General features: G+C 34.4%; 12 protein-coding genes and 2 long non-coding RNA genes across 21 annotated transcripts; 8 read left to right on the forward strand and 6 right to left on the reverse strand.

Moving 5' to 3' along the window:
- Positions 1–2,424: 2,424 nt before the first annotated feature.
- LOC124630840 lies at positions 2,425–3,572 on the forward strand. Its single transcript, XR_006984450.1, has 3 exons — positions 2,425–2,974; positions 3,066–3,195; positions 3,323–3,572. It is a non-coding gene; the product is annotated as an uncharacterized LOC124630840 (long non-coding RNA).
- On the reverse strand, positions 3,562–5,109 carry LOC124630841. Of its 3 annotated transcripts, none has more exons than XR_006984453.1 (3): positions 4,478–5,109; positions 4,135–4,334; positions 3,562–3,872 (listed from the first exon to the last, which is right to left on the reverse strand). It is a non-coding gene; the product is annotated as an uncharacterized LOC124630841 (long non-coding RNA). The 3 variants fall into 3 exon arrangements; XR_006984452.1 differs by having other exon boundaries at positions 4,423–5,109; XR_006984451.1 differs by having other exon boundaries at positions 4,135–5,109.
- An 8,711-nt stretch (positions 5,110–13,820) lies between these two features.
- LOC124630807 (signaling mucin HKR1-like) lies at positions 13,821–19,303 on the forward strand. Its single transcript, XM_047164819.1, has 5 exons — positions 13,821–13,948; positions 14,046–15,302; positions 17,809–17,908; positions 18,215–18,656; positions 19,087–19,303. Exons 1-4 carry the CDS (start codon positions 13,940–13,942, stop codon positions 18,325–18,327), a joined length of 1,479 nt encoding a protein of 492 aa, XP_047020775.1. The 5' UTR covers positions 13,821–13,939; the 3' UTR covers positions 18,328–18,656; positions 19,087–19,303.
- Positions 19,304–20,458: 1,155 nt separating this feature from the next.
- LOC124630264 (peroxisome biogenesis factor 2) lies at positions 20,459–23,674 on the reverse strand. Of its 2 annotated transcripts, none has more exons than XR_006984408.1 (5): positions 23,282–23,674; positions 23,079–23,207; positions 22,571–22,996; positions 22,211–22,432; positions 20,459–21,702 (listed from the first exon to the last, which is right to left on the reverse strand). XR_006984408.1 is itself a non-coding variant. In XM_047164059.1 (5 exons), exons 1-5 carry the CDS (start codon positions 23,312–23,314, stop codon positions 21,610–21,612), a joined length of 852 nt encoding a protein of 283 aa, XP_047020015.1. In that variant the 5' UTR covers positions 23,315–23,671; the 3' UTR covers positions 20,459–21,609. The 2 variants fall into 2 exon arrangements, 1 of the variants encoding a protein (XP_047020015.1); XM_047164059.1 differs by having other exon boundaries at positions 23,079–23,156; positions 23,282–23,671.
- A 208-nt stretch (positions 23,675–23,882) lies between these two features.
- Positions 23,883–25,270, forward strand: LOC124630265 (chromatin modification-related protein MEAF6). The gene is made up of 4 exons (XM_047164060.1): positions 23,883–24,199; positions 24,275–24,478; positions 24,567–24,603; positions 24,689–25,270. The coding sequence occupies exons 1-4, from the start codon at positions 24,059–24,061 to the stop codon at positions 25,132–25,134; spliced, it is 828 nt and encodes a 275-aa protein (XP_047020016.1). The 5' UTR covers positions 23,883–24,058; the 3' UTR covers positions 25,135–25,270.
- On the reverse strand, positions 25,205–27,027 carry LOC124630262 (osteopetrosis-associated transmembrane protein 1). 2 transcript variants are annotated; one of them, XM_047164058.1, is made up of 5 exons: positions 26,806–27,025; positions 26,302–26,603; positions 25,735–25,970; positions 25,437–25,608; positions 25,205–25,347 (listed from the first exon to the last, which is right to left on the reverse strand). In XM_047164058.1, exons 1-5 carry the CDS (start codon positions 26,916–26,918, stop codon positions 25,298–25,300), a joined length of 873 nt encoding a protein of 290 aa, XP_047020014.1. In that variant the 5' UTR covers positions 26,919–27,025; the 3' UTR covers positions 25,205–25,297. The 2 variants fall into 2 exon arrangements, with proteins under 2 accessions (XP_047020014.1, XP_047020013.1); XM_047164057.1 differs by having other exon boundaries at positions 25,205–25,608; positions 26,806–27,027.
- Positions 27,028–27,324: 297 nt separating this feature from the next.
- On the forward strand, positions 27,325–28,865 carry LOC124630266 (gonadal protein gdl). The gene is made up of 4 exons (XM_047164062.1): positions 27,325–27,614; positions 27,777–27,937; positions 28,203–28,336; positions 28,712–28,865. Exons 1-4 carry the CDS (start codon positions 27,532–27,534, stop codon positions 28,841–28,843), a joined length of 510 nt encoding a protein of 169 aa, XP_047020018.1. The 5' UTR covers positions 27,325–27,531; the 3' UTR covers positions 28,844–28,865.
- A 312-nt stretch (positions 28,866–29,177) lies between these two features.
- Positions 29,178–43,036, reverse strand: LOC124630261 (1-acyl-sn-glycerol-3-phosphate acyltransferase gamma-like). The gene is made up of 8 exons (XM_047164056.1): positions 42,875–43,036; positions 41,969–42,185; positions 41,554–41,726; positions 38,966–39,127; positions 36,820–37,020; positions 35,484–35,621; positions 33,631–33,850; positions 29,178–32,050 (listed from the first exon to the last, which is right to left on the reverse strand). Exons 2-8 carry the CDS (start codon positions 42,147–42,149, stop codon positions 31,974–31,976), a joined length of 1,152 nt encoding a protein of 383 aa, XP_047020012.1. The 5' UTR covers positions 42,150–42,185; positions 42,875–43,036; the 3' UTR covers positions 29,178–31,973.
- A 328-nt stretch (positions 43,037–43,364) lies between these two features.
- LOC124630259 (probable tRNA N6-adenosine threonylcarbamoyltransferase, mitochondrial) lies at positions 43,365–44,907 on the forward strand. The gene has a single exon (XM_047164054.1). The coding sequence runs from the start codon at positions 43,667–43,669 to the stop codon at positions 44,903–44,905; it is 1,239 nt and encodes a 412-aa protein (XP_047020010.1). The 5' UTR covers positions 43,365–43,666; the 3' UTR covers positions 44,906–44,907.
- Positions 44,908–45,209: 302 nt separating this feature from the next.
- On the reverse strand, positions 45,210–46,324 carry LOC124630267 (protein stunted). Of its 2 annotated transcripts, XM_047164064.1 has the most exons (4): positions 46,161–46,324; positions 45,948–46,078; positions 45,621–45,651; positions 45,210–45,311 (listed from the first exon to the last, which is right to left on the reverse strand). In XM_047164064.1, exons 1-3 carry the CDS (start codon positions 46,187–46,189, stop codon positions 45,638–45,640), a joined length of 174 nt encoding a protein of 57 aa, XP_047020020.1. In that variant the 5' UTR covers positions 46,190–46,324; the 3' UTR covers positions 45,210–45,311; positions 45,621–45,637. The 2 variants fall into 2 exon arrangements, with proteins under 2 accessions (XP_047020020.1, XP_047020019.1); XM_047164063.1 differs by lacking the exon at positions 45,621–45,651.
- A 224-nt stretch (positions 46,325–46,548) lies between these two features.
- Positions 46,549–52,453, forward strand: LOC124630260 (traB domain-containing protein-like). The gene is made up of 11 exons (XM_047164055.1): positions 46,549–46,713; positions 46,955–47,183; positions 47,358–47,456; positions 47,701–47,831; positions 48,141–48,265; positions 48,512–48,638; positions 48,866–49,005; positions 49,276–49,427; positions 49,765–49,870; positions 50,183–50,326; positions 50,646–52,453. The coding sequence occupies exons 2-10, from the start codon at positions 46,970–46,972 to the stop codon at positions 50,295–50,297; spliced, it is 1,209 nt and encodes a 402-aa protein (XP_047020011.1). The 5' UTR covers positions 46,549–46,713; positions 46,955–46,969; the 3' UTR covers positions 50,298–50,326; positions 50,646–52,453.
- Positions 52,454–53,802: 1,349 nt separating this feature from the next.
- On the forward strand, positions 53,803–58,110 carry LOC124630177 (traB domain-containing protein-like). The gene is made up of 8 exons (XM_047163907.1): positions 53,803–54,048; positions 54,180–54,328; positions 55,922–56,046; positions 56,191–56,317; positions 56,460–56,602; positions 56,688–56,845; positions 56,969–57,071; positions 57,939–58,110. The coding sequence occupies exons 1-8, from the start codon at positions 53,961–53,963 to the stop codon at positions 58,039–58,041; spliced, it is 996 nt and encodes a 331-aa protein (XP_047019863.1). The 5' UTR covers positions 53,803–53,960; the 3' UTR covers positions 58,042–58,110.
- Positions 58,111–58,746: 636 nt separating this feature from the next.
- LOC124630174 (formylglycine-generating enzyme) lies at positions 58,747–61,151 on the forward strand. Its single transcript, XM_047163902.1, has 4 exons — positions 58,747–59,583; positions 59,682–59,853; positions 59,942–60,101; positions 60,418–61,151. The coding sequence occupies exons 1-4, from the start codon at positions 59,043–59,045 to the stop codon at positions 60,559–60,561; spliced, it is 1,017 nt and encodes a 338-aa protein (XP_047019858.1). The 5' UTR covers positions 58,747–59,042; the 3' UTR covers positions 60,562–61,151.
- Positions 61,152–61,359: 208 nt separating this feature from the next.
- LOC124630176 (elongation of very long chain fatty acids protein AAEL008004) lies at positions 61,360–87,220 on the reverse strand. 3 transcript variants are annotated; one of them, XM_047163903.1, is made up of 10 exons: positions 86,919–87,220; positions 69,517–69,566; positions 67,463–67,531; positions 66,811–66,893; positions 66,621–66,728; positions 65,271–65,354; positions 64,231–64,287; positions 63,686–63,928; positions 63,201–63,353; positions 61,360–62,799 (listed from the first exon to the last, which is right to left on the reverse strand). In XM_047163903.1, exons 3-10 carry the CDS (start codon positions 67,518–67,520, stop codon positions 62,656–62,658), a joined length of 930 nt encoding a protein of 309 aa, XP_047019859.1. In that variant the 5' UTR covers positions 67,521–67,531; positions 69,517–69,566; positions 86,919–87,220; the 3' UTR covers positions 61,360–62,655. The 3 variants fall into 3 exon arrangements, with proteins under 3 accessions (XP_047019859.1, XP_047019861.1, XP_047019860.1); XM_047163905.1 differs by lacking the exon at positions 65,271–65,354 and adding an exon at positions 65,751–65,831; XM_047163904.1 differs by lacking the exons at positions 69,517–69,566; positions 86,919–87,220 and adding an exon at positions 67,645–67,807.
- Between the last annotated feature and the right edge of the window lie 28,865 nt (positions 87,221–116,085).

Here is a 116,085-nt window from a genome sequence, read left to right on the forward strand (position 1 = left end):
CAAATAAAATGAGTTAATTATCTCAAGTTAATGTGCTCCGAAACGTAAATAAAAAGAAACATTGACATCAATTAAAATAGTGATAAGGTGAAGCAACTTAATACCTCGCAAACCTGTTTTACTATCCTTAGGAGTAATATGTTAAAATTGATTATTGTCCAATAATTGCATACATAGTAATACTTTGTCGGCGTGACGCAACCATTAGACTCGGTCAATTAAATCTAGATCAGGCAATCTACGGAGCTCATAAACGTTGGTCCTTTCCGTCAGGTCATTAATTTCTTTGACACTGATATTATGTAAAGGCCTTTTTACGCTACCTTTAAATACCTGGCTTACGTTATAAGCTATAAAAAACCATTTCAATTAGAGAGGGTACTATTAGGTGAAGAACATTGATAGAGACTATGAGAAAGAGTATCTTACCGGAGCTTTATTTTTAAATACTTAAATCATAAATATAATATAATCTTTGTTTAAGAAAAGAAGGATATTTTAAGATCACGCATAATGTGCCCATGCGCAATATAGAACCTAAATACTGACCTGCGGTTAATATCTTGTAAACTATCGAGGAAAATGGACACCAATTTGAATATTCCATTAGAGCACGGACCCTATATTTCTAGTCGTATGTAGAAATGTCCTACATGTTTCATATGAGACAAGCCACCTGTAACGTAGGACCAGTACGCAATGCATCGATTGCAAAACTTTCACCACTGTTACTTACCAAACTGAATATCTAAACCACCCCATATATATTCAACGTCACAATAAATCCATGTGGTCATGTAACAAAGACAAACTAACGTACCACAGGTATAGAAAATGAAATGCAACAGATATGGCAGACCTTGTCTCCTCTAACCGGATAAACCATTACACAATGGTAATGATTTCTTTAATCCTGTATCTCATTGTCGCGCCAACCCATAGCTTCGTGCACAATGGATAATGTTTATTATCAGCTGTATTAATCTAAAGGCAAAACGAGTATAGATATTCCATCTATTGACGGGGTTAAGCGTAACGTAACCTTAATCTATCATAGAACATTCTTTGCAGGTTAGTAAATTAAGTAATAAACTTGCGCGGGGTCTTTGATTGGCTTAAATCACCTTCACCTATGCATTGTGCTCTGAGTATTTTATTGCTTAGTGTCCGATCGCCGTCTAACATAATACTGTCTTAACTTAATACGATGGCGTAACATGTGACTATAACATTAGGATTATGTCAACTGTACAGAAGCTAGAGGTGCTGTATTACAGATATTTCATAATGTGTAAATTACCATTATGAGAGAATACATTAAATAAAAGTATACAAACTCTAAAGACTTGCAGCAAATTGCTAGTCTAATATTCTACGATAAATGCAGACTTACATAAATAATACAGGTGTTAATTTTGTTTTTTGTTTATTCGTCAAAAAGCTTACATATTCAATAGAAATTACATCTCCCTGCGATATAAGAAGTGATAACTAAATTGATATAGAAAAAATATATTAAAATTAATCTACTTTAACATTAACATACCTAGATCCTGTTTAAGTGGATTATGTAAATGAATATTTTAGTATACGCCTGCATAAACTTAGTCATAGATGTAAGTGGTTTAGCTTTTTTGTCAACAGCGACACACATGCAAAACTATGCATATATTGCCAAAAAAAAGTTTGTGAAAATAAACAGGCCTAATTGACAGCCTTCATTCATGACCATACGAGTACAATAGGATAAATAAATATAAAGAAATTCGTCACGCTACATTAACGTCATACTACTATTGCAACGTTAGGCCTTACTGCCTTACTCATTGGCCATGATTACCTACCGTTGTGAGTCATCATAATATTTGCCATTCGGTCACTATTCAGAAGACTGACAGCTAATTAACTATCTTTGTACACCCACGTGAAATATAAGCTTACAATGATACTTCAGAAATGGATTAATGGGTTTGATCTAAATTCTATATCATTTTCAACATCCCGTATAAAACTAGTCTACTGAACACACGTCTTTCCTAAGGTTCAACATATCTAGGCAATAAGCTCAGCTCTTTACAGTTCGTTCCTTCTCTGTTTAGTTCTTTTCAGCTTTCATATTTTCCTTAACCTAACAAGAATTGCTTAAAAATTGATTAAAAAAAAAAATACGTTTTTTACAACCTAATTACAAAAATAATCATCCAGAGCAAAACGTATGGCCAATATCACCTTTCGTTTTTGTTAGTATGGACCCTAGCCAATGAGATAGCAGTGGAACAAAATGTTACTGAATATCAGGACTAAACAAATGACAATCGCAGGTTATCGGAGCGACTGTAATTTAACCCGTGCAACGCAACAAAACGGAGATAACAATAGGTTTAGATTTAATCGATATTCAGGTAACTCGGGTCAGGGGGTCTACTCTAATTCACCGAAAAACGAACTTTCGTACGAAATTTCGCGAACTTCTTACCACGGTTCCATTTCGTTCCGAAATTTCGTACGAACGAAGATTGTTTGACGTTTATTGTCTATAAACCTACTCTAATTCGAAATGATACGAACGAATATTTGAGTTTGACAGACGAAACTTCGGAATTTTAACCTCAAATTCAACGAAACCAAAAGAGTTATCGTTTGATTTTCGTGTTACTTTTCATTTTGTGAATTTTGTGTGAAAATTATTGGCAAAGGCTATAAAAATGCTTTTAATTAAAGCAGCTTTACGTGAAGATCGTGTAGAGCGAAGAAGGAACCGGCAGTGCTTGCGCAATCAATTAAATATTAGCGAAATTCCCAACGTAGAGTTTGTAGGAAATCACAGACTCAGTCGGCAATTTTTCGAAGAGTTGTGCCAGGAATTCATGCCTTTATTACCTCCAAACAATGCATATTTCAATTGCTATACCTTCTGGAGCATGAGGAACAATATTTTAATCGAAAATATTTTCATTCTCTTAACACCCAAGTTGTAAGTATAAGAACTAAACATCAATTATTTAATTGAGGCATTGACTGTTGTTTATTATGATGCTGATCATCTATCCTTTATTATTTTTCAGATATGTGACAGTGATTACTATATAACAAATGTGGATGTGTCATTTGGTGGAGCAACACACATGATGCTTATATTTGGAGAGATTAGAAGCCACTTGGAAGGTCTCCAGAATGAAACAGTTTATCTGTTAGGTATGTTTGACTTTATTGCATTTTGAATATATTTGTACAAGTTGGGACAAAAACGGTACCCCAAACTTACAAGTTTATATTGTGTAGTAGTGTTATTCACATATTTTCATATACATGTATATTTTAGGTGACTCTGGGTATGCTCTAAGGGGCATATGATGATACCTATACATAAAGCTGTTGAAGATTCTCTTGAAGGCAGATACAACTTTGCAGAGCTTTGTTAGTGCAAATTTTAGAAAGGAATAGGTAGAACAAAGTTCTACTCAAGCACATCATAACATGCTCCAGAAGAACTATGTTTATTGATTTTAAGAATTTGACATGATGTTATTTCTTTCCTTTAGAGTTAAATAAAAGAATAAATTATATACCTACTTAAAGTTTTATTTACTATTACCCTGTTTAAACATAACAAATTAATAACAAAGAAATACTAAACACAATTAATGACTAACAATACATTAACAGAATCTTAATTCCTATCCACATATTCCTTTATTGTGTTATGCAGCTGCAACAGGGTAGCACTGATGCCTGCCAATTCGCCCCTGATGCCTGCAAGCTCTGCGTTTTTCACCGTCTCTCTCTGTGCACCCTCCTCTTCATATTGATACAATCTGCTTCTTACACTGTGCTGGCAGATCGTCTCCTTGTTGAGTGTGTATGTCGAGAGGCTGCAAAACAACATTCCAATTTCAGTCAACAGCTCAGAACAACAGCGTAAACAAAATATGGCTAAGACACTTGAATGGGTTAAGTAACAACAAAAAGTTCTCAACTCAACACTTGACCCATTTAATACCATATGCAAACATAATAAAAAAGATGCAATCATTGTTCAATAGTAAAGTTAATCTGTATTCGCTCGCTTGTAAATATATTGTGTACAATTTATTTACAATAGCATTACTCAATATACCACAGTAAAATACTTACAAGGTGTGAAAGTCAGACATTCTTGCGTCAATGGTGGTGGTACATAGGCAGCTATTACAGTTGGACTCTCAGGTTATCTTCCTGGCTGGATTCAACTATTCAATCTACCACTAGCTTAATCTCTATGTTCGTCCAGGAAATTGAGAACGGTTTCGATTTGTTGAGGAGTTGCCGAACCCCTTATGTGGAGCCATTTTAAACTGAAAATATAAATGATTAGTATTAGAAAAGGCAATGGCGTTAGAGCGAAACCAAATATTGCATTTGTATAATATGATATCTACTCACGAAGTTTTTAAATCCAAAACAAAACTTGTTGCGAACCAAAATACAGCAGACGTACCTACGTAGAAGTCGGACTGTAGTAAAGTACGACATAATACTTCCTTAGGGAACGCGTACCTTGGTATAAAAGCACTTGGAAACATGATTTATTTAATACGACACTTGAGAAACACACTTCAGAAAACTTATCAAAGTATTCAAACAAAGAATTGTAAGTTGACATGTTTTGATAAGATTGTAATAAGCAGCTATTTTTGGTTGTCATACGTGATTACCCATTTTTGGCATGAAATAGTACTCTTCAAATTAGTTGGTTAGCAATGACTGTCAAAGGGTTTTTTATAGTGTCGAGTCGAATGTAGTTGAAAAAATATTTTTTGCCGGAAAGTTAAGATTGTTTGCATGAATATTACAAGAAATATGTAATGAATCACATTTATAATGTTACATGAATAAGTAAAGCTGAAAAGTTTAATAATTTCAAGTTAAAGTAAAAACCGTAACTTAGTTTAGTCGACATCATAAAAGCCCCACACAATATTATAGATTCCATTCGTTCACGAAAATTGTCTATGGTTCCGAACTTCGTATGCGCATCCGAAAATGAAATAGAGTAGGGTCACTAACGAAACTTCGTTTGAATTTCGTTCGATATCGAAGTTTCGTTTCGTTGAATTAGAGTAGACCCCCTGTTGTCAGCTGTCTTTTCTTCAAGACCTGTAAACTATACTTACCTCCCAAATATAGTAACTTTTCAAATCTAGACAATAGAAAATAGGTCCACCGTAGTAAGCCCTATTTGTTCATCATCATCGTCATGCTCCGATTCTCCTATTTTTACTTAAGCGACATACGATTGACGTTCGACTCGATTCGACTGAGATCCGATCCCGACTCGATTACGATTGAAGCGTATGTAGCATTCCGCTATTTTTTCTATTAAATAAACGTTTTTATCCTTTTCTGTCATTCAATAATGAATAATTTTGTCTGCAAATGATTTACGATTGCAAAATGATTGTACAGCAAACTACCGTATAGACCAAAATTACCAAAATAGCAGACCAATCGCACACCAATCAAATGTCAATCGAATACGATTGGTCTTTTATTAGTAGCAGAATGCCCGATATGGTTAAAACTGCTATTGCGATCATATTGCGATTCGATTTCTATTCGATTTTGACATTATTAACTTAGGAGAATCGGGCCCCAGGCCTGCTGTCACACAGAGAAGGGTTGAGCTTTAATCACAACCCTTGCTCAATGCGGTTGGGTGATTTTCCCGATTTTCTTAATGATACTTAAAGGTTGACATTTTAGTGTATTTAATTAAGGCACAAATTGAATTTATCGTTCCGACACAAGATATACAAAGATAGGTGCAGTACTATACACCTATTCCCACGATAAGTATTTTACCTAGCAGCTACATTATTTTCTAAGGCTTGACTTATATATTCATACCTATTGTACATTGTGCAAGTGTCCACACAACACGTGTTTAACTTGCACGGTATCTCAATAACCTATTGTCGACACATGCACATTAACTACTGTTTTAAAGTAGTTCGTGTCGTGAACGAGATATAATCGATCATAATCCGATGCTTTGTAACGTTCACATGTCATTTACTCAACATTTTGTTTTCAATGTTTTAGCCGACTACCGAACGAGAGTAATATTTTTTTTTATTATTTTGTGCAGAAAATTTGCATTTAAAAAAGTTGGTTACATTAATATTTCGAATAATTCTATTTTGTATGTCATTGCATGTTCAATTTTGTTCGCTGCATTTTATAATTAGGTAATTAATGAATAATGTATTATTTACCTCATGAATTATTTAAACAGGCTTTCGGATCTGTATCGGATTTTTTTGAATACGAAAATAGCGATGCTTCGCGGTAAAATTTATGAACGCACCTTTCATACCGACCTAACATACTATTATTTTATGAAGGTCAATAATAATTCCTACAATGAAATGATCGACTAGTGTGCGTAAACTTGGTTTTCAAATTAAATGTTTTCCAGTGTACCCAATGTATTTTTCCTCCAATCCAATGTGTTGGACAGCGTGTCTTGACACTATTAAACGAAACTTTTTCACGGCGCAGCTGCATTGGTCGCGTGCTTACTTTGCATTGTAAAAGAGCAAAACCTAGTGTTGTCCATTGAATTGAAGGCGCGATTAACTACATACGTTACGTTTATTATCTCACATACCTTCATAGTTATAATTCTAGCTTTTTACTTCTATTACTAAGGCATGAAGTAGGTTGCAAATGCAAGTTTCATTGAATCACGGTGACAACTAAGTGAACGGAACTGCCGACTGAGATAAAGATCGCGGCTACAGATTGAGCTTACAAATAACTACATATTCTATATTATATTTTACGATCACAATATTCAATATAGTGAATTCTAAACATCTATTTGTTCAGCTCAGTATCAGGTACAAAGTAACACCTAGACCCCGAATACGAAATCTAACTAGACAGGTATTTTTATCTAGACGTCTATATAATACTGTACATAGGTACATGCTAGTTTTTAGGTATTTATCTATGGGCCTTTGATGCCTGACAATAAAGATGATTTGATTTTGATTTTTGATAACATATTAAAGAGGTTGGTGTTTATTTTATAGGCTCAAAACATAATCTCTTAATTTCACCAAGTTCAAACACAGGTGAATGGTTTACCCACATTCGTCATGTCACACAATATCTCCTGATGTAGATCAAACAGTCATATAGGTCATGATCAGATCTTATAGATACAGTTACTCAACCGTAAAATTGAAGCACGAGCGATCCGGCACCAGATTACAAAGATCCTTGTGTTATCAGCGATCAGCTCTCCTTACATAATACCTTATACGATTTATTTCCAAACGAATTAAACACATCAACAAGCAACGGTAATCGATATAATTGATCATCGATTAACAATCGGTCGACAGTTGGCACGACACTGGCAGGATATGAAAAGCAAAAGTTAATAAGTAGGCGCTTAAATGTATGTGCAGTTTTATTGCGGAACAATAAATTAAAATGCCTTATGCTTAAATATTTATTAAAATGTAGGTATTTTTATTAAAACAGGATGTAAATAGTGCTCTTTAATTGGTTTGAGCTTATCGATTATAGCTTTTTAATGTACCTACTGTTTTAAGTTCACGATAAAATTGTAATCAGGTCTGGGTCAAATAAAATGAAAAGTAAATTCAGGTCAAGAAAAAAGTGTGGGCAGATTAGTAGTGAATAATTAAATTACTCAGAAAGCTTTAGTTTGACTTTATTAGTAAACTATTGTTACCAGTCGTTTCATAAAGCTACTCGATATCTAACATGCGTGTGGGCAAAATATGGATTAGATACGTAATAATTTGACAATAACAAACAAGTTCAGATACCAATACCATAACGATAACATTACCGAATGGTTAGCGAAACTTGCGCAAGCTTTCTTCATGCGTGCACGCACTCGATCATTTTACTAAAATTAGATCATAGTTAACGGTTGGCAAATAGCATAACCATACTAACAAATACGTAGAAATCTATGTATTTATAGGTAAATGAAGATAAAGATACTATCGGTAGAAGGGTTAAAAGGTTTTGTAACCCAATTCCACAATGTTTCAGACAGGACCTTAGTGAACCAGGGACCACAAACTAAAAGCTTATCTACATTATCTTAAAATCAGATCTAGTCATCAATATCCACTAATAAATTACTGACTAAGCTAAAACCAAAGCATAACGTACGTAGAAACGTCGGTACCAGCCCATTATAACGTCTGGTAGTCTGACATTTGAATAAAGTCGTACAAATTACGGTATTACAAAAGCCAAGTAACATGTAATGAACTTAAAGATTAGGCTCATAATATGAGGAATAATGAGTACACGGCTACATGGAGACTTAATCTCTGCCCAGTAATTGTAATTGATTCTCACTCGATAGGATATTGGAATTCGACCTAAATGGGCTGATTCATTTAATTAAATAATTCAACACGGCATAACAATAATAGCGTAATTTATGTTCTCGGTTATGAATACATCCAAGCAGATTTATTGGTATTTAATCTGTATCGGGATATTACAACGGGTTAACTCTTAAGCAATTTAGTGAAGTGTATTATAATAGAGGTACACAAAACACCTACGTGTTCAGCTTGTGATGTAATTAAAGAATCATATCAACATAAAGTAGTTTATAATAAGCCCGACGCATACATTAAAGCATATTTTATCCTGCAGAAAAATCTCTTTATTCACACCATCACTTTCATCAAGATAATTTTACTTTGATACAGTTACAAACCGCTCCTTAACATACGTAAATAAAATCTTACAAAATGGCTCTAAATATACGCCCAAGGCGTATGTAATCTCATAAATACAACGTAACAACTGTTTATTTTGCAAAACTATTGCTGATTACGATATGTTTAAAAGGGCATTTCATACAAGCAAAGGCTGGGCCGCTTTATAATAAAAGCATGAGTCATATTTCGATCACAATTCCTTAGCATCGTTATGATAAATGTCAGTTATGTTTAATTAATAGTCTGAAATCACGACATGTCTCTCCCTGTCCACTGGTCGTTCGGGAACTAGGACACATTAGCATGCCAATAGAATTACTTAGATTGTGAACAAAGGGCTTAATAACCCACGACTCTAGCTGAAATCTAGCTGGTCTTTTGTACATAAATAGCATTAGATTACCTTTTCAGGGAGTCTAGGATACTTGTAAATCACTTCTTTATTTGACAATAATATAACACTCATCATGCCTAAAGGTCTAAAATAGCGTTTAGTCTATGACCCATATTTTATGAAACAAACATTCTAAGATTGACGTCATCAGCATTTACTCCGACTAGAAATACAAATCTGAGACCTCATCCCCATCAGTAACGCAAATAACTACTACTTATCCAACAAGGCAATGTATCAATCAATCAATCTGTAATCATTTTAAATAGTAATGACAAATTAAGCTAATACACCAGATATTTCTTCCGATAATTGTAATTAACATAAATAAAGATTAAGTAAGATACTGACATTGCTCGAATAACATCGCTTCGTTCATTCCGCAACCGCTTCCGCTCGTGCGGCAATCGTAAGAGGCAATTCATTAATACAATTAGTATTCGCTAAAGTAGTGACCACCTGGTGATGATATGCTTCCATTAAACTAAGTAAGTATAACGATTGACACATTAAAAAAAATACGGACAAGGATTACAAAGAAAAGTCATATTAAATCATGTTAGTGGCATCACTTCCTGAAAAAGTCGAATAAAAAATCAAAATCGTAAATCATCCAAAAATATTAAGTACAAAAAGTTTCAGAACTGGCGACAAAAGAGGACTGCCATATCGGTCACCAAATAATCATTTAGGTATCTATTTATCTCATTGTCATAAAAGAGAATCATAAAGTATCATAAAAGTGTAAAAGCTTTATTCCTACAAGCACAAAAGACCTTTACTAATAGGCTGCTAACATAACATTTACAACGATTAAGACATTAAAGTTATAATTAAACACAAACAACTACGCCTTAGCCATTAACGTAAGTAAAATAGGTACTTAGACCGAAACATTAAACTAAAAAGTAAACCCAAGTCAATGCCAAACGATCACTAAGAATCTCATTAAATAAAGAGCATTTTTCGATGTTTTATTTATTTTTATAATAACTAAATCGACCTTGCACAGATAATAAAGGCGACCATTACTTTGGGAACCTCGCGCCAGTTGTTAGACAGTTACGTAAAAATGTATTACATTTTGTACCATGTGTGTAGGTACCTACTTTATAAAAACTAGTCAATAAAACAAATACTGGCCGAGCACTTGTTGATTAACAATCAGGTTTGGGAGCGCTACTGGGCATGGGTCTGCGCACGAGTTTGTCGCGGAGTAGTTAGCAGATGGAGTGCTCATAATGTAATATTAATGCATCGTACACCGGTTTTGACTTGTAACTTATGTAATGTATAAAGATCAACAGTTATAATTTTGATTCATAATTTGGTTTCTAAATAATTAAGTATGTATTGCTATAAAAAAGGTTAGGTTGTAAAATATTTTGAGCTTTAATGTCTCAGCTGTCAAATACTAATAGTACGCTAAAATTGAAATCAAAAGTTTGACTGTCATGAAACACCATAGGCATGCATGAAACAAGAAAGGAAATATACCTATATAACATTAATTACCAAAAGCTTTTTATCTCTCCATTTACTACATACTCCGTGTAACCGAAGCTCATAGTTATTTGGTGACAAGATATAAATCGGTGCTGGCTACGCCTGGACATTATCGAGGTCCACATCGGTTGCTGAGTTTACTGCGATTTGTAGCACATTTGCATTACTGCCGCTACCACAGTTCCATGAGGACTGCCTTACATAATACGGTGATAATCTGGATAATCGCGCTTACTCCAGTTTCTGCATAAGGTTTCCAAGCTGTAGCGAAACTATGTATATTTTATATCAATAGCTTCTAGTCCATTTCCCGCGGTTTCACCCGCGTCCCGTGGGAATGCCGGGAAGAGTGTAGCTTTCTAACAGTGAAAGAATTTTTCAAATCCGTTTAGTAGTTTCGGAGCCTTTACAAACAAAAAAAAATCCTCTCTATTATATTAGTTCAGAAGTATAGATTATCTGAAGCAGTTTTTTAGAATAAAATCATTATCTATCAAAATTGTAAAGCAGCTGTCGCTGCTGTCTTTTCTATGAAACTATTGACACTATCGAAATCGAAAATGTTTATTTATATTTGTCAATATCAACAATTATGCAAGTACCTAATAATTTATACTTGGCCTAGTTATGATTGCGTCCAAACTTAGACAGATTAATTTGTTAATTCGTCTTTACTCATTTTCAAAACAATGGCACTTGTGTAATTAGCAAAGGGCGCACCCACAATAGGTATTACGAACTTTTCAACAAAATGATAATACCTCAAAGGTTTTGTTACTAAGCGTGAATTTCCCATGTACTACACAGTCGTAATTATTTTTAATAGACATGTTTACAACCTTAATTTGAATAATTCACCTATTAATCACATTTTACGAATGCTTGCCCTAAGTCCGCCCTATTACCAAATTCTCGGTCTATCGGTTTCATTTGGCAATATCCGTTTTACCTGTTTTCAATAACAAACCTTACACTACTTCCATAATGGGCATTTATACAAATGTACTTATTTAAGAACTATTTATCGGTAGTAAACCTTAGTTGCATAACCAATAAAAAAAAATAACACCTCTTTCTGTGCGGGAGAGACCATCTGAATTTACTACCTCAGAAAAAAAGTACGTCCAATGCTGACCATAGGCCGCCTCCGTTAATATCCAAAACCACTATGATACCATACTGTCCTATCATACTATCTAGCTAGAGTAAGTGCAACAGCACATATTTGTTAACCTCACTGGACAGTGCAGATACACAGCCCATTTATTACGGTTTTATTTCAAATCCTACCACTAGGCATGTGAGTTTCGTCATTTGCATGTAAGCTAAAGTTAAGAGCTTAGGGGCTAGTTTGCTTATGCAAGCCACAACCCGTATCAACGTTTTAAATGACGTAAATTACTAACCTGTACATGTGTGAAGAAATGTTGAAGTCAGACACGCAATTAGTTCAAATGCAAAATCGAGTGCCTACAATCTATCTAACAAATACACAGATAGGCGCTAAAAACATCGATCACTGATTGCACCGACTGAGAAAAAGTTGTCGCACCGTATTTGTATAGCTGGGTTCCTTAGCTTATTCTGAATTACAGTATCAAATCTGTAGGTAAATTACGGTAAATTCAATATTATAACTGCGAAAAAAGGTAATCAGTACATAGGCATATAAAGAGCATGAGAAAGGACATAGATCTACTTTTTACAAGGGGGCAGAATGCTAGACTATTTATTTATTTATTTTTATAAAAGTTCAAAGAATCATGAATAACTATAAGTAATATATGTTCACTTAATATTTAGCGAAATACCTAATTAGTTATGTCACCGACCCGGCTACATCTACAAATGATGCGTTATCTATCTATGCCTCTTCTAATATCCGTTACAATAAATACAGCTGCTTTTAGCAATCTGAATCATAGAGTATTAACATAATATTAGATAATAATTAATATTATCTCTTCAATCTGCTGTCTAGACCCCGGACCCATTTAATAAATATCATAGTAAAATATCGGGTGAACTCAATCCCCATACTACTAGTTGCTTAATTGGGGATTAGTATCAAATCTAAACTACAAATTTATTCATTATCATATCGTACCAATAACTAGGCAACTACTTAGTACTTACTAGTCAACCATTCAAATACCTAACTTGAAATAACTCACACTTCTAAATATGTTGTTGCCTCACAAACAAATAGAAAATAGCTTTAAATTGCGAAATATTTAAAGCTATTATTTTTAATAACAATATCGAATTATTGAAAAAAGCGTCGAATCGAAACGATTATCTACAATTTACGGATCCTTATAGCATACTTCTAATTCGCTCAAAAGATATCAATGACTCGAATAAACAAATCCGTCGTATTAGAGTCTAATAGCGGGATTAATTTCGCAAGTGACGTATGAATTATGTGCTTAAGTATCATGTGGTACTTATATACTTTGAATGTCAAGTCATGAAGCAACTCATTATTCAGCTTAGGATTAATGCCGAAGGCAACCATGACCGACGTTAATAATTGAATCGTAAGTTTGTGTAGACTTTTTTAATTGCAAATGTAGCAGGTGCGCTAATGATTTCAAATGTAAATAGTTTTCATATTAATGTAAAATGAAATACTTAAGGATTTAAATATTAACTCTTTGATCTACTTAATTTTGTCTGCAGACTGAATGCAAACGAGTTGTTGCTAAGGATAGATAATTTTCACTTTATATTCCTAGAAGAGATTTTTCTCCTACTTTAGAGTTAATGTTAAATTAAAAGCCTTGATAACAGCTACGAAATAGGTTTATTTTGCTATTGAACAAATAATAATAACCTATTTCCAACTTAACATTTTGTCATAAAAACCAGCCTGCTGAAATGTTAGCAAAAGAGACAATCAATCAATTCAATCTGAATGTATCTCACGTATTCCTGGACCTAATTAAGTGATATTTATAGAGGTAGCTACACACTAAGTTAACATAATGGTGTTTCTAACGTGTGGCAGTCGTACATTAGTATATGGCCGTAGATTATCCAGCAGCGCCCGCGCCGCGCCCACCGACGTACTCTGACGGCGAACGTGAAAAAGTGTGACCCGCTCTTACACATATGAGATCGCTATATAAGACTTTGCGGACCAACTTTGCTCTCATTTCGATTTACGCTTAAGTTTGGCAAATACACTTTGAGCTTTCGACTTTAATGCGAATATTACGAAAATAATAATTTATGCGATATTGTTTATAGAGTGCAAAAAAATTAAATAAGAATGAAGACGGTAAGTAAATTAAATTAAATTTCTTATATTTTTTTTAATTCTTACGAAATCCTTATGTAAACAAACTTAACATACGGTGCTCCGTTCTTTGTTTCAGGTAATCTTCATTGTGTTGGCACTTCAACATGTGCTTGCGTATCACGACCCTGATCTGAACTATCACCTGAGTCAGGTACAGAAAGTATCTAATTGCGATAATGGTTACTCATACGCTGCGCCGTCGGTGCAGCTCACCACAACCGGCATCAAAACGATCTCAGCACCTGCTGCCAACTTAATTTCACAACCGATCGTCGCCGCACCCGCGTACCAGTACTCTGGCGCCTCAGGCTACTCGTCAAGTGGAAGCTCAGGCTACTCGGCTGGAGGCAGTGCAGCATATTCTACTGGCATAACATACCAGTCTGCAGCTCCTCAAATTACATACGCAGCACAACCATCTGCCTCGTATCAATCTTCATCATCCAACTACAACAACTACGCTTCACAAGGATACACCACTAAAGAATTTCACGGTTACACGACGTCTGCTGGTCTGTCATCAGCTGCTTCAAGTGGCAAAAGTGTACGACCACTCGCCACATACGCCCAAGCACCGATACTCGCCAAAGTGACCGCGGCTCCACTTATCGCCAAGTTCTCGATAGCTCCTGCTAAGACTTCTTATGTGACACAAAACTTGATAGCTCAACAAGCTTATTCCACTGGATCAGCAGCAAAGGCATCCCTCAACTCCTACAGCAGCATCCAAACAGGAGGACCGGTCGTCTCACAAGTGTATGCCGCTCCATCTGCAGGATACGCAACATCGCCCGCTTTGAGAGTGCAGCAACCACAAACCTTTGGACAGACACAGTACTCGGCCGTCTCAGCACCGTCTGTCGCTCAGTATGCTCAATACAGTCAAGTTCCGGTGGCGGCACCGGGTGCTCACTTCGTTCCAGCAGTGTCACAGTACTCCACATCTTCTGTGTCCCACGCGTCTGCGCCATCTTCGAACTACTTCACACCAGCCGTATCCCAACATTCTGGTGCATCAATCAGTCAGCAGTACTCTGCACCGGTAGTGACGCAACATTCTGCGCAGTACGCGACTCCGGTAGTGGCTCAGTATTCAGCTCCTGCGCAATATTCAGTTCAACAGTCTGCTCCTGCTGTGGTGCAGCATTCGGCGCCTGTGGTTGCTCAGTACTCCGCGCCGGCCGTGGCGTCAGTGAGTCAGTACGCGAGTGCTCCCGTGGGTGTGGCGCATGTGTCCTCGCCGGCCTACGCCGCGGTGGCCGCGCCCGCTGTTGCGAAGGTCGCGGCAGCACCCCTCGTCAAGAATGTTCACACAGAATTCTTGGAAAATTATGTAAGTACTAACGCACTATAACTGACGATTAAATAATCGTCAATCATTTCATTTGTTGACATGCGCTTTGAGAACGTAATCACAATTTTGTTGTTGATTTAAAATTAATATTTCTCATTTTGTAACACTTCCTAATCTTTCTATCGACCAAATTAGTTTTGATTAGGAAATCATATTTTACACTTTTGTAAATATGCGGCTTATTTTCATCTCTGTGAATCCAATGAATTGAGAATTGCCTCAAACTCATGTGTAACGTATGTGCCTCAGGACATTGCGGCATACCATAGAATAGTTACTTCATATCCCTACAACTAATACAGTGACGTAATCAATTTGATTGGCTGTCGAGTTAGATCCAGGACTGGTTCCACCACGTCGAAATCTTGACCGATTACCGTCTCACTGTGCTCAAATGTAAGAAATTGTCAAGCGTGAAGTGGTTCATGTTTACCTACATGTTGTGCAATGGTCTACAAACCCCATTGCACTGTCATTTGATTGATTAGGTGTGGGTTTACATCTAAACGTTTAAATTTAATTAGCAGAACCGCATTAATAGATTGTAGACATGTTATTAATTTGTAGAATGGAATTCATACGATCATTATACCTCTTATATCATTAAATTGTCCATTTATGTTGTAAATATTTTTCTTATAACAAATATAATAGGTCTTCTAATGAACTTAATAATTCAGTGAGTAGTGGTCAAGGTTAGCTACGATTATTCAACTTAATTGTGAATACCCTAGTTTAGATCCCCTAGTTTAGATATCTGACAATAATAACAACAAATTGAACCAACTGTTGAGAATTTACCAACAAGTTAGAACACTGAATTCATTATAATATCGGTCTTAAGCTCAGCTGACTTGAAATAGGTGAAGGTAGCATAATTTATAGAGTCCGCATTGTGCCTATGTACCTCAGTTACTTAGTAAATATTTGTCTCCACGAAGACTAGAGCTGAACAAGACACGAACTGATTTAAGATACTAACAATTACGTAAACTGACTGACCATTCTAAATTGCAAACAATCCTTTAGGCACTAGTGCTACTGCAACAATCTAGATTATAAACAAAAGCAGGTAGTGATACTTAAAAGCTTTCTATTTGTGGTATTGGTAAAAACTACAGGAATAACAACACCTTATATTATCGCTCAACTATCTGCGTAGAATCCACAACACAACCTTTTTAAACCTCACATTTACGTGGAGGTTTCGACGACTTCAAGTCACAAAAAACTGAAGTAATGTATCTCACCTCCATATTTTTATGCAATTCTAATGAATTAGTAAACCACAACGCACATTTATGGTTTGGCTTAATAACCCTATTAATTCTATAAAAAAGTTATATGAAAAAGCTGTCATGATGCGCTAAATCTCGGGTATTAGATACATTTGGAAAAGCCACAAAAGTAGAGGCTATAGGTACTTTTGTTCAGCTTAAAAAGCTTGCCTGTATTTTTAACACGCTTATATTAGCTTCACTTGTAGGTAGCTATGTATGTAAGAAAATCTTAGAATCTTTATTTGACCCACTTCCCGGTCTTCGATTAGGATGAAATTTTGCACACGCTCTGAGTTCTGATGACAATACATGACTAGAGTGTTTTTTTTTTGTTTTTTACACTACATACTATATTTTTTGTATTTCTTCTATGATTTTATACTTTAGATACTTAGTTTAGTTACAGAAGCTGCAGTTTATAATTATATATTATTAAACAAGACACGCATTTATTTTATGAAAATCCTTTCAATAGTTTTCACGCGAAAGCGCGAAAGACAGGCAGAAATACTTTCGCATTTGTATTATAAGTAAGGATATCGTTTTCTTTATTTTGTAAACATGGCTATCATGTGTGTATTAAGCACGTGCGTGTGAACTGCATTTTTTCGAAATTTGTATCTCTTCACTGAAATTTTGGGCAGTTAACTCGGATTACCAAACTTTTTATTGTCAAACCGAAGGTGTGTGGTGCGTCAGACGAGTTAAATCAGCAACATTCACTTACGTAACAATTAGTGCGAACTTGTCCGATTCAATCTAGACTACTTTCACCGTTTTGTCGTCTTACTACCCTCGGATTATCGAGGAGATAAGGAGTCCTGCTGTGTGACTGCTTGTTAAAGCTATTCACTGTGCCGCAGCTTGAACGCAGCACGTGTTCATTTAAATGTCAGTCAATATATTTTAAATGATCCTTCTTGTAATATTTTAATACAGTACCTAGATCTCACTAGGGGATTCCAAAAATCACTAGAATCGAACTACCAATAAAATACTAACTAATTGACGCGTAACGAACTTATAAGGTCTCGCAAACCTTTTACAGCACCAATAAAGGCAATTTCGTTGCACTCGTAGGTGTGCTTTAGGTACCTAACTAACCCAGTAAATGGGCACTAAAGTTCATTCAATACTTGTTTGCAACCTTTGTTGCGTCTGACATTTCTCACGGCACCATCTAAATTGTGATAACCCTTTTGCAGGACGCCCACCCGCGGTATGCTTTCGAATACAGTGTCAATGACCCTCACACCGGTGACATAAAGCAACAGAAAGAAGAAAGAGACGGCGAAGTCGTTAAAGGTATGCACTGTTTTTAAAAAGTAAAGGTAACCATCTTCTTATGACACCTGGGTGGTTAACTGCACTCTAGAGTGTGGGTTGTATTTTATCACACAATAATCCGCCTTTTGTTATGATTGTTATTCGCAGCAGAATATTAATGACAACTGCAATCACGTTTATTTCAAGGCGAAAATGAACGCTCACCATAGATAGAGAGACCTAAATACATGGCACAGCACTTATTCATAAATTCTCATTTATGTTCGGTGAAGGACGACGGAAACTCGTAGCCGTGTTACCTATAAATATTTTTTATTTATGCAGGTCAGTATTCTCTGGTTGAGCCGGACGGGTCCGTGCGGACGGTGAACTACGTCGCCGACTGGGAGACTGGCTTCCATGCCGACGTACGCAACAGCAAAGACAATCAACATTAGAAGTATCTACGAACAAAATTCGGAAAGGCACCACGGCTGGTTCGAATGCTTGCCTTATTTGGTCTGACCACCTGTTAAAGCCTAAATTAGGTCCTGATCTAAACGGTCTTAGCTTATGATTGTAAATAAATTAGTGAAACGAATCGAATTGGATAAGGACGGAAGTCGATAGCCTTGTTAGGTCAGGCATGTGTGCAAAAAATGTGATTTATGTCAGTCGAAGGATATTCAGCTGATATTTGCTAGATTTTTACATTTGTAAGTAAAATATTATCATAAATGTTTAATTATTAGGTATCACGCATACTCGTTTAATTATGTATCCAAATATACGTTAAGGCGGCCAACCGTCCCGCATTCTGCGGGACCGTCCCGCAATGCTTGACGAAATCCCGTTTTGAAATTATTAGTAAAATAGTCCCGCATAACGTTATATGCGTCCCGCATGTCCCGCATCCCTATTTTTCTACCACACTTCTACACAACACCCACCTGCGCGCACGCTCAACAGTGCAAGAACCCAGATTACCTATATAATCTCGTTCTCTTTATTTCTACTGAACTCGTGAGGCCTAATGATTTTGAAAATAAGGCATTAGTGCACGCTGTGACACGATATTGATAGGTTAAATTATAGCTTTTTGCTTACGGTTTTTATTTTATCAGTTCCGTCCGATCATTTTTCATGCCCCCCCCCCCCCCTTTTTTCACGAAAGGTTAAGTCCCGCATTCAGTTTTCGGAAAGTTGGCCGCCTTAATATACGTAAGATATACACAAATGTGAAATCATGTTATGGGCTTTTAGTAGGTAGGCCCACCTTCGTCTACCACTTTCGACATGAGCTATTTACTTAAATTTGATCCGAAGGTTGAAGACATTAACTAATAGTGCCATCAAAATCCATTCAGTAGTTTTAAGATATACATATCGCACTTTTCTTTAAACTGGTGCTACCTTGAATGTAAACCTTTTACTTAGGTACTATCCCTGTTCATCATTTTATTTATTTGCGGTCCTAATTCATAGTCTTAATTGTATAATTATATTCCTAAAGATGTATAAAGCACTGTTTTTTTTTACACACAGCATTATTTAAATCCTCTCACCTTTTCCTCCTTATTTCCACATCACTGGACCGTGTTACCCAGCGAAGCCATAAACTAAATTCGCCAGGACAACTTAGCTTGTAACACGGGCAGTTGACCAAAACTGGATATAACCGCCACGCTACGCAAACCACCATTCACTTTGTTTCCGCATTCGATCCTTTCCAAAAGCAATGCAACCATCTCTAAATACCGGTAGAGAATAAATTCATAAATTATGCTATTATTGACTTTATGATTTCCGATATTCCGGTAATGTAATTTTTTTTTATTTTTACGCAAAAGAGATTCGAAAAACGACTGATAGGTATTCCTATTTTCAACAACAAACGAACTTCGCGTTACCCTAACATAACTAGACTAGACGATGAATTGATTCATCATACGGTCCATTGAACGCATTTCATTACAGCAATGTTATAGGTTCGTATCCAGCGAATGTCAGTTGTTTTAAAATTATGCTACAAAACATATTGTGACCACTTTTGTTTGGGTTATTCCCGCTCGGTAACACCCTTTCATCAACACTGTTGACGATCGGGAAAAAAAAGTTTCGTTCGTTCACAGTGTTGACGAACGCTACTTATTATTTTAGTGTAAAATGGTTATTATGCACATGATAAGGCCACTTTTATTTTCTAGTTAATTGTGTTTTAAAAGATTTAACATAATCCATTAAAACATTTAAAAAATCCATGACATTTTATTTCCATATTTTAAAAATAAAAACCGGCATTCATGGACACTGTGAACGAACGAAACTTTTTTTCCCGATCGTCAACAGTGTTGACGAAAGGGTGTTACCGAGCGGGAATAACCTTTTGTTTTTCCCACGATTATTGAACTACCTATGTATAAAATTAGTCTATAAACTACCTAGGTATGTTTCCTTATAATTTTTTAAATTGGGATTTGTTACCACAAAAGGCTTTGTATAATATACATATTGTGAAAAAAATGTCTTTTACCTACATTATTTTGGTCCAATTAAACAATTTATTAAACATGGAATAAAAAATATTTATTCAATCAATCAATCCACCGTTTATTTCTTTGTACATAATTTTACAATATTTTGCTTAATTCTAAAAAGTACCATTACACCTAAAAAATTAACAACACCCCTTAACTTTAATTTTTATTTAATTGTTCCGCCATATTCCACAGACTCATCTGCACTGCTATTCGTGTCTATGAGGCCAATCGGGTCTCTGTCAATATGGTATGGGGTTCGTTCAATGAATAGGCTAGACTGATCCTCTGTTTCTCTTCGTCTTAGCTCAACTATTCTTTCTCTTTCAGATGCTAGATAACTTTCATAGCTTAATCGGGCCTCCACACAGTTATTTCTAGCTATTGATAATCGTTGTCCTCTTTGTGAAAGAGATTCGGATTGGCGCGAGAGGGCACGACGCTGTCGGTCGGAGGCTAAACGTGCTTCACGTTCTTCGATACTCTCTTGCGAGCGCCGAGCCGCGGCTCGAGTTCTTTGCGAACTTAAACGTAACTCCCTTTCGATAAAAGTCTCTGAATAGCGCGAGAGGGTGTGCCTATCTCGATCAGCTGCAAGCCGTCGCTCGCGTTGCTTAGTGCTCTCCCGAGAGCGCAAAGTCGCGGCTCGAATTCTTAGCAAACTTAAGCGTTTGCACCTCTCAGTAAAAGTTTCAGATGCACGTGACAGAGCAATGTTCTCTCGGTTGATAGATAACCGCACTTCACGATCTTCTTCTGATTCCTGAGACCTATTAAGTCTCATCCTTTTCGCATCTCGGCTAACTCGCGAAAGGTTGGATTTTTTTTTGGTTGGCATAGTAAGGGACAAAATGTTATGTTCTATACAAAAGAATTAAGAACTACGTAAGATATTAGGAAAGTCTCGAATAAATTCGAAGCGTGTGCCAAGTCTTGTTTCAGACAAATTCACTACGAACTTTAACACTTTTGAAAAAAAAATGATTCGAACTACGAACCAATCAAATATATCCTGATCGATTAGATTTTATTAAATAGAATTTTGGATTCGTAATTCAAATCAATATACAAAACAAATACTCAATGACAAAGGCAACCTTTTTTAAACCATAGACGCTTTTACGACACTCAATGAAACTTTTAAAAGTACACAGCCACAGTTCACAGTACCACGTTTCCCATTAATATTTACTTAGTACGCATTTATTGATGGCCAGGCATTATAAGTTTGTTGATTTCTCTTCCATTAAAATAGCATTTTGGGCAAGAATAGTCTTGATCTGCAGTTTTGTTCGCCTGAAAAATAAACAATATAATTATCCATAAAACATCCAATATCCAAACAGGTGATAAAAAGTATGTATTTTGATAATATTGATCTGATATCTGTTATAATAAATTTATTATCCTAGTATTATACCTAATCCAATCAGATATTTCAGAGGGAAGCTTTATAATTATTACTCTTTGACACAAAGGAAATACATAGGGCAGTACTTATGGGAAGTATATAACAATGTACATAAGGAAGTACATAGTAGTTAGTAGAATTGAGGAATACAAGGGAGTATACATAAGGGAGTAGAATACATAACAAAGTACATAGGAGTATGAAAATTTCACATAAACATTGTCTTTCATTTTTAAATACATATCAAATCAGAAAAAATCTCAAAACAAAACCAAATTGCTTATCTGAACCAAAAAGCTTAACCAACAAAGAATAGGTTACCCCCTAGCTTTAGCTGGTTAAGCCTACATATAGCCGCACTTCGAACTTTAGGTGTACCAGTAATAAACTTACCATTATACAATAGTAACAAAATATGTGGCTGCAGCCCAAAGTGTGAGGTAGCACTGGCTTATTGTTACAGCAAGCACAGACTGTCTGTAATGTCATCACAGCCTCCATAGTACTGGCTGTTGATCGGACATGTTGTCGCCACCACACATACTTCAGTAAGTTTGATAGTTTACTTCTTACTCCAAAGATGTTGATCAATGCTATTGATGTGCCTATTAATTCCTGCAAACAGAATATTAATAATTTTACTTTTGGTGCATTAACCCAATACTAAGTAAATATTCTTATGTGAAGATATAGCATAAATTACCTATATATAAAGAAATAATTATTTATTGTGTACTGATACACAATACTTACAATAAAATTATGCCACAAAAGTTCTCTAGTCCAAGAGAAATCAGTTAGGTCTTCTCTAGTCAACTTCTCAGCAGACAACTCAATGCCCAATATAAAATCTATGAGCAGTGGATATTTGCCAGTCTGTATGAATCTACAGAAGTTCAGTATTTCACCAATCAATTGAAAAGTTTCTAATTTATTAATAAAATTCTGAACTTTTGTGTTGGAAGTAAAACTGTAGATTGCTCTTTCTCTAAGATACTTCAGCCCAACATTGTAACCATAATACCAGAATAGTTTACTTCTAGCAAAATTATCTGATTTATAATTCAATGAGAGCATCTGTTGCCCAAAGGTACTCTTTTGGTCATACACAGAATATTTAAAAATCCATGTTCTTATCAAAAGTTCCAACTCGGGCAGAATAGGTTGAACATACTGGGGCTGAAAAGAAAAGTATAAGTAGTCTGAAAAAGCATATCATTAATTTTAAAGGAATAGAAACTAATAAATTACATTTACCAACCTCTATGAATTTTGTTGCTTGAAAAACCAACTGCTTGAAAAGTTCTTCAAGTTGATTGTCCAACTGCACAGCATCTAACTGGCAAATAAAGCAAGTCGCTGATGAAATTCTCCTCTAACCAGCCCCTAACTGAGCAAAGGTGTTAATTTATATCCAGTATTAGTTCATTTACACATAAATAAAGTTTATATTTATGGGCTCACCTGTGTTACTCTAGGAATATAATTCACAGACATTATTCAGTTATGATAGAAAATAACAGTTGTTAAATAACTTCCAGCTTTTGATTCATACAGTCCAACCATTAGGACGAGTTATCGAACTATGAGATAGTTACCAGCAGTGAGATAGTTAGTAACTTATCAGCTGAAATTGGCGGAATTAAAGTATTCTTAACAAGATATGAGTTTATTTTATAAACAACTTCGCTTCGTCAACATCTGAAATTCTGATTTTGACACTTTTGTCTTTTACTGAAGTCAGTCAATCCATCGAGTCAATCAGACAGAATGTCTGGCTTTTTTTTGTAAATTCTTAGGCGCTTACTAGACGATCCATTAACATTATCAGCCGCAGCCTATCTTAAGTAGCTGTTATACCCGCGTCCTGGAGAACTTCTTCCCGTATCGGAATAAAATAACAGCCTAAAGATTATTTTAAATCAGTATGGTACTTTTTTGAGTTAATTCATTAAAAGCATACACACGCACTTGCATACGCGCAAAATTATAAATTGGTGGGATAGTGAAGAGGAACAACTCTGATGTCATAGACAAAACTTCATAATGTGACAAACATCAAACAAAACAAGCTGTCAGTGTCATTCCTTGAAACAAAGCGAGCGCGTCATTGTGCGTATTGATTGAAACATTTTCAGCATTTATCTTTCGATTAGTGTTATTTTTATATTACAAACGTACTACCTCGTATATAGTTGTTAAATAATGGATATTTAAAGTAAGACAAATTCAACTAACGACATGGTTGTTTCACCACAAACCCCCGACAACGAAACCCAAACCGTACAAGCAAAAAGAAACAACATGGCGTCTAAACAGTCGTCAGTGGCTGACACAAGAGCGGAATTGGCGGAATTAGTCAAAAGAAAGGCCGAAGTGGCTGTAAGTAAATAAAACGAACAAACTGTGTAATTTATGTCAGTCAACATGGCTAAACTAATTATTTATATGTTCCAGGAGACTCTGGCTAACTTGGAACGCCAAATATATGCCTTTGAAGGCTCATATTTAGAAGATACTCAGCTTTATGGAAATATTATAAGAGGGTGGGACAGATACCTGACCACTAACAAAAGCACAAATTCCAAGGCAGATAAACGTAACAGAAAGTTCAAAGAGGCTGAACGTTTATTTTCCAAATCCAGTATTACGTCAATGGCTGTAAGTTGTAAACAAAAACTGAGTACAACTATAACTTATATAATATTGCAATTTAAACCCTTTTTTACAATATCTTTTTATATTTTAGGCTGTTAGTGGTCTTGTGGATCCTGCTGAAGCTAAAAGTAAGTGTTGGATACACAGTGTTTATATTAGTTTGTGTAAGGATGCAAATTATAATACTGACTTAAAATTGTGTTTACTTTCTAGATGAAAGAAACAGTGAGACTGAATCTCAAACAAATGAAGACTCATCAGATACACAAATCAGCTCTGGACTCAATGTTAGCAGTCTGAACCATACCACCATACATGGTTCTACTGAGAGTATAGCGTCCAAGCCTTCTGGAAAACAGCATACAAATGGTGGTATTGAAAAAGTTATAAACCATTCCCAAACAAAACAAAGTTTGACTCAAAAGATAGCTACCTCTTCAGGTATGCTACAAAAAGCTTTTGGCAGTGACAGCAAAATGTTGTCAGCTGTAGGCCTAGACAGCAGACCTAGCACTCCCAAGGACAAGGACTCAAGTATGAGTTTGATGAACAAAGGAGATATGATACCAAACTCTCTAAAACACAAAATGTCTACCAGTAGTACAAGTAATAGTAATAGTATGAAGAAAAATAACAATAAGAAAGCAAGACATCGGTAATAAATACACATTAGCGACTTAAGCCTGTTTTTATGTGCCTACAATGCCCGTACTTATCAGTTAGACCCAATTTTATCAAAAATAGTTTTTATTTCTTTGGTCAATTTGTAAATACATAATGTGTTACTTGTTACAATAAGACTTTTATTTTATTTAACAGCCTTCAATTTGTTCGTCCTAATGATCGTAGTATGGTCTGCTTGAATCTTGATTCTGAAATGATGGAATAAATATTACTACACGTGACTTTTTAACATCAATAAATAGGTAGTAGGTAGAATAGGATCTGCTTAAATACTTACGCTTCAACACATTTGGCAAGTCTCTCATTGGACTGCAGAATCTTAGAACTAAATAATAAAATATTGGTAACACTGATATAATGCCAGTGCAAACCAAAAATATGACTTCAGGAGTTCTTCTTATTTTACAACAGTTCAAACTTTTACTCCACACAGACCGCGTAGCATTCATCTGAAAATATTTCATTTTAGTAGAACTTCAACAAACTTGTTATGATTGTTGATACCTGAAATTCTTTTGCTTCACTATGTTCTTTTAAGTAAAAATATGAATAGAGTTATTAATGTAATAACTTACCGAGTCAACTATATCCATACAAATGCTGTCTGTTCCAATTGAATCTGCACTGAGTGTTTTATAAAAACTATCCAACTTAAGGTAGGACTGCATGCAATTATCACAGACAATCTGAGTGTCATTTGAAGAAGGATTTATGTACTTTACTATACAGTTTATGGTTTCATTAAACAACTGATTGAAGTGTATTGTTTCATTTGATAAAACTGGCACTGGAGTGGTCCAATTGTAACAATCTGCAAAAAATATATGGTTAGTGGGTCATCTTACGTGCAGATTTTATATTAAAAATAATTGTAATAGGTACTCAAAAGGGTTCAAATATATAATGTATGTAATATAAAAGGGTCTTGAATACATAAGTATACCTATTTCAAAACTTCTGGATAATTTATTTTTTTCTTTTTCAACAAAATTCTCCATAATTAATTCACTTTAAAGCAAAATGTGTCACTATTTCAATAACATTGTTAATTTTAATTTCATGTTTACCTTCTCATTTGCCATTGCATTAATTAATTAGTTAGTAAATAAATATTTATGACGCATCTGAAGCATAATACATACCAGAGCAATGAGCTTTGTTCCAAATACTTAGAATATTATCATGATACTCTAATATTGCATCCAGTCTATCATGGGATATGAAAATGGACTTGCAAGAGGTTCCATTCACAACTATGGTCATTAACTCTTGATACTTGTTGTGGAAGTTCATATACGGCTCTATACACTTTTCACATATCCTTATAGGTCTAGCATTTAGTATGGAACACTTTGTTAAGTTTGCAGCATAATCAGCAAAATCATTCAATATTAAAGAGCAATTATCAGGGAATGGTGACAAATAGCCAGCTCCAGTTCTAGTTCTGTAAATATCAAGATATTTGTCATTAAATTAAAATTACACACTCAAATAGAGTCATCATCCTCCGAGCCTTTTCCCAATCATGTTGGGGTCGGCTTCCAGTTTAACCGGATTCAGCTGAGTACCAGTGCTTTACAAGAAGCGACTGCCTATCTGACCTCCTCAACACACTCAAATAGAGTATAAGATATAAAATAACTTACAGCAATAGGTCAATATGTTCTGATTCTTTGTTCGACACATCTGCTTTTAAAACGTTTAAGTTTAAGAACAGCAATAAGAATGCACAATAATAATTACTCATTTTGGCTAACATGTCTACAAAACACTTAAGCTTTAAAAAATCACAGTTTTTATTTTTATTTTCTTCGATACAATTGCTCAATTTTTACATTACGTTCCAAAATGTCAAGCACAAAATCAACAATGAATGCGTCAGTCACTTGTCATTGTCAAATAGAAAATTGTATTTTCATAATTTTCACTAGTAGCAGCACAGATTAACCAATTTTTACACGATTTTCTTTATTATTATCATGTGATACACATCATTTATCACATTAAAATCATATATATTTACAATCATAAGTTTTAACGACAATACATAGTCTAACTGCCTGGTTATTAAATTCCTTAGTTTTTACGGTTGGATTGCAATTTTTACGGTTTTTTAATGCACTATTACGTCTCTCATTGATTGTCAATGTCAATGCCACTGTCAGCAGTGTTTTGACAATAGGTCAAGGTCATAATATTTTATTTTGTTTTCAATAATAAGCAGTAATTCACCAATTCTTGCTTAGCTATTGTATTGAGTAAATATTTGTAAGCGTACAGTAATCTCTATCATTTTGCAGTTCTCAGATAACATCTTAGTATTATGTAAATAAACATTAATTTGGAAAGTATCAAACAGAGGTTCCTCAATCATGGATCCCACTCCTGAAGCTTTACAAAGAAAGCTGTATTTTTTACTGGAACAGCTGCAAGATATGGCACGTGAATTACCTCCGTAAGTAGATCCGATAAGTAGCATATGATTTGACCACCTTCGTCTCTAGACTGTGTACCAAAATCCTTATAAATCGCTGTGCTAGTTTTGGCGTAAACGCTTGAAAGGTAGGCAGAACTACTTTCGTAATCGTATAATAAGGATAATACATTTTCATTCCAGCAAATACCAAATGAGAGTACCAATTGAGTTACTTTCTGGCTTAGCAAACTGCCTCCTTAATGAAACAGTTTTTGAAATAGTGAAAGGTCTTATGGAAATCCAGCATGTAACAGAGAAACATTTATTCCAACAACGGCAACAAATTATCAACAAACACAATAGTAAGAAATATTTTGTTAAATACTGTTCATTATTTAGTACTAACCTCCCCACTCAGAGACATTTAATGATTACTTAAGTCACTCCTTAGTGACAGAATATCATACAAAACCTTCACTAAGGAATGGCTTAAGTAACTATTAAATGTCTCTGAGTGGAGAAGTTAGTAATATAAGAGGACATAAAACACATTGTGACAAATTAAAAAAGTAAATCAACATTCTTGCAAGCTACAATGTTAACTGACTGCCCATTATAATATTCCAGTGGAAATTCAAACTATGATGAATAATACTCCAGCAGCAGATCAACAAAGTCTTCAGAAAGCAATATTATTATCAAGACACAGGGAAGAGCTGAGGCAAACTGATATGAAATTAGTTCTCCAATTAGACCAAAAAGTAAGTTAGAATCTTTCTATATTAATATCACTACATAGTATAAAACAAAGTCGCTTTTTCTGTCCCTATGTTCCTTTGTATGCTTAAATCTTCAAAACTACACAACCGATTTTCATACAGTTTATTTTAATAGATAGTGATTAAAGAGGAAGGTTTATATGTATAATAACACATTAAATAGTGGGGAAATACTGTTATCCTGTACTGTTTCGTCTGGAAACTTAAGAAGTTCCTGTACTGAACCCCCCAGAAAGCAACTAGTCAATAATAAACTCATTTTTCTGTCAAAAGTTGGTAACAGATAACTTGATCATTATAACTATCCACTCCACACAAATAAATAACAAAGAGGAAAACATAACTGTTTTGTTACAGGTCAGTGACCAGCAAGTAACTTTAGAAAAGGCTGGTGTCCCAGGCTTTTTTGTAACCAATAAGCCCATAGAAGTTAAGGTACAAATGTATCTCCTTGATTTTATACTCAGACTAAGTAATATGGAAATATAGGAAATAAAGAAAATGTTATTTATGTAAATCTTTTATTTCAAAATCACTTATCATTGTGTGATCTGATCAATCTCCTTTAGAAAATTTCTCATGTATATAGTCAAACAGTTTTAAACAGTTTCTAATATCTACGACTAGCCGTTTTCCCGCGGTTTCACCCGCGTCCCATGGGAGCTACTGCCCGCACCGGGATAAAATATAGCCTATGTTACTCGCAGATTCTAATGGTGAAAGAATATTTAAAATCGGTCCCGTAGATTTTGAGTTTATCCATTACAAACAAACAGTTTTCCTCTTTATAATATTAAGTACGGATAAAAATAAAACAGTGAGATAAGTAGTACAAGTTTAATAATAATAAACATACGTACAAAGTTACAACATCTATGTTATCTATTGAAATGAAATTAATCAACCGTAGATACTCAATCGATCAACCGTACAAGTCTATAATAATTAACACAGTATTGTGCTATGTTCGTAGAACTATGAATCGTGTCAATTTGGCATATCACAAGTATGTAAAGTCGCATGTGTGTAGATCAGTATATTTCTGACCAACCACTTTTTGTTGTAACATTGCCCATTCATCATAAACGCTAGCGACAGCAGTATTTTTAATCACATACGACTTTAAATCGATTTCTAATCCAAACTATAAGATACCTATGTTAAACTATAGAAGCAAAGCAGCCTCTTCGTCTAGTATGTACCTCATCAATAGGCCTGTTAACAAAGACGTATTTACTCATCATTTTACGACCAAAAAATATTGGACACAGAGCCGTGACGTCACAAACCCCCACGCTCTATCTTTTTATATATTTTTTGCAAACATGGCGTCCAATATTTATTGCTAATCGAATAGACTGAAATAATCAGAATCACTAATTTTAATACGCCTATTGAGTAGGATTTTTGACAACATAAGCATCTTGTAAATGTAACAATAACTGTCTCTATCACATCATTGTCAACTTAAGCGCATTCCTGGGAGCCACCTACATCTACTTCTACTATATATTTGTAACAATGCAATATTTTAATATCTTTGTGCATTATATCCTCTGAAAAATAGCAATATCGAGACCATAATACTTACACTATATCTAATAAATGCAATTATACTGAAAAAACGTTAGTATATAAAAGTAGAGTAGGCTTGCTTATCTTGTTCTGGTTATTACTAGAAAATAATACCTGATTTTCATCTCAGATAACACTCATGATAACGACAGTTTTTTACAAGGTGCCAATGTAGGTCAAGGTATCTTGTAATAAGTTTACAAATCAAAAGTACATCAGACATATCAAAAATATCAGTATTACCTGTAGGATTTAGAGTTAAATTATAAATACTTCTAAAAGACATTAGGGTTCGTTTTAACCTTCGTAGTTCGATTCCCTAATGAGAAACTATGAAACAAATATTCCATAGTTTATTTTCAATGTTACAAGCCAAATCAAAATATTTTGAATTGTTAGAAAATTCGTTGAATACAAACTAGTGGAGCTAGTTAACGAGAATGTGGCTTCATAAGTATTTTGGGGGAATCGAATTCTATCGCGACATTAAGTTATGAGTCATTACTTTTAATCACGCATTACATATTCAATTAAAAAGAAATAAGAAGGTAATATTTCATCACGGAGCAATTTCGAGATTATAATTATTATTTTTAGTTTCAATACAATATTTGTTTATGTACTCATAAAAAGTTATAATTTGCTGTTATTGAAAACAAGTTTTGCATTATATCTGTTACCCCCACTCTCGTTCTATTTATAATTACATTTCAAAAATTTCAAGGCATTACACAATATCGTAGTAAAAAAACATAAATCTTAAAACACTTTCACACTTAAAGAAAAAAAAAAACAAAATAGCACGTACAATCTAAAGTTTACAACATTTTGTGCTTTGTTGAATGTATATTTTGTGCATAAATATTTAATTATCCTTGACTATCTACTGAAGAATATTTAATTTAGGATTTCTGTTGAAAGTTACAAACAAAATTAGTTAAAAAGTCTTTGCAAAATTTTGTTAGTCCTTTTAGAACCACAAAATTGAGTTCATTTGTGGCGTACATTTCATGCTGTCAAAACTATAATTTTGTAGTTTTTAACAGTTTATCTTGTATCTTGTATACCTACACGACAGTTCCTACAAAATAATGTAATTTTAACATTTTCAATTCAATAGTTAGGTACATAATTTTACTCAAACTATATCTAATAAGACCAATGCACCTCTTAGATGTTCACTACTCTAGAAATCAAATCGGTACCTTCACCACGGATTTTAAGGATAATATATAATATACTTACATGATTTTATCAAAGAGAAATAGAAATTTAACGATATCCAAATGATTTTTTTTTATAAAAATAGAAAATACGGAACGCATTTTAGTTTGTAATAATTTCATCTTGGTCTATTTTTAAATCACTACTATAATTTTCGCTTAGTTCAGTCCTAAATTTATCCATAGTAATAATTTAATCGGTTCAATTCCGATAGTAACACGGTAGAAATAAGATAATCATGTAATGAGTAATCTAAGACTTTACATTTATCGATTATTTAACTTCTTCAGATTAGCGGTATCGTTGTTATAAATTAATATATTATTAGGTATATAATTTAAACTTTACATAATAACAGATAAAAGAGCATTGCGCAGAAAATACAACATATCGAGACATACGCTTATCGTATCTACACATGTCAAAAGAATATTCATGTAACAAAATAACAATAAATAAACTGAACAGTCACAGTAATACTTCGTAACAAATTAAACAATGCAGTAGTCTTCAATATTTTCGTATCAAAAATTAGCAGCTTCTTTTATGATGATTTTTACATATTAAACAATAAATCATACACTAAAGTACAACTTCAACATTTCAATACACACAATACACCTTTTGCTCATTCCATCATTTATTTATAGTATTTTCAGCCAAGTATTTGCTATGTTTATTTATAAACAGAACAGGATGGTACATACAATGTATGTAACTACATGATCTAGTTTGTATTCTTTTAATATAAAATATAGTATACAGTACAGGTTTTAGGTGTAGAATACAATGTAAAAGAATGAATACTGCAACAGGTAAGTTACTTCTTTTCTGTTCCGTAGGAAGATCCTTGACTGATTTTAGACATTCCGATAGATTTTTGAAGGAGGATGAAGACTGAAACAAACATTAATTTTTTAAATTTCATGCACAGTGCACAGACACGTTATTTATCGACTTTAACGCTGAGTAAATAAGTCAAATCAGGGCCGTCAAGGCATAATAATAAAATGTTCAAGGAACAAGCCACTAAGCCATACTTGTAAACGGCTGCTATTTGTAAAGTTGAGTAAACAACGTCATTGCTTGTTTAATTTATTACACTAGTTTACAAAATCAAACTTTTTGCCTGTTGCCGTGGATTTAATGGCTGGTAACATTCACTTATGTTTAGTTTTTATTAATTACACCCGCAAAAATTTTTTTGTAGCTCGACTTTACTTGTTATTGACTTTCTCTTTTCTGAACCTTTTTCAGTCGCTGAAGTACGTATTTTATTGTAATTATACAAATATGTGAAGTTTTTACAACACGAGTAGTTCAAGGAGGCGTTGTTTGAACAATCCAAACCATGTTTGTTACTTATGTGGAGAATATGTGTTTGAGAAGAGTAGAAATGTCATCAGAGACGCTTAAAAATACTTATTTTTTATATTTTGGAATGTTGTTAGATAAAAATGACAAATCTTGGGCTCCTGATTGTGTTTGTAAATCGTGCGTTGAATATTTAAGATTATGGAAAAGTGGTAAAAGAAGTACTTTTCAACTTAAAACACCAACTATTTGGAAAGAATCGAAAAATCATCTCGACGGCTCTTACTTTTGCAGCGTGAACATAAACAGCTTAAACACCAAAAATCGAGCTAAATGGCAAAACCGAAGTAGAACATGTGTTTAGCGAAGAGTGTAGCATTCACCTGAACTTTCAGAGAATAAAAATTATATTGAATTTTGAAAAATTATAATGAAAATTATGTTGAACTTGTCGAAGACCTGCTTTTACAAATAAGAGGTATGGGATGCAATTTGAGCATAAAGTCACTTCCTCTTCAGTCATCTGGACAGATTTCCAGAAAATTTAGGAGATATGAGCGAAGAGCAGGGGAGAACGTATGCATCAAGATTAACGTGTCATGGAAGAACGTTATCAGGGTTTCTGGGATGTAAATATGATGTCTGACTATTGCTGGTCTCTGATACGCCATTTCCCAAAGTCTACACATAAGAGAAGAGCTTTAAAGCCAAGTTTTTTGGAACTTAACAATTAATATAATTTTTAAACAAATATTCTTTAAGGTAAATCCACGTTTTTTCTCTTTAAACCGCACTTAGCTGAATCTCAAAAACTAGAGCTGATAAAAAAAAACTACTAATAGTTTTAAATATGGTTAAATATGAGTAGTCAACAACAGCTTAAAAAATCCCGGCAACAAATGTACTGTAAACTAGTGTTATTGACTTTCAATCCACCCCTCAATTTCACATCTTACATACAATTTGTTCAAAGGTCAAAATTGAATGGAATATGAGGTGACACAGGTCGAATGACATCAATAGTCCTTTCGTGAAGAGGCATTTCTGTCATGAACATACATTGCATTGTAGTTATATCTAGACCCTTTGAAGAGTAATTTTGTTTTGGTATTTCTTTTCAAGAAAAAAAATCTTATTTTTAAAAAAATATATGATATACTTACATGCTCCAAATATAGCGCAGGCAATGGAGAAATAAAGGAGTTTTCCGCTGAACAAAAGACCGAGCAAGTAATAGAGCATCGGAGTGAGAGTGACGACTGCCCAGCCGAGCGCATTCACCAGAGACCAGATGGGCGGAGGAACGGTGAACGGCTCCGTTCGTTCAACTCCAGATTCCGTGAAAAAGTCACCGGTATTGAAGAACGAATCTTGCATTTTGTCCTGGAATTAAAGTATTATTTATCTGAGTGAGAAAAGACTAGCTTTTCGCACCTTCACACCAGACAAAACATGGCCCATGTTACTCGAGAATAGTCTCTTCCTAACAGTGCAAGAATTTTTCAAATTCGTTCAGTAGTTTTGAAACCTTTAGAGTAAAACAACAAAATGTTTCCTCTTGAAATAAAAATTAATCACTAAAATTGGTGCTAAAGGCAAGACTGCAACCAATGAACCGATTTAGATTAAATGCCAAAAAAAGGTAGGCAGGTAGACAGGTCATTGGCTGCTTGCATTTATTAACGAAATAAGATCCTGCGAAACTGGTGAGCGTGATTGACTGGTGACACCGCGCGAAATAAGAGTACCTATTCATTTAATGATCATAGGATACATCAGATCGGTTTTACCTACCTACGTTAGCTGTTCCCCCGCTGTTTCAAAAACAGAACTATTCCCAGGCCGGGACAAAATATAGCCTGTTACCTACCTAGGGGATAGTCTAGCCTCCTAATAGTGATCGAATTTTGGTTCAGAAGTTTCGGAGCCTTTAGGGTAGCAAACAATTTTGTTTTTCTCTTAATTAAATTAGGCATACGCTGACCTGTGACCTATCGCCCGGTCCTCAGATTGACGCATTTAGGTAACAACCAACATACCTGCGCACCTAAGCTAGCATCTATTGGTACCTACATAAAATATTTGAGTGCATATTTGGCACGTGGTCCTATGCTATAATAGAGACGCAATAGCATACTAAGTTGCATTGAATACTAATGAAACTGGATATCAGCATAACATTTATTTTGAATCGCACATTTGCAACAATGATAATCGTTTACGATGGTAAGAATGGTACTATGGTGGAAATACCATTTCTGTCGCAATGATATCATATTTACACTGGAAATTACTGAAACGCTAGTTTAAAGTTAAATGTAATAAACAGCGTCCATTGCGTTATCCTTCACAATATTTCACTATTTCTCAATAAAAAGGATTACTACAATTTTGCCTGTTCTAGATTTTTGTATTCACGCATATATAAGTGTCTAATAAATTATGTCGTAATAACTAACTCGCACCTCACTGAATTCAAGGTTTAATTACAAAACTTTGCATAACATGTGTACAAAACAAATATCTATTTTTAGATGTGTAGGTGCGAAGCTCGCGTGCATTCATCAACATAGGTAGGCAGCCGGGAACTCGTTTCGGAAATGTGTTATTGCGGTAGTTAAGGCCGGCCACTGACTTGTGTTATGTGAACTTATGTGTGGTCTAGATCGTTGGCGACACATCCAGTACTAATACTAACTGTATCCTGCAGTTTCAACCGCATTCTCGCACGGATTCAGAATTTCACATGGCTGGATTAAAAAAACTTAAATTGCAGGGACGTTTAGGAACAATGATGATTCCTAAAATTACTGTTTTGAAGTTTATCCCTACGAGGGTTGGTATTGAAAACGAATTATTTTAATTGCTGAAAATTTTTATTTGTTCATGTGGGAGCTTAACACCTGCCTGGGCTGTGGCATAGCATTTGGCGAGCTACGGATTCTTCCAAAGAGTTACCAGGGTGCATAAAGTCTGATTTCCCATTAAATCAAGTGCCCATTCTATACAATTTTACCTTTACAACGAAGAGGTCGTGCAACCATTTGGCTGCTTCTGCTTCGTCTACTGGGATATTTTCCACCGGTATCCGCTCGATGTACAAATGGGCGTGCACCGGCTTGCCATACAGCAGACTTGTTAATGTAGGCGGAGTCTGCAAAAGCACTTTATCATTTAAAAAAGTTTATATTTCATATTTCCAAAGAGTTCTAATACCACAGAGAAGAGGTTTGTTATGCAGTTGTAAATATGAAGTGTTAATGCACCCAATTTTTTTTAACAATATAATTTCAGCTTATATGCATCGATTAAATTCTTTAAATAACACCATATGAAAAATGTGTTTTATGTTTTTCAGTGGTCGTAAGATTTAAGTCAAGATTGGTCATTGGCCCGTAATTGAGCACTACAAAAAGAGGTACTGCGTCATTATCATGGTTTGAACGTGAATACTTGGGCATTGACGTTCAACCATCAAAGTTTTTTATTAGGCCACAATGAAGGTGGATAATCTAAGTAACATTATAGAAGCTAGGAAGTATAAGTTCGTTGGAAAGCAAATCGGCGGTACATTTACAAATGCCTTGCGAATTAAATAATATTAATAATTAGAACCACAATAGGGCCGTAATCAATATTAGCATACTACCACTATCATAATCTAGGTAAGCACTTTACGAGTACCTCGACAAGAAAATCCACAAATTTATAATTTTAATGTCTTAATTATCTCATAATTGACAGTATCATAATTAAACAATAACACTGCAATAGTATATGATAATACTACAATAGTACTTATTATCTGCGGTCTACATTGAGACGTTCTTAATGAGTCGCGCAGTAGACAAAACATTATTTAAACATTGACCAGTCCCAATCAGGTTATGCAACTGTTCATTAATATTAGTAGATATGAACTGCGTTGTTTATTAGGCTGAAGTTTGAAAGGGTTAGAAAAGGCAAAGGTTTATTATGTCGATCAGACGAAAACCATGTTACGATTTGACTGATGCATATTTGTTATCCAAAATAATTACATAACGTGGATTATCAAGTGTTTTATAATCAAAACGATTTTTTGGTCTGTTGCAGAATTTAGTAGAATTAATAAAAGATTACCGAGTTGATTATTATTTGGCAATGCAAGGATGACGACTGTTAATTTGGTAATAGCGACTCATTATAGGTTTACCTATGTAGGTATATCAAAACAACAAAACAGCGCTTAAAATATTAAGAGCTATCCAAGTCTCAAAGGCCTTCATTTAAAGTGATTTAAAATAAATAGTTTTTTAACAATTAGTCGAAATAATCATTACCGTTTACTATTATGTACTTAAACGTCTTACCTTACTATCCTTCTCGAAGGCCAACTGTATGTTGTAAATAACAGGTATTTTTCCTCTAAAGAACTGAAGGCTTGTGGTAAAACCTCTGGTACGTGGCGTTAAGTGATGTTTCAGAAGAGGTAAATTCTTCTCCTTGGCGAAACTTAACGAGGCTTCGTGCTTCTTTTTTGTGTACCGAGTTCCTTCGGGGGTCATTAGTAGCTAGAATAGGAGGAACACAAATATTATACTCCGGTACATCATACAAATCTTACAAAGGCGAAAGTTTGTGTCTGTGAAGGGATTCTGATGTCATTTGGCAGTAGGTAATGTAGCTTTTAATACATCAGTGCATAATACGGTGCATGAAGTTGGTCCCACAAAACGCGGGTGAAACCACTATACTTCGGCCGTTCAGAGAATGCGTTCCTGACACCTATCAGTTAGTCACGACTATACTATATATAGTGATGGGCACAACATAACACTGAGTTCGTTACCGTTCCTTCAAAATGAACCGCCGCATTATTTTAAGATTATTTTCGTTTTAAATTGGCGGAATCATTTGTTTTATATTTTAGTTATTTAAGTGGAAACCAAAAAAAGGTAATATTCATATAATAAAATTGTTTTATTTATTCTTTGTTACAAGTACATTGAATTGAATGTGCGAACAGAATATTAATCAGACTCCGATTTGCTTGAGGAGGTGGTGTCTTCATCATCATCTTCGCCTACATGTATAATTATATTATTATCAATAACAGAATCAATCCTGATATCTCGGTCTAACAAAAGCCGGGTAATCAAATAAAAACAGATCGAAAACACTTGAAAAACGTGGTCTATGCGCACGAAACGACAACGGACGACTGTTTTAGCGTCACAAAATGGCGGCCCATAACGCCATTTGGGGTTACCATTTTTAATCTAAGTATAAAAATGCGGTTTGGTCATAGTTTTATTTTTATATTTCATAAAAGTTATAATTAAGTCTTATAGTCCATTATTTTCCAATTCTTAAAAAGAAAATCAAAACGTATTATTTTATATTATAACTGTATAAGAACAGATTACGATACTTGCCTGTTATTTTTAGCACAGCACTACAAAATATAAACCGCTGACATAACCTTGTAATAGCGCAGTATAGATTTAGAAAAATATTGTTTACCAAGTTATTTGACACTCAGTTTGGCACAAAATTATAACATTCATTGATTATTGATATAATAATGTTGTTTTAATGCTCCTCAATTGTTAAAACGGTAAACAACCAGCAAAAATATTTTTATCGTAACTGCAACGCCATTGCAAAGTTACGTCGTCAGTTCAATCGCGACGTGTCAGGAACGCATTCTCTGAATGGCCGAACTATAACAGTCAGAAATAAATATGATATTCTTGAAATTAAGTCAATGCCACGCTTAGGGAAAATTCCATTGCTTATCTTGCGCGGCAAATCAACGTAGCAGCTAAAGGAAGCAATTTTTATTTACAAGATTTATAAATACATAGATATTGAACCTTTTCATATTGTGACTTCGAGGTACATCATTTATTTTTTAGTTTTCAGAGGATTATAAAGACAGGGAAGTTATATAGGTACTGTACTCTCTACTCAAGTTGGTAAATCGTTAGCTGGATTGGATCAAAGTAAATCTGTACTTATTAACTAAGATACTGCGGGAATTGTAAATTAGGTAATTACGCGTACAGCAATATTTTCGCATTTAAACCAACAAGCATGTTTTACCTAATTTACATCAAATTTATTATCAGTAAAAAGTATTGTTATTTTTACTTTCATCAGTAAATACAAAGTTCATGACCAAAATAGTTTATTTTGTTTTAACTGTCAACAATTAACCGGATACAATAGCCGCCTATTTCTGATAACTTTGGCCGAAAAGGTCACGAAAAGCTGGTAGCCATGTCATAATATTGTGTGTGTGTAAACATAGTGATAATAATATGAAAATAGGATTCTGAATTACGAATACGCACAAATATATGGAAAATCGATGAAACAAATAAATAGTGTACAGATCACCTCAATTATAGGTACAAAGTTGACAATGATTAATTTCTGATTATTTTTTTTATCAGGATTATAAGTATGCATGTAGGTACCCTTTAGACACACAATTTTGAAGATAAAACTCACCCATACAGGATCCGGATAGTCACACAATTCTGATATCTGATGTTTAATAGTTTCCTTATCTTTTTCATAGGATCTTTCTAGAAATACAAACTCGGAAAATTTCCACATCCAACCAATTGGAGGTAAGTATTGGATGGATTTTTTTGCATAAGCCTTGCAATTCTGTAACAAAGATAAGATATGCATTTAAATAACGACATTATAATGATAGACCCGGTTATATTTAAATGGTTGTTTCAAGAGAGATCCCTACAAAAGATTTTTCTATTTTCTGTTTATCTATTCTCAAAGTATAGTTCAAAAAATGTTAAGAAGGCCTGAACGTTTTAGCTAAACACGAGTTTACAGTATTTTCGTCCCCAAGGTTCTGAGAACATAAAATTACTCAATCACGTCGGGATTTGGAGAAATACCAAGTAGATCATGCACAATAATAAGAATACAGATGAGACGATTCGTTAAGATCGTCCAAGCATTATAAGTAACTTATTGTTCTTAGCTGTTGATATTGACTCACTTGCAAAAAAATACACTGGTTGAAATTGCCTTGTGCAGCCTCTAAATCCTTCTAAATGGTTACTCATGACTGCAATAATATTAATTTAAATTGGCGATTAACAAACGGGGCATGTACGAGTGCTATTAAGGAAAGCCATATATTATCTAAACATTAATTATTATTATAATTCGTGTTTGAATAAATCCAACTTTATTAAACCCTTTTCTGAAAATAATACTGTCGTTATCTGCGGTCTTTGTCCTGTTGCCTTGACCTGCTCGAATATGTTTGAAACGGACTTCGAACCTAGATTGGCAGAGGCAAAGGTAGGTATTTTAGGAACCATATTGTTGTTTTTCTTAAATCAACAAAAATGCCAGCTGAGTGGGAGTCGGGCTCGCGCATTGAGGGTTCCGTACCGTCATTTACATTTGTAAAAAGTTACACATTAAATATTATGTAGGTACTGGTTTTTCTCTAATTTTTTTTTTATTGAAGCATGCCACTAGCCCATTATTCTTCAGCAGCAATATACACAGCTATAAATAAGTGTACGAGTACGAATTAACTACTGATTGCAATGTCTAATTATGTCAGACATTTTTATCATACACACGACATAGATATCATTGATAATATGTAATTTGTTAGATTTCATTCTCTGTAAAACTGAACGTATCTTTGTTTAGACACGATGGCCGTGACCATCGATCGATCGTAGTTTCGAGAAAATATTACCAACCAGGATATGGATTTGTTAAGCGATTATACGTTTGGATTATTAACTATCACTGTTTTATGGAAGAGGATTACCGATATTGTTCCTAAAGTATGTTTCTACGGACAGGTGTGTAGTACACGTCCAAACGTACCCAAGTACAGCCTTTGGCCATAATTAGATGGATTAAATGACTATAATCTTAAGTAGATATGGCTGACGTTCGTTGAGGGAGGCTTACGGTCAGCAGTGGGCGGCAATTGGCTGATATGATAAGCAAGTAAGCCAAATCAACCGATTGATAGTCAGAAATCTCTCATCATATCACGACCCTCATTGAGCTACTTTAATAGCTTCAAACGATCATAAATCATGTGCTGGCATGTGGTAAGGTCGAAATGAAACCATTATGCATAACAAAAAGAATAATTAACTTAAGTTATTTAAGAAAATCTTTTATCACCAACTGTAAAAAATACAGTAAAAACTGGAGATTTTATAAAAGGTATTTTTTACGAGATTTTTGCAGGATTCAGCGTGCCAGCTGTGACTTCGATGTTTATCTTTCCTTAAAATGAACACATTAGGTACCTATCTTGATTTACTATCACAAGTCTGAAGACCATTCTAGTAAATTGAGTTAAAATTGCTGTTATCATAAATGTGATTGCATAGTGCAAAGTACTTTATGTGACTTATTATACGCATTTCGAAACAGCGAAACTAAGCGCGTGACCTAATTAATTTTCTACTAACAACGGAAAGAAGGCCTGTTCTAATAGGATGGACTCAAGTCCGACGATTGGTACATTGCACGCTCAATAACATACGAATTATGCTTCCGAGTTTGTACATGAAATAATTTACGTGTGTTATATGTATTCAATAAAATTATTAAATGATTGCTGTGTGTTAAGTTATTTTCCTCCTAATAATCCAGCATTGAAAGAACTGTTACTATCATAGAGTCTCTGACACTGTAGGTCACTGACCCAATCTTTTTATGTTAGGGTCAAGGCTAGGCTACTATATTAAAGAATGTAGATACTGAGTATTAGTGAGATGTGTGGTACATAGCTAGATTATAAAGTTATTCTTGCCAGTACCTACTCACATAAAGGTTTAAAAGAATTAAGTTATACTAGCCAGTACCTATCTATTCACAAGAAGGTTGAAATCATTCAATTTATAATTATTTTATATGTGGTATAAAATGAATGATTCCAACATTTTTTTCGATTTCTTATAAATGCTTTATAGCAACAATTATCATGAGCAGTTCTGCACTTTACAATGGCTTAGATAAATGCTGCAGAATATCAAATATGTAAGCAGTTCTGAGTAAATACTTAAAATCAAAAGTACACTTACTCCCAAAACTCCTATGGTGTTGCAGAAATGCCATCCCATGAGCCAGTCTATTTCATAACTGTGATTCATTATAAGGTACCCATGTTCTTTACCATAATATTTATCGTACTCATCTTTCTTAATGTAGATAGATAATTTTGTTTTTGACCACCATTCTGTCATAAACACTAATTCTGAAAATAAAATGAGTATGATAAAGTGTGTCTATTTATTTCATAAAACAGAACCCATTCTTTTTGCATGGAGAGACTTGTCATTTTTTAAAATGTATGTTTTGTGTGGGTTATTTTCTTTTTTTGTAATGAGGATCAAACATGAAATAGCAAGTGAATCTACTATATCAACCATGGCTCTTCCATTACAATAATGGTTAATTGTTCCTATCTAAATAAAGAATACATATACCAATACTTACGACTATAAAATGAATATGACAGATAATAGTTTATCTTTCTATACAAAGTTTTATTGAACGGCTTGAGTCCAAAGTATAAAACACCTTGTATAAAGGTCAGAATCAAGCCCGACGTGAAGTAAGATATTGCAAAACATAGATGAACAATCGTAGATTGCTTTAATATATTTAGGTTTATCATTTTGAACGTGTCACCTTATTCTTGTAGTCATGAAATCTAAAACAAAAAATAAGTTAAAATCATTAAAATTACACATGAGACATGATTCAGATATTATAGACAATGTTGTACACAGTCATTTTTATTTATATTTCAGGAATATGAAATAATAGTTCAAATATTGAATTGAAAAATTCTTATTAAATAATCTTTAGGGTTATTTCCATTGATTCAATTGTTACAGAAATAAGTTTTGTCATTTGATGAACAGAGAATACATAAAACTTAATAAAATTCGAGAAAATAATTTCCAATCCACCTAAACCCTTTAGATTTCCTTTTTACAGTTACATTATGTAATAATTGTCAGTTTGCTATGAATACAATGTGCAATAAATACACAGTTACATTGTGTAACAGGTAAGCTCATAATAGTTTAAATAAAATGAGTTAGCACGCAGTTTTATGTGAATAAATGAAGTCGAGTCCTTGAAATAACTACTCACTTCATACATAAATATAACGTGATTGTATTTCAATCAGCACATGGTTCACAAGCACAAAAGATTTTTAGTCACGTAGAAATGGTAATTCCAAGGAATAAACTTATAGTTCACATAAACAATTAAATTTATGATATTCGCAATAAAATTTAGAAAATCGTATTGACAGAAAAGGCAGATTCAGATTGCAATTTGGAAAGTAGAATTTTGTTTATTCTATCAGCACAATAAAAAAATATTTACCATGTCAATAATTTTTTTACAAAAATATCAGAGGTAGACACCACACAGTTCGGTAAACAAATTACAACAAATCCGTGCGATTCCTACCCGAACACCGCTAATTTTAATAAAAATATTGAAGGTTGCTATGTGAACAGCGAACTTGTTCGTTCGTAAAGAGAGAAAGCACAGATTACAAAAAACGTAACTTAACGAAATTAGTGAGGTGCCATGTCTCAAAAAATCCAAAACACCAGTTAGAACTTGGGTTAGGTTTCTGCATAAGAATTTTCGAGCCGAGGTGGTTAGGTTCTTTAGTTTCTGCATCAGTCTTTACAGGTTTTCATTTTGTTGGCAAGTTCTACAACTTGGGCCTCGATATACTAATACGGTTATATATGCAGTAAAGAGGTCTGCCTCTGCCCAATTAGAAAAAAAAAAACTGACACAGGTGACAACATATGACAATGACATAAATGACAATATGACATTGACAATCATGTGGAAATCGCTGAACTGAACTGAAGAAATGCCGCAATTTTAAAATTTCTTTATCGACGACGAAAAATATTGTATTTCATCATTCCGCCTTTTTTTATTGAAAGCGAAATTTCAAATTTAGTCTTTCAATTTGGTTTGACCCTTAAGTTTTGCCATGCTACAGAATCTATCATGTTTCTATATAACATGGAAATAGTAATAAGGGGACTCGGTTTCAAGGTTACATATTTATTACATAAAGTAGTATTCATTCATCTTAGTAGTATAAATTCGAAGGTTGAGGTTGATCAATAAATTAAGTTAAAAAGAACAATGTTAATTCTCCAAAAACGTATTATAAATACCATTAAAGCTTATGTTTCAAAGGCAATCAGCTGTAGAACAATAACTTTTACAAAAAAATCTGTGATACTGGGAATCGAAACATCATGTGATGATACCGGCTGTGCCATCATTGACGGTTCAGGCCGACTATTGAGTGACAGTTTGTACTCACAAACTGCTGTACACACTAGATACGGCGGGGTGAACCCACTTGTCGCTCATGAGTTACACCGAATGAATATTGATAAAGCAGTAACAGACAGCCTACAAAAAGCCAATATAACCATTGAAGATGTAGATGCAATCGCTGTAACAACTAGGCCTGGTTTACTTCTAAGCCTTCAAATAGGAGCAAAGTATGCTAGGTACCTTTCAAGAATACATTCAAAACCTTTAATACCTATTCATCATATGGAAGCCCATGCACTGGTAGCAAGAATGTACCATGATATCCAGTTTCCTTTCTTAGTACTGCTCATATCAGGTGGGCATTGCTTACTATCACTTGCAAAAGATGTCAATGATTTTGAATTACTAGGCAAAGGTCTGGACAATGCTCCTGGTGAGGTTTTTGACAAAGTGGCTAGAAGGATGAAACTAAGAAACATTCCTGAATACTCGAAGATATCAGGAGGACGAGCAGTAGAGTTGGCAGCACAGAAATCCACTAATCAAGACTTATTTGAATTTCCTTTGCCTTTAGCTAGATATAGAGATTGCAACTTCAGTTTTAGTGGGCTCAAAGACTCCTTGGAGCGCAAACTATTGAAAAAGGAGGAAGAACATAATGCAATTGGTGATGAATTAATACCAGAGGTATATGACTTATGTGCTGCGTTCCAACTTGCTGTTGCAGAGCATTTAGCCCACAGAACAGAGAGAGCTATGAAGTATTGTGAAAAAAACAATTTGATAAAACCAGACAACAGGGTAATAGTTGTGTCTGGAGGTGTTGCTTGCAATAATTTTATATTTAAATCTATAGAATATATTGGAAGCAAAATGGGTTACACTGCCTACCGGCCACCTCCAAATGTATGTACAGATAATGGTGTTATGATAGCTTGGAATGGCTTAGAGAAACTAAGGATACAGTGTGATATAAGAACAGATTTCAGCCTAAAAGAAGTGGAACCAGAATCACCACTAGGCAAAAACTTAATAGAAAATGTAAAGGCTGCCTATATACAAACTAAAGTTACAAGATTAAAAACTTTGTACAAATGAAACGTTTTTTTATATCTTTGACCCAAAATGTAGAATAGATCCACAAATTAAGAGTGCATACTCAACTTTGACCTTTCTTATTTTAATTCAGATATTAATATACCTCCCAATGAATGCAATGTAGGTGCATGACTATCACACATTTTATATTAAAATTGAAAGTGTATTATTTGAGGTAAATATGCACTTGTAATGGGCCTGTTTCATTTGCTTTGAATGCTACCTACATAGGGCTTTTCTGAGTACATAGGGAAATATATATTTGAAATTACTGACAAGTCAATGTTATTAAAACAAAATAAAATAATTAACAATAATTTATTGACATTTACATAAAACTAGTTTGCTGATTAACATGCATGCCTTGATTTATCCCGTTTCTCCTACTTAGCGGCAGTTTGCAGATCTGAAAATTACAAGTGTAATATTAATATAAGGCTTGAGTACTTCAGAGGTTCATACACTTGCAAAAACAAAACAAAACTCTTTTTTCAGTTTCACTATGCAGTGGACAAAACAAATGCAGAGGTTATTCAAACTCTAAAACATATTTCAGCTTGCTTGTTAGTCTCAAAAAACACAGTCACAAAGATCAAGTTCTAAACTAATGATTATCTCCACTTATAGATTCTAAAGATTAGTATTTCATCAAACCATTTTTTTTCAAAAATGGAATTGATAAGCGTTTGTAAACCTTTTTGATTTTATGACAAACCTAATCAATCATCCTCTTTAGTCCTTTTCATCTGAAAAATCAATTAATATTTTGATATAACACACAGTTTAAGAAGAGGAATGCTCCAGTTTTCATTATTGCTAGTAGCAGGGAAGCAATTGAGTTAACCCAATAAACTTGAATATTAATAGGGTTGATGTTTACTAAACTCGCATGTTATCTTTGCTATGCATCTTCTGATAAATACATTTTAACATTGTATTTAAATTCATTCATAGTCCCAGTGGATCAAGGACCTGTCGGTAGGTACCTAATTAAAAAATAATAAGGTTTTGTCTATTAGGCTTAATTGACTTCAATACTTACGGGCTGGCCTGCCGTTAGCCCATGGGGTAATACGGACATTGGAATCGTCACGTTTTAATGCTTCAGCGCGTAATTCTGGTTTCAGGGATCGCCTCAGCATCTTAGCGGCGATGTTGGAGTAGTTTATGTAACTAAAATAACATAACCTTTAGTAAATCTGTTACACATAAAATAACAATTGTCGTGCATTATCTTTGTGAATATAGAACTTACTTAAGACCAGCTTGTCTCCAGGCACTCATTTTCTGTTTTTATTTCGGACTTCTGCAAAGTAGTTTTATTGCAAATCCGAAGAAAAATCGAATTTCGAATGTCGGATTGAAGTGACGTAACAGTGCTAGTGCTGTCCACTATCCATTTATTTATATAGCATTGCGGCTTTTGTCGAGAAGTTAATATTTGTATTTACAAAAAGATTATGTCATTTATTGCTACATTGTAATAATCTATCGTCAATGTAGGATAATGGGATGAAAGTCTTTTATGTACATTAACCAGTACCATTGTGTAAAAGTGCAGCGTCGTCTTCATGTTTTTAGGCGATTATATTTTTTTTAGGAATGGGAACACTGCATCGCGACAAAACACGACAACTTATTTTTTGCAGTTGGTATCTGTCACTTGCGATTTGCATTTTGATTTTTGCATGGAAAAGAAAACTAAAAAAATGTGCAAGAAATCAAAATAAAAAAAACTTGTATAGATTTTGAAACCTTAAGAATTTATTATTCATTGCAGGTCGCACATTTTGAACTTTTTCTTAAAGGTATGTTTTATTTTAATTGAATAAGTAAACTGCAGCAAAATAGTACTTTCACTAAAAAAATTGAGTTGGCAATTTGATAACCGCTTTACTAATTTAATGGCTAGATATACTGTCGTTTTACGCGATTGTGTATATGTTTTCATGATATCTAGTATTATTTCTATTTATAAATAACAAATTGAATTGTTAATAACAGCTGTTGGTTGCACCATATTATCTTGATGTGGCACTTTTCTTGCAGTAATTCAATAATACAATGGATGCTGCTGATCGTCTCCTAAATAATGAAAGGCTGGTGACTCGAAGTGATTTAGAAGAAGATCAGTTGTTTGTGAAGCCCCAGTCTTCGGGGGTGAATGTTGATATAGTCAATGAGTGTAAAGTTTTTATTAAAGCTGAAGATGGAAGTGGCGATGCGCAAGTGAGCACAACTGCGGCGATGTTGCCTGGCCCCTCAGCTATTGCCCAAGGTGATCAACTACATTATTTGCTTGCATGTGCCTGAAAAAGGTTTAGAGTAATATTTCCTTTTATTTTTTATCTTTATTGGTATATCTTTACTATCGCTGAGGTCTTTACAAGTACCAAAAGTGTGCATCTTCATATGCACACGTATGTTATGTTATCTACCTAACTCATTTCAGATAAACCAAGTTTTGTCACTTCTACACCCGATCAGAAGAAGGAGACACCATCGGAAAACCAAATTGTAGACTCAAATCCAGAATGTGACATGGAGGATGGTAAATAATTTAATGTTATTTAAGCAACCGATAACTGGTCTAATAGTCCAAAGTTCCATTAATCAAGATCAACCAAAATCTATTTGCACCATTTTTCCCTAAATACATTGAGAACATAAATATTATCTGAACATTGAACCTACAACCATAGCAGTTCCTGATTATCAAATTATTTAATAAGAAATGTTGTTGAACAGTTGATCTTTCAATCTACAATACAATATACATGAGTTGCAATTTGCAGGTGTTTCTGAGTTGCCCATGGATGATGGACTTCCGAGCACGGTGACGGTGCTTGATGCCCCTGATGGTGGCAAAGTATATCTAGTGGGCACCGCTCACTTCAGCATACAGTCTCAAGAAGATGTGTCCAGGGTATGTGCATTCAAACAGTATTAATCTATACTTATCTGAATAATTTTTTGTTTGCATCGAGGCTCTGAAATGACTGAACCGAATTGAAATATGATTTCACTGTAAGAAAGATACACTATCGGCGAGTAACATAGGCTATATTTTAAAGCCTGGTATGGGAAGAAGCCCAGAGATATGGTTGAAATAGTAGGAAAACAGCTAGAACACTAAATAAAATCTATGGTGGCATATCAAATATTCATTTCATAGTATACAATTTATATTGCATAACTCCCAGGATTTTGAACCTCTTTGAAATAAATTTTTCAGGTGATACAAGAAGTGCACCCTCACATTGTGATGGTGGAATTATGTGAGCAGAGAACTAATATTCTGTTATTAGATGAAGAAGTCATACTTAGAGAAGCTAAGAACATTAATATTAAAAAGATCAGGTAATCTCTTTAGTACATTTACTACTTATATTAGAAACTTTATGAATCTAATCTTGGTAAATAAGCAGCAAAAATACACAAAGTATTTTTACTGATTCTAATTTATCTATACATATAAACCAATGTTTTAATAAATATGTTTACTATATTGGTCAGGTAGTAGTCATTGTGTTAAAATAACAATGCAATTCTGTCATACTTTGCATCATACTATTAACTGTATGTTTGTTTATTTATTGTTTCCAGAGCAACAATGGCTCAGAATGGAGTTTTTAATGGGTTGATGTATATACTGTTATTGAACATGTCGGCGCATATCACAAGAGAATTGGGGATGGCGCCTGGTGGCGAATTCCGACGTGCTATGGCTGAGGTAAAAATGACTTAAGCAGAAAATTTAAATGTTATTAACTTTTAGACACAATCTGGGAAAGTTATTTTATTTTTATTTATAAATATAAAACTTATTTGTTGACGGCAACTAGGCCCAAGTATGTTAGTAACAATAAACTTAAAATTTATGTGAACCATTTACAATTTAATTACTCTGGGTGTATTCACAATAAAAAATCATGCTATAATGTTAATAATTTATTTCAGGCTAAGAAAATCCCCAGCTGCATTGTACATCTGGGTGACAGAGCAATAGACATTACTCTTCACAGGGCCATTGCATCCCTTTCTTGGGGACAGACCATAAGGTTCATTTGGCATTTGCTCACATCCAACCAGACTATAAGGTTAGTTCCCAAATATTGTTATGCATATCTTGTGCTATAGTTTGTGCTAAACATCATGGCGGATCTGAAAATCATTGAGTTACTTTAGTAGACGTCATGCGCTTATAATTTGCAATTGACAGTTGCAGTCAGTCAATACAAACAACAGTATTTTTCTTGAAAACTGACAGCTATGCTAGGAAGTTAGTTGCGAGCCGTCATTAAGTTTTGCGAAAACTATAGTTACCAAAATATGGGTATTGTAAAACTATGACTATTCTATATTTTCAGCCTGGAAGAAGTAGAAAAATGTAAGCAAAAGAAAATGTTGGAAGATATGTTGGAGGAGATGGCTGAGGAGTTCCCGGCTTTAAAGCGCGTGTTTGTCGTTGAACGAGACATGTATCTCTGCCATTCTCTACAAGTTGCTGCTTTGATTCCACGTGAGTATGATTATATACATACTAAGATGTTGTTTACTTATTTGAAAATAATTCCTCTCTTCTAAATCTCTCGCTGTGCCGATCATGGTCCATAATAATGTTGAGATTTTTATATTTCCACCGCTATGTAAATTATGGAATGTAATAAGTCAAGAATGTTGTAACTCTTTCATACAAAAGCCTTTGTTTCTGTTTTCCTGAAACTTGAAACTTGGAATGTGAACGGACAGTTTTTTTCTTACTTCTCGAACCTGTCAATGTCGTCCGATAAGTTGCTATTTTATGCATTAATGTTTAAGTTATTGTTTTTTAATCAAAGTAATTGTAATTTATTCAGGGCGGGAGCCGTGTCGCATTGTAGGCGTAGTTGGCATTGGGCACGTGGCGGGTATTGTGGAGCACTGGGGTAAAATCAAACCTCAAGACATTCCACCACTACTTCAGTAAGAATTTATCATTTTTCATTTCTCAACAGTTAAGCAATTATTTAACTATCAAAAAGATTGTTTACACTGGCAGTAAATTATCTTTTTCATTCAAAATATTCATATTGAAACTACTATTCCAATATAAAAGTGAGTCTCGCCTTTCCCTAATATACCTGTAAGTTTTCATACTTGCTCTAGTGTTTGATCGTGTAACGTATTGTTTTTACTATTTTAAACCTCCCATTATGTTATAATATTGGAACAGTGTCTCCACATTTTCTCAAGTTATACAAAAGGTAAAAAGGTCAATTTGTGTTTTTCCAACAGAGTTCCGCCGCCGTCGCTGTCGACTCGTGTAATCCGAGTGACGATCCGCGTGGCCTGCGTGGGCGCCCTGATCTACGCCGGCTACAAGCTCAGGCCACGGCGCTGGTTTCCTTGATGACTAAATACTTGCCTTTTACGATTGTGGTGAGCAGATTTATTACTAGCCTCGTCTGTAGTAGTAAGTAAGAAGTACTGCCCATACTTGGATAAAATGTAGCTCATGTTCATCCGGGATAATGAAGCTTCTCAACAGTGAAACAATTAATCCAATCATTGCAGTAGTTTCAGAGCCTATTCGTGTCATACAAACAATCAACGTTTCTCGTTATAATATTAGTGTAGATACAACAGATTTTTCACATATATAACGTAAGAATACACGTACCTAACAATTAGTATGAGATTTGCATGTTATTTAGAATACAATACTAATACCAATAATTAATTGCATATTTTGTTTCAGGGTGGTCGATTCATGTTTGAAGACTAAAATAACAAGAAGCTGATTTATGTCGTTTGATTCTGTGATTTTTTTAAAATAATAACTTGCAATGAAACTATTACCTAAAATGCAATTTGTCGTAAGAGAGTTAGCATTTAGATTACTCGTTAAAAGAAATTGGCCATAGGTTATTAAAAAAATATAGTGCATTATGATCTTTAAAAAATAGAAAGATGTTATTATATAATTAAATGTAGGATTGAAAAACCTATTGATAAAAATAATATTATCGTAAGACAAGTTCATTGCTAGATGTAGCCTTATAGTGATAACAATACCTGGGATTGCGTGTTTGCCTTTGCACTAGGAATATGAAAAATAGAAACTAGCTCATAAATATACAAAGAATGGAATGGGACTTTGTTATTTTTCAATCAAATATGTTGAAGTTTGATGGGGTTTATGGTTTATAGTTGGAGTCGAAAGTTATTTAAAGTTCACATTGTTTTACGAATATAGTTGTCGGAAAATTAACAAAGTCCCATTTTACATTCAAATGTTTTGCCTTTCTGTAAAATGATTTAGAATAGAGTAGCTTTTTTAATTAATTCGCAATTACTGATAGAATGGTAAATAAGTCCTTTGAGCTTATCGATATGTTTGCACTTTGTTGATATTCGTTACTTTTCTGTAAGAAGTTTTTTAGTTAAGGTTTTAACTTCAATACCCTAGTCTTAAATTAAAGCAACTTTTGGAAAGCTCTCATGTTAATTGACAATTAAAATAAAAAGAGCTGGTTATTTTTGAAGTTTCACAATATGGACTTCCAAAACCGGTAGCTAAAACTGATTTGTAAAATTTGGTTATTTTTTATTGTAAGTAGATGAACCACAGCAAACCAACTGGGTTTACACTATGCATTTTTGAGTTTTTCAGTTATTGTTATCAGTTTTAAAATAAATGCTAGGTTATTTAATCATTATACAGAATGTAATTAAATTGGTTCATTTTCTTTTTGGCTTTACTTGTTTTCTTTCATATAGTTGTTAATGTAATGCTTGAATTGCACACCGTCCGATTACTTGTTATTTACAGCTCATAAATCTCGGCGAAAATACATGAGACATGATCTCTCCGCGGCTTAGCATGACACCTTCAAGAGATCTTAATTCCAGTGTGTGTGTCTGTGTCTTGTGCGTGTGAGTTTGTGAGAGAGGGAGATGGATATGGACGGGACTGTAGTAAACATGAATATTATGTATAACCAGGCAATGGATCACTTCAATGTTTCATAATATGTCATGTCCATGTATGTAAGTACGCAGGTAGCATCTTATTAGGTTTGTCTTTTCAACTTTGCACATCGCATCGCAACCAACTAGCCACTTCTATACACATTCAAATTGATAAAGATTGTATTTAAGCCATTGTCAAATGCACCTACGAAATATGTAGTCGCATTTCAATAACTGCCACAAGACGGCTAGAAACTTCTAAATGATACAAAGTGTTCAATGAGTGATTGACCAATTTTTAAATATTTTATTGGTTTGATTGATAAAAATAGCATTGAAAGGACTGTGATAGAAAATAATAAGTTTCCATCCGTCTCAAAGACAAAGTCAAGTTATTAATTATACACCCACAGTTTTAAATATTATGTTATTATAGTCTGGTATATTATTCGTAGACCCATGGGACACCGGGGGTGTTCCTAGTTCCTCTAATGAAAATTCAGTCACGGAGTGAATCAGACTCATAATATGTACGTAATACAGACATGTTCACACTTAATACAATAAATAAATAACTTTATGTAAGCATCATAATTATAGTTCGGCCATTCAGAGAATGCGTTCCTGACACGTCGCGATTGAACTGACGACGTAACTACATTCATTGATTATTGATATAATAATGTTGTTTTAATGCTCCTCAATTGTTAAAACGGTAAACAACCAGCAAAAATATTTTTATCGTAACTGCAACGCCATTGCAAAGTTACGTCGTCAGTTCAATCGCGACGTGTCAGGAACGCATTCTCTGAATGGCCGAACTATATGTGTTTTATTTGACTTACTGTAGCTAACTTAGTTGTTATGTGTCTAATATGATAAATCGAACATAACCCGCGATATTGATACGAAGGTGCTTCTCGCGTAACCCCGTGCAGAGCACTTTTGTATGAAAACACGGCGGTTCAGTTCGTAGATTTTAGAGCAGTACCTGTCCTAGTTCAATAGAAACAGTCTTTTTCACCCGGTTCTTGTCACATAACAGCTAGACCAATATATAAACAGCTGAGAGAGAGAGATTCTTGGAGGACTTATAAAAAGCATACCGATTCATATTAACTACACCTACCATACGAATTTTTCACCTAAGTGGTGGTAGTATTTGACGACCTCTATGGCGCAATGGTCACCAAACCGGACTGCCGAATTTGAGGTCCCGGTTCGGTCGACATTTGTGTGAAGAGCATGCTTGTTGGCCGTGGTCTGGGTGTTTACAATATGTATTTATAAATATGTAGCTATATATAGTTTATCAGTTGTGTTAGCACCCGTAACACAAGTTAATTAATAACTTACCATGGGGTTAACCAACCGTGTGTGAAAAGGTGTCCCGACATTATTTATTTATTTATTATTTATAGGTACTAACTTATGTTAGTTGGCTTTACACCCAACCCGGCAGAAAATTGTGTAACAACTATTTTGTAAGCAAAGTGTGGTCTAAGTTTCGCTACTCGACAATAGATGGCGCTAGATGTAGATAAAGTAAGCGGAATAGTAAAGTATCAATATTTAAAAAAAATATCTGATAAATACAGATTTTAAAGAAAGACTAAAGTATTACGTGTTAGGCACTAAACGGTAAACAAAATTAAAGCAGTCATGCAGTTTAACTTTTCCGCCACAGTGAGGGCGATCGCATGCCCCATAGAACCAAATGAATGGGGGAAGTCCATCGTCCGAGCCCTTTTCCCAACTATGTTGGGGTCGGCTTCCAGTCCAAATGAATGGGGGAAGTCTAAACCAAAATTGCCCCGCGCTGATAAACTCCAACAGCATGGGGGAAGCCTTTTCGCCTTTCTGTCCACGAGAACACTATGGTGAAAGGGGCCTTTAAAGAAAACCTTTTCCCTAATACCTTTTTAATTCCGCTACTGGCTGGATGAAAAAAAATACGCCAGTTCATAACAAGTTTTTTTGTTTGGACTGTCATAAAAATACCAAAATGGACATTTTGCAGTAAAATAATGCTTCCACAAGAAATTCCAAGTAATTTGTTAATAATGCAACAAAATTGTTTGTTAAAAAGTCTAAGATAAATATGAAATACCAAACATGCATCCTGGTTAGACGACTTTTGAGCAAAACCTTTGATGTTCCAGTAAAAAAATGTAATCCTATTAAACCACGTAAGTAACTAAGTACCTACACGTCATACCTACCTATTTGAAAATCTGGTATTATTCTATGAACCTAGTGATTTAGTATATTTGTCAAATATAATAACGTCTCTAATATTACCTTCCTTTTACATATTTAGCAGTGTGCTCAATATTTCCAAGGCACTTCTCCAGCTCATCAATTCCGTTGCCAAAATCTGCAACTCTTATACAACATGATGAAGATTCTACGGTGGTGCTCTTGGGAACCGTACATTTTAGCAAACAGTCTGTGGAAGATGTTTCCGAGGTATACTGGACCTGCCTACCCAGTGGCGTAGCGTGGGTATCTGCCGCCCGGGGCAGTTGTCGATTTTGCCGCCCCTTCCCGTGTATTTTTTTTAACAAGTGTTACTGGCCCTTTGTCATTTTTAACCGACTTCAAAAAAAGGGGAAGTTTTTTTTGTATCGACGTTAAAAATCATCAAATGACCCTTCCCGCTGTGGGTTAGCAGCGGTGAGGGAGTGTCAGACTCTTACTGACGAAAAACCGTCGTGTTCCGTCGAAGGCCTTTTATGTTCCAGAGCCGCGGTAACTCTTTCGAACAACCCGCAGCCCCGGCAGAAGGGGGAGGTTCTCAAGTAGACTTTTCTTTTATATCTTTGTTACTTGATTTCTTGAAGGTTTTAAAATTCTTTTAGGTAAGTTAGTTAGTTAGTAAAGTTTGTCTTGGCGGGGACCACCTCATCGGTTTACCTAAATTAGCACTTTGCTAAACGCATGTCGGCAGTTGTGTAGGTAAGCAAATGTAAATAAAGAAAAACTTGCCTATGTAGTTTCCAGATGCGCGAGCGAAGCGAGCGCGAAATTTTTATCGGACTTAAACCAAATATTACGTAAAATTTGGCCCAAACGTACTTAACTTTTTGTTTGTTGACCGATGCAAAAATAAGGGCACATCGTTTTTGAATACGCGAGCGAAGCGAGCGCGAAATTTTTATCGGACCTAAAACAAAAATTACGTAAAATTTAGCCCAAACGTACTTAACGTTTTGTTTGTTGACAAATGCAAAGATAAGGGCCAGAATATAGTTTCTAAATACGCGAGCGAAGCTAGCGCGAAATTTTGATCGGACTTAAACCAAATATTACGTAAAATTTAGCCCAAACGTAATTAACTTTTTGTTTGTTGACAATACAACACAATACAGGTTCTGAATACGCGAGCGAAGCGAGCGCGAAATTTTAATTATTTTTTATTTAAGACTCAAAACCAAAATTACGTAAAATGTAGCCCAAACATACATTTTCATGAATGGGGGGACTAGGTACGACACACCCGATATACGTCCATGCGAAAACCCCCGCTCACAATTATAAGTCAATAAAAATAAAGTTAGATATCGCGAAAATTCGCGCGTGGGCGATGCGGCCGCCGCCGCCGTTGCCTCCTTCGTGCATGTTCGGTAGGTACGATGCTTCGCCGCTTAGACGTTGATCACGTGTGTTTTAAGTACCAAATTTTAACAATAATTAATTTTAAGTTTTAAAAGTTTCAACTTTCTTGTTTAATGTTTTGTTATTGTTAGACAGTTTTATGTAGCGGCGCAGATACTAGTTGCGAACAATTTTTTTTAATTTGGTAAATTTTGCCGCCCCCTAAAAGCTGCCGCCCGGGGAATTTGCCCCCCCTGCCCCCCACACGCTACGCCACTGTGCCTACCTACAAATAACTATAGTGTGTTAGGTTTTTTTATAGTTAGGTATCCTAACAAGTAGTGTTAGATCAAAGATACGCCAATTTCTAGTTTTGCTACATATGATTGCTATCTATAGGTATACCTATTTGCTACCTACATGTGATGTAGCTAATGCGACGTTTGAAATAATCTTTGTCATCAGATAGTTAAAGTTCTGAACCCAAACGCAATTCTCATTGAATTATGCCGCCAACGGGTTTCCCTTCTAGAACTAGACGACAAGAAATTTTTGGAAGACGCAAAGAACTTTGATGCGCAGAAGTTAAAGTAAGTTAATACTACCATCTTCTTAAATAGTCCAACCAACCCAAAACCGAGTGGGATGAATAACAGGGAGTAGGTGGAGAATGCAAAAGAAATCGAAAGTCCCAATATTTGATTCCCCTTTCGTCATAAAACCATTTTTTACAGAGAAGCGGTAAAAGGGCAGAACTTTGTATCTGGTATGTTGCATGCAATGCTGTTGAAAACGTATGCTGACATTGCCAAAGAATTGGGAGTCGCGCCTGGTGGGGAATTCCGACGAGCTTATCATGAGGTGGGTTTGAATCATAGACATTTGTAACTACTGCCATAAGACAGCATCCATTCAAAATAATAAATTATATTTTACAACTCTTTCTTGTATCTGCAGTTTTTAGAAAAGCAAGCTTTCCATTTTAATCACTTTCCATTTCCAGATGAAAAAGATACCTGGATGCAAATTATTTCTCGGTGATCGGCCCATACAAATAACAATAGCGCGAGCATTCCAGTCTTTGAGTGTGTATGAATTGGGACAAGTCCTATACCACCTCACTACAACAAATCCTAAGCCCTTGGAGTGAGTATTTCTGTTTAGGGACAACGTCAGCCTTTTATTGAATAATTTAAGCCACTAATTAATGATTAATTATTATCTGATGCAGCAAGGAACAATTAGAAAGATACAAAGACAGAGACTTTGTTCAAGCACAATTTGAAGAAATAACTAAAGATGTTCCAGCCTTTAAGAAAATATTTCACGTATTTGTCGACGAACGTGACAAATGTCTCGCTTACTCGCTACAGGAGTGTGTTCGTTCGGGCAAGTATCTATTAAATAATTTGTATGATAAGAAGTTACAAACTAATGTGGCCTCTATGCGGCCATTGTGCGTGTAACGAAAAATACGAAAATTAAATATCTAACTATTTTATATTTTAACAGTTGAAAAGCCTCGAGTACTGGCAGTCGTTGGTATGGGGCATGTTGATGGTATCGTTAAATACTACGGTAAGATGAGACAAGAGGACATTGTACCACTTCTATTGTAAGTAGACCACGAGTAATTTAACTAGTGTTTGTTTGATTGCAACTTAAGGACGTATGCTTTCCCTGATTTCAGCGGGCCTTAACAAGAACATGTATACCCTTTGAAATCAGGGTAGCTACATAACTTTAAGGGAGAATTGGCGATTTGTGACATTTATCTTGGTGGAAGCTGATCACTAAGTTATCAACAGGTCTTGAGCGTGTAAAAATAGGTAGGTACTAACCTTTTATCCCCATACCCTTTCAAAAGAACGAAAATACGTGAAAAAAGTACACCGTCCAAATTGAGATGCTCTTCCTTTTTTGGAAGTCGATTTAAAATAACTGTGCATAAAACTGGGCGGAGAACGCCCATGATACGAAACCGCCCATTCTCCTTTCTAATATTTTCAGGGGAAATTGTGCCTTTATTTCCCAGTAATTTAATACTCTCATTTTATTCTTATTTTTTAATTTTTAACTAATTCACAAAATGTACCCAATAGGCCCCCATGACGCTCGAGAATCTACCGATTTAGCATCATTGCCCCCTACTACTAAAGTGAGTATTAAATTAGTGGGAACGATGTCACTTATTTTATTTTTGTTTATTTTCAGTGACTAGGTTTTTGTATGATCAACAATTAATCAGTAATTATATGAATAATTATTTGAAAGTTCATCAAGGTGAGGAGCTCAACTAATCAAATGTTACTTATACAGTTTAGTTGTATTTTATTCAATTTTGATGTTTTTATAGTCTTGGTCAAGATCCAGGCATTTGGCATGCCTTGCCTTAATGTACTTTGTTAGAATTGTAATTTTGTTTTAAAAGAAAAAATCTCTTAACTGCATTCAGATATAGTAAAAAGATTTTTTTTTGCAGCATTCCAGCCCGACCCTATTACATGGTTCTGCTGAGTAAAGGATTGAAGTTAACTTTTTTTTTTTTACTCTTTTCCTTTTTCTATAGACTATTATTTGGATGACCATAACTTTATTTACATCTACAAATTAACCACTGTATAAATTGTAACTAATAAATTTGTTTAAGTCCGCATATTTGTTTTTCTTTACGTAGATGCCTTTCTATTCAAAAGGGTGCAAAGTGAAACAATTTATTTAAAGTATAACGTGATAAATATTATTATGTCACAACCACCCTCCGTATTGATTCCCGAATATGAAGTTATCAACAACTAATTATAAACAAAAAGTTTGTGAGGATGTGGCTTTTTCTCGTTAGAAACTACTGAATAGATTTTGATGAAACTTGGAAATAATACAGCTTATATATCAGAATAACATGTAGGTTAGGTACCATTTATCTATTTGCAGGGAATAGATTCATCGGGACGTCTTGAAATCGCCAGTGGAAGCGGAAGCTAGTTAGAAATATAAATTATAAGCTATGTTTTTAACGCACTGGTTTCTCACTTTGCTGAAGCACACTTCACGTCTTGTGCTCAAGGTAAATGCTATTATAGAGTAAGCAGAACCGTTCTGCAATGCAACGCTCTTACAGCTCAGACATTCAATCTTTTATTAAATAATTTGTCCGTATTGAGGTCCGTATCTGTCAGCCGGAAGTCGGAAGTCTCTAGTGCCATTCATGTTCTTCTTAGTGTCCTGTGGTGTGGTCTGTATAGGTCTGTGGTACTGCAAGCAAGTGTCACTGTCATCAGTGACTGAAAGACAGGAGTCTGAAAACTGATAACACTATTATAACAGTAACAGTGATAACTTTAGTTTTGAAAGAAAACAGAGGACAATTTATTTTATATAGTGTTGAATATTTGATAATATTCCAAATTACTTTCTATGGACTAGCCAGAAGTATCGCTCTACAATTATACAGAGTTAAAATAGGCTGATCATGTCAACATAAATATTGCTCGAATTTATAAAGAAAACTTTATTGCAAGCCATCAAAACAAAATCTGAAATAAAGTGAAAATAAACTAGAAATACATAACTCAATGTGTTAACAATGATATTTATTATATTAATCTGTGTTCTACAACCTGTTATAACATCTAAGGAATCGGGCTGTGGTTGTAACCTTAATCGTGCCGAGGATGCGCAGATCGCTTCAGAAAGTATTTTTAACCATCTGGATAGCGATGCAGATCAGTGTTCTAGATGCCAGGATGGTGGTGATGACTGTAGCACAATAGAGAAAAAAACTACATCAGAATCAATGATATTTGTGCCCACTGATGAATATCAAGTTGGCACAGATGATATAGCAATAGAAAGTGACCAAGAAGGTCCTAAAAGATTGGTTAAACTTGACGGTTTTTATTTAGATAAATATGAAGTCTCAAATGAGGCTTTTGCTCATTTTGTAGATAAGACTAATTATAAGACTGAAGCCGAACAGTTTGGAGATAGTTTTGTGTTCGCAGCATTTCTTAATAGTACATTTAAAGAACAATTGAAAGATTATCGTGCTGTACAGGCAGTCTGGTGGTATAAAGTGCAGGGTGCTGACTGGAGACATCCATTTGGACCAGATTCAGATATAAAAGGTATATAAGTAACTAATGGTTGGAATTCTGTTTAAAGTAATAAACTTATTTTTATTTTTTCCAATTGTATCAAGTTCATTATTGATTTTTATTTTTAGAATCAATGGATCACCCTGTTAGTCATGTGTCATGGAATGATGCAAAAGCATACTGCAAATGGAAAGGGGGCAGATTGCCTTCAGAAGCAGAATGGGAAGCAGCCTGCCGAGGTGGCCATAGAGATACAAAGTACCCATGGGGAGACAAACTTTTCCCTGATCGAAAACATATGTAAACTCTTTCTTTCAAATGTTTATGAAACCAAACTATATTAACTGTTGTAATGAAAATAATATCTTATTTCTTTTTTTTTCCTCAGGGCTAATATATGGCAAGGCACTTTTCCGACACACAATTCAGCCAAAGATGGTTATGAAGGTACTTGCCCGGTAGACATGTTTCCTCCAAATGATTTTGGCCTATACAACATGGCTGGCAATGTGTGGGAATGGACTGAAGATTCCTGGGCTGGAAAAAATGTAATGTTTTTAATCAAGTTGCTGAAGCCTTTATTGTTTATGTATACATAAGCTGTATGCCAGAATGAAATTCTTTTCTAATATTTTTTTCTTTATGGCAAATTGCTGATGTTGATGATTCCGCCACTGACGGCTGAAATGAGACACACGTTGTGATACCAAACAAACAACTTTGAGAAAAATAAGAATATTAGCTAATTGTGATTATTTACGTGTGTAAAAAAACTTTCTTTATTGCCCTCCATTTTAGTTTCAATTTTATATTAATAAACTTAATTTTATAAAATGAAATAAGTAACAAAAACTCCCTTTTCAGCCTAAAGAAAAGGTGAAGAAAGGTGGTTCTTACCTGTGCCACCTATCCTACTGTTACCGCTATAGATGCTCTTCAAGGTCTCATAACACAGAAGACAGTTCTGCAGGAAACTTGGGATTCCGCTGTGCAAAGTCTGCCAAGTAAATGTGTTTTTGTATGTATGTAATGTACTTAAAATAAGCTGGAAAGATTACTGAACCTCGCACAGCCAAACTAGTCTTTCAATCAAATCAACTGTAGTTTAGACATTATTAAGTATACATAACTCTGAGGTTTGTACGATTTACCTGATTCAATTTGTTATAGGCATAAATGATATCACAATTTTTTATTTTATGATATTTGCAGAATCTATTAAAATTAAATTATTAGTTTTTGAAACTTTTTTATTGAATTATAAAGTAAAACATATTCATTTTCATTTTGATTTGTGTTAACGTAAGAGACATTTTATATTTTTATACACTTATTATCTTTTATACATTTTTATACTCCCGTCTTACCATAAGAAATGAATTAAGCAATTCATGACGATCCTGTAAAACCTTTATCTAAAGGTTGCATAGCAAAAGCTGTGTGTAGTCATTATAATTTGTTATCTTTGGCCAAATAACTGAGTTGTATTCTCTATTAAAATTTTAAATTGTATAAAGAAACTGTACACTAAGATCTAATATTAAATGTATTTTATATTAATTAGAATATTTAATTGAAAATAAACTTGTTTATTTTAATAAAAGCTTTTTAGTACCATGTGAACTCCAAAAAAGTTTAAATAATAATATGCTATGCTAAAATAGAAAAGATTTTGTATTGAATGACTGATTTAAAAAAATCTTTCTCCAGTTAGAGATGAGAGAAGTATCACCTTTGGGATGTGTGTGAACATGAGTGGTGGCTTTTAAGAATAACAAAAAAATAAGGTTAAATAAAAAAAATCAGTAATATTACACTTATATTTTAATTGCATAATTTTGTATAAAAATTACAATAGGTACATAAATTGATTTCTATATGATTAATGAAACAACAAAATTTATATTTACAAAATGGTGAGCTTTAGCTGCTTGGCTGCTAACATAAGCAGAATATTCGGAGTACAAAAAGCACCTTTAATTTTGGTAAGTACAAAACAAAACGGAAGACTAAAAAGGAAGTTTGAAAGCTACTGCTATTAAACCCGTTATCGATTTGATCTTATATACATAATTTTGTTATAAATAAAAGATAAATTAAACAAAATAAATAACCAACACAACCACTTTAGTGTCAAGTATTCTAAACCTAAATTGAACATTCGGTTGAAATTAAAATACAGTTGTTGTACTTAACATAGAAACATAATCACGTCAATTTACAACAATAAAAGTTGTCATTGAAATAATGAATACCTTTAAATGTTTGATAAATATATAAAAAGGCAAACAGCTTTTGAATTGAAATTGATTTAATCATCAGAATAATTATTGTGGCATTTGCCCAACCAACTGTATAAAACCTATTTTTGATCTAACATAGTGAACAATGGTCTTGATAATAATCATGAGCTTGTAAAAATACTGATCAATACTTAAAACTAAACAGTGATTCAACAATATTTTAATAGCACTACAACCTGAGCTACCTTGTTGTTATTTATTGCATTGTTTTGCGAGTGACATACACACATGGACAAATAAAGTAATTTATGAGTAAGTAATGAATAATGATTCTGCTGTCATGCCATAATAAAACATAGCTAATCTGATGTCTGATTCTCAAGTTCTCAACATTCAAATGTGATGTTTAAACAATATAGTGAAAAGATTATTTTATCGTTTACAAGCTCATCATCGTAATTAATATATTTAATTAAATAAGCACCATGTATAACATACATGTTTCTGTAAGTAGGTATTATGACTGTATTCTTTTAGAGGTTTTCTAAACTCTAAAAGCAACATATTATCTAATTCTAATAATAAAAGTATAAAACGCTATGTGATCACAAATCTAGCTATACATTTACATCAATAAAATAAAATTTACACCATTGATACCGCCTAACTGTATGTACACTAGACAAATCACATGTACCACTACTCCTAGGGTTATTATTGACGAGGCTGCATGCGGCACATGATCCGACACCGTTACCCCGAAGGTCCACGCATTAAATAAGAAGTATTAACGTCCCGTGATAATTCCAGGCTATAATCACAGTACTACGGAATGCTAAGGAGGTCTCCTGGTCCGCCGTCAGTTGCCGGCCGGCAGCACGGTGCGCGCACGTGCGAACGTGCCGTTCGTGTGCCCGTTGCTGAAGCCGTTCTTCAACGAACCGTTTTTGAACGTGATGTCTTTTATTTCTGTCGTCTCTGGTTGGGGAGACCTGGCGCGAACCTGTTAGCATCAAAATCATGTTATAAATATCATCATCAGTCTAGTCTTTTCTCAAAGTCAGTCAGTAAGTCAGTTGTGTTTGGCTTTCAGATTAAGCCAATTTTCAGATTTCAGATTAAACGAACTCAAATAGGGTCGGAAAATTCGACATTTGCGCGTAACGAGTTGTAAATGTGCACGATTTCTTTGGTGTGATATTGGGTGTGATCGTTTCTCTCGGTGCTATGTGAGTTCGATTAGAGGCCATCTGGATTTTGACTTTGACCAAAGACAGACTGAATGCACTGAGAGGTGCTTAACATTTGTTGCTTTTCAATCACGCGTACTCATCGGACGTAGTCGACGTATCAAAACGGGCGAATATTATGGATTTTAACTTTATATAAATGATGTTGGCATACCTTAGGCTTAGAGTAGGACTGGTTGTAGAAGTCTTTGAAAAGGAAGAAGAACATGACGGCGTGCATGCCGATCCACCAGACGAACGCTCGCGGGTAGTCGCAGTCGATGAACAGCAGTTGGAAGGCGTGCACCATGATACCCACGAACTGGACCTGGAAAATACAATATTTTTTTATGACAAGTTCTTTAACATTTTAGACTGGTTTTGGTCTTGGCCTATGTAGTGAAATAGGCAACTAGGCATTTTTATGAAACTCTACTATTAAGCTTCTCAAATAATTCATAGTAAATTAAATGAGAAAATGTGAGCTTTAATTCATTTTTTTTTGTAATATTTAAGTTTACAGTTTTTTTAATGTGTTTTATTACTTTTTCCAGAAGTAGCCAACGTATCCTATTACGGCTACAATGGCGAATTTATTTACAATATTTTTCTAGTTGCTCAATCTAATTGTGACACTTTTCAAACATCCTATTTTCTTACCATCTGTAAAGTAGTAAGGTACTTCTTCCACCACAGGTACTTCCTCATGTGTGGGCCCATAGCTGCGAGCATATAGTACGAGTACATAATAATATGTACGAAGGTGTTGAGCAAGCCGAAGAATGTCGAATGACCGCCGGGCGTGAACTTGACGCCGAACCACACAGACATCGGCATCACGCCATGGTGGATTACGTGTAATGTTGATACATGATCAAACTTCTTTCTCAGCACGAAGAAGATCTGTCAATAAAGAAAAAAAAATATTTTTAAGGATGAGGTTTTAGTACAGCTGGTCAGTTTTGTAAGAAATAAGAAAATTAGATGGCACGAGTCCCAGTAAAAATGCTGTTTGGCGGGAATTCGTGCTCGATCTTATTGTTACATAAAAAATATTAATAGAGGAATTCGTTAGAGGAAGTGTTGATAAGGATTAACTCTTGTAATCCTTATCACAACACAACGCCATACACGATTGGCGCTTGCGTTAGGATAAGAACCATGCGATGCAAATTGGCGTATATTCGGTATTATTCAAAACTTACCGTATCAAAGAATTCTGTGAACTTTGAAAAATAGTACCACCAGCATGCGTGAACCATCTGAAAATTGTACAGAAACAATGATTTTTCGGAAATTATATTAAACTGCATTTATTAAATTCATTAGGTAAAACTGTAAGTCAATTTCAAAATTTTAGACATGACATAAAATTTTAAAAACAATAACAAAAAGGAATTTCAATAAGAATTGGTAAGCAAGCAATCTAATGTTCTACATTCTATAGTTGTATGTTAGGTAAGTGTTATCAATACTAATGACATGCATCATGAATCATGATAGATAATGATCAGTTCTGAAAGTTAATGATTATGTTAATATGATGGATGTGGTGAAGTGATGTGATGATAATGCTCACTTATATCTAACAGCCAATATACTAGGTGAAGCAAAATGCCTACCACAACGAGGGTGGACGCGGTCGATTTCAAATTTCGAAGTTGTAGAATGTTTGAATTTTATCCCAAATACAAAATTCTATATTCGAATACAAGTGTCGCTTACAATAAATACAATTTCACTGTAAATGTATGAAATCAGCTAGACAGTGCATGATTTAATATTATGGGTTTTGGTTTATCGACTTTGTATTTTTGTTTTTTCTTTACCTTTTACTTGATTTCGAAATTTAATTTAATTACATTTTGAGATTGTTTTTTTTTTTAGTTTTATGGGTTGTTGCACAAATAAGTATTCTGGTCAATTTCATTTACACTATTCATTAAGTAGAGTCTATTTATAGTAGGTATGTAGATTATGCATTGTGGTAATGGTTGTGTAATTGATTATTTAATTTGTTTGAGTGCAAATGTATGGTTCTAGGAAAATGATTCAAAGTGAATAGAGAAAAAGGTTTTCAAGAATAAAGAAACCACAAAAGAACTCAATGTAAAAACATCATGGTATAATGGTAGCAGCTCAAGGACAGCTCACACAGATATCTATGTAGTGGTGTAATCAATTAACGGTATAGTGTAGCTTTGGGATGTTGGGACTAATGTAATAAATGGAAGTGATAATTCACCCTCATTGTTTGTGGATGTTTGGAGTGGTCGACCGGCTGACATTGAAAGTTATACCTGCCTGTGAACCAGCCTGCGGCTCCGATCTGAAACAATATGCCGACACCAGGCCCTTATATACAATATTCGCACATCACCGAATGCCGCGCGGTTCTATACGCAGCTTCAACTGTTAATGCAAGTTTAGCGTAATATGTTGGCGCATGTTGGTCATTAACATTGTTACTTATATAAACATGTTAGTAGCAGTACAATCCAAACACGTATACGTTTGGATACTCAACTGTATGTATGCATAATACAGCTAACTTAAAACTACTTGATACCATCTGCACCATTTATATTAACATACCGCAAATCTGCGTACGGCATTCTTAAAAATAATTTATAATGATGGTTTCTATATACAGTGAGCATGGGTTAGTTTTTTGCTCCGTATCCACTGCCCGTGGCGTCGGTGTCGACGCCTATGCGTCACTTACTCTAATAGCTACGGGATTGTCTGTGTAGTCCACAGGTTGGCATCTAAAGCTGTAATGATTCAGCCAGCCCCCCATCATACTCTGAGCATGGCATGGCAAAAAAACAAAAATTATGTATGGACATCATGTTAAAAAAATTATACATGTACATTAATTTTGACTAGCATAAGATACTAAACTACCCCCTAACAGTGTTAAGGCAATATTATATTTTGGAGAATATGTACATTGCAAAGTTAGTTTTAAATGTTATAAGTAACTTCTATATCAGTAAGCAATCACAACTCAAACAATATAGCAATTTGAATTAAACTAGTCTGGAAATGATCCTTATAATACTACTAGTATTAATTATTTAAATACTGTTATCATATTTTACTCCGCCAAGGTTATTTATCTAATTATTATCATTGATGATAATATTAAACCTTTTATTTATGCTCTCTCATCAGTAGTAGTAATGCAGGGAATATTTTATCTTGGGCTTGCTGATAAGCTAGCACTTAATTTCTGAATACTGAAGTATAGGTTATTTTGGAATTCAATATTATACAACCTGATGTAGATAGCCTCAATTAAAGCCCTAATAAAATAAACACAGTGTTGATGTATTTACCAAATAACGAGCTGAAAGGGAAACATAGTAACACATTGGAATTTACAAATGTCCTGAGGAAAAAAATATATATTAAGATTTCCTTATTTTAATATCAGTTTTTTCCTACTATAAAAGTAGGTAGGTATATCAATACCGAAAATTGTTTAAGGTTTTCAACCGATTTGAAAAAAGGAGGTTCATCTACTATATCATAACAACTTGATGTAAAAGTGTGAAATTCAGAAACATTTGATAAATAAAAAAAATATTACCTCATAAAACAGCCACGCACTGAATATTACTTGTAAAAAGTTATATAGTATTAGAACATTTTTAAGTTCATATGGTTTTCTATTCTCCATAAATCGTGGTCCTAGGACCTGGAAATAAAAAGAATTGACATTAATTTAAGGAACACAAGAATTAACCATTCACGGATGATAGAAAACATAAGTTAAATACCTTGACTAGATAGACATAGCTTAGACATATTAATAATGTAGGAAACGGTGAACTCATCAGGAACCATGGATTTGTCCTAGGATCTGAAAAAAAAAAATTGCATCAATATTTGAGGTAGCTTGTAATATATAGAGTTGAATATAATTGCTGTGATTGGGCTAAATGAGGTGCATAGAGTAAAAGCCCAGCTGTTTAGTGGGTCATCTAAAAATACTTGTCTGTTATAACTGGAAGTGTGTTGGCAGTGTCTGAGATATGATCAGTATCATGAGATAAATTTGTCATGCTAGTCATCCTTACATATTAAGAGCATCTTATAAGCGGCCAGATATATTTTGTTTATCTATTCACTTTATGTAACAGTTTACATCAAAGGAATACTTTGTATTTGAAATTTCGAACAGCAGCTGATTTAATAGTTTTAAATGTTTGTTTTGGAAATAATAATATTTAAGTAATTTATTAAGTTATGTGACCCATGTAGAATATTTATTCTGAGAAAAATAAATAAATTCTTTGAATTTATGTTAACTACTTAACAATTGCTAGTGAGCTCTTCACATTCCAGGAATGTTGCTTGGCGAGTATGTTTGAGTACATGAAGAAATTATATTTTATAGCAAGGTGTCAAGATGATCATCGTAAGACTTACCACCAAATTTGTCCATATAATATTGCATATCGCTAATATACTGTAGTATTAGCGCCATTGTGTCGATTTCTGAAAATAAAAATTCGAATATAATTAAAACAATTGAAATAACCCACTGGATGTCACGGCAAAGATAGAGTTCCGCAATTATTTCGAGTATTTTCTAATACATTTGCACTGACCGAGTTAATTTATTCACCACCAGCTGCTTAAAACATTGTTAAAAAAGTGTATAAATATTATTTAGCCAATTAAATACAATAAATATTTTTTTGATTCACAGAATCGAAAATAGGTTAAGCAGGCTTTGGCGCACTGACAGCAGCGTAACAGGAACAGGGAACCTGCCAAACTGATTAAAATAAACACGACAGATGGCGCCGTCACTGCCAATCAAGATGATAAAATCATTTGAATGATGAATGATTTTTTTTATTATTATTTGACCAATTTTTACTGTTATATTAAGATATTATTATACAATATACAATATTTTGCGGGAAGATGAGATAAAATAAGAAGAATTATTTTTCAAACAAAATGAATACCTATTAAGTTAATTACACGTTAAACTATAGGTACCTACTTATTAATTTTATTGAATTAACAATGCAATTTGAAAAATAAAAACAGCAGAACATTCTTGTCAAGATTTGAACGCGACACTTAGATTATTTTGACACTATTTGACACTTCATGTGACATTTTCGTGACTTTCGGACTTCGGAAAATTGGTTGAAAATTCTATACAAGAGTCTGTTGATACTTCAGAAGTTTTTCGAAACGAATTTTGTTCAATAAAGAAAAAGACGTTTAATTCGTTTCTTCTTTTATCTAAACACAAATAAATGGCCTTTTCCCCATATTACATTTAAGTTTGTGGATTTTTAATCTTATTTCTGTATAATCTTTAGGAAATGGTCTTCAAAATAAACGCAACGTTGTACAAAGATATTTGAGTGCGACCCCTATTATGTTAAGTCTACGTTTATTTTACTTCAATTGACATTGTTTGGTACAAACTAAATTAAAACTAATTAAGGACCTACCTAATTTAAAACAAAACAAAAGAGTCTTTTGTCCGATAAATTCATGTGCATTTAAATGCATACATTATACAACTGAATGCATATTTGAGCGCGTGAAAATAGATACCAATTTGCTGCAGCAGGTAGGTACAATAGGTAGCAGGTATTGCATAGGTGACATACCTGTGTTAGTATTGACCAATCTGTATTCTTTAGGTTAACAGGTCTATTATGCAGAGTCCTACATTTGCGGGGTCAAGGTCAAGGTCAAGGTCAAGATTTTAAAATGATTCATGTAGTGATAATGCCCATGTCCATGTGTACGCTGCGGTCAGTTTCAGCGAATTCAATTTCTCCTAGTCTCCATTCTGCTAGTCGAATTCTACTTAGATAGGTCGGTACTTACAACTTGGTAAGGTTACCTACCTACGTGACGTGAAACAGTACAATAGACCGTTAAATATCTTACGTAATGAAGTACTGTGAATGAAATTTAAGTAGGTAGGTTTAAGGCACATATTGAAAACTTCGTATTTGCTACATATTTCAAAATAAAGAAGGACATAGAAAGAAAGGTAAACATGTTTTTTGAAAAGGATATCAAGGGATTGTTGTCTTGATCTTTATAAATAGTTCCTATTATTGCCTAGATAAGTTTCGGAGAAAATGGAATCTGCATAGCTCTCTGAAGAGCTCTATGCTCTATCTGAAGAGCCTTCCAATTACGGAAGGGTGGACCGGCCGTTTATTAACTACATGCACTTAAATAAACATGTGCCTATATTTTACAGGCTTATCACTGTCTTATCATTGAACTGTCATCCAAATGCATATTACACAAGGTCAGCAACAAGTAGCTCTTGCAGGCTTCGTAATCGTACTGAGTTGCTCATTGGCCTCGTATTCCACAGGCTACAGTTTTGCAGGAAAATAATCATTATACTTTTCGCGTAATAAGCAATTATAACGAATCTGTGAATCAACGCTTTTCTTAACAGGAAGGTCCGCAATAGTAAAATTACTCACCTTAAACTAGAATGCTTCGAGGCAACTTTATTTTTCTTCGCTTAGCTTATCTGAAAAGAAGAGAAAATCTTTTTTAGTATGAATATTTTATTTTCAAAAGCGCAGTTATTAAAACTAATATAAAATATTTAATTTATGAAATAAAATCAACAGATAGCGGCGGTTGTCATGTCAAGAGCCCGTTTACATCATAGAAGCGGCTTCGTTAACCAGTTTTGCTTGATAAAACCTCTATAATAGCAAAGGCCCTGATAAAACTATATATTTAGCAGATGTCTCTCGTCCTCGAGTTACGCAATATATATTTTAAAATAGGCATCGATCATCTAAACGGTACAAGATGGCAAAACCAGTTAGTAAACAGGTGGGCATCGATCGAATTAAAATAATAAAGCACATGGACAAATTCTGCCAGACTCACCAGAGATTCAAAGAAAACGTTTCAAAATTATGAAAGTAATATTCATCTTTCCATTTGCATGGCTATGTTGGAACACAGCAATGTCGATGGATGACGTTATCCATTGTTTCAAGGAATCTCGATGGTCAATATCGTGTAATTAACGGTTACATATTGTTAGCAGTTACAGTTTCTATGCGGTGTTCAGTGTGGTGCGGAAACATGCTTGTGTTCCAAATCACGTTGTGTTGCGACCTTCATATTGTGATAGTCATGTGGTAGTCGTTTCGTTCTACTAGAGATTTTGTTGCACATTACGTAGTCGCATATTTAGGTGGTATTTTTCCTGACCTAGTTAGGCTGTCTACGTGATTGTTAGTGATAAGATAATGTTGAGTTTAAAAACGATACTGGATGGGAGGTGTAGCCGAGCTGTGTCGTGGAATCGTGAGATAGGCGTCATGCGAAGTCATTTCATTGCGATAACAGAGTTATCTGTAAATGAATACGTGTTCATTTCACAATAAATGTAAGATATCATTAAAAACTTGGAGTGTTAACAGAACTAGTTTTGATTAAATATTTTTTTAGTGGCTCTTGTAGTGTACGTATTTATTTCGGTGGTCTTTTGTAACTTCGTACGAGTATAGTATAATATTTAAATAATAAAAATATTTCTAAATACTTTTTAAATAAATAGGTACCTACTAAGTAGGCCTACATTAGGTAGACCTGTGTTTAGTTACCGTAAATTATTTTTAATAATGAAATCTCTAGTGTAAACTTATTATCTGACCGAAGAACTAAATTGAATCTAAATTAGCTTTGAATTAGATAACCTGTTCCATGAAAAATATATTTTCAGACAGACTTTTAAAACTCAGCTGTAGTTAGTTTTAAACAGATTTTTATAATACCTAAAGAGTGCAAGTAACAAATTATTTGGCTTGTTGTATGTACATCATATCGTGATAAAAAGTACTTATTACCCAAACTAAAATACTGAAGTAGATTATGTATAGGTAACATTGACTGAAAAAACTTACAAATAAGTTCGAAGTTTTTTTGTGGTTATTTTGTACTTTTAATAGTATTTTATTTCTTAAAAATGTCAGAATATTGCAATAAACGACGCGGTACGCCATAAAACTATCGTGACAAATTGTAAATAAATGTCAATTCTATTTCAGTTGGTTATACCTAACAACCCATGTAATTGCTATTAGGTACCTACTTACACGAGGATTTGAATTTGAGGAAGAAATTACGTTTTACTATGCTTGATTACTTGTTACGTTACAAAGAGAGAAAAAATATTTGGTTTATCTAAGTCACTTTTACGACTCTATATTCTGACACTCTATGGTTTTAGATGGATTACCTATTAAGATGGTGATTAGGCAAAATGTTAAATAAGATATCCAGTCAATATCTCAATCTGTCAATATGCTGGTAGGAATTGCACAGTTATAGGAATTTCAAATCATAAAGCGCGTGGTACCTACGTAAATAAGAACGGCCTGAATTTTGGCAGTTTCTAACTTTGACAAACGTTGACACCTTCTGCAAGTGAATGTCAGACACGTACCAACATAATTATCTACGGTAAGTAAATATTATAATAGGAATAATAATTTTGCCGCATGTCGAAACAATATGTGCAAGAGGTGCGAGTGACATTGATCGCACAAAACATTGCTGAATAGAAATTTTTTGCCGTGTTGAATTTTCACCAATCAATAAGAATGTCAACTTTTTTTGTTATCTTATTTTATTTATAAGTATGTACCTGGCTTCTTTTTTTATTTTATGTCTATGGTATTCCAATATGTTTTATTTTTCGTCATGCTTGTAACATTTATTGGTCGCCTGTATAGAACTTTTTTTTGAACCTATTCCATGGACCTATTTTTTTTAAACGGATTTTTCCTTTTGCTGTCGATAACAGTACATTTGTTTATTAGAATGTGCTGTTATTTGGAGATAGTACATACTTAAGGAAACAAATTAGCAATGCTTCCTTGTTATTCAAAACGACGATGGTCAATCACGACTTTGAACTCTAGTGACATTTTTTGTTTATTTAGGTACTGGACCTTACTTACGTACGCCACTTATTTATAGTTACCGTAAACATTAGCTTGCCGATTTTATAATATGTTATGTATTTGTGACCAAGTGACGTAACTAACTGTGGTATAGTAAGTTCAACTCAGTCTTGCGCGCGGCCTTATGTGTGGGTAACCCTTGTACATACACAGTGACTTAGTGTGCGTGACAAGAGGTACAGTCGGGTACAAATACAGTTATTTAGGGGTTACGGCTGTTTAAAGAAAAACAGTTATTACGTAATTTAATGTTTATTTATTTATAATGATTCTGAATCGCTACTTGAAAAATCAAATGATGAATTTTCGGATTCGCTACTCTCACCGAGGTAAATTATAAATTTTGACTCCATGTCAAAATGTCTATAGTATTTTTCTTTTTTCTTTTGTACATGTCGACAAGTATTACCCAACATCCCTTCATCAATATGACTTAAACGTTCATTTATGAGTTTCATTATTTCCGTCTTATTTTGGTCGACATTATGCGAAGCAATATTATTTTTTAAAATTCCCCACACATTTTGTTTACATTATTATACTAGATTATACGTCTTTTTACATTCTTAGTCCACACTTTTATTTATTGTCCGCGTACCCCGAGATCTAGAAAATATGTAAGGAGTATTTAATTCATCTTAGACATTTCACCTCATTTATTTCTTAGATACTGTCAACGTCAATTTGAAAAAACTTATGAGAAAATAATGAAAAACTGTAAAATGTAATAATAAAAAGCTTTGAATGTTGTTTCATTTTTTGAAACGCTACCTGACTCCTTAAACATTTTCTCCGTGAAGAACTAGACATTTTCGTAAACGACTGTACCCATAACAAAAAGCGATAAGAACACGTCATGCTCGGACGACGTCACTGTCACACGAATGAAAGTTGTATATTTACAAGCCGACGCACACATAGGGCCGCGCGCAAATCTGAGTTGAACTATCTATATACGTTACCGGGTTCTAGTGATTTTATAAGCTGTGTGTTCCTCGGTTCTATTTGAAAGAAAGCTGTTTCTTATCGTAATTGAATAACCTCATGAGTACGCATCAGATGTAAGTTGCATAAGTCACGGTATCAAATTCTTATGAACTTTGAACCTGATGGTATAAGTCATTCAAGTGCTTATAATTATTCGCTATGTGAATCCACATTAATTCACTATTGTACTCAGTTAAACAACCGTATTTTTTGGTACATGATTGTGAAAATGGGTCAACAATAAATTGCCCCATTCGGTCAATTACGCATATTAATCATGGAAAGATTTAGGAATTAAGAAAGAATTTGGCCATTAGTTTAAACAAATCTTATCATACAACAAAAGCCTCTATCAGTGTGGGATATCTTTTATCTGAGGTATAACAAGCAATTGCAAGCCTAATACTTAGGTGTTTTCTATAGATTTATTATGATAGATGTATTTAATTAAATAAATCTAATGATAAACACATTAATTTTGATGGATTGTTTTATCAAAGATTATCCACATTAATTACAAATGACCACTAACTCAGGGGATTATCGCAGTTTATTGGCAATAAGTAGATATTTTGATAAGGTTATTATGTGTAATCGCTGATATTATAAGTATTGTGTAAGTAGGCGGTGTGTTGTAAGAAGAATGCGTTCGTTGCAACACATGCGACGCTCCACAACTCCAACAGAGCAAGTTGCAGCCGATCGCCGCTGACGGCCGATCATGTTTGTCTATCTACCAAAACCACCGATTCATTTGTTTTGTGTTCATCGATTTATTTGTTTTGTTCACCAATTCATTTGTTTTTGTTCACCAATTCATTCGTTGTGTTCACCAATTCATTTGTTTTTATTCGGGATATAACGTAAACGTGTTCCAAATCGTAACTTAATTGTATAGCCGTATGATAAGGATATTGCACACTAACAGTGTGCAATATCCCCTTTTATCAAGTGGTGTAAGATCACTACAATATAAATGGTACTCAACACTTTGTCGGTGAAGGCCGCGCATCCAAATTCAAGGCTGTGCCTATGAATGAATAATAATTGTAACATTTAACAGTGAATGGATATTTATGTTGCTTTTATGTATCCTCTACTTAGTTGGACTTAACACATGAAATATGAATTGAAATTATAGAGTCGTCATCGTATTTGGTATACTGTAGGAATTTTAGAATAGAAGTAATATAATTTGTAGTTGTCATTAGACGGAGCAATCGCCTCGTGCCTAAGTGGGTCATTGACTGCACGTCGAGTTATGTAATGCTGAGCAGAGTGGCTCGACGAGGTGCTCGCAAGTGCACCGCGCGATCAACCTCTCCTTATCATGAACACATTCTATTATTTGATATATTTATATCGAACTGGTTTCTCATCTTTCCAGTGAGGCGGTTCCCGAGTACTTATTCCTCTAACGTTTAAGCTGAGGTGATTTGTATGATAACCGGCTCTGCAATGTTATATTACCTAAACGCATAGCCAGTGCATGGCTAGTTTGCAGTATTGACTTGAAGAGGCCCGTGTGTACCTTGCAGGCCGTTGCCGTCATGGTCGTCGCGTCAGCCGCGTGGGAATACACGTACTTGGAATTATAATTATATTTACATTCTTACTGTGTTCAGCGCTTAATGTAGTTATTGTGGTGCAAAGTGCCTTCGAACAACAAAGAAGCGATAACACAGTAGTAAGTAATTCTGTGAAAGAAGCAAAGATGACATCAATACAAAGACGTTACCGGTCGATTGTATTCACAAGGAAAACGGATTGACGCTCACTTACGTTAAGATTACAAGACTGGCAACGTAGCTAAGTGCCAGTGTTGAAACTAATGACTGCACTATTTGTAACTAACTCCAATAGACGGTTCTACATAGAAATACGTAATTATGGAATATTTGCCCGGTTTCATATTTATCCTAAAATAATGTTAATTTACAGAAATTGGCCAATTGAAATTTTGGTGAGGTTTAACTTTGCGACCGAATTTCAAGAACAATGAGTCATGCGCTTTTGCCTTATGGTTCCCATATTAATTAGGTGACAGAATGAGCAAGAGAATTCAGATCATTTTGGTTACAATAGCCTATTAAGTTAGCGTGCTTCACAATTACTCACAAAGCGGGGGAAACAAATTGTGCGTAGACGGTTGGGGAATACCGTGGTATTGACATTCTAGTGATGTCCCGTGCGTACGATCGACAGCCAGCAATGTTTATAAGATCATAATATGAGTAGAAATATACAGGTACTTAGTCATCAATTGTAATCTTAATATACACGAGATTTTTTTCTTACTTTTAATTCTCTCAGTTTTATGCTAGGTATCGTTAAATCATTGTTCGGCTGATACACGTAAATGGATCAATTACCTATACCAGCTACTGGACAGGTTATTCCACTGAACTTTACCTCTGAAGGCGATCATTAAAACTCAGGAATTATGTCAATTATTGCTCTATTGACGTTACATTTGCCAGTGTAAATTAGTTATTGGTTATTAATACTGAGAAATATAGTCTAGTAATAAACTGTCTGTGTACTGCATACGCTGTAATCAATGTTATGGATGTCAATTATTCAGGATTATTAAGTGTAATTTGATACATAATAACCACCAGGATTACGTTTGTTGGAATGGAATTTTTATTTTTCATGTATAAATAACCCAGAGCGGTAATTGTTAGGCTATTTCGGCGGCTGCATTTATTATTTGTCAAATAAAATCAAACATATTATAATAAATGATATAATAACTTTGTGATCGTTTCATGGTCAACACGGTAGATTTATACAGACCTACATACTATTTTTATAACTTAAATATTATCATATATCGCATATATCGCATTATTAAAAATACAAGTTTTATTAAAAAAGAATGTTTAAAAAAAGAACCTGTTTAAAAAAAGAATGAATAAATCAATGTTTTGAAATAATTTTAATTTTTTGAGTTTAGAAATTACTCGGACAAAGTTTGAAAAAATTTGGGGGGGATGTTTAGTTTCATGAAAAATTTTAATGAAAAAAATTATGAGGAAAATACTGGTGGTTTACCGACCTTTTTCATTCTGTTTGAGAAATACTTATTAAATATTTACCCGGCGCTTAATCAACTATAAGTTAACAATGTTTAATGTGTCTAAAGTCTAAAGCCTACAGGAAAATTCTTTGAATCCACGATAAAATAAGTAGCAAAGCAATAAAACCCAGCTATTAGTTACAATACCCATAACATGTTATAACGCTGACAGAATAAGTAATGTGTCAAGTTTTAATCTGCAGCAATTGTATTCAAATGGTTACGTTAGTGGCTGCTGTACCCGATGCGATCGGTCGACATTGACATTGCCAACGCGTCTGCACGCTACCAGCCGTCGAAAATACCTCTTTGTAATTGAAAATAACTTTCATTGAAATGTATCGATGCAGCACTCCACGAGGCGCGTGAAAGCATTTCAGACTGACTAGTTTAGTTTGGTCTATCTAGATGGCGCTGATGGTGAAGATAAAGAGCGACGATTTGTCACTTGCGGTAGGTTTGAATTTAGTACCGAGAACTGTCGCGGGTCTAGATAAACTGGTGATCTGTAGACATGTACACGAGAGCAATACTCTTGCAATCGGTGCTGTGTATGCGGTCGAGTCGCGATTGTTTTTCTAAGAGGGATTTTTATTATTGTGTAGGGTTTTAATTAGCAGTTGGATTAGTCATTAATTTGGCTTGCTTTTTTGCGTTTTTTTTCCACTCTTCAATTCATAAAACTAAAAATATTCAAAGGTAGGAGCTCGTAAATAAATCTGCATGTACAATACATCGTGATAGTTGATTGTTCTTATAAAAGTTTAACATAAAGCGGTCACATTGTGGTTTATTGTTTGTCATAAGAAAAACATTGCTACCATATTTGTATCTACAGCAGCAGATGTTTTGGAATCTTAATGAAAACTTTGGGTTTTCGCGAGACGAAATCTCATAAGTGACGACGTAGCGACCATTATTCGAGTAGTCAAAAGAGATCCCAATATCATGAAAATTATATTACACCTCATGAGAATTCAATTTTCGATATTGATTCTGTTAATTCAATCTTACGACTCAATATTGGCCCCGCGCTTTAACTCAATGCCATTCGTACAGAGATCTTATTATTCCCCAAGGAAAAGACACTTCCGTATGAAGCTATATATCATTAATAATTACATTCATATAAACACATCGCGTATATACGCATCATATTATTATCCACAAGGGTATATCGGAACACTATTTCCACTATTTATGAACTACGTTTTTTGAAATTCGTAGCACTGCTACGAGCTACGAGGTTACGAAATGATATAATAAAAAATATTCAACAATATTTTTTGATACCATCCCGTTCAACCATCATGTTGTTAGTAAAAGAAAACGTGTTTTTGAAACTTTAAGCAATTTTACGTAATTAAATTAGTCACTTAAGGAATTTAGACCATAAAGCCGCATTTTTTTTCCATATTACAGTACTTTCAGTAGGTGGAATATTAAATGGAAATTCTATTAAATTTTTCTACAATTTACATAGGTCATTAATTTCACGGTTACAGACGGACTCTGTAGGGTGCTACGAATGCTACGCTGGTGAATTGTAGCGAGTGGGGCCCCAAAGGGCGCGAGGCCGTGGGCACTGGAAAGCACGTGTCGACACTAGCGGGTTACCAGTGTTACCACTAGACCACGCACGCCGTGAAGGCTATTGAAGTTGGCCCTGCTTGTACGTGCAATCACACTACATTATATTTTGGCAAAGTAGCAGTGGCCATTTTCGTTAATACACGAACCAAATCCCAAATAACTCTAATGATAATTTGAAATTTATTGAAATTCACGTGTCAATTGAATGAAACATAATCACGCTCTTAATGAAATGTTAAAGCAAAGTAAAAGATTTATTAATTTCATGCATTATTCAAAGAGTCAAAAGAGTTGTTTCTGAATAATGAAGTAATTGTTTTTAATGACTATTCGTAAGTAAGCATGACTTATGGTAAAAAAGTGTCAAATATGTTTGGTCAACTACCGAAAATGGTAATTTTCTTTGTCCGCCGCCGACTTTACATATTATTATACGCTGTTACTACTTATTTATTAGTTATTAAGCCCATTCATTGTTGTCGGTTACATTAACGTTAAATAAATAATTTAACGACGTAAATTAGATGTATGCGTCATTGCATTTATTTTTATGCAAAAAATATAGCTCGTGGAAATCTAATTCGCGAGTTTCATCAGGGGTTGTGTTACGAATCTCTCGCTGTGATTTGTTCAAAACTTCACCTAGAAATGTGTAGTCGAGGTGAAACTTGTTGTCATCGAGTCCATCTTTGGGACAATCAGTGTTCCAAGTAATTTGTATAAAGGTCAGGTGACAGTCGTTTTGTGTGAAATACTGGTATGTGTTCGTATCCGGTTTGACTGGTAGGCGACCCGCCGACCCCAACGTAATTGGAAAAAGGCCTAGACGGATGATATGATTTACGGTCATTATGCATAATTATTTTGGGTGTTACTAAATATAAGTTCGTTCAAGGTTCGGAAGAACAGTTCAATGAAATTAAGGTATTCAATTCTTGCGCAGTGTGGACATGTATTACAAATAGAAGCATATTTAGTAGCTTGTTTATATCTATTCATAAATCCAAAGATAGTTACTGAGTAAAAAAGAACATCACATAATTTTCTAAATATCACAATTTTCTATTGTAAAATGATAGCACTACACTCAATCTAGACCAACACGTCTACGCAATATAGAGATGACATCATACAATCCAACAGTAATGACGAAACAAGTGCCCTCTCCATGTTCCATTTAATATTATGTGCACCTGTATAACTCGTAGGGTTATCAATCTTTTGTAATGTCCGCGACATCACTTGCAGTTGCCAAATATAGGTGGGCAGCGATGTTCCGCGGTAGCGTACTACGTAAACAGTACCAAACGCAAGGTCGTAACGTTGATAACCCTGAATCATGAGTTCCACTACAGACATATATGGACGACGCGATAATGACCATTTGTCTTCGAAAATTGTTTTAATTTTTAATCATCATTTTCGGCCGGAATAAAGTCGGATTCCTTTTTAAGTTGTACGAATTCCGATATTAATGTTTTTGCCGGAGTTTTAACATTGTTTTTCAGCGTGAAGGTGGTCAGATGACACTTGAAGATTGCTCGCTGATGGCAAATCATCACAGATAAGAGGCAACACTTGACTGTAATTTGTAAGATGCAATGGATAAGTAGCAGTGCATTTAAACGCTTATGGTGATGCGGAAAACGTTGACTGCAAAGGCGGATTTTGTTGTTTGAAGTACATACTAAGATGGATTATGTTAACGTTGATTTTGACAGCGTGAAACTCGTACACCTTCTACATCGCCCACTAATTGTTTTTTCGAATGTCCACTAAAAGGTTATTTGTTAACTTTGTGGTTTTAAGGTGACATTGTTTGTTGTTTCAGGCGCTACTGCAATTCGTGTTTCTGTCATCATTAGAGATGCAAGTTCAGTTTTTTTTATTATTGGGACTGGTTATACAATATAAGTTTATTTTTGTCTAGACATATTTGTTACTTCAGTTGTAATTAAAATTTTCTCGTCTTGTAGGTTCAAGAGAATTCTGAGAACACAGGATTTTTTGTCAGTTTCAAGCGTACGTAGTTAGGTGTTAGGTTTCTTTATAATCATGTTATGTAGATTAAATAAAGATAAAGGTTTTATTCAACTACCTTTGTTGTATAATGTTTTATTTGAGTAAAAATAGCTCTATGTACCTATCATTATTTGGCTTTATCTAAACAACACTTTAGCATCAGGGTACGTCAACGATCAAGATACGGGTAAAGATTATAACATTCAATACATTATGTGTTTTTGTACTTTGGACATAAAAAATGTAGGTACCACCTTGAGCGGGTTACGGAAAATCACGAACCGCAAACTAAAGAAACTTGTGTACATTATAAGAAAAAACTTCATTCGTTACCAAGTACAAACATTTGCTTTACATTAGTTATTTCACTACATGAGTGATAAGTAAAGCTCACTTGAATATATGAGTTCAAATAATATAAGTATGCATTAGAAAATAAATAATATTTATAAGCAATGGGATGTATGGTTTTCTGGCTTAATCAATGATGAGGCCTTGTACCTCTTACATACAGCATTAAGTCCCACTACTCATACGAATAGAGACGGTGTACGATTCCGTAATTCAACGGATTCGATAGTTCATAAACGTAGAGGTTTACTAACAGCATGAATGATGTTAAGTCAAGGTATTTCGGGTAAAGTTATCAAGGCGAGCGAAACGTTCTATGTTTGGTGTTAATCTCAAATATTGGAGAGGTGGTGGAAAGTGGCGCTGCGTTATCGGCGCGTACTGAAAGTGGAGCGTTGAGTGAGATAACTCGCAGAATGCGTAGTGCTGCACCGAGGCCGTGTGCGCGGGCGCGGGTGTCGGGCTGCGAGCCCGCGCACCGACACTGCACACCACGCAGGTTCGGTACTCGTTATACAATTGCGATAACTTATTTCAACAAAAGTAACAAAACACTCCACGCGATATAAACCGTCATTGACGAAATTAGAAGGGATCGCGTATATTATACTTACACGTATACAAGCTGTTGATTTGCATCCGTGCCATATTCAAGGAGGTAATTATGCTAATGATTCTCGACCCAAATCAATAAAAAAATTGGTACGTAATTTTTTTTCTTTAATTTTTTTTCGGAATTCCGTAAATGTCATCTAGCCTTATTTAAACTTGGCGCGTATATTACTGGCCTTAAAACCGTGCTGCACCCTCACACAAACGCAAACACAAAGCATACGCAACGATCACTCATAAATTTCATTCATAAAATTGGATTACTTCTGAAATACCACGACATTACAATGACAAAAAAAGCACTGCATATTACTTATTTCCCATCTACTGTAATTCCAATCGATTATTTACGTATTGTATGTCCTCCTCCTGAACTATGGCACAAATGCAAATCAACGCCTTGTATACGCACATTATAATCATTATTAGATTGCGAAATTCAAATACTACACGCCACTGAGTGTATGGAAAGTTTTGGCAAACCTTTTTGCTCAGGTTATTAAGTGGGTAATCAATTTTATGTTGAAGAGGCAAATCGAAACACGTAAATGTTAGTAGGTATGTTATGCACAATTATCTACTCAAGTAAGTGCTAAGTCTTTTGTTTATCGGTTCCGTAATATACGAACAAGAAAAAGGCTGAAGTAAAACAGAATCTAAGAAGCCGTTGAGATCATAAAGGGAGAACAAATAAATAGTCACGTAATGGAAGCGAATGTGCAATGATTATCGTACAGATGCGACGTGCTCAACAGATACCACATTATTGCTAGACAGAATAGTCATTGAAGCATTCCATTACATCTTCCTTTACTTCTGTCTGAAACATTACTTGGATGGTTAAGCTACACATCATCAAGCTACTGGAGAAATATTTTGTTTGATGTAATTGAATTCATTTTCATAATTAATCAGTTGCGCAAAAGAAAACTAATTAAAATTTTCATATAGGGTGTACTGTATCTACTTAATCCAAAAGAAAAAAGATAATGTTCTCTTTGTTGGTGAAATGGCTGCGGTGCGCGATGCGTTTGCGCAACACCCGGAGGCAACATTGCCGACCCTGAACTCAATTCGGCCGCGATCATTTTGCAACTAATCGTTGGTCGGTGCGCCGCGATGGACGTCGTCGGCGTAAATGTAAACATTTGCAGGCGTGAGCCGAACACGCGAGGCCGATGTGAACGTGCTCTAACACTTCGTCGACCATTAAATGACTATCCTTGCTAAACGTAACGCTCGTCACCGTATTAAAATTCAGCAGCTTAAAACCTTAAGCAGACCAAAAACAATGCGTGACTTTCTTCAAAAAACCTTTTCGCGACATTTAGCCACTAAATACATAATTTGATTAATGTATTACTAAACTTCTGTCAGATTGTACGTAATAAGCATATCGAAGAGATTTTGTAAATTTTTGAGTTTGCTTACTCAATTAACGCATGGGAATTTGCCATTTGTCATGCGCGAACATTATCCATTACCTACATCAGTATGAATTTTCAATTATCACATTAGTAAGTGGATACTAGTATGGCAAATATAAAATGTGTGACGTTACATGTGTCTGAGATTTCGCGTGACTTTGTTACCGCAACTTCCTAGCTTCATCATCGCGACGATCATTAGGATGAGACGAGGAAATTGTGTATCGATCGCCATTGAAGGTATTGGGATTTCCAGTCGATTTTTAAAGGTTAAAAAATCTATTAGCTTAATAGATTAGCTGTTCAGTATTATTCTGTAGAATGTACATTTTGGCAAATACGGTCGATTTTTGGCTCTTTTGACAGTGTATTTAATGTATTTTGTTAATTAGGTAGGTGTCTACAATCTACATTCTTTATTATTGAGTTTAACTAGTCGATAAACTTCGAGTCAAAACATTTGTTTACTTTGTTTTAAGCGATACCGACGTCATATTTAAAATTAAAGTAGATATAGGTATAACAATTTTCATCAATATATTCATTGCAGCATAGTTTTGCATTAATTTTATAAGTGCATAATTAATCACTTATTTTGTCACTAAACATTCTGTTTCATTAAAATGTGTCTACGTTTGGTATTTATACCCTACCTTAACGTCAGGGAATTTATAAGTATCTAAGAAAAGATATAATAAATTGCGACATAAGCACAGTTAACGTAACGCTTGTAGGTATAAAAGATTTTGAATGTCAATGCCAACAACCTTTGTATCTGGTCGAAAAACATATCTGACCTTACAGGAAAGTACGTACTTATCTTCAGTGAATTAATAAAGAACGACAGCGACATTGAAAATATTAATCTGAGTTATGCGACTTCGACGATTGATTTAACCGAATATGGTTTGGAAATTATTGGCCAATCCCTAAATGAAACGTAGAGACACTACGCATATTCTAATTTTAATCTGAACATTATAGTTCCAGTAATGATTTATTTAAATATGATAATGAATAAAAATGAGATGGACATTGGACGTTGCTAAATTGGCTCTAATTCGCCGTCATTTTTATCAGTGCTATGTAATTATCAGTTGGTTTAAAATTATGTTAAACCGGTCGTGTTGATAACCACACATATTTTCGGCACATCCGATACGTATTCTGATGAAAGAGTAATTCAATTAAGAATTTCGGTCACGCATCTTCTCTCTAAATAGTTGCGTTAATTAGGTGTGTGCTGGAGTTCAATTGAAGGTTTACTAAACTACGTAAGAAATTCTCAAATCATTTGCGAAAAATGATGCATATTCGGCATTCTAATATACCATATTTGCCATTTTAATTTAGAACTTAATAATTATGTTTTCTGTTACTTACAATAAAAATCCAACCCTCAAGCACTTAATGGACCCCAATTACAAGTCATTACGTTTAATTGTTTTGAGCATATTTTATAAACGTAATAAAAATTCTCATGAAATCTATTAATCGTGGACAAGCCAATAAATGTTAGTTTCACGGCATTATTCGTAAATTGTAATAAATCGACATATTTCTCAGTTCATAGTGTTGGATAAGATGAAGAATCAACTATTGCAGGATCAAACAAATCAAACAGGATTTGTCTCATTATGGTGCAGATTACCAGGTTATTTTCACATTACCGGTTCTACGTATTAGCAGGAACACAGTACGAACACAAGCTATGCTTGTAAAGTGTGGCATGGTCGTTTTATTCTCTCAAACAATCAACCAACCTCTTTACTGATTATACGGCATACATGATTGTTACCGAATGCAATAAAAACTGATTTTAGTCTTCGACTCTTCGCCTTAAGTAATTTTGTTGTTTGTTCATTTTCCTAACTACAAAAAGTATAAAATGCAAGCCGTGTTTGTAAGCATATTATTAAGAAAGAACTTAGAGATTGCATGAACAATGACTGGCAATTCAATAATGTTTTGAAATTTTGTGAATAACAATATAATTTAATTCTGATTATTTGAGAATAGATACTGACAGTGATAAAATGATGAAAGTGAAGTAAGACGAGAAAAACGCAACGATGCGCGCGTCATGCAATTAAAAGTAGACGCTACAGCATGTTGCATGCCGCTAGAAGTACCAACTTGCAGTTTCCTTTGTTATATTGACATTATTGTTTTTCTTAATAAGTGGGAAAAAATATAGTCCTTAGGAGAACTAGTCTAGGTAGTAAAGTCATTGTCGTGTTTAAAGACTAAGGCACAGTATTGGAAATCCTGTAAGTAAGTGGTTCTGGTGATTAGCAGATACATAATAAAATTAAGAAAATAAGTTGTTTGACTTTGAGGTTTTGATGACAAAGATCGTTTAACTTATAATGGAAGAAATAGAAGTATTTAGAAAAAAGAGTTAGTTTTTCAATGATATTAACATACCATTGAAAAAGTAATTTAATTTGTTGGAAAATTATTTTTTCAATAGTATTAACATATCCTATTGAAAAATTAACTTTCCAAGAAATTAACTACTTTCTAACGTTTTTCAGAGAGTAATTTAATTTGTCTGTTAGTCACTTTGAACCGAAGAAGCTATTGAATGACCAGGATAAATCAACTGAAAGACATAATTATCGATTGCAATGGTTCAAGCCATTTATTTATTGATACTTCCTTCACGCATTTGGCTACTTGAATGTAAGAAATGATTTCCTTTCGGAAAATGGAAACAAGAATTTATTTGCGCAAGGAGAGCAACTCTGGACAGATACAGTAAAATGTATATGTAGCAAATTATATTTTAAATACGAAGTCACTACAATGAGCCTTATTTAGGTAGCTTAAGGTTTTTACATATGTATCCGATAGGACCTTGATATCGGTTCTGTTCTCAATAATAAGGCATATTGACGTATTCTCAGAATTAAGTAACGCAATAGAGCAAGATAAGCAATCCAGTAGTAAATTCAGTTCAATGAGAGATCAACATTGACTCGGTGAATAATTTTTGCGAAGAGAAAATTAAACTGTTTAAATAAGTTGTAAGGGGTCTATTCAGTGAACCAGCATAATTTATTTTCGTATCTAGTCCTAGATTGATATATGGGTATAGTAAAAGTAGTCAGAAATAACGGCTAACTTTTTTCGGAGGTCAATAGAGTTTAATGATATTCGTGAGACATGTAGTAAATTGAAAAGTAAAGTAAATAGGTACACAATTCGGGGTATGTGCTAAGGTGGCTGACGTCAGTGAAATTATTTCTTTCAACAAGTTTTATTCGCGGTTTTTTATTTGTGCCTGGCTGGTTTGTTCACCTTCAATGATTTCCGATGTTAGCTTTCCTTGTTCATTGTGCCTTCGTAATTGAATGTTCAGATAAAATTATTTTATTATGTTTCTTTATTGCCATGTTTTATTTCCAATTTTTCCTTTGCCGAAATTAAAGACCATCGTTTATCTTTGTTGAATACCTTCATTTTTGGGTTAGCATTGTATTCTAAGATGACTTGATAAATCCGTCCAAGATATGTAATAAAATCGTTGTTTATTAAAAAAAATATATTCAATTATCATTCTTTGAATTATATTCTTATTAGATGAAGATTATTTAAATGCACATTTCAGCACGTAGTAGGTAGTATAATTTCTAATCAAACGATAACCAGATTTAATATCATTACAAAGTCGTGTTTTATAGTAATTTTATCATTAAAAATGTAAACTACGTGATTAATGCGTTAGTTCGTTATCAAGATTTGTAGATGTCGATAGCGATAAGCGTGCACTATTTATCGATAACGTGTCGGAGTCAGCATTAGTGCAGGGCGTCAGTGGATGGTGTTGATGGTGCCCCTCGATGTGACCGCGGTTACGTTACGAGGTAGGCAGCGAGCCCGCTAGGGAGGCATGTTAATCTCGTGTCATGTCAGTGGCCAGGCGCTGTGACCTTACGTCACGCGCCTACCGCTTTGCGCCGCCACACGCGTTGGGAATACTAACGCCACCAGAACGCCTTGGTGGATCCTTGGCTTCAAAACCGAGCTCCTTTCTGAGCACTCTGTTGCGCCTGTTGTGCATGTTTTCTACGATTCAGTTCACAGTTCAGTTAATGTTTGCGCTACTGTCCATACAATTGGCATACCATATCTTGTTGACAAACTTGCACCGGAGAAGCGGATGTTATCCACTGTTGATAAACTTTCTTCCTATAGTTATCTTTCCTGTTATCGACACGTACTCAAATCAAACTTGAGGTAAACGAACATTATTACTGTTACCTTTAAACTAATGTTCATTAAAATTGACTTCATTTGATCTTTTCGATTTGACCCCTGATTGGGAACACGAGTCTCTCTCAGCCCAATTAGCGCCTCTTGAGTAGCGTCTATGGGTGAGCATAAGTACGAAAACGCGGGAATTATTGTGAACTTGACACATTTTAGTTAATTTTATCAAGGAATTGAGAGCGTATAAGTTGAACAAGGACAATTCCTGTTATTGTTCAGTAAGAATTTTCCAATGCAATCGATCCATGTTATATTGATAAATATAAGAACTTTAATTAGTATGAATCATTCAAAGTGAATTTTTATAAGAGAAGACGTTTTAAATTTTAAGTAACATATTTATGTAAATATACTGTGATATTCAAATCATGTATTTCGGCAAGTCAAACACACGTTGTAACGGCCACAAATTCTTTAGGATAATTCACAGACAAATAGTAAAACTTGAGAAGTCTATCGTAGCCAGTTTGTGATCCACCTCCAGTGAGTTCATCACATGATTCAGCTGGCGACGCAACTCGTTTAGATAATATGTTTAGGCTCACCTGAGTGATCGATCTGCCAGACCGGCGAGCTCCTATTTCGGAAGTAAGTTCTCCAGGGCGGGCTGTCCAAGTGCACATTCACAATATGTCAGTAGCGGACAGCTGATGTCCTGTCCAGATTAACGTGTGTATGGGTGGGGGCGCGAGGTTGCGTGTGCGTGCCAAAGTATGGCGTTCGGATCGCGGCGCGAAACAGCGCCTGCGCACGGCGTACAGGTGAGCTCGGTACTGGCGGCGCGCGCTATCCCCGCGCGCTTTTATCACATCGCTATTCACACGCCTTCAACTTGACTTCTCATATCATCGTTTAGCTCATTTACTAATGTTGCACCAATATTTTGCTCTGATAATCGATTTTTATTGAACCCCTGTATACACCCCTGTATGTTGTTACTGCAGCAGTAGAACTAATATCAGGTATTATCTCTTTGGATTACCACTTCAAAATAAGTGCTTAACCAATCTTCATGGAAGCGGTGTTAGTACTAAATAGGAAGGAGCTTGCAGCTCCTCGGTCTACCTTCTAATCTGTAGGTATAATTGATTTTATAAATATGTATGTAGGTATGTTATGTACGTACTTAACGTACGTTCCATTAAATGGCTACATTTTGCTAAAAGGTTTTTGTTAGGAACATAAATATTTTATCCAAAGCACATATTGCACCTCCAGCTTACCTATGCCTGCAGGAATTAATAATTTATTTTAATACCTGGAGATAATCTAGAGAAAATACAGACAAACACAGCCTCTACCTCATTTTAAGTTTTTAGTCAGTCCAAACAACTATTTAAATAATCATATAAAAGATAAATATATAATTGGTACATTTTATTTATCCATCTTCGTCATATGGACCATTATCTGTTTAATATGACGACTTCTTAATGCTGATGACCACTGTCTCAATTTAGTTTTCATAGATCAAAATCATCATGGTCGAGAAACATCGCTATGCTATATTAATATTGACTTTGACAACTAAATATATTCAGAGACAGAGTTAAGCTAGAGGTGACAATTCAAGAGCGTAATACGTTGATGATCATTTGTTTATGCATTTACAGCGTTTTCACACTTTCCCGGATTTTCCGAGCGACACCGCTCGATTCGTACGGGGGTGGTGTCTAACAACTGACAAAAGGTAACAATTATGTATTTGACAACGAGTCAAATTGAATACTTTTAATGAAGTGTCAAAAACGGTTGCTTTCCATGCAATTTGTGTGAAAATGTGAAATATGACGTCACAGATTTTTCACATCATGCTATGTATTTTCCTAAAAACAACGATAAAAAATGAATATATATAGTTTTCCATCAAAACGATAAATGAAAGTGTCATTATTTTAAGATGCTTTGCCAAATGTATGATAAACAATTTGATTTTGGACCTAGTCAAATACCCAATTAAAACCAAGCGACAGATTTTCCGCTCGAAATGTGTCGCGTATACACGCTCGGTTTTGCTACGCGCGATAAAAATCCGCTAGTGTGAAAACGCTGTTATTCATAGTTTATTCAGCGGTATTTTTTACATACATCTGCAGTTGTCAGTTAGTCCCGTATAAATTCAATACTCAGTTTTTATACATTATTAACTAAGCATTGGGTTCTTTTTTAGGAGCTTTATAAATATTAGAATTAATATGATTATGAAACTTAAATATTACTTGATTACTCAAGCAATTAAGATTATTAACAAGAAGGTATATAAATATACGTGTTACTTAAGAGGTCATACAACTACGGTACGAACGTTACCGTAACTGAATCATAATTGTTCTGAAAAAGTTCTTTGACACTACATACATTTGCATCATCAATATAATAACGTAAAATTGTTAGTATAATTCTTGTGACAATTATTTTTATTAAGAACCTACTAGAGCGATACATAATGATTTTTAAATTAAATCTAAAAATCTTGAATACACCAAAGTTACCAATTGGATATGCGTTTTTTTATGGATAGATTTTTAATAATTATAATTTATTCCGGACCATAGATCCACAAAAAAATGTATTTAAAGAGGAATTATTAAAAATAAATAAATTATGTTAATTTATAAAATATATTTTTTTATGACGGAGATAATACTTTAAATATTTAGTAGGAAAGCTACTGATTGACGTGTAACTCTTTATTTCAATAAGTAAACTACAATATTGACTAACATAGTATCAAAGTCCAAGGTTCAAGCTACTAGTTTGACTTGCCGAATATTTGATTAAAATGTCAATGTGCGTAAAGAAACGCACGCCAATTTCTGGTATCATTGTTTCAGAAACTTAGGCCAAAACACACCAACAACGTAAACGTAAGTTTTCTTAAAACAACGTTAACTATGATTTTCCTCCATCATGTTTCAAACTAAACAGTTGTTTTAAGAAAAACTGGCGTTTATATTGTCGGTTAACTTGGACTTTAGTGGTTAACCACCTATTTCAGTAATGTAATTTTTTTGTGGCATCGTAAAATTTTTGAGGTTTTCGAGCACTTTTCTTTATCGTTATTTCAAATATTAATGGTTGGCTGCCTACAAGTTGTGTTCGGATTTTGACCTCCAAAATTAAATTGGTATCAAAGTCCGATATTGTTTTATCTGAATTGTATTTCGAGTCTAGTGTACCTACCTATGTTTTTTATATCCAGGACCAGTTTTTTGCATATGTGATTTACAGGGCAACCGTTAGCTTCCACTTTTGTTATACAAGTTTGGTTTCTATAAATAAAACTGAACTCTTCATATTAGATGTTTTACCTACGCATAAATTTTGCTAATATTTATACTTTTACCTTTGAACTAAGGAAGACGAGCGTACCAACTTAGTAGTAATTTATGAGATAAAGAACAAAAAAGAATTATATATCTACCTTTTTAGTACAAAGTATCGATTACAATAAAATAATAGGTATATTAGATTATTAACTCCACTACGTCATTTGTGGTTTAAGATACCGGAAAAATCATATTTCACAAGAACTTTAATAGTTATTTGTTTTGTATAGGCACTTAATTGAATATTGAATATGAATGACTGATATCGATTAAGTGTTAAATAAGGATGTTACATCTTCTTATTGGTTAAGTTTTTAAACGCCTGTTTGTTTTATTTTTGAGGAAACAATTATAAGTAGCTGTGATTTTTAAATGAAACAAAGACGGAAATATAATTAAATCGCTTTAACATAATATGTCTTTTAAAATAACAAAAATTACATAATTTTAAAGCCCATCACGACCGTTGGCGCTCAAAGCTGATAACCTTATTAAAGCTTAAAATGGTGATAAGTAGTAATGTAGTAAGGTTCTTCAAGGAACTCGTCAATTTGAGAATACGTTAATTTGGCCCGTTCATCGCGTCATTGTGCGTGTTCTCGTCTCAAAATAGGTGGCATGCAGAATTGTTTTTGTGGTAATTCTTCAGTTAAACTCTACAGTTTTCTTTCCATACCACAAAAAGACAATAGTTTGATTATTACGTTTTTAAATTAGGAAACCCTTTTATGCTCGTATTGCCTCAATAACAAGATGGAAATCCGTCATAAGTAGGTACTTGGAACAAGTTAAATAAGTAATTGTAATTGGGGACCTTGCACTTACTTTCTCGCGAAATATGCAGCTTTGTAATATTTATTTTGTACATACCTAACTGCTAGTTCCGTTATTTTCTGGAAAAAACAAAAGCATTTTGACGTCAACAACAGAAGTTAAATACCTCACGGAAAAATGGTCGTTGATTCTTTGTATTAATAACCTGCTAAAGTTAATATTTGAATGCATTAAAACTACCTTTGCAACGTATTAAACAAATATTTAACGTTTGATAGTTGATTAACCTAACCTGATGACGAGTTAATTGAATTTTAATTCACTCTTTTGTTTTGACTGCCACTTCCGTAAACATCAATGTGTTAATGTCCATATTCTAATTGTCATTTTTGTAGGTACTCGTCTGATCGAAATAGATAAACACCAATTTACTAGAACCTTTAGGTACTTATTTCTAATGAAAAGAAAAATTTCATCATTTCTTTCAGTGTAGTTGTAAAGGAAGTAATTTATCTTAAAACAACTATTTGCCTCGATAAAATTGAACTTGAAATTCATAGTAAACCTATAGCAAACAGTTGTTTAAAAGAATCGTTTATGTTGGTAAACTTCGGCCTAGGTGTAAATAGAAATATATAATTCATAAATAACTTCTATAAAAATAGTCATTACTTATATATATCCATACTAGTATATAGACAAGGATTTATGCATAAATTACATACATATGTGTGCAGGCACTTTACGTGAATTACTTATTTGCTCTTGACGCCAGTTTACGTATGTTAATGTATTGAATTCGTATCTTATAAACCTAACATTTCTAATAGTCATCGTGATGATACGAAAAATAATTTTAACTTCTTTCCGCGTCTTTTGGCGTTTGTTGGAAATTCTGTACTTTTATTGAAATGCATTTTTATCCAAACGTTGCAACGTCGAACATCTGAAACTTCAGTGTAGCTATTGTAATTAATTGTTGTTAAGACATTAATACAATGTTTTAACAAACCTTCTGGTAAGCGCTGGTCAGAAATGTACTACCTGTACAACATATCGAATGCTAATAATGAATTGAGAATTGAGTCATACCTATCAATTAAGGAAATACAAGATTGCGTAACGTTTCAGGCGGAGTATTGGCGACAAATGGACTACCGGGTTTAATGGCAGTATTCATTAGGCTCAAGACTAAATAATAATATACCGGTAAACTACAGTTTTCGGCGCCGGATAACTCCTGGTAATATATGCAAACTAAAGTGATTTATATGATCAACTAAGTAAAGGAAAAGACCGGTTAATAACATTGTTTGACCCAAAAAGCTCTGAATTACAGTTATGAATAAACTTGTTTCTAGCCCGAATTGTGTTTTGTTTATGAACACGAAATTATGTATGTTTTGACAAATGATAGTAGGTATATAGTAGAGCTCCCAGACAAAATCGTATCACAGAAATTCGCATCGCAAGTTCCTGCGATGCAATATCGCAGCCCTTATACTATTGCAGCCCCGGATCTTCAATTTTTTTTAGGCGGGGCAAAAACTGAAAAACGCCGCCCCACCTACCTACTTATTATGTTTATTTTCACCTTTATCATCCATATAATTCAATCAGCTATCAATATGCAGGCAGCCAGGACCGTCTCTAACCTCTACTTAGCTCATGTAGCGCCTGGGTGCAATCATCACCCAAGCACCACCTATGTGTTGAAAGATTTTGAGTAGTACATATTGATCGAAATACTTAGAGTAGTACAAGGAATATAAATAAGATAGAGATTCGAACGAAAGTCACTTTTTTGGTAGGTAAAGGACTTAAAAAAATGTGTCCATATAATTGTAGGCTCAAACTATTGGCCACGTTTAAGTTATGAAAGTCGAAACAGATTAATGTTCTCGTTAAAAATTTGCGCGAGCGAAGCGAGCACCCAAATTTTTAAACACAAAAGTTAATAAGTTTTAAAAAGCGCTGTAAAATAACCAGCAGCCGGAAGCGCAAACTTTTTTGTTTTTGAGAACTCCATAAATATTTTTATTGCTACGATTGACTTATAAAAGGTAAGGCGCGAGAGAAGTGCGCGCGTAATTTTTGGTACCTACGACACAAAAGTACCTGATTGAGTACAATGCAAAGAAAGCAATAAGCCGCGAGCGTAGCGAGCGCGAACTTTTTTAAATTATTTGTTTGAAGACTCACAAATTAAAGTGAGAATTATCTATACTAATATTATAAAGCTGAAGAGTTTGTTTGTTTGTTTGAGCGCGCTAATCTCAGGAACTACTGGTCCGATTTGAAAAATTCTTTCAGTGTTAGATAGCCCATTTGTCGAGGAAGGCTATAGGTTTTTATCCGGGTTCGTGCCTACGGGATGCGGGTGGAACCGCTGGCAGAAGCTAGTGTTGAATAAGAGTGAAACCATTTTGACCTCGAATAAGTTTTGAAGCACACATGGGATCGATGGGGACTTTTATTAATATTTTATTTGTAGGTAATGGTAAACTCAACCTCCACCAAAATTTGGCTTTCCGGGAATTAGTTATTACTTTTTATCCGGATTCGTGCAGAGGTTTCCACGGGATGCGGGTGAAACCGCTGGCAGAAGCTAGTGTACAAATGAAAAGAGGCCGTGATTAGAGCGAACTGAGTGCCATGTATGTTCGTTGATTCAGTGCGTAAAAAAAGCACAGATATTGTCATTTAGCCGCGAGCGTAGCGAGCGAGAAATTTTTCACTTAGTTGGAGGATGATAAAAGTAAAAAATCAAAATGAACAATCAAATAAAGCAAAGGCGACTTTTTTAGAAACTTTGCTTGTCAGTATCATGATACAATGTGGAACTCCCTACTCCCTTATCAAACGGGTGTAATTACATCGAAATTTCCTGGTGGTGGGGCGTCCCGTCCCGCGGCGCCCCTGAGATCGAAGCGCCCGGGTTATTCGCACACCCGCACCAAAGGTTTAACCTATCTAGGTCTGCGAAGTGTGCCACATTTGCCACCCGGGACATAGGCCCCGGCTTGCCCCCCTCCCTAGATCCGGGGCTGTACTATTGTTAGGGAACCCTTATATACTAGCTGTGCCCCACAATCTCACTCACCCTTAGACTACGGTCGACTTCGTCACAACCAGCTTTTGAGAGACGCAGCGATTAACTATAAGAGTCAATGAAAATACATGACATTATTATTTAGTACAGTCAAACTACCCTTGCCATTATTCAACATTGGTAGACAGCAGTAGTTTATAGTTGAATGAATTCCAATTAAGCAACACAGTGACACTGCACCGATTTTGTAATTGCTGTTAAATTTTCGTTTTATTCATGAAGAATCCAGAATTAATCATCGTAACGGGTCGCGAACCCAGTAAATAATCAATTTGAAAATAAATAGGTACCTAGTAGATTTGCACTAAACATTAACTCATCATGGTATCAAAACATAAATATGTTCAGATTTCTTTTGCATGCATAAAAGCAAAATAGCAATATCAGTAAAGTAAACTGCGATGAAATAGCAGCTGCAGATGTGCATAGGCCTGGAAAATTATAGAAAAACCTGTTGGACCTCTGACGTCCGTAGGTCTATAAAAAGTCCTGCACTTGCAAAAGGAATAAAGTAAAGGAGTACTAAACCCACGTAATTGCAACAGGTTAATGATAAAAAAAGTCAAAGAAATGCGAGTTAATCTTAAGCATTGACGTCATAGCCCTAATGGCCCGTAGGACCGGAATATACGCTGCAGAAACCCATACAAAAATAGACTTGTTTGCATCGGAATATTTCAGGATGGGTGGATGTTTTAAAAAAAGGTAAAAAAGTTGTTTTCGTCATCGAAGCGTCAATAGTTTTAATAACAGACCATAAATTCAACGCGTCTTTGAATTACATTTTTTTTGTTATCTGATAAAGCAAGATGATTCAGCGAAAACAATAATTCGATATGCAGATCAACATTGGACTATCTGTAGAGGTTTTTATAACCTGAGCGTCATGCGCAGACTGCGGCTACCGCATAGATGGGATCTTACTTCATTTGCATTGCTTTTAAATGAAATTATCGTGTTTGTTCAATGAGGATTTTCCAAGGACACGCCAGGGTATTGTAAGTGTGGAATTTTACCACATTTGATCGATGCATACATAAACATAATTATGCCTACCTATATTAAATTAATACTGCATGATTTCTTGACAGATTCTAGTTTAGTTAAATGTTGTTTCGTTTAATAATACACATGATTCTGGTAGCGGTACATAATTAAAATAATTATGGGAAACTCCTTACTTTTAGTACCTTTAAATCAATAATTGCTTACTTATTGCGTCACCACCAGCTATTTTCGGAATTATCTTCTATCCTAACTGAGGGACATTATACTTTATATGGCTTAGATGCAGGGTAAAATACTCTTATGTCCCGAATTTCCAACTAGATTTATCAGTCGAACATAATTAAGAGAAGTCTCATGATACGTAGATGTTGAATGTAGGTACTTTTTTTATTTACAAATAACTTTTTACAATATCTTAATAATAAATATATATACAACATACAACTAACTTATTACCTAATATATACACTTACTATAAATATAAATGTTTAAAAAATTGCATCAAAAAACTCCTCATCGCTGCCCACCGGGAGCGTACCCAAGAGGCTGGCAGCATTGCCACGTTGAATGGCATGTAGGTACTTTATTATAATATTTTTTTTATTGTTTAGAAAAGGTTTAAAAGGTATATGATGTGAGCTGTGCAGCAATGAATAATAAACTGACTTTTGATAGAGACGTCTGAAATGAAAATACATCCTTCGCCGACCCTAAATATGTAGGAAGGATGTAAGGAGAATTGTTAATCGTACGATTTGTAGTTTGAACGTGAATGAAACAATGAATAATACAGAAGCTTAGAAAATATGGTCGTTCATTCACCTTTTAGGTCACTAATTAGCAAACTAAGGAATATAAACATCGGCAAATAAAACATGTAAATAAAAATGAGCAAACGCGCCATGAGTTGCAGTTTCGAACATTGTTGCAATTTATTGAACTCTTCTGAAGGCAATGTTGTCTCGTAAAGTAGTAAAACGTGTAGCAAAATGTTAGATCAATCGTTGTAAAGAAGTACCGTTGTCAATTTTCAAACGAAAATTGCATTTTTTGTACTGATTTAGAGAACTGTCAACTGCATCAAAAAATCGGTCAGACCATACCAGTGATTTTACACACAATTTAAATATAGGTAATACAGGACTTGTTAGACTGCCTCACATGTTAATGCATTTACACAAAGTTACAAGTAATAATTCACGATTGCAACTTTGACTAATGCATAGTCTCTAGATTGTCACATTGCAATTCCGATTTTACGAGATCAAGTTATATGTAAGGAGATTTTGTATATCGATCACTTAAGCGTATTAAACTATTGCGTACATTGAAATGATCGATATTCAGAAGCGTCTCAATTTTATAGATATGAATGTTTTAAATTATCGCATACTTTTATTATCTATTACACACTGGCTGTAGCCCGAAGTTTTTAGTATTTATAGTAGCTTTTATCACCGTGAACCTTAGACATTGCACGTATCGTAGTTAATCCAATAATTCAAAAACAATGTGAGTGGTTATCGTGAATATATGTTAATTTTAATGTATCATCAGAAATAAAATAAAGTAAAATAGAAATTATAAATATTAAAAACTATTTATAGGTGAGATACGTAAAAAATAACACAGAAAAAATGATTTTAAATATATAGCATTTTAAAAACAACATTTAAATTAGTTGATTTTACGATATACTAAACTTGATTTTTATTATACCTAATACGGTTATACAGAACTAAGTTTATATACCATAATGATAGCACTATTAGTGTATTAGTGACTTTCGAGTTAAGAGAATACTAGTTTAACCAATTAATCATGTCCAGTTCTGCCAAATTGTTCTTGAATACTTATGAAAAAAATCTTAAAATAGCAAAAATACAGCCTTATCTAACTTCAAAAAAAAAAAACATGTGAGTGAGTGTGCAAGAGAGTTGCGACGCATACACAAACTACCATTTATTTGGAGACCCCGAAAGGAAGTAGGAAAATACCAAGAGAATCGACGCCTTCTGAGAACTATAATTAATATTTTTATAACTAGTTAAAACCAAATAATTTAGACTTCACAATATTTTACTTTTCGACTGCTGCACCTATTTAATTTTTTAAAATAAACCTAACGAACATCGTGAGGAAGACTTGAAAATTCTGAAAATGGGCTATGTAATATGCTTGTTGTTAACTTTGTCACAACACATACATTAATTTCAACGAAGATATCAATTGTATTGTAACTCGATTAAGTACCTACATACTGTTTAAAGATCTAAACCGATCGAACCTAAGCTATCTAACAAACATTGACATTTTGTCTTTCAAGAACATTAAGAACATACATTAACGAAGTAAATAAATCACTGTTGCAAACGTGATATACCGATTTTAAGTCACATTTTGATGAAGTTACCTTTTTTTGGTTAATTTATGGATTTGTTATGTTCAGATCGAAAACTTAAAAGTCGTGGTGGCTTAGTGGGTAAAGGACCAACCTCAAGTATGAGGGCACGGGTTCGATCCCAGGTCAGGCAAGTACCAATGCAACTTTTCTAAGTTTGTATGTACTTTCTAAGTATTTCTTAGACACCATTGACTGTGTTTCGGATGGCACGTTAAACTGTAGGTCCCGGCTGTCAGTGAACATCCTTGGCAGTCGTTACGGGTAGTCAGAAGCCAGAAAGTCTGACACCAGTCTAACCAAGGGGTATCGGGTTGCCCGGGTTACTGGGTTGAGGAGGTCAGATAGGCAGTCGCTTCTTGTAAAGCACTGGTACTCAGCTGAATCCGGTTAGACTGGAAGCCGACCCCAACATGATTGGGAAAAGGCTCGGACGATGGAGATCGAAAACTTAAACAAATAATAAAGTACTGAGTAATCTAAATTTAGATTTAGGTTCAGTTTATTTTTAATGTTTATCTGAGAAGTTTTGTTGTTTAACTTGTTTATAATGTAATGTAATATCATGATTGTTTTCCTCGAAGGGGTACATTAGTCAGAGGTGAACCTGTACTGTTTGGTCTGCAGTCTGATACTCATGATAATGAATGAAATAAATACTACGATTATACTACGTAAAAGAACAAAAATATAAGGATACCTTAGTTATTAATAAATATTTATTTTGGTAAACTTAGATGTTATTTATTTTATTAGTGTTTAAAGTTTAAATAAACTGTAATATGTTAAGAAAAACAAAATTATATTGAATGAGGCGCATGTATTTTATTTATTTATTACGTTTGTGACTAGTTTGCCTAGAAAACGCAGGTGGTCAATGGACATGCCTACCACGTTACATTGTGGTCACTTCTTGGATTTAAAAAGATACGTCATTCTCCTTTTTTATTCAAACTAGGTAAATAGTATTACTCTCACGTATCAATGTGTATTAAGTTATATTATTATGATGGCGGTGAGGTTTTTCCCCCGTTTTTATTCCCATTAGCCTAGGTATAAACGATCATTGGAACTATGGAACATAATGGGACCATTTGTATCACTGATTACGTATAGGTAATCAAATTGCATCCTTACCGCTGCCGCTGTGCAGTCGCAGCGTAATGTGTAAACACGCTTATAATATGTATGTTATAATAAACAAAATGGAATTAACCCTTTTGCGTCAGACGCGAGTAAAAAACAGTAGTATTTAAATTGCTTACGTAGGTAAGGGCCAACCCTCTTGCAGCTGATGGAAATTTACTCATAGCGTCCACTTTATATCTATGGAATTACGTTGCCAATGCAGTGATGTACTTACAATGAGAGTTTGACTATTCGTTTTTTTTTATAGAATTGATTGTTTATCTTTTTATAAATAAATGTATTTACTGTGTAAAAAAGTTGAGTTCTGTAAGTTTCAATATTCTGTAAACCTCATTATCTTTGCAATATAAAGGTCAAGGTTGGCCCTAGCTAAATACTCTTTGACGAGAGTCAAACGCATATTTTATGTAAGGATTCCTTACTTATTTAAACGAAATCATTTGCTGATGAAACTTTCGTGGAGGGAACGTGAAAAATTTATTTAGGTATGCTTAAACTACCTGCACTTTTATTCGTCTGCCTATCAATTAATCGTTTCACTCTAACAATTTGGCACTTAAGTCATTATCTTCTAATTTAAAAAAAAATGTTTAGGTATTCATCTAACCAGTTATTTATCAAGGGAATTTCCACAGCAAACTTAACTGGCAATAAAAATATTTTTTAGAAAACTGGCAAAAAATAACTGTTTTGTTTACTAAACTTGATAGTTTTTTTCTCTCATGGAAATACCAACTATTAAAAAAACCTAAATAATAACTGACTAATATGGCATTTATTCATGGCATTTAAAATCCATCTGTTTTGATATGTTGATCTTACATGAAAACCGATGAAACGGTATTTCCAAGTTATAAGAATTTTCCATTTGAAATTCTTGTGTGCCTACATTTACTTTATTTTTTGTACTCCTTCCTAGTCTATAGCGTCAATTAATCTGAATATTTTATTGAATGTGTGCTATTGCCTATCTAAATAATTTGATTCAGAAATATATATTGTGACTCTGGGCTTCTAGCTGTTGATAAAAAGAAACCTGTATGCATAGGATCTTAATATGCGGCTGGATTCAATCTAAATCCTATCGATCAATCCCGATCCTTATAACATTAGAAAACAGGATCATCATTTATTTTATTAAATAAACAGTAAGATTATATAAACGCTTGATTAGCATAATTAAACTTAGTTTATTTCCATTCAAATTAAATAAGGTTTTAGTGCTAAGTTTATTTTACATAATTATTATCGTATTTAATTAGCCATTAAAATTAGTTAACTATGCTTAATTTAAAAGCCGACATTACCATATTCTTTTGATCTTTAATCCGAACCTTTTAAGCCAGCACAAGTTCGACACTTGAGACCAGCCTTTGGAAGTGTAGACTAGTAGACTTGTAGAATACAGAGATACCTGATTATATCCCCAGATCCTCTGTATCCAGACGGGTTGGAAAGAAAAGTTAACAAGCAATACTATTCATCATCTCCCGAGCCTTTTCCCGACTATTTTGGGATCGGCTTTCAGTCTAATCGGATGCAGCTGAGTACCAGCGTTTTACAAGGAGCGACTGCCCTCCTCAACCCGGTTACCCGGTCAACCCAATACCCCTTGGTTAGACTGGTGTCAGACTTACTGGCTTCTGACTACCCGTAACGACTGCCAAGGATGTTCAATGACAGCCGGGACCTACAGTTTAACGTGCCATCCGAAACACAGCTTTTGGTGTCTCAGATATACTTAGAAAGTACATACAAACTTAGAAAAGTTGCATTAGTTGCACTTGAGAGGTAGGTTCTTTACCCACTAAAGACTTCAAAAGCAAGCAAAACTATTCAGAAAACGCAAAAATATTACTTGCACTCATCTCCAAAAATTTCGAAAACTGCGGTCGATGGTCTGACTATCAGACAGATAGACTCCACCAACAACATAATAAAAAATATCTTCCAGTTTCTGCTGACCCAAAGATACCTACAGAATTCCATCATCAATTAAATTGAATAAACATCTCAAAATATAACGTGCGAACATTTTTCTTTACCAAACCAGGCAAAGACAAAAAATGTTCGCATATCGATGCAGTTTCAAAATAAAAGCGGAACGAAAAATGCGTATTCTTTAACAGGAGTACCAAGTATTGACGTAGGTGGATTATGGCTGGAAAATCCGGTTTACAACATTAATATGCAAAGTCTTTTGTATATCATTTAGGTAAAGTTATTAATATTTTAATCAATAGGTGCTCTTCCTCAATTCGATCTTTACGCTTTTTGCTTTCGTTACAACTTTATTCGTCAGTAATTTCCTAGAAAGGGTAAATTGGTTAGAAGATGATTAACAATTTGCGTAAAAGACCGTTCTGCACCAGGGTAAGAGTCACGTCTAATTTATCTTATAAAAATATCAATAAAATTGACCGCAATTGACGCAAGGAAAACTCCTAGTGAGGAAATCAAATTATGAGAAGACTAATCTAAATTATGATGATAATGTCCTCTTAGCCGATTAGGTATCGGCTACGGCGGCTGTTCTCACATTTCTATAGGTAAGGAGATTAGCGAACTGCACAGGACATATTATAGTGCACAAGCATCTGCAGAGACACACTATTCACTCACTCTATCTCAATTATCCTAACTATCTTGGAGCTCTTAAAACGAAAACTTATGCATGGTGTTAGGATTAAATATAAACATGATTATTTCTCCTCACAAGCACATGCTTGTGTTGTTTTTTAATTGCGAATTTTGTAGTCATGCCTACAAAGCCTTTTTCTTCCCTTTATCTCTAGTTTGGCTACAACCATGCAATATTGAAGATGCAAATGAATATCCTTTGGATCTGGTGGCAGGATCATAACATGTCTACAATTATGTACATTTACGCCAACTACATTATTATTCGATTTTATATTGCCGTAATTGCAATCAAGTTGAATAAAACTAGATGAATATATGTATGTTAATTGTATGCGTTAAGGTTAACACGTGTCTAAAGGTGCAATCAATTAAAATATCCAGTAGCTTGTATTTCTAGCCTAAACTTTGCAGTACTAATTGATAGAAGTAAACCCTACAAATTACGAACTATAATTTAGGTTAAACAGTAGGTTCTTGCAGTATAATCACCTCAGGTGCTACCAAAGTACCATTCGTAAGTATTTGAATTATGTCAGCATACCTAACTGAAGCAAAATGAATTTGAGTTTGTTTTTTTTTGTTTGTACGAATTTGGATTTCACTGTGTTATTGGTCTTCGGCAAAACAGGTCTGGCGGGAACCTTATGGGATAAGGTAACAAGATTCGTTTTCATTTCTTGTATTTTATTTTGTTTAGAAATTGACTCATATATCTACTTATCGGCTTTAAATGCACACGGCTACATAATTATGTATAATCAATAAAATAGCAATTAAGTATATGAGCAATTGCTCAGCATTTACATTTGATAGACGGCCATTACAGGCCGGGAACAACTCCGTCTTCCGATTGAGCCCGATTACCGTCACTAGTGTGTAAATTTAAATAATAATATAATTGTGAGTAATTAAGTGTAGCATGTCCTACGTACGTGTGATATGCAAGTCGAGATTGCAGATAGGCTGTGACTAAGCAAATACCTCGAGCCTCAAGTATGTGATTTGAGCTGTTATCTAGATTCATTCAAGTTTGCATTCACATGTTCCACTTAGTTGCTAAACTTAGCTTGTTGATGAGGGTCAGATGCCCTCCCCTCTCACCGCGACCACATAAAAAAAAATCAAATCTGGTTCTTGATACTTCGAGTCGTTTTCGATCTCATACAGTCCCACAGCGGAAAATGCCTCAGTTGTCCTGCGTCAGAACAGGCTGGCCAGCCTTTATTTAGCGAACCCTTCTGAAAGGTCATCCACCTTTATCTCGCGCCGCTATGTTTTTGTTTTCATTGTGATACCATAATTAAATGCGCGTTTATACATGATAATAAATTAAATCACAGGGAGAAAGGTTAATTAGAAAAAAAAACGTCAATTTTCAAACACTATGTGTTATAGTAAGTCTGTCAAAGTTGATACGAAATGTTGCTATAATTATTACATTGATTTGCGATTGCCACATGTAAATTATCTCAGTATCTTTTGAAGCACACTGATGTTGAATATATGTTAGATATTATGATAGTAAGTACTCAGCAATGCATAGATATTCTATATAATAAGCAATTTATATTTTAGAGTACCTAGTAGAACAACTTAGTCTATGTGTATTACAATATTTCTACTTATGGTATGTACATTCTTTATGTCAGTTAGTAGCTTTTCCTGCATAGGGAAATACAAAAACCTTGAAGGTTCGACTTTGAAAGTCAAAAGTTTTACTACATTTTTGAAAATTTTATCATTAATTACGCGGTAATTTTTGGCAAAACATGAAGTGTGACAACTTTTACTTCTTAATTGGTAGCAGATTAATCATTGGTAAAACTGTACCTACATTTTTTATCATTTCATTTATCAGGTGAATGATACACCTGTGCATCGGAGAGCACGTAAATGTCGGTCCTGCGCTAAGTCTCAGTTGTTTATAGCATTAGCTTAAATATCTGTAAGTAAACGAGAAATATAAAAAAATGATTCCAATACTTCAATACGATTAATTAAAATAAACACAAAAACTTGAGCAATTTCCCAGATGACTGACCAAGTACATAGCTACATTGTATGGCAATTCTAACTCTTCTAAACGCAAACCGTTGGATAATTTAGAACCAGTTAAAATCAAATCTTGTACATAAAACATAATCTATTTCAATAAACCAATCGAAGCTTGAATTTTGCAACGCGCTTAGAGAATCAGGAGAATCTACCAATTTGCCAGCCACTTTTTCGACTGCTAATTTAGTATGTAGTTTAACTGAAAGAAATGATTCGAATTTACATATCTATGACGCGTATTAACTGTCGCGTGACTTAGAAATTCTGTAACCACGTGTCTCGTCACTAAATGACGATAAAATAAGAATTAATTATATCGAAGAAACGTGATCAATACGAATCACGTTACAAATCGTACCGGAGTACGTTTTAGGATTGGTCGAATGAATTGTAAAAATTTATAGCAGTACTAATATTACAAAGCTGAAGAGTTTGTAAAAAGAGAGAAAATATTTTAGTGTTAGATAGCCCATTTATCGAGGAAGGCTCTAGAGTACTTTTTATCCATGTTCGTGCAGAGTTTCCCACAGGATGCGTGTGAAATCAGTGGCAGAAGTTAGGGTTTTAATATTTATTCGTTCCTGGGCTCATGTGTAAGTAGACCCATAACCTCAGAAGGGCCTTGAAATAATAAACTTTATGAATATTTAAAAATTACTATCAATTAACATTTTACGGCTATTTTTGTTATAAACGTTATTTCTCTTATCAGTAATAATAAGTAATTTAATAGAGTTAGGTACGTTCTTCTGGTTAAGAATAATTTTCCGTTACATCACGGTCATAATAATGTTTATTTTTAATATTTGTGTTAGAATTGTGTATGTAGGTATATGAGATCACTAAATATCAAACATGGATATATTTTAGTTTATAATGCAATTTAATTATCAAATAATATTTATTTTTAATATTAGTGCTAATATAATGTAGGTATATGAAATTTTTGGTTTATGCGATTTAATTATCTAATATTCGTCTAAAATGCATGTAAAATGATGATGACAAATTAATACCGTAGTTTAAAATTCATGCTTATGACTAATTTAGTAAACAACGTGACTTCAGAATTAAATCAACAGTTAATTTTTAAAATATAAATTAACTAAGGTACAGACCTTACCTGACTCAGGTCAATGAACCCAGATTTATTTTACAGTCGAAATTCTTGAAACTGATCCTATAACGAGCTTGAACGGCATGCATAAGTTATGCAAAATGGATTTTTAATGAATCGAGGATAAAAACTGACTTCTGGTTGGAAGGTGACATTGTGGCTTAAATTAACGTCTACCGTTTTGGTCTACTGACGCATGCAACTTAAGCACGCAACATGATCTCCTTAGTTTGATGAATCAGATTACATGGTACATCATCAAATGACTTCTCCCTGTGGATTAGCAGCAATGAGGGAGTGTCAGACTTTTACTGACTCAAAATCAAAAGTCATTTATTCAAATTAGGCTGCAAAACAGCACTTTTCGAACGTCAGAAATTTACAAAGACAGCCCCCAAAACGCCCACCCTATGTATTTTTGCTGGGAAGAAGAAGTGGCGCAACAAACTCAACAGCAAAACCCATCATGTTCTTTCGTAGGCCTTTTTTGTAGCAGGGCCGCGGTAACTCTTCGAGACGCAGCCTATCAGACTACATCGGTTGAACTTTTTAGAACCCCTTCGCACTAATGTTTGTCAATGTTTGCTGGCGCTGGAAAATCCACTAATATGAAAACTCTGTAACTGGAAAACCAAAGAGAAATTAGATTGGAATCATCATCATCATCAATGAAAATTTGGCCACCTGATATAGGATTGATTGTTTTATTATATTATCTAACTACTTACGAGTATATATGTGGTAGAGAAATTACAAAAAACATATATGGCCTCACTAAAAAAACTTAAACGCCTGTTTTACATGTGTCTAAAAAAATTGTGGCTGCAAAATGAACCATGTGTCAACGTCATAATTTGACATTTTTGTAGACAGGGCTTAAACTGATGTTTAAAAGTTTTTGTGGTAAGACGGATAATTTCTATTACCTTCTGAAGGTAAAATATGACCCATAGTGATTAGCAAGCATCGTATTATTGTACGTTTTATGTCAGTTTTATTTGTTTAAACATAATAATTTAATGTTACATTAATTGTTTTATTCTAAGAAATTACTTGACAATGACAATCGTTGATGGACAATATATCATTGTGTTGAGGATATGTTTTTATATTTTACTTGGAAATGTATCTATTGGAACATTAGAGAATACCTGGTAAGTATTAGTTACATGGTAAGTATACAATTTATAGGTACTTCCCTGGTATATATTTTTAATTCTCCTTTAGTTAGGTGATATATTCACTCCATATATATGCACTAAGCATTTGGCTGCAGCCGGTCAGACTGAAGAGAGAAAAAACATCGATCGATAGTAGAAATAGGTATAAAAGCCGGACCACTTGCAAAGAATTCAGTAGCGCCACAAAATCTAAGCTTAGGAAAGATTTCACACAGATACTAAATATCGTGAAGAAACTATTATAAACTAAACTATAAAAATCTATTTTTGAACTCGTGAAAATAATTTATCGGGATAAATTCTGGTGCATAAAATACCAGGACCGAAGAAAATAGCTAGAATCTCAAACAATAGATTTCCGATTCATTGGTGTTTAAAGGATATATTGACGAAGTTATTTTCTCAACTTTTAATGAGCAGTAAAAGATAAAAATTGAATTACCAGAAGCCATTCATAACAGTGCATCGTAAATTGTCACTTCACAGTAAGAAACTGTTTGTCATCGCCGCTTCTTCTTTCTGTGTCCTTGCCTAGCTTTAATTTATACATTTCAAATTTTACGCTATATTAGTTGTTTTGATCAAATGTTAATTTTAAAGCTATCAAGATAATTGAAATAAAATAATTTGAAGATATATGGCCTTACTACAAAAACTTTAACCACTGTTTTACACTTGTCTAAAAAAAATGTGGCTCCAAAATGAACCATATGTCAACGTCATAATTTGACATTTTATTAGACAAGGCTTAAACTGACGTTAAAAAGTTTTTGTGGTAAGACAGTAAGTTTTTATATATTTTCGTCGCGGTTTTTAACTACAATACCTACATCAGTTGTGCTACGAAAAAGTCACATGTGTTATCACTATTCGATACGTAACAAACGAATTAAATTGTTTTCCTCTCTACGTGCGAAGTCGGGTAAATCGACAATTGGTCATTGCCAAAGCTAGTCAAGGAAATCTTTCGTGTACTTACATAGGATGCGTCCGTTTGCGTGGACTAACACGTGAATTTTATTTACTTCTTTCAATGAAATAAGTAAATTATGTTCTAACAAACAATATTTTTTGTGTAATTTACTCTTAGGCAGCCTTTTAATTCTAAATAATTAAAGTCAGAGGTATGTGTTATTATTCTGAGGGTCGTTCGTTGATGTCTTTTATAAGAAAGATCCTTTTCAGTTAGATGCTTGGTAACAATATTATAGAAATTAGTGTATTTTTTTGAAATCTATAATAATTATTAACTTTGCAGAAGGACTACAAAGTGAAATTATTATTATACATGGAAAAACTCTCATCATTTACATCGTTGGCAGCGGGGGTCGTACCCAAAAGGTTGGCTACATTGCTATATACGATGGAGGGCAATACAAATTCTTTAGCCAATTTTTTGTAAGGCTTATTATTTTCCAATCTCAGTACAAACTATCAAATCAATTCAATTTCTTTAAATGTACTTAGGTAAGAAAATAAAATAATTATCTAACAATGTTTTGAAGTGGCCACTCCATTATATGTGCAATAATATTTTTCTGCGCACTTATAGTACTCTTCAAATATGGTCAAGGTATAGTGAGTAAGTAATTAGTGTAGTATTTATATAGTTGACCATAGTGTAGTAGTGGATATCACTCGTGAGGTCATTGACATGCGGGTCAGCAAATTGTTGGAAGGTTGTGTCTGAAGGGGCCACTGTGTGCTCGCCTTGTGGACCTTGTGGCAAGGGCGACGGGGTGAGTGCCATAATACTGTAAAGTGCTGTATGATCGATATGATGTCATTACTTTTCAATGTTATGCCATTCTTGTTATAGTTGCTTGTGTTGCTGATAAAGATAAATGTAATGTTGAATTTTTTGTATATTATTCGATTCGTTAACTCATCATCATTGATTTAAGAGCCCAGATCTTGTCGGTGCAGCTCCTTCCATTTACGCCCAGTGGCGGATTAAGAGTATCCGAGGCCCTAAGCACAGAGCCTGTGTAGACCCCCTATTACTTAAATGGAAATAGAAGGTTGAAGAAATTGACCGAGCAAAGCGAGAGTGATGCACATGTAGTTTCAAATGCGCGAGCGAAGCGAGCGCGAAATTTTTTTCGGACTCGTACGGAGGTAAAATTTATCCCAAACGTACTTAATTTTTTGTTTGTTGACAAATGCAAAAACGAAGGCACATAGTTTCTGAATACGCGAGCGAAGCGAGCGCGAAATTTTAATTATTTTTATTATAAACTCAGAACCAAAATTACGTACAATGTAGCCCAAACGTACTTAACTTTTAATTTGTTGACAAATGTAAAAACGAGGACATATAGTTTTTGAAAACGCGAGCGAAGCGAGCGGGAAATCTTGATTATGTTTTAAGACTCAGAACTAAAATTTCGTAAAAGGGCTACATTTCAAACCTTCATTTCTTTCTGTTGGACAAGTAAGATGGATAACGTAAGATCGATAACAACGTCCGCGGACTTAACCGGTGGTCCGCGGACCACTTGGAATGCCTCCAGGCACCACCAGCCCACCACCACCAGGACCACTGATCTAAAGCATCCAAAATTTTCGGATATGTTTGTTATATTGCACTCGTAGTTACAGCGTGAGCTTCCCAACGACTGTACGATAGCGACTTCGGAACGCTATCGTTGCCTATTAATTCTTTGCCCAACGATGAGTAGAAGCCGAAAAAAAATTGTATAACAACTGCACAATTGAAAAAAAAAATCACTGCGATCGTACAACAATCTACAGCACTGCGACCAATCAAGTTTAGAGGCGGGGGTGTATGAAGGGTCACTCCCGAACTGCTCGCGCCTTGTGATTTCGGATATATTGTGGATGAATCTCGATAAAATGTAGGTATAAAATGAAACGCCAGCAGAGGATGGAGGCCCCTGGAGAACAGGGGCCCCAAGCACGTGCTTGTTGTGCTTATAGGGTTAATCCGCCACTGTTTACGCCTATTCGTTGGCTACTCCTAAATTAATTGATTTTAAGAATTAAACATACGTTGCATAACGTTCAGCTAAAAAAAAAGAAAAAAATATTTTTATTATATATCTATGAACAATCTTTATGGAAAAATAAATCTCACATAATATTTCATTACATGTCAATCAACGCTCGTCAGTTTTCTGATTGGGGAGCCTTCAGCGAGCTGTTCACCTCAAGTGTAAAGAACTGAACAATCTCCTGCGACGTCAGCTCAAATCAACCAGTTCTCCTTCAGTTTTCCGCATTCAGTAACATACTGCTTCTGCCTTCCTCAAAGATTTATTGATCTGCACACAATTTTAAGACATTTAATTGAAGTTACATATTTTGTAGATTCAGCAAGTTTGAGTTTTAAATAACAATAAAATTGGCGTGAGCATGGGAGAATTTGAAATTGTTACTGGGTGGTAGATCTCCTTACCTGGAAAGGATCACGAGGTAGGTATCCCACATAATATCAATACTATAATTTATGGTATTTTAATAGCCTGCAGAGCAACACAAATACGGGTTTAGGATAATTGTTGAACATAAAGCCATTTTCCTCTTCAAGCGAGTTTTAAAGATCAGATTGTATAAGTATGCAAGTAAGTATATCAGGCATATTGATCGTATTTCTACTGTTGATATAATGTTGTTTCATTTGTATCAAGAAGTAATGAAACTAAGAACAATTCATCATAATCCTATCTAAATATCGATCGAGGACAAAATTTAGGTTAAAATCAAAAAATCAAAACTCATTTATTCAAAGCAGGCTGAAAATCAGCACTTTTTAAGGTCAAATTTACAAAAGACAGCCCCCAAAACGCCCGCCCTTTACCACTTACACCTATGTGTTTTTGCTGGGAAGAAGTGATGGAACAAACTCCCCAGCAACAACAGGTCATCATTAGATATTGGTTTTATATTTGGTAGATATAATTATAAACGTAGGTGAATGTGCATTGTGTGTAGTAAACTTTTTAAAGAGGGAGAAGCGTAAGTACATATATGTTTTTTTGGTTGACTGTGAGATATGTGAAGAACGTGTTTATAGCCATAAGGCTCCGCATTCTTATTTTTTACTTTAAGCCACAGTCACAAAAAGTATTACCAAAAAAATCTACGTTTTATCGTGTGTCGTTCTTTAAAAGACGTGAGTACTTTTCCTTACGTTTTTGGATGTCTAAATGACGTGCTAATCAAAAATCAAATATGTGTTTAATATTGATTCAAGTAGTTAACAAATTGGTATTCACATAGGTACATACTTTAAAACACAAGTAACAGCCATTTCACATAGGCGGATTCGTACAGGCGTGGTGGAGCAAACAATTACGCGCTACCACGCTATACTGACCGCCAGTACGAACCGAGCGAAAAATCCTCTAGTGTGAAAGTGCTGTAACAAACCAAGGACTGATATAATAGGCTAGATATTTGTTTTGAAATAACACTTGTGTTTCAAGACTTTTCTTATTTATTTGGTTCTTATTATCGTAACTACAGTGATAAATATTATTTAATTTATATTATTCAATAATACATCAAAGAGGATATTTTTTCATGAAGCGGTAACAATCATAACAAGTTATAATGTCCAATATTATGCTGACACTTGACCGTGACTATTGCATTTTGTTTTTGAACTGGATTTTGTCACATTACTCCAACTTTGAGGAAACAATATCTTGACTTACGTATCTAAATAAATATGTTTTAAGTGAATTTGCATAATTTTAAATATGCGTCGTTTTCTCAATAAAAATAGTAATAGTTTATGTTTGAAAAAAATATTTTGTGGCCAAAAATCACTGGTCCGATAAACATCTGGTATCCTTGCACATAACTTTAGACAGGTATCTATCAATGACCTACTATTGCTAAAACTTGTCTTATTTAAATTGTAAGGTATTACTTTGCCAATAGCCTCGGCCCTTACCAATTCTAAAGTCGAAATCAACCAAAAAACGATCGAGTTCGAAAAAAATGAATGACGGTGTAGTTATTGGGATAATAAAACTGAAAAGCATAAAAGAGGGGACGGGGCCTACAAAAACGTTTATATTGTAAATCAAAATGTATTAAGGATTATTGATATAATAATATTCAATAATAGACACCCAGACCTTCAGAGCTTCTGACATGAGATTTTGTTTAAGTTTTATTGATGAAAAGTACCTTCGCATAAATTATGTTTTAGTCAATCAAAAATGACCTTTAATCTCGAATTCATATTTAAAAGAATATGCTTACTTATGTTAAGCCAATATACTTAATGGACCATCTTACAATAAGCTATTCTGGCCTTAGACATACAAAGTAAGTAAAAATTGAATCTAATCATGCAAGATATTTAATCAATGCCAGACTTTCAAGCTGTCATTAAAACTAAGTAATACCTATTTAAAATTATTATAAGAACTTAAAGTTCAGGTAAGTTATGTATTATGAATTATCTACAAATATTATATTTACATTTTAATTAAAAACTATTCTACACTTTAAATAACACAAAAAATAATGAATCTTGGAAAATATAAAAAAAAGTTCAGGTTCAACAAGAAATGTATTCCGAGAGGAGTATATATAATATAAATTGTTTGGTAAATACCGTACTGACTGATGCAACATAACTCGAATTAAATGTAAAAAGCATAAAATCAACGTGAATTACTTAAGTATAGTTTATCCGTCATAATCATTTACACGAGTTGAATGTTACGTCCGTATTCGGTCGAATCCCCTTGATGACATACGTACATACATACGTAGGTAATATTAGTAGGTATAACAAACATTTGCCCATCATTATTTGCACAGATACGCGCACAAAGGTCGTGATCTTCATTGCCAGTCAATTTTTAAGTGATTCCATATTTGTTCTGTTGGAGACGTAATGTCAAGTTGAAGAGACCAAACCAAAGTCATGGCTGGTGAAGCAATCTCATTAAAGGTTAGTATTGTTAGGTTAATGACGTCTGTTTGTGGTAATTAAAGAAGATTTGACCACTTGACTGACCATACCAAAACGGTAATAGGTACGATAGAATGCAGACCATTGAGAAGTTCTCTCCACTCTCTGTCCTCTCTGCGGATGAGCTCTTTACCTTACTTAACTGTTATGTAGTATCAGCAGACAAACCTGAGTTGCCTTCATTTTTAGGGTTCCCACCATCAGAACTTAGACGAGACGGCAGTTTGAACATTTTTTTTATTCATAGGAAAATGGATCTGTGTTATGCGAAAAATGCAAACTTCCTTGTCAACCTCCTTTTTGGGAAGTCACAAACAAATTATACATGAAAAAGTCGCTTTCTTAATGGGTACGCAATTTCGCAAACGTAAAACAGTTCTCACATAAACGTTTCCGACCTTAATACCTAATCCCTAGCCTCATTTTGCAACAACTCAGCTATTAATAGGTACTGGTTTTAAAAGCGCGTCGTCACAGCTCTACATTAGATTACTACACACATAGGTATATAACTTGCATACCTGTATATTCTTGGACGCGAGAGGCTCGTTAAATGTCTGCCGCGTAGAAGTTATCGCCGAAGTTAAGCAACATCGCCTTGCCTTGCCCTTGGATGGGTGTCCGATGTTTACACAACTCAGTCCCCACCGTGGCTAAGACATGAGCTGTCCAATAGTACGGTAGACTGCGACTGAGCCGTTGATTGTATGTAGGATCCAAGTAAGTATCGAAATAGTTTGTCAAAGTGTGAAAGAACAAACGTGAGTAAAATTGAAATTTCAGACAAGCAACGTATTATTTTTGTGCGAAAGTTTTAACATGCTTGAAGTTGGCCCTAGGTATATAGCTAGGTAACTTTATGAAAACATGAATTAATTAGTAAAATTCAAATAGGTAAATATAGGTATTAAATATATGTCTGCCAGTCAATCATAAATTAGTATTCAACAGTTCAGTCCATTTGTTTGCACTGGAAGCCGGAACCAACTTGACAAAACGACATTAATGCTGTTTGCATTATTGGTAAACGGACCTTCGGATTAAAATCTGTGTCAGTTTTGAGTCCATGACAGGTACTACTATGTATGATGACACTTAGATATACTTAACATATTTTATAAGAACGACAAACTGCAGGTCCAGGTGCATGTAGTCAGAAGCCAGTAAGTCTGACTAGATACTAGTCTTACCAAGGGGTAGGTATTGGGTTGCCCAAAGAGCTTGGTTGAGGAGGTCAGATAGGCAGTCCCTCCTTGTAAAACACTGGAACTCATTGGAGGGCTAGCTCCAACATAGTCGGGAAAAGGCTCGGGAGATGTTGATGATATGATATAGGTATATCAACAGTTAACGCATTAAATTTTTCCGCAAAATAACTTTACTGACAAACTATGGGAAGTAGTCTTATAGTTAGTTAACTTAACATAACTAGTTTAAAGAAAACTAGTTTAACAAATGGCGTGCAACATGCGTTACATGATAATTATTTGTATTGTGAATTACGTACCTTGTGAGTGGACAATTGGACATGGTTATTCTTATTATCATAACCGTTTGATGTTGACAAATTAATATGATTGTGGAAAAGTATTAGTTTAGTTGTAACGCTTTCACGGAAAAACGCTGAAAACATCAACGAATGCTATAGAAACCAGCCTAACTTCCCGCATCAGTTTATTGAAAGAAAAGTCTAGTTTTCATTTGCAGTTGTTTTAGCGTCAATGTGCGATAGAATTACATTCGCATTAATATATTTTTATAGGCACCTAATACTTTTTATTAAAGATAAGGATACCTATGTACCTATGTAGTGTAGTATTGGTGTACCTATGTATCGTATGTAATGTAATTCTGTCCACCACCATCTTTCTTGAAAATGGCGATGCTGTGATGAAAATGTGCGAGCTGATGAAAACATAATCCGATATCCTTAAACAATAGGTATTAGATATTATTTGTACATATAAGTGTGTGAGTATTTTTCTGTGAATGTGATGTAGGTACAGTCCTATGCAAAGCCGCAGATGATATTAGCACTTAATTGTTGACGTGTGAAGCATCTTAGATCAAACTAGCTTCAAAAAATAATTATAGTTGGATTTTGATGTGGCACGGCAAACTGACAAACACTATTGAAATGTCTATCGAAAAATTACACTACGTGTTAAAATATGGTGAATTACGGAAAATACACAACTCCATCTGTTGAAATAATAATCTTCTATAAAGAATGTATGGTAATATTGTCATTTACCACCTCGCTCCTTTGACAAATTTGATGTATTTTATTTACCACAGATGGAGCTACTTTAACCTTGGCTAAACAAAATTTTCATATTTTTTTTTCTTCCGAAGTTACTTATAAAGGTGTGATTTTCTGTGTAAAGATTAATAATAGGCCGATCAACTAATATTAAGTACAACATTCAAATGTACAGTTTTGACAAATAGATTGCGTGTCGTAATATTTTACATCTTGAATTCACAAAATTAATCATATCTTTTGATAGAGTGAATCGATTTCGATGAAACAAAAACTAAGTAATACCCCAAGTTACGTAGAATTTTTGTACATAAGCATTGTCTGCATTTAATTCGTAGATTTTACGTGAATCGCGAACAAACAAACAGATAAACAGACAAACAGACAAACAGACAAAAATGATGGAAATGGGTTCTGTTAGTTATCCTTTAAAATGCTGGCTATTTTTTTTGTCAATTTCTTCAATGTACAAAAATTACTTTTCTACAGATTTATTATATGTATAGATATAGATTGTTTTCTACGTATGGAGGTCAAAATGTGACGCTTTTAGATGAGGCCAATGACGCCAGTACCTTTGAAGATCTTAATTCAACAATAGGTACGTGTACTTAATATACAAACAAAATTATTTACTACTAGCCTTTTTTCTGCAGTTTCACACCTGTCGCGCGAGAACTACTGCCCGTACCTACTGGATACAAATAGTCTATGTTATTCGGGAAGAGTTAGCTTCCGACAGTGAAAGAATTTTTCAAAGCAGGATAAGGACAGGAGGATAATGGTTCAATAATTTCGGAGCCTTTAGGGTACAGAAAAGCAAACGATTCCTCTTTGTTATATCAGTATAATTTATATTAAGCGCCGATTTCTGAGGTCTCAAGTGATTTCGGTACTGGTTATTAAGTATATATTTTTTATATTCGAAATTAAAAGCCACTCAGACTACCATAATGGCGGATGAAGTTTGAGTGCATTTGAGGTCTTTTGCGTCGTAAAATAAGAAGTAGGTAGGCACTGTATAAGTTTGTACCTATTTATACATTTTGTCAATATACTTATTACCTACTGTTTGCTTACTTTAGCGTGGCTAAGTGGTTAGCTGACGATAGTCATAGATACACAAGCACCTATTTATTTGCTTAAAGCTTGATTTGCCTACAGAATCATATTTTAAGTTATATGTACCTATACCCACATTAGTATTTACCTATTCGAAGAAATTTTCCAATCCATCATAATATTTCGTCGGCGTTTGTTATTCCCTAAATTATTTACTAAAACTTGATAATTTTTGAATCTTAATGTGCTAGTTCTGCATTTTCGTAGCCTCTTATTTTGAGGATTTTTCTAGTCAGTATCTTAAAATTTTCAGAAGCCCTAGCTGTTTAATTGAATGGCTAAATCCGATAAATAAGGTAGGTAAATAAGGAAAACTAAACTTTCTACTTATACCTACTATGGTATTTTAATTTCACGTGTTTAAGGTTTATGACGTTAGATAACAGTAGGATAGGTACTACAGGTAGGTAGGTGTTTGCTTATTCTTATAGGTGAGCAAAGTGGTTTACTAAACTTGTGAAGAATACGAGAGATATTTAAAATCATAAATTATTGTTTACAAAGCCATTCAGATAACGTCCGCTTCGGTTGACAACGAGTCCTTATGAAACGACGAGCAAAAAGTTTGAAAACGAATCATTAGGTAGGTACCTACCTAATGCACGTGAGTTCGGTATTTCTGGGTGCTCATTTTGTTATTAAAATCTGATAATTTACCTGCCTGTTAGAATTAGGCATCTACGTCGATACTGGCACTGAATCAAAGTGCAGTTAACTCAATTACCTATAACAATAGATACATAACACTAACAGCGCTTTTACACTAACGGATTTTTGTCTAAAACGAATCTGAGAACGTGCACACATTCCGAACTGAAAATATTTCGCGCGGTTTCAGGCGCCATCTTTTGTGAAAACATTAGGGAGACCTTCATTAAATGCAACTTAAAGTCAAGTTCTTTTTAACAGGACAACCATTATATGGTAGTCTTATTTTATTCAGCCTTTTATTAACCGACTTTCCAAAAAGGAGGAGGTTCTCAATTCCTCAGGATCTTTTATTTTTTAATGTTAATGATTGATTATAGGTACAGTTTCGATGATACAGTATTCTTAGAACACAATTTTATGAGATCTTTGTAGAAGACTGTCAGTTAAGTACCTACTAATTACTTACTTCTGGAGAAGAATCTGGATTCCCTCGTACATTCTAGGAGAGACACCGGTCGTTTAGCAGCCAGTTATCTGTCGACGGTTATCCATGAGGATTTATCCTGACAAAAAATGTTTCTATAGACAAGACCAGTGCTTTACAAAGGTGACCAACAAAGCCTAGACTAGGCAACAGTAAGGTACCAATTGAGGTCTATGGCGTAATGGTTATTTACGTACTACACTACATATTTGCAAAACACCAGGGTCCGCTAAAATCAGCATAATAATATTATTTGTAAATGATTGCTGCATTGGGCAACAGGTACATGAACGTAGCCATTTACCTTCATATTTAGATGTCCTTGGACACCATCATTATGGGTGCTTAACTTTAAACAGGTGTCGGAATTCGTGCTGAAAGCATCCAGTTGTATCTAAGTATTGCATTTTCTTATGAATAATTTAGGTTTAGTGAGGTCCATTTCAATTCGGCGACATGGTAAGCAA

The sequence above is a fragment of the Helicoverpa zea genome, chromosome 5 (assembly GCF_022581195.2).
Source record: "Helicoverpa zea isolate HzStark_Cry1AcR chromosome 5, ilHelZeax1.1, whole genome shotgun sequence".
NCBI lineage: Eukaryota > Metazoa > Arthropoda > Insecta > Lepidoptera > Noctuidae > Helicoverpa > Helicoverpa zea.

Excerpts from the sequence above, each read along its gene's own strand:
- LOC124630259 (XM_047164054.1), top strand. The coding sequence starts at position 43,667 with ATGTTAATTCTCCAAAAACGTATTATAAATACCATTAAAGCTTATGTT.
- LOC124630264 (XM_047164059.1), bottom strand. The coding sequence starts at position 23,314 with ATGTCTGTGAATTATATTCCTAGAGTAACACAG. Across the intron at positions 23,157-23,281 it reads ATATTCCTAGAGTAACACAG|TTAGATGCTGTGCAGTTGGA; the intron begins GTGAGCCCATAA and ends TTTATTTGCCAG. Across the intron at positions 22,997-23,078 it reads AAGCAACAAAATTCATAGAG|CCCCAGTATGTTCAACCTAT; the intron begins GTTGGTAAATGT and ends TTTTCTTTTCAG.
- LOC124630267 (XM_047164063.1), bottom strand. The coding sequence starts at position 46,189 with ATGAGTGCCTGGAGACAAGCTGGTCTTAA. Across the intron at positions 46,079-46,160 it reads TGGAGACAAGCTGGTCTTAA|TTACATAAACTACTCCAACA; the intron begins GTAAGTTCTATA and ends ATGTTATTTTAG. Across the intron at positions 45,312-45,947 it reads GGCTAACGGCAGGCCAGCCC|ATCTGCAAACTGCCGCTAAG; the intron begins GTAAGTATTGAA and ends TGTAATTTTCAG.
- LOC124630265 (XM_047164060.1), top strand. The coding sequence starts at position 24,059 with ATGGTTGTTTCACCACAAACCCCCGACAACGAAACCCAAACCGTACAA. Across the intron at positions 24,479-24,566 it reads CCAGTATTACGTCAATGGCT|GCTGTTAGTGGTCTTGTGGA; the intron begins GTAAGTTGTAAA and ends TTTATATTTTAG. Across the intron at positions 24,604-24,688 it reads GGATCCTGCTGAAGCTAAAA|ATGAAAGAAACAGTGAGACT; the intron begins GTAAGTGTTGGA and ends TTTACTTTCTAG.
- LOC124630260 (XM_047164055.1), top strand. The coding sequence starts at position 46,970 with ATGGATGCTGCTGATCGTCTCCTAAATAATGAAAGGCTGGTGACTCGA. Across the intron at positions 48,639-48,865 it reads TCCGACGTGCTATGGCTGAG|GCTAAGAAAATCCCCAGCTG; the intron begins GTAAAAATGACT and ends AATTTATTTCAG. Across the intron at positions 49,871-50,182 it reads GACATTCCACCACTACTTCA|AGTTCCGCCGCCGTCGCTGT; the intron begins GTAAGAATTTAT and ends TTTTTCCAACAG.
- LOC124630176 (XM_047163903.1), bottom strand. The coding sequence starts at position 67,520 with ATGGCGCTAATACTACAGTATATTAGCGATATGCAATATTATATGGAC. Across the intron at positions 65,355-66,620 it reads GTGCGTGGCTGTTTTATGAG|ATCGGAGCCGCAGGCTGGTT; the intron begins GTAATATTTTTT and ends ATATTGTTTCAG. Across the intron at positions 63,354-63,685 it reads ACCTTACTACTTTACAGATG|GTCCAGTTCGTGGGTATCAT; the intron begins GTAAGAAAATAG and ends TGTATTTTCCAG.
- LOC124630177 (XM_047163907.1), top strand. The coding sequence starts at position 53,961 with ATGAAATACCAAACATGCATCCTGGTTAGACGACTTTTGAGCAAAACC. Across the intron at positions 54,329-55,921 it reads CTGTGGAAGATGTTTCCGAG|ATAGTTAAAGTTCTGAACCC; the intron begins GTATACTGGACC and ends CTTTGTCATCAG. Across the intron at positions 57,072-57,938 it reads GACATTGTACCACTTCTATT|CATTCCAGCCCGACCCTATT; the intron begins GTAAGTAGACCA and ends TTTTTTTTGCAG.
- LOC124630174 (XM_047163902.1), top strand. The coding sequence starts at position 59,043 with ATGATATTTATTATATTAATCTGTGTTCTACAACCTGTTATAACATCT. Across the intron at positions 59,584-59,681 it reads ACCAGATTCAGATATAAAAG|AATCAATGGATCACCCTGTT; the intron begins GTATATAAGTAA and ends TTTTATTTTTAG. Across the intron at positions 60,102-60,417 it reads ATTCCTGGGCTGGAAAAAAT|CCTAAAGAAAAGGTGAAGAA; the intron begins GTAATGTTTTTA and ends CTCCCTTTTCAG.
- LOC124630262 (XM_047164057.1), bottom strand. The coding sequence starts at position 26,918 with ATGTTAGCCAAAATGAGTAATTATTATTGTGCATTCTTATTGCTGTTC. Across the intron at positions 26,604-26,805 it reads GAACATATTGACCTATTGCT|AACTAGAACTGGAGCTGGCT; the intron begins GTAAGTTATTTT and ends TGATATTTACAG. Across the intron at positions 25,971-26,301 it reads GAACAAAGCTCATTGCTCTG|ATTGTTACAATTGGACCACT; the intron begins GTATGTATTATG and ends TATTTTTTGCAG.
- LOC124630261 (XM_047164056.1), bottom strand. The coding sequence starts at position 42,149 with ATGATAAACCTAAATATATTAAAGCAATCTACGATTGTTCATCTATGT. Across the intron at positions 37,021-38,965 it reads ACTATCCGGATCCTGTATGG|CTACTAATGACCCCCGAAGG; the intron begins GTGAGTTTTATC and ends CTCCTATTCTAG. Across the intron at positions 33,851-35,483 it reads ACGACCTCTTCGTTGTAAAG|GACAAAATGCAAGATTCGTT; the intron begins GTAAAATTGTAT and ends CTTTAATTCCAG.
- LOC124630266 (XM_047164062.1), top strand. The coding sequence starts at position 27,532 with ATGGATCCCACTCCTGAAGCTTTACAAAGAAAGCTGTATTTTTTACTG. Across the intron at positions 27,615-27,776 it reads ATGGCACGTGAATTACCTCC|CAAATACCAAATGAGAGTAC; the intron begins GTAAGTAGATCC and ends TTTTCATTCCAG. Across the intron at positions 27,938-28,202 it reads AATTATCAACAAACACAATA|TGGAAATTCAAACTATGATG; the intron begins GTAAGAAATATT and ends ATAATATTCCAG.
- LOC124630807 (XM_047164819.1), top strand. Across the intron at positions 15,303-17,808 it reads CAGAATTCTTGGAAAATTAT|GACGCCCACCCGCGGTATGC; the intron begins GTAAGTACTAAC and ends ACCCTTTTGCAG. Across the intron at positions 17,909-18,214 it reads AGACGGCGAAGTCGTTAAAG|GTCAGTATTCTCTGGTTGAG; the intron begins GTATGCACTGTT and ends TTATTTATGCAG.